We start from the raw sequence: 115636 nt of genomic DNA, 5'->3' as shown, positions 1-115636 counted from the left end.
AAGGAGAACATTTTTAAAGGCTTCCGCTCAGTTACAAATACACAATGTTGTAACTTATAATGTTGTAATTCAATGTAGAAATATTTTACAAAACAATTTTGTTGTTAGTATTCCTATAATCTAATAAATATTACATTTAAGCAATTTACAACTGTATCACATATTATATGGTTAAAATTGATAATAAACCTACATGTAGAACTGATTGATTATATAACTCTTTGATAACTAAATAGAGATATTGACAATTTAAAACATGAAGTGGGGGAAATGCTATGGTTCTTGATACATGTTTATAAATATAACTTAAATCTTAAATTCAGTTTATTTTAGTCTTTTTGAAATTTTCTTTAGAAACATCATTGTCTTGCAAATATATATCTGTTTTAATGTAGTTCCTAAATGTGTTGACGTTTTTTTAAACTTAGAATTCTATTGTTTTCTTACCAAATTTTCACTTCAACCACATGAAACTATGTGAACGTACATTTAGGCCGTACATGTGACATTGTAATTTAAAGGTATAATTTTAATTTAGCTAGTTGTTTATGTCACTACTATTACCATTACATTCAGTGATATACGGGAATTACGATTTACGAATAACAGTACAAAAACATTAAGGATTCTGTATGGTCTGGTACGGGAGGAGGTCCATGGGGGGTGACATCATGAATTACTGCACTGGGTTACACCAACCCGAGTGATACCACTGAACATACTTATAACATTTTGGGTCTAAAATATAAACTTTGGCGCTCAGTTCCGTCAACAGAGGAATTTAGCTGTGGTGTTGTGACGTGGAGGGTGTCTCTGATCACTATTCCAGATTCGAGATGTGCACTTTTTTTGTATTTTAAATCTAATAATAAGATGGCGTAGCACCTCGTGACGAATTATTTCATTATTATTACGAGTATTAATTCTTCATTTTGGTCAATAAAACTCGAATCAAAAGATTTAACGGAGTTGTAAGGTGATTAGAGTGTTTTGGTGATGAAAATAAAAATTATTTTTGTAAGAGTTTAGAACATTTGGTATTATTATGTTTCATTGCGCTGTTAATTGGCTTACGTAGAGCTTAATGGCTTAATTTTAACATTCAGCTTATGAGCTGAGCAGGAGAGGTGTTTTTGCAAAGGTTAAGCATCTACATCATTGGACCTCCTTTGCCAGTACCAAAATATAATAATAGAGTTTTTTCCCTTTTTTCTGGCAACAAAACTGAAACATTTTTAGAAGGATTAATGTCTGCATTAACCACAATACTTGCAGTCAAAATGCAAAGAAAAAAACACACTGATAATATATGCATTGTCCTTGAAACTGATTGGTCAACAACAGAGATATGGATTCACGGTATAATGGGGAGGTTTGCTTAATGTAGGGCTTAATATAGATAAACGTAGGCCTACAGCATACCTGTCAACCCCTTATCCCTGCCTACCATATTACAGACCAATTCAGACCTTATTGGTCACCCCATACCCTTATGAATCTCAACGTTCATCCTACAAAGTCCCATCACAAGGGAGAAACACAAACAAATGGACAAAAATATATATTTTGCCCGTATTGAAACGGCTGTATGCCGTATGGACCTGAAAACTCAATTTTCCTCGACAAGAATATGGGTAAACTGTATGGGTTGACAGGCATACTACAGGAAGCGACTGCCATGACCAGATGAAAGGAAGAGTAGAATAAGTAATTTATCCAGCCTCATTGTCAGCTGCCATGTGACTACTGGCAGAAGAGCAGAGAAATGCGAGATATTACAAATTAAAGAGATGCCTTTTAACAGAGGTACAACTCGGGGATAAAAGCAGAAACTTTAGTGGAAACGGCATTATGCAATACAGTGGTTAATTAGTTAATCGCCCTCCATTTAGTATCTCTATAAAAAATATATATTTGTAAGTATATCTGCAAATTGGCCATCCAGACTAATGTTAAGTAGTAACGTTTGTCTTTACATCCAAATTCTGGATCGATTTAAACAATTATGGGTCTTGTCAGGAAAGTCTGGCCTAACATATACTGCTGGGTTGTTAAATAATAATATTGGCAAGAACACTCCCTCTAAATGTACGACATCCTTTAAAGCCTCCAAGATTGAAACGATTATTTAAAGAAAAAAATTGGTATCTATGTTGGAACTTTAACAAGTAAAACAACTATTTAGATAACAAAAGTAATAAATGTCCTTATTAACTATTTCTCAAGTTTCCATTGTAAACATTTGAATCGAGTCCCCCCCCTGCTGATAGAGTGATTGAGGTGGCAATGAAATGTTGCAGTGCTTAGTTGTGGGTAGTTTGTAATGCTGGACTTCAATAGACCGATGTGCATAACTTCATTAATGTAAACTTAAAGACGCAAGCCACAATAGTGAAACTGTTGCTATGCAACCAAAACTATGGACTGTATAGTAAACCACTCTAGCCTATGCTCCTTCAGTGGAGTAATAGCAAAACTACACAAGCTATCTACTTAAGCTCTCTCTCGGCTAGCAGACCTCAATAGTAGCTTTGAATGCCTGAATATTTACCATGCACAAGAATAGAATATAATTTTGCACTGTAATGCAGAAATATAAGTCAATGAGTGTCATCTTGATCCTGACAAAAAGGTCCCTTATAGATGTAGTGGCATAGAATAGTAATGTTGCAGCATAGCGCTGGCAGCTGGCAGGGAAGGGGATCTGTGGCTTATGGCAGCCCAGACATCAGCAGGCCAGGTCATACATCAGAGGGGGATCTCGGGGAAAGGTCACAGAAGGGGCACACCAAGAACCCGCTGGTAGGTTCTAGAAAGGGGGCGTGGCCGGGGGCGGAGCCAGGCCATGCTGACAGTATAAGAAGGGCCCCTGTAGGGGACCTCGGTGCTGTTTATTGTAAGTGGGATCCCCGTCGTCAAGTCCATCGTCGTCGTCTTCACCATTATTCTCTTAGTCACCGCAGTCGTCGCTTGATATTGCACTGCTATACGGTTGTTGGCTCTATTGGTCAGTGCCAGAGGTGGAGCCAGGATTTCAGGCCGGGGTGACATTCAACAAATTTTAATTTCAAGAATGATTAGAGAGTCAGGCTGTTGAACTAGATGCCATCAGTTGGCGACACACTCTGACAATGGAGTTGCACGGAGTCCACCAGACCGAGTGTCGTACACTTATATGCAGAATGTCACCCCTGTCACCCCCCCTGGCTCCGCCCCTGGTCAGTGCCATCGGTGTTAGATGGCTAGTGTTGTGTATAGGCTAGGATGTGTGTACCCTAGACGACTGCAGGGTGTGTGAAGGGAGATTGTGAGTATCATAAAATAAGTGCCTCCAAGAATTACTGCCTTCGAGTTGAACCACTACATATATATGACTGCTCAACCTGAGCTATTAAAGCAGGGGTCGGGAACCTATGGCTCGCGAGCCAGATGTGGCTCTTTTGATGATTGCATATGGCTCGCAGATAAAACAAAATATTCTCACTTGTTTTAATCCATCCATCGATTTTTCACTGCGCATGTCCTGTTCAGGGCTGCAGGAGCAATTGTCCATTATTTTAATTGGATGATACTGGCCTACGTTTGCCGTTGCTGGGTAAAACAGGTAAACGCCCCCTTTTGAATCAGTCTGAGACTGCGTCTGCTCGGTCATTAGCTCAAAGCTAACCCTTCGACGAAGAAGATGGCGAAAAGAAAAAAAGACGACGAGTATCGTACATTTCAGGACGAATGGACCGAAGAATTCGCCTTTGTGGAGAGAGCGGGTTCTGCGGTGTGTCTAATTTGCAATGACAAAATTACATCGTTGAAACGGTCGAATGTAAAGCGGCACTTCGACACGCGCCACGCTAACTTTGCATCAAAATACCCTGCGGGAGACAGCAGAAAGAAAGCGTGCCAAGAGCTGAGCAGGGTGCAAGCTAGCCAGCAGCAACTCCGCGTATGGACCCGGCAAGGTGACTATAATTCGGCTAGCTTTGCTGGTTCTTTAGCAATAGTGAGGAACGGAAAACCATTCACAGATGGCGAGTATGCTAAAACGTTCATGCTGGATGTAGCCAATGAACTTTTTGATGATCTTCCGAACAAAGACAAGATAATCAAACGGATACAAGACATGCCTCTGTCGGCAAGAACTGTTCATGATCGTACCATCGTGATGGCAAACAAAGTGGAGGAAACGCAAGTGAAGGACATAAATGCAGCGCCGTTCTTTTCTCTGGCTTTGGATGAGTCAACAGACGTGAGCCATTTGTCGCAGTTCAGCATGATTGCAAGATATGCTGTTGGTGACACACTACGCGAAGAAAGTCTTGCTGTTCTGCCATTAAAAGGGTCCACAAGAGGTGAGGATTTATTCAAGTCTTTCATGGAGTTTGCTCAAGAAAAAAGTCTACCTATGGATAAACTTCTCTCAGTGTGTACTGATGGTGCTCCGTGTATGGTGGGGAAAAACAAAGGATTTGTGGCGCTTCTCCGTGAACATGAAAATAGACCCATCCTAAGTTTCCATTGCATTATACACCAGGAGGCACTTTGTGCTCAGATGTGTGACAGGCAGTTTGGCGAAGTGATGTCGCTGGTCATTCGTGTGATCAACTTTATTGTTGCCCGAGCCTTAAATGATCGCCAGTTTAAAACACTGCTGGATGAAGTTGTAAATAACTATCCTGGTCTGCTTTTGCACAGCAATGTGCGTTGGTTGTCAAGAGGGAAGGTGCTTAGCCGTTTTGCGGCTTGCCTGAACGAAATCCGGACTTTCCTTGAAATGAAAGGCGTCGGGCATCCTGAGCTAGCCGACACCGAGTGGCTCCTCAAGTTTTACTATCTCGTAGATCTGACTGAACATCTGAACCAGCTCAACGTGAAAATGCAAGGCATTGGAAATACAGTGTTATCCCTTCAACAAGCTGTATTTGCTTTTGAAAACAAGCTGGAGCTTTTCATCACGGATCTTGAAACAGGTCGTTTACTACATTTTGAAAAACTGAGCCAATTTAAAGATGCATGCACAGCAAGTGAGCCCATTCAAAACCTTGATCTCCACCAGCTAGCTGGCTGCACATCCAGTCTCCTACAGTCCTTCAAAGCACGCTTTGGAGAATTTCGTGAGCACACTCGTCTTTTTAAGTTCATCACCCATCCAAACGAGTGTTCACTGAACACAGCCGACCTGAATTACATCCCTGGTGTCTCCGTCAGAGATTTTGAAGCAGAAGTGGCTGACCTGAAGGCCTCAGACATGTGGGTGAATAAGTTCAAGTCACTGAATGAAGATTTGGAAAGAATCACGACAGAAAGCGGAGTTGGCGAGCAAGCACATGTGGACAGAAATGAAAAAACTCCAACCCGAAGACCAGCTGATTCTCAAAACTTGGAACGCGCTTCCTGTCACATACCACACACTGCAGCGTGTGAGTATTGCTGTATTGACCATGTTTGGATCTACGTATGCATGTGAGCAGTCATTCTCACATCTTAAAAACATCAAGTCCAACCTACGATCACGTTTAACGGATGAAAGCCTCAACGCTTGCATGAAGCTTAACCTCACCAAGTACCAACCCGACTACAAAGTACCAACCCGACTACAAAGACATCAGCAAATCCATGCAGCACCAGAAGTCGCATTAATGGTGAGTGTTATAACAACATTATTTAAAAGAATAAATTCAGAGGCTTATTATACTGACATTTAGTTGAATTCACTTTTAAAATATATTATATGGCTCTCACTGAAATAAATTTCCAAATTTTTTGCTTTCATGGCTCTCTTAGTCAAAAAGGTTCCCGACCCCTGTATTAAAGTCACGTAGGTAGAAAATAATAGATCACAACGTTTTGATCGCAACACAAGCTACTATCATCAGGTGAGACCATCACATCAGGGAAACTGCTGAAACAGCAATTTCCCTGCTCGTATGTGTAATCATATTCTACACCTGATCTACAATCATGAAGCAATTGTTTAATTAATCGTGTGTACAAGGTACCCTCCTCAAACCAGCTGTCAGCCGGCAGTGGCTGTCAAACGGGGTTGCGGTTGGAGAGGGGCGCGTTATTTGCCGATTTTCTCACCTGATGACGGTCGCTTGTGTTGCGATGGAAACGTCGTGATCTATTATGTTCTATCTACGTGACGTTACCGAAAGTCACGAATGCTTCAAATCCAGACTGCGCTATTAAAGTTTTTATTTTTACAATGTCATTTTTCTGTTCGCCTTTTGAAGTTATTTCGTCTAACTGGTGCGATAAGGCCATAAAGGAGGCTGTTTTTGTTGGAGGCCAATCAGTTTCCAAGACAATGCATACATTATGAAAGTATCTTTTTTTTGTACCACCACTTCTCCCATGTGTTGTATATGGAAAATAATTACAGTAGTAAAATAAGACAGTTGGCTACATACGGTGTGAAAGAAGTGCAATATACACATACATAGTTTGTAAATTTAAAATCACTGAAAAAGTAAATTATCTACTTTAGTGACATGCATATTACCAGCAACCTCCGCAGCTGAAAAATCAAATATGTCATTTTTTGGCTCTGTATTTCCCATTTCGATCCAGTTTGAATGACTGTAGAAGTCCTAAAAGAGACAATACAGTACTGTAGTTAATAACATGTATGCGCTATAAAGGACCACTGCCCCAAACCTCGTTTGCTTATTTTTTCCTTTAAAGGCAGTATTGTTGATAGTGTGTGGTCTGATAAAGGTGGCTGGATGTATTGATAACAGCCACATGTCTCCACACTATGATTTTACTTTTTTTTATTTTAACCTGGGCACTTCCTTCTAAACTTGTCAAAAAATGTATTGGCAGTAAGCAGAACACTTTTGTTAGAAAATGGAACATATACACTATACTTCACAATACATTTTTAGTGACAAATATGTAAAGTTATTTTTCAAAATAGTTAATGTGTAGATTGAAAAACTTTTTTTTTCCTGAAAAGAGAATTGGGTTATTCGTTATTACTATCACAGTGCATTCAGGTTGTGAAGTATTTACACGCATTGCTCGTATGTGGAATCATATTCTACACCTGATCTACAATCATGAAACAATTGTTCAATTCATCGTGTGTATGAGGTACCCTCCTCAAACTAGCTGTCAGCCGGCAGTGGCTGTCAAACGGGGCTGTGGTTGGAGAGGGTCACGTTATTTGCCAAAGCTGAGCGCTCACCGGATTAGCCAAATGGGAACAGGAGGCGTGAGATGAAGGGAGGAGCGAAAGGGAGGATTTCTGGGGGAGTGGTTGGGCTAGATCTTTCAGAAAAGTTCTACACAGGTTTCCCTCGCTTCATGCGGTTTCGGTTCATGCAATTTTTTGTATATATGGCTAACCTATTTCCTCCAAATATTCGCGATATGCGCTACTCGGCAGGCAGCTGTCTCATGCGGTTTAGCTTTGCGCACACTTTTGTTGGAATGCATTTACCATATGAAGCGAGGGAAACCTGTATAACGTGAATGCAGATAAGGGTGTAGGGCTATTGGATGAGAACAGTTGTACAAGGTTAAAGCCATGGATAAATAAAGTTGGCTCCGCCATAGCATTGGGCAAGTTTATGTAAATACGATATACTGGTGTAATGACCGAGATAACAGACCGCTTATCTGACACAAGTATACAGTCAGACAAACAGGAAGTAGGCCAAGGGCTCCCATTGGTGCAGAGAGGCATCCACAATGATTGGTTGGGAGGCAAGATTGAAAGCGATTGGAGGAAAGATTTGAAAGGCAGGAAGCAAGCGTGGATTGTAGAGGACGGTTGAGAATCGTTGTTGGGAAAGGCTTAGGGTTAGCCAAAGGGAATGGCGTGAGAAAAGCTTCCAGAGAGGGGGCTTGGGAGGTATAAATCAGAGGGGATGTTCGAGAGGTAACGGAGCTCAAGCCTCAAGAACCAGCCCTGGACATCAGTGCTGTGGCTGAATATTGGCTCTGAAAAAGTCATAACGTGTGTCAGCGTGACTACACCTGGAAACACCATTGTCCATCGCAGGTCGCATGTGGGGGCATGAAGTGGGGAAACTCTCACCTCTTCCCAGATATTTGACCCAGTGTGGAAGATTAGGTTAAAATACCCAAGAGGCACTCTGGAGTTCCCTGTAGTTGCAGGCCTTCTGTCAGCATTGGCATTCCCCATAAATTGCAGGGCTGCACCTTCATATTTATACAATCTCACATATGTAACTGTGACTCATACTACAATTGTTTTGATGGGGTGTTTAGCCAACCCCAGTTCAACTGCATGAGCATGTACCTGCAAGGTGTGGAGTAGTATTCCGGTCAGTTTTCGTGCCATGCTGTAATCTGAAGTCGTCACGTCCTTTTTTTTAAGCAATCGAATTAAACCATTTCGTTGTGACACTAGTTTCTGCTGAGCCGCTACGAACATCTCTGCATCAAAATGGTATCTTGGGTCGTCTTTGGTGATTTTTTCCGAGTCCGTGTTTGCATTCGTTGTGAGGATCTCATCCTTTGCATGATTGTAGCTCGGAGTGCTTTTGTAGTTCACTTTGTACCCGGTTGTGGATTCTTTCACCTGCAATAAAATACATATTTAAATTAACAGAAGACAACAACTGAATAAAGCAATTTACAGTTAAACGTTGGATTATCCGTTTGGAAGATTAACCTGAAATACGGATGCATAATACTCTCTGGTTCTTTCGGTAAAGTCACGTAGATAGAAACAATTATAAGAAAACACGACGTTTCGGTCGCAATACAAGCGTCCGTCTTCAGGTGAGAAAAATGATCTGCTGTTGTTGCTTTATATAGGCACGGGAGGGGAGAGAAGGGGGAAGTTTGGCTGTAGGAGTTCACAGGGGAGTGGGGGGGAGGGTTTGTGGCGTGCAAGGATGGGAGGGGCTAGATAAATTAGCAAGTAAATGGACTTGTAGTACAATTAGCAATCGGACGACGACAACCGAGTGGGCGAGTGAGGACGACGACAACCGGGTGGGTGAGTGAAAATCATAGAAGTTAGAACTTAACATGGTTTATCACATCCTTCCAATGATTGCTCAATCTGAATCCATCTTCTCGATTAACGTTTTGTCTGTGTTTGTATATCTGGATAGATTCATGAACACGTCTCTGAAGGTGGCCCGAGGGTTGCAGAGCACTTTGGTCTCGGAAAAAACAATGGCATGTGTGCCCACAGCGTTGAAACAATGATCCTCCACCGCCGAGGAGTTGGTTCGGCCGTGTTTCAAATCCGCTTTGTGTTGGCGAACCCAGTCTGAGACACGTCGCTTCGTTTCACCAATGCAACTGCTGCCGCAGACACAACTCAGCTTATAGACACCAGGACATTGCATGTCCGGAATCGCATCCTTCACCAATGGGATCAAATCACGGATTTTGTGTACTGTATCGAACCAAACTGGGATCTTGAGTTTGTTTAAGATTTTGGCAATCCTTTTGGTGACCCCTGCTATGTATGGTAAGGTGATGGTTTTGATTGGATCCTCAGATGGTTCTCTACCCATGGTTGAGGATACAGCTTTGCGGATTGTGCGGTCAGAATATCCATTCCTCCTGAGAGCCTGGCATACGTGATAAAGCTCACCTGCTAGGTGGTACTGGTCGGAGATGCAACGGGCCCTATGGTGTTGTGTTTTGAGGAGGAAATTCTTCTGGGCTGGATGGTGGTGGGAGTCAGCCTTTAGATACGAATCCGTGTGGGTGGCTTTCCTATAGACAGTGTCCCAACGAGCCATCAGGTCTCTTCTTGATCAACACATCCAGGAATGGTAGCTTGCCATCATTTTCCACTTCCATAGTGAATTTGATAGATGATGGATAAAATCAATTCTGCCTGATGTAGACAACAAGTGCGTGAATAAAAGTTATTGATTGTGAGGAACATAATGCTGATAAGGTACTTTCTCCAAGAGACAAGTTTCGAGTGTAATCATGAGTAGTGACATCGCGGATGTCACTGAGTGGTGCCAGCCCTAGAGAGGCACGGCGTGCGATGTACTTACATCATGGACATCACGTATGTAGCGACATCTTGGATGTCACTGGGTAATGCCAGCTCTAGCGGGGCACAAACACGTGGATCTGGACCCAAGCTGGGGTCCTGTCCATTGTAGCTACTCCCAGTGTAATTAGTTAGCCTGGTGGTCAACCACCATAGGTTGTTATCTGGTGAAGGGGCAGTTACCCCTTTGTGTTGGTATCAATAAATGTGTTGCCTCCAAAGAGTACGTCTGCGACTGAGTTGAAACCACTACACATGTATTCCTATGATGGATACATTTGAAACCAATTTGAAGAACAGAGCAGTTATATATCTATAATGGCAGCTTTGCGCAATTTTTTTTTATCGATTTAGATGCCTCGGAAAACTTCTGTGTGAAAGTGTAAAGCTTCTGATGAAAAAATATCGTGTTGATGTTGATATTAACCTCGTTGGAGAAATTAAGCACATCCATCAATAAAAATAATTCAGATGAACATGTATGCAACCAAGATCTGTATCAAGTCAACATCCAAAGTAAGATTCAGTTGGTCTTCCCGAATATAGAAGGAATATTTCAGCTCTTTGAGTCTAACGGTAACAAACTGCTCCGGAGAAAGGTAATTTTCGCGGTTGAAAAATATTTTTTATTTAACTGCGAACAACAAAATCTGTCTGCACTTTGCATGATGTGCTTAGAAATAAACTTGGTAGCTTGTCACTTGAGGACATCAATGACTATGCTGTCCAAAAATCACGAAAATTGCTTTTTTATTTAATGTTATGTACATAGTACAGGTTGTATTGCTGCTTCCATTTAGTAAGTGCTAATCTCTGTAAGAGCACTTGTGTTGCTGTAGATAAAAGTTTTCATATAAGCTAATTGAATGTATTTTGGTAATACAAATAGGCTTTTTGCAAGATATGTTTTAGTTAGATTATTCGTTTTTCGTTGCATATTCGCCAATGTATATATGCAAAAATAAAACTTTAATATTTATATTTAGACAACAGGTATTTAGAGTATTTGGCTGCTATAAATTTCCACGTGATAAGCCACTTAATTGAGCTATTGTGGCCAGGTCTCTTCTGAAAAAGAGCTATATAGCTCAGTGGGCCTTACCTGGTAAAATAAAAATAATATAGTATTTTCATTGACCTTTCTATTAGAATGATACACTTTTTGGTAATGCTATGGGGCTTCTTAAGCTTGACACAGCTGAGGGTCCCGGCATGTCATAATCCAGCCTTGAATGGAATAAAACCTTGGAGGAAACTCATGCAAAACAGGTAGAGAACATATAAACTCCACTCAAAAAGGCGCCCGAGTCTGAAAATCAAACCCAGAACCCCTTGCTGTGAATGTGTGAGTATTACCACTGCATCACCCTGTGACGGAATAGCCTGGACCCGCCCCGTTTACCTGGTAGGTGAAGCGATGGGCATAAGGCCGAATATTAATAACGCATACAAAACAAATATTATTCATCTATTACCTTCGCCATTTCTTCAACCACCACCTCAATAGCTGTAGCGGTCATTTGCACGTGGCTGATGGTGCGTTCTTTTGTGAAAAATGATGCCAAGGAGGCCATCCATTTTTTTGGGAAGAATCCGTGGGCATGTCCGGCCAACAAGGAGAGAGCCAGCAGCAGCCCCACCACTCCCTTCACTCGCATCTATACACAAAGACACAGAATGTTAAAAGTGAGGAGTTCAAAACATAATTGTATTATACATATGTTCAATGTATGTGTAGTGGGTATGAACGGGAGGAGACTTTACTTGAGGCAACACGTTTATTATTATAACAATAATAAACTACGTAACACAAAGGGGTAACGGCCCCTTACACCCGATAATCTAAGGAGGTAGCCCCTCCAGACTAATATGCCTCTCACTGGCTACATTCAACTCTTCCACGGGTGAAGCTTGAGTCTTCACTGGTTTAAGCTCGAGCCGTTCCTAGCCAGGGGTTCGGCTCTGCCCTTGGGCTCTTCTCTTCGAGTCTTCACTGGTTAGCTTGATCCGACCCTAGCCAGGGGTTCGGCTCTGCCCTTTCGGCTCTTCTCTTCAGGAGGCTTCTTCAACTTCAAGCAAACGACGACTGCCGGGACCGTTCAGAGGTCCGGCTTTTATACTGAGCTGTGGCTTACTCCGCCGCAGCCACACTTTTCCCCTCGAACCTTCCAACACGACCTGGGGTGATGTCATCCCCCAGCCCCCGCTTGGGGTCTGGGGTCTACACCACTAGGATTGCCGTTCCGTTGGGGTTTCCGTTGGGCCCCGTGGGCCATCGTCCCTTAACACTGGGGCTCAGCCCTTCTTCTGCCCCCTATTGGCACATGGCCAATACTACCGGCTGAATATATTGGAGGTGGCGCATTGTACCCAACAATACCCCTACATCACCCCCCCCCCTCCCCTTCATAGCACCCAGCCGACCCAGCTGTTAACTATTCCCTTAAAAAACATTTTAGTAACGGCAAAGTGAAAACGCGTGTGCCTCCCCAATAACAAGAACAACAAACAACCCACCATAAATACCCCAGCCCACCTGTACAAATGTAATAAGAGTGCCATCTCCTGTATTATTGTGGGGCGTACATTGTTTTATACAGTTACGGTTTATCTTTAGTAGGGATTATATCTGGGGTAAAGGTGATGGGGCGGATTCACCAGGGAAGCCTCAGGAACATTCCCGAAGGTTCCAGGAGAGGCGTGGCCAGAGGCGGGGCTTAGTCGCCGGGGACCGAATATAAGCTGGGGCGCAGCAAGGTCGGGGTCGGTGTGGGAAGATCAAGAGGAGCTCCCCGTCGCCGCTGCCCCACCATCTCCACCTGCCACGTGGCGGCTCGACCTCCACCCGCTCAGCCGCTGCCTAGCGCACCGTCAGCCAGCGGCGTGTTGGTGAGTGGGTGAGCGCCACATGGTACGGGGCAGCGCAGCCACCCGAGCGGTTCAACATCCGCAGAGAGGGAGAGAGAGAGAACCGAAGCTGTACCGAAAGATTTATTAATAAATAACTTGAAGTTCTTACCGTGTCAGAGCCACTCATTACACAAATATACAATATGGACATGTGTACAAAAGATCGCGAGAGGCCACACACTGATCCCCACCACAACACACGCACCGACTACGGCGAAGACGATGAATTCGACCCAAGGCAACAAAGCAGGTGACGTTCACCGTCGGGGCGAACTGGCAGGCACAAAGGTAAGTGGTCAGTGCGGTGCGTGTGTCGGTGCGTGGGGGCGAAAAAAAAGTCATGAGAAGCGCATAGTTCTTTCGCACGTACGCGTAGCCAGCCCATCGTATGGGACAGGGGGTATTGGCAGTGGTGCGGATGTGACCGGCCCAAAAATGAAGAGAGAGAATCCCGTCGCTGCGTGAGGTTCCATCATGTGTGCGGCCAGGACCCCAGGGATCTGCAGATCCCAGTCAAGTTGGGAATCACTCACTTGGTGGCACAACATAGAAGTGAGTGTCCTATGCAGACACTCCACCATACTGTCAGTTTGTGGGTGGTATGATGAGGTGTGGACCTTTTTCGTGCCTAGAAGGTTACACACATCGCGTAGCAGGGTGCTCGAGAAATGTTTCACTTGGTCGGTCATCAGCCATTCAGGAACACCCTTGTCCAGAACATAGCCCTGGACAAAGGCTTCAGTGATGGCTGCTGCCGACTGGTTGGGGAGTGGCCAGGCCATGGGCCAGCGTGTAAAATACTCCACCCCAACCAGTAGGTACTTGTTACCCCAAGGTGATACACTGTAAGGGTGGGCAAGATGGCCTGGCTGGTGGCTTCCACCATGCACACCCGGAGCAGCCCATCAGTAGGTCGGCCACATCCCGCGCCATGCTTGGCCAGAAGAAATACAGCTGGAACATGGCGAGGGTTTTGTGTGCCCCTAGATGCAAGACGCTTGTGCGCCGCCAAAACGGTCTTACCCCGCAGGGCCGTGGGCACCACAATTTTGTGACGGCGGGAGCTACCGTCCCATTTCAAAAGGAGGCCGTCGCGCAAGACAAACAATACGAAGCCCCCGCGACCATCAGCCGACTGTCCGGCATGGCGACGTAATTTAAGCAGGGATGCATCCTCTATTTGGAGGCGACTCCATTCTGCGAGGGTCAGGCCAAGCATGTCGTGTTGATCGGCCATCTCGACAGGATCCCCTGAGGGACTCATCCTAGAGGGGAGCACATCAGCCGCTGTGGCGAGGGGCGGAACCGGGCTAACCCCTGGTGGCTTGCAATGGCCCGAACCGAGGAAGAAAGCGCACATCTCTCTTGACGGTAGACACTACAAAGCGTCGGCGTTAGTATGACGGGTACCTTTGCAGTAGCTTACCGTGAAAGTATAGTTCTGAAGGACTTCAAACCATCTGGAGAGTTGATCGTATGGTTGGTCAACACACAAGGCGTATTGCAAGGCCGCGTGGTCCGATCAAATGGTAAAATGCCTGCCGTACAAGTATGGCCGATATTGTTGGATGAAAAACACAATAGCCAATAACTCACGGCGAGTAACGCAGTAGCGTTGCTCCACCGGAGACAACACCCTGCTGCCATAAGCGATTACACGTTCGACCCCGCCAATAACCTGTGAAAGTACCCCCCCCAATGCCGGTGTTGCTAGCATCCGTGTCAAGCACAATTGGCTCGGAAAAGTTGAGGTAACTCAGAGGCGGGGCATTCACCAGGGCATCACGCAACGATTTGAATGCGATCTCTTCCTCCTCCCCCCAGTGGAATTTTACACCCTTGGCCGTCAGGGCATGGAGGGGTTTAGCGATGGATGCGAAGTCAGCCACAAAGCGACGGTAATACGAAGTAAACCCAATAAAGCTACGCACCTCTCCCACAGAAGTAGGAGTCGGCCACGAGCTAACACACTTGGTTTTCTCCGGGTCAGTAGAAATGCCCAACCGGCTGACAATGTGCCCCAGGTACCGCATAGACTCTCGCAAAAGGTAGCACTTTTGCGGCTTAAATTTAAGGTTCACAGCATGCGTTTTCACGAATACAGCCCTCAAATGCTCTAGATGTTCTTCAAACGTGCAACTAAAGATGATAACATCATCTAAGTAAATCAAACATGAGTCCCACTGGAGCCCAGCGAGGACCAGCTCCATTAACGACTGGAACGTCGCTGGAGCCGAGTGGAGGCCCATGGGCAACCTGTTGCAGTCTTGGGTTTTGACACATCCTGGGGGAGTTGCCAGAATCCTGACAAAAGGGCCAATGTCGAGAAATAACATGCCCTCGCTAAGGCGTCCAGCTACTCGTCCATACAGGGAAGCGGGTATGCGTCGGCTACTGAAATTGTATTCAGACGGTGAAAGTCGACGCAGAACCTTAAACTGCCATCATGTTTCTTCACGAGCACAATAGGAGCTCCCCACGGGCTGGTTTAAGGAGAGATTATATCCGCGGCCAACATGTCATTGACGGCCAACTTGACATGTTCCTTTTCGGCCGGGCTGAGCCGAAATAGATTTTTCCGGATGAGAGCAGCGTCACCCGTGTCAATATTATGACGCAGTAATTTAGCACAGCCAATATCAAATTTATTTTTACTAAAGACATCGGAGAATTTTCATAAGAGCGCGCGCAATATGGTTCAATGCGAATCGGACAGATCGCCAGCCCCCGAGCAGATCAGATCCAACCAAGGTTCATCAAGGTCAGAATGCAGCTGCGACTGAGTTACGGTATCCACATGGCCAACAATCGAGTTTCCCTAGAGCGCCAGCGTCGCGTGAGCGAGCACGGTCTCCTGTGGAACGACGGTCGGTCGCAACCTGGCATTCAGGACCTGTATGAAAGGGTCCCTATCACCAGCTACTAGAGTTTGTGCGGCTACAAGCTCCAATTCCCTAACTATGGGGTTGGACGAACCCAACAAAACACCGTTCGCCGTCGTCCCCGAGTCGAAGGGTTTCCGCAGTCGAAGGGGCACTAACATCTGTGCGCTCGGCGGGATATAGCACCATCTGGGTCACTAATGCCCGCACGGAAGCGCAGGCCGTGCGCAACTGCGTGGGGGAGGGTAGGAATGCCATACGCCAGCCTGTGGGAAGCTCGATGCATCCCTGATCTATGGGAATTTTGATTGGCATTTTCGCCAAGAAATCCGTCCCCAGCAGCCACGGAATGGCGAGGGATGAGGAGACAAAAATGGGAGCAGTCAATTTAATATCGCCAATACTGATTTGGGCATGTATCTGGCCAATTATGCCGAGTGATCCCCCGTTAGCAGCGAAGCATGGGACCTTAATCGGATATAAGGAGCGACACTTCGTGGGCAGGATAGTATACTGGTTCTATAGTTAGGTGTAGCTACACTGTTAACTATGTGAATAGCGGGTTAACTACACAAATGGGTCAGTCAGCTTAATACACTGCCTGACCCACGATGCCGAGCGAAGACCACAGACCCGGAGACGACGAGATGTGGGACCCCAGGATGATTCCACAGACAAGCCCCGATCCCTCTCGGGGCTTCCCCTTTATCCCCCCCGGCTGTGGCCTTGGCCACGCCCCCTTCTGTATCATGTCAGGAGCTCTCAGCTCACCGTCACGTGTCCCTCGAGCCTCCTAGGGAGGTTCCAGGCACCCAGCAGCACTCCTGTGATAGTGGCTGGTGCTAACACTATGGTGATACCATTAACCGTCACTACAGAAGTATTATTAACCAGAAGGAATTAACGGTGTAACACATCTCATCTGTTAAATATCTGCATGTAATAGGATTGTCATCGGTTGATCCTGGCTGCAAACATTGATAGGTCACAAATAATAATGAAGATAAGAGAGCAGTTTCACTGTATTATGCATACTGTTATGACAAATAAAGGACTTAAGTAGAGCGTTTGAGCAGTTTTGAATAAGACTCATGATCCTTCCCATACCCGAGCATCGAGTACATTCACTTGTACAGCTCTTCTGCGCATTCGTCCTCACTGCGCTTGGACGACATGACAAGAGAATGATTCACGCCAGGTGGATCGCGGAGTTTATGTGCACGGTGGGACAGTCGCCAAGAAATTATTATTATTATTTTTTTCCTTCCGTTTATTGGGGGCCCTGGGATCCCGCTATAACGTTCATTTGTTAGCGTTATTAATCCGTGTAACTGTGCATCGTGACTGATTTACATTCACTTTTGCTAAACAAAACGTTGTCAGGACAAGTAAATATATTGAATGTTATAATAATTCATAATTTCAACTCACAGCATTTGAATACGTGTCCTAATAATCTGGATTGCATCTGCACATAATCGCAAATGTCAGTTGTGGCCAAAACACCAAGCACTGTGAACCATTTTGTTTCGATGATGAATCACCTCAATTGAACCTGGAATGTCCAAAAGAACGTGTTTAATGAGGGGAGCTACTTTATCGCATAACTAGATTCTGGTTAAATCTTGACTTAAAACTTTCGTGACTGCCGGAATTTATATTCTTTGGTTCTTTCGGTAAAGTCACGTCGATAGAAAAATAATAAAAAAATAAAATGAATAAAAATAATATAAAAAAACACTAATGTAGACTTTAGCCTGGTTAAAAATCGGAGTGAGTGTACTGGCAGTCTATAATGTAGACTGTAGACTGGTTGTTAAGTTTGGTGAGTGTACTGGCAGTCTATAATGTAGGCTGTAGCAATGGTTATTAAACTGGGTGAGTGTACTGGCAGTCTATAATGTAGACTGTAGCCTGGTTCTTAACCTCAGTGAGCGTACTGGCAGTCTATAATATAGACTGTAGCCTGTTTCTTAACCTTCTTAACCTGAAAATGTTATTTTATTCTGGTTAAGAACTAGTCTACCAAAGAATATGAATTCCTGCAGTCACGAAAGTTAAGTCAAAATTTAAAATGAAAATGTTTGGCTCAGTCATTGCTGTGCTTACTCAAGTGTGTTTTCATTCTGCTTATCTTAAAGGAAACAATGGAAATGTGTACTTATCTGACGCGTATCGCTGAAACGTCATGGTCTTGAAACAAATAAATGTTTTTGGTGATGTGTGTTGGTATTTTAAACTGGATATTCCAGATGAAGAGTGAAATGCTTACACAGGAATTTCCTGATATGGTGTTGAGTTTGGTCACGTGACCGGGAAGTTATGATTTAAGGTTCTCTAAGCCACGAGGAAGGGGTGTCAGCCATTACACAGAGTACAAAAATGGAGGCACAATTAGCGTCTCAGTGAAGACAGGTGCATCTGTTCATTGTGGGACTTTAAGAAGCATTGTCTGTAAGTTCGTTTATGTTCTTATAATACTGGGAATGCTGTTATAATGTTGGGCTTGCCGTTATAATGCTGTAAATGCCTATATAATGCTGTTAAATTGAAATCATTACAACGAAGCCTGCCACTTGCATTATCCTGAATGTTATTTGTAGTTGGATAAGTCGAGCCAGACTTGTGCCCATGTAACTTTACTGTGATCTTGAGAGCAAGGATGAAGAAGTATCTCATCCACAGTTCAGTGTTATATGCAGCACTAGCCGATCTTGACACCGCTGGTACCAGTCATCGGCAAGTCCACTCAGCTCCACGTCCTCCTGTACCACATCACTCCATCTCTTCTCTAGCCCGTGCCATGCTCAATTTAGCCCCCTCGATCCAGCCGAACAAAAGCTGTTTAGGCATGTGGTGCGGGCTACATGACCCAGCCAACGCAGCCTTGCCTGCCGGAGGAGATCACCGATGGGACTTTGTCCACATCTTTCTAGGATTTGTGAGCTCCTCACACAATCCAGCCTGGTTAAACCCAGAATGGATCGTAGGCATGGCAGCCTAAATTTTTTTAACCGGCGAAGATGTTCCATTAGGGGTGTCCACGTTTCACAAGCGTAGAGAATGGAGGGAATGACCATTGCCGAGAAGACCTGAAGCTTCGTGCGGAGGAATAGACCAGGTAGCTTCCACACAGCGTTACGCAACCGATGAAAAGATAATGCCACTCGACTGATTCAGAGTGAGACCTTTGCTGTTAACCCAGAGCCAGTCATGAGCACACTGCCTAGGTATGGGAAACTCTCCACTCTCTCCAGAACTGCCCCATCACCGATTGGGAGTTGTGGGGGTGGAGTGCCCAATGGTACAAAATACCCAGGCAGGTGCTTCCTTTTGGTGGGGCTGATTATAAGGCCCCACCTCTTAGTGGCACACTCCAGTTTCAGCAGCAGTGCCTCTAACTCCTCCTGGGAGTGAGCCGCAATTACCAGGTGATCGGCATACATAACATGGTTGACCAATAGGGAGCACAAACGCCACCCTCCCTCAGTATTTTGCTTGGGAGATCATCTCTGCCCGGTGCCTTTCCTGGTGTCAGACTCTGGATCACCTTCAGTAATTCCTCAACAGATGGCACCTCAGACAGCCACTCACAGGGGGTGACTGTCTCTTCCAATATTTGAGGCACCGCAGCCTCAGCAGGGTCATCCCACTTTGTCCCACGATGTTTTCCATGTGGAGGGATTTCCCCTCCCCCACGACTTCACAGAAATGCTAAGCAAATCTACAAACCTGTTTCTGGGGGTCGGAGATTGGATCACCGTTTTTTCCCCTAATGATGGTAATAGGTGTGGCACTGCAGGTTACTTTTTAAATGGAATTAAATAGGGATTTGTGATCGCGGGCCATTGAGTCAGACTCCATCTCCTCAGCAACCCGCGACCACCACTCATCCTTGCAGCGCCTCACGGCTCTCCAAACCTACGAGCGAAGGCTGCGGTAAGCCTCCTCATTCTCCAACGTGGGATGCTGTAGCCGATGAGAGTGAGCCTATTGCTTTTTCTCAGCCAGCCTGAACACCTCCTATGTCAGCCAGGGTCTCTGGGGAGGTCTGGACGGCATACCCAAAGCAGCCATTGCAGCTGCCTGAGTCACAGTCCTAAACCTCACCCATTTGCCTTCGACATCTGGAGGAGTGGGGGACGATGCCAACCCCAGCCATAAGCGATGATGAAATTCTCACTTGCAACTTTCATCAGCTAGCTGAGATCAAGCCACCTTAGGTTTGAATGGGGTCCTGGGTATGTACCCACCACCAGAGTGGAAGAATGGCAGGCACATCTCACAGATGACTAGTCGATGGTCAGAGGGTAGATCAACTCCACGGTAGGTCTGGTGTCAAGGACATGGGCTCGCATCCGCTGGTCCATCACTATGTAGTCCAGCAGATGTTCTTGCTTGGACCCGGCATGCATCCATGATGTTGTGTGGATGTGCCGATACCAGAACAGCATGTTGGTAATTACAAGCCCATGGGCTGCACAAAAATCTAGCAGCCTCCTACCGTTGTTATTGAGCTGATCTGTTCCATGCCTTCCAATCCCTCCAGACCAGGTGCCAGCATCATGACCAACTCGGGCATTGAAGTCACCCAACAAGATGACTCTATCCCGAGGGGCCACTTTAGCCAGCACCTGTGACAGGAAGTCATAGAAGGCATCTGACTCATCGGCCTTGCCTGCATCCCTCCACGGATGTTCGTCTTCGGTGGGGGCATAAGTAACCACGACCACCACTCCTCGCCTCTGGTTGATGGGAAGGCGAGCCCAAACTAGCCTGGAGCTTACAGCTTCCCAAACCTCACCGCCACGCTCCCACGTCCCCTTCATTATTTTGTTCAGAAGAAGAGCCACACCCTGTTGTTTGGCAGTCTCCTGCCCTGAATAGAGGACTGTCCACCCCTCATGGTGTCAGGGGTCAGAGCCGGTCCACCGGACCTCCTGAATGCCACAGAGATCCTGGCGTTACCGGTCCAGCTCCCGACAGAGGAGTGAGAGCCTCTCCTCCGCAGTGAGCATTCGAACATTCCACGTGGCCATCCGTAGTGGCTTTTTGTTGTTTCTGGAGGAGCCCTAAGGGTAAAGATTCAATCTCCTGGCGTCGCCAAATGGGGTTTGGCCAGGAGACGTCATAGACGCCTGTCCCTCCGGGGCCTCCGACACAAGCTTGTTAATAACATTTTCGGTAATAGTTTAGTGGTAGTTAATTGAAGGTGGAGGGGTTACCAGCCCCTCGCACCTATCCAGAGCCCCCATTTAGCCGCTGTGGTGGTCACAGACGCCATGAGGGGAAAGGCCAATTGGAATTGGCCCTCCCCCCCACAGCACTGTCCACGGCAGCGTTGCCCGTCCGGCACACCAAGGAGGTAGGGGGTTGTTTTACCCGAACTAACACACATACACATAGACTCACACACATATCGACGTACACACACACATATCGACTGACACACATCGACCCACACACAAACACATCAAATTAAACACACTCATACATGAACTCACACAACCATCAAACTACACACACACATATGGACTTACACGCACACACACACATTGACTCACACACACATCGATGCACACACACATGGACTCACACAGACACATCGCACACACATATATGGACTCCCACGCACACATGGACGTACACACGCACACTCTAACGTGTATATAGACTAAATAAGTTTGTAAATAATAGTTTTCTATGTACGTGACTTTAGCGAAAGAAACAAGGGAGAGGGGAAATGTACGCATGTATAATAAGTAATTAGGAACGATTACGAGGGTGTTCCGCCATTTTGTTGAAAACATTTGCCATGAGCAAGAGCGGTAAATAAATTAAAGTCAACAAATACAAAAGTAACCTAACCTACCTGTAACTATGAGCAGATGCGCACCAATGAAACGTAATTGACATAACGTCACTGCTCAACCCCCATACTGAGGGGGTAAGTGTAAATAGGATAGAATGAAGACGTAATAGCAATGAGTATATGTGTAGAGGAGTACTGCGAGTACCCAACGAGGAGCGAGCACGGGAAGAGGGGCGGAAAGGGAGGAACCCCGAAAAAGGGGAATAAAAAGGGGGACCGAGAGAGAGAGAGAGGGGAGTTGGAGGAAGACGTCCCGGAGAAGCGCGGGAAAAGGGGGGCTACGAGTGGAGACGTGCGGGGTAATCTCGGGAGAGAGGGAGGAGGGAGAAAGGGACGGGGGTGTAGCGAGTGCCCGCCACGGGTGGAAGTGTGGAGAGAGGGAAGGAATGCGAGTGTAGTGGAGAAGAGTGAATAAACGGCGAACAGCCCTTAGCAAAAAGCTGGTATTCGTGTGATTCTAAAATACCCGGGGTGTCCAGAAGTTATATTCTACATATGTATTGATTAGCCCCTGTGCAGTAAGTTATATTTCGTGGCTGCTTATGCCTCAAGAGTACAGAAGAAGGCTATTCTTCCCCTCAAACCTGTTATTTTGTGAGCAGGACAGTGATATTAGAAATGAACCTATTTTCAAAGAGAAAACGTGTGCATAAGTGTCATGCCCTCACATAAAGACGTGGTCGTTAAAGCAAAGATAGTGGGGAATAATAGGCATTTTGTATATAATAATTGAAAAGTAGCACTTAGTAGTCAGGGAGAAAAAATCGTGTTACTTAGGGTAACTGTCATAAAACATTGCTTTTCCCTGTCATTAAATCTAACCTATAAAAGGCAATTTTAAGGAGTATACAGTTATGGTAATAAATGTTTGAAGGGAGCTGTAAACCTGTGTGTTACCTAGCACAGTGTCCATATGAAAGAGAATCCCCCCTCACCCCCACCGAACGCGTGTGACTTGGTAGGGGCGAGCATGAGCAGACACATGCTTTGGCGCGTGCTGCGAGGTGCAATTTTAATAAACAACAAAAAGAGCACGAATAACTAATTAAAGTACAGTGGTACCTCGGAGATCGAACGCCCCAGAACTCGAACAATTCGGTGATCGAACAAAATTTTCGACCATTTTTTGCCCCGGATATCGAACAAAAATTCGGAGGTCGAACAACTGGAAAAACCTGTTTGGGCTGAGACGCATAGCCAGGGCGACCGAGACAAAGGTGAATGACCCAGTTTACGCGTAGCTCTCGTCCTTTATCACTGCAAAGTTCCTGCCCCCCAATACGACTCCTCTCATCCAGCCCATGGACCAACAGGTAATTTCCAACTTTAAAAAAACTCTACACGAAAGCCCTTTTTCAAAGGTGGCAAAATGGGCTGAGTTACACAATTTTGGAGAAAAATATCCAGATAAGGCAGTAGCCAGAAGAGCAGGCGATTTTTATAAGTATAATGCATTGAGTAATTTCAGAAACATCTTAAAACGGAGGCAGAAACAATCCTCTCTTGATCAGTTTTTAGTAAAAAGGCCCTCAAGTGAATCAAAGTTAGTGCTCAAAAAAAGGCAAAGGAAAGAAAGAACCCCAGAAGGGCAGTTACCCAACGTTTTTATGGAGGGGGACTCCCCTTCCAAGCAACACTGACACCTCCTCCTCCCCTCCTCACCACCTTCCACTCAAGTCATCCACTCTCCTTACTACAGGTAAAGTGAAGTTCAATGTTCATTTATTCTATTAATTAGAATTGTTTCTTGCTTTTTGTATGCTTTTATGTACTGTACTGTTTTTTAATATTGTAAACTTTGTGTAAAAATGGCCCATAATAGGAGCATTCTTTGGTGGGGAATCAATTAATACTATTTCCATTGATTCTTATGGGGAAAATTGATTCGGTGTTCGAACAATTCGGTGTTCGAACACGGTTTTGGAACGAATTAAGTTCGATCTCCGAGGTACCACTGTACTTTAAAGGCGACCGACGCTAAATCAGAATAGCGCTTGCTCACCACGGGGCTTATGCCGTGCTACCTGGGTAGTTTTTTTTAAAGGTAAACCCGACGGTTTGCGAGGCAAATCCCTCGACAAAAAAAATATTTTAGAGGTTCGAATGTACATTTAGGCTGCAGTATGGTGATTACACAAAGTGACCTTATTTAACATAGTAGCTTATTCTCTTATTGTATAGCTATTCAGTGCTAATGTAGGTGCATGGTCCATCCAGGACATATTGTTGAAACGCATGTTATCTAAAACAATGTTATGATGCTCCATGTGTTCAATCATTGTGTCTATATTGCAAGATTAACAGATGCTGTATTTGTGCTGTGTTTTTCCATCAGTTTTCCCTCGTTCTAGTCATTAAATAGATTGGAGTCAGATGTTCACCCTGGCTCTGAAGGTTTATTGAATGTGAGGTTAACTACTCGGATAGCGGTGCAACGCAGTGCACAGCGAGGCCGAGACAAGTTTCATCTCACATGTAAACACTAATTGGCCGATAACACCTTAATATGTAAAGTACTGCAGAGCTTAGGAAATTGTTGGCGATGGCTCACCTCCTTAGCTGCCTTACCCAATTATCTGTGGTTCATCGCCCTCTGGGTCATTATCTGTTGCATCGAGTGAGCGAATACCGTGTCGCAAATTACAACTAGAAATTAATTTGTTCGAAATTAGATTTTAAAAAAATAAGGAACCGCGTTGCCAGTAGTGCGTAGGGTGCTGACAAATCAAAAACACTCAACGTTAATCAATAGCTTTAACTTTGTACAAAAAATATATACACGGTAGTAATTTTACATTGCAGGCAATAACGTTTGGGATAGTGGACAAATTAACAGCTTTGAATTGACAAGAGTAGTTTTCTATAGAAAGACAAGAAGTTCCCAGTACACAGAGCGAAACGTCAGACATCATGCTAATCAATAAGGAATACATCCAGAAAATATATCTAAGAACTATACAACACTGCGACAAAAAGCAACACAGTCGTAAATAGACATTGAGTATCTCACAAACACTTCGGAGGTAAAAATAAATTGCATATGAACTAACTTAAGTTAAGAGTAAAGTTACTGAATTTAAATAGAGAACTGCAACGTGGTAAATTGTTTTTCGGGGTTAAACATCATTTGAGTATCTCCTTTAAACTAATAAGAACAGATACTATACTAGATCTGGACCTCCAATGAGCACGGTGGGTGTGAAAGAAGTTCAACATACATACATATTTGCCAAAAGGCCAAGAAGCGATTTATCTCTTTTAAAATTAAAACATGAGTTCGTTATGGACACTTCTAAGAATACTTATATGGACCTTTCAAATAGCTGTTTGGGAGTCTGGACAAAAAGAGCCATCGCCTGACCGATCACCGTACGGCAAACATTATCAGTGTGAATATACTTACATTGTCACTTACAGTTTGCTCTGCTTCAGCGACCTTGACCTTGCCAAGCCTTGATGTTGAAAATAACGACTTGTGTAATTTACTTATGTAGGTGTTAAAATATATGCACACGGTAGCACTAAGGAATTACGTTGGTCATGTGTGTGTGTGAAGTGTCTTCGTAGTAATGAGTGAAGAAAATCGAGACTTTTTAAATTTTCAATGGCTTTAGTAGGACAATTATTAACCAAACTGGTCAGTGTGGCATGTTGAAGGTGGAGTATTTATATTGAATCAGCCCCACTCACACCCATGTTTGCATCTGGAACAAAACTGCATTCTTACAAGGTCAATGTGTCACCTCGATTTTGGGGAACCAAAACTTCCTGGCATGCATTGTAAGTATTATCTCGTTGGCATTTGATAAAGTTATTCATCCGTGTAACTGTGCGTCTTGACTGATTTATTCACTTTAGCGAAACAAAACGCTGTCAGGACAAGTCAATATATTGAATGTTATATTCTTGGTTCTTTCGGTAAAGTCACGTAGAAGGGAAACAATTAAATAATAATAAATATATAAAACAATAAAATTATCACGACGTTTCGACTGCAACACAAGCAATCATCATCAGGTGTGAAAACCACAACAAGAAAATTTGAAAAAAGTGGCGGTTATTTTTAACGTTAGCACCACGGAGAGAGATTTGACAGTTTGTTCAGATGGACGAGTCCATCTATGTTTAGAAAAGAGGAGGGGGGAGACGAAAAATGAATGTATGCTGTCTGAAAGCCACCGTAAGCGTGAACAATCAATTAAGACCCGAAATGGTTTATCAAATCCTTCCAATGATTGATAAGCCAGAATCCATCTTCTCGGTTGAAATTGTCTCTGTGTTTGTATATGTGGATAGCCTCATGAACGAATCTCTCATGGCTGCCAGATGGCTTGCAAAGAACCTCTGTCTTGGAGAAGTCAATGTCATGTGAGCCTACTGAATTATAAGTGATCTGCCACGGCCGAGGTGTTGGTCCTACCGTGTTTAAGGTCTGCTTTGTGTTCACGAATGCGGTCCGAGACATGTCGTTTGGTTTCTCCAATGTAACTACCACAGAGGCAACTTAGTTTGTAGACACCAGGGTACTGTATGTCCGGAATCACATCTTTTACAGACGGAACCAGATCACGGATTTTATGTCATGTGTTGAAACAGACCTGGATCTTGTGTTTATTCAAGATTTTGGAGATCTTGTGATCCCCACAATGTAGGGTAAAGTGATGGTTTTGAAAGGCTCCTCAAGAGGGCCCTTCTTCATGGTTTGAGTGATAGCTTTGCAGATTGTATAGTCGGAGTAACCATTAGCCTTAAGAGCTTGGTGTACGTGCTTGAGTTCACTGCCAATGTGTTCCTGGTCGGATATGCATTGGGCTCTATGGTGCAGAGTTTTGATGAGGGAATTCTTTTGGGATGGATGGTGGTGGGAATCCGGTTTCAGGTAAACATCCGTATGGGTAGCTTTCCTGTTGACAGAGTGGCTCATTGAACCATTAGGTCTCTTTTGATTATTTTATTGTTTCCCTTCTACGTGACTTTACCGAAAGAACCAAGAATATGAATCCCTGCAGTCACGAAAGCTTTTAATCAAAATATTGAATGTTATAATAATTCATAATTTAAACTCATAGCATTTGAATACGTGTCGTAGTGATCTGGATTGCATCTGCACATACTCGCAAAGGTCAGTTTTGGCCAATACACCAAGCACTGTGAACCATTTTGTTTTGATGATGGATCACATCAATTGAACCTGTAATGTCCAAAAAATGTGTTTAATGAAGGGAGCTTACTTTATCACATAACTAGATTTCGGTTCTTGTACAAACCACTTTTGTTTTCTCCTGTCATGACAAAATGTAGTGCGAACATAATGCGCAATTAATGCATGTACAATTGAAATATGCCTTCATATTTTAAGTCTTTAAACCTGGTAACACATTGTCCATGGACATTATTGTGCTACTACTAAACAGTTTTTTTCGAACTTGCTTCATGATTTCATTATTCCTACACTCATCAGCTGTAAGATAAAAATACATTATTTTATTTCAGCATCAGAATTTGTTTTATATTTGCTATTAACCAAGTAACCTTACTAACTAAAATGAACATTTTTGGCTCAGTCATTGCTGTGCTTACTCAAAGTGTGTTTTCATTCAGTTTATCTTAAAGGAGACAATGGGAATGTTTACTTGTTATCTGACACGCATATCGCTGAAGCGCCATGGTCTTGCAACAAATAAATATATATAGTTGTGATGTGGGTTGGTATTTTAAACTGGATATACCAGATGAAGAGTGAAACAGACAATAATAAAGAGGCGAAAATTGAACAACAGATGATCAACAGTAATGCTTTATTTTGTGATAAATATATATGGGTGGGCTGACAAAGGCCAGTGGATGTTATACTACAGTACTGTACTATTAATATATAACATCTGTTAAAGTACTTAAAACATGCGACGTTTAATTACCTGTTAGCGCTACAGCTGTAAAATCACATACAGATAAAACATGAAAGAGACAGTGTAGACATTGGTGCACAATCACGAACACAACAAAATCCCCTCTCTTTGTCGCAATACTCTCTCCTCTGCTCCGAAGTAGGCACGTTATCCAAAACATTGATCCACTGTTATTCATTTTTTCTCCTGTGTATATGTACAACCCGTTGGTCAATATACTGCTCTATGAGTGACGGACTCCTCAGGCCGTTACGGGCTTTAGTAGGACAATTAATAACCAAACTGGTCAGTGTGGTGTGTTGAAGGTGGAGAGCAGATAAAATACAGTACATGTTACGTATGTTGATGACCACAATGATAATAATATGCAGCTCTTTGTCAATCTAATCCACTGTGGGACGAAGAGCTCTTCACACTGTGTCGGACGTGGGAATAACATGACCACAATTCTTCATCACGTTGGTCAGCTTATGTTGCTAAAGCTTGAAGGAGGCAGCTCAGGGCCGTGCATGGATATAAATCGTCTCCGACGTTCGCCATGGCCAGGAACTGACCTCGTGTATCCAAGTTCGTAGCCCAGTGTGCTTCAGTTTCATGTCACATGTAAACACTAATTAATTGGCCTATAACACCTTAATATATAAACACTGCAGAGCTTAAGGAAATTGTTGGCGACGGCTCACCTTGTTAGCTGCCTTATTCAACGCCATCATGGCGTGGAGGAGGCTGCGATGGCGGGGAGGATGCCGTGATACACTCACTCATCTTACACTGACTCACCCATCATACGCTCACACAACCACTGACCCATTCACTCATCATACACTGATTCACTCATCATACACTCACTCATAATACGCTGACTCACTCACATCATACACTCACTCACACTACCACTAACTCACACATCATACACTGGGAGTGTCATGCTGCCAGATATGGCTGCAAGTTTGGTCGTACATGTTATGTATATCGTTTATTGTTAAATTTAAATTAAAGTTCCTATGATTACTGTTGTTACATTGTATTTTATAGCTTTATTTTGGTGATTTCCAAAATATATGGTTAAGCCATGTTTCTTGCGGAAGTGCAGAGTTGGCCTGATAACTTGAATTTAAATTGCCTCATTGTTTGACTTGCATCACACTGGGATTTTTGCACACAGCGTTGTAATACAGTGGGTTTTTTTCTGGAAGATTTTATGGTTTATCCAGGATGTTTCTGTTGCGCGTCATCGCTTTAAGATGTTCTCTGTTCATAGTTTGTTTGTTGCGGTTGCACCCGACTCAAGAGCCGCATGGCTCACAGGGCTATACCTAATGAATGAAACTTGAAAACTTGAATTATCTGTGGTTAATTGCCCTCTGAGTCATTATCTGTTTTATCGAGTGAGTGAATAACGTATTGCACGTCACAATTAGAAATTATTTTGTTCGAAATTAGATTTTTTTAAAATAAGGAACCGCATTGCCAGTAGTGCGTTGGGTGCAGACAGATTAAAAACACCCACCACGTTAATCAATAGCTTTAATTTGTACGAAAAGTATATATACAGTAGTAATTTTACATTTCAGGCAACAATCTTTGGGATAATGGACAAATTAGCAGCTTTGAATTGAAAAGAGTAGTTTTCGATAGAAAGACAAGTTCCCAGTACACAGTTAAAGAATAAGGAAATATCCAGGAAACGTCAAAGATCTGTCCAACACTCCCACAAAAACCTGCACAGTCGTAAGTAGACATTGCGCATCTAACAAACTCTTCGCACGTAAAACAAAATTGCATATAAACTAAATTAAGTTAAGAGTAAAGTTACCGAATTTAAATGTAGAACTGCATCGTGGTATAATGTGTCTAGGGGTTAAACATTACTTAAGTATCTCTTTTAAACTGATAAGAAAATATACTACACTTGATCTGCTCCTCCGATGAGCACGGTGGGTGCGAAAGAAGTTCAACATACATAATATTAGCCAAAAGGCCAAGAAGCGATGTATTATCTCTTTTGAAAGGAAGACACGAGTTCGTTATGGACACTTCTAAGAATACTTATATGGACGTTTCAAATTGCAGATCAGGATTCTGGACAAAAAGAGCCATCGCTCTGACCCCCATTCGAAATATATCTAGAGGTTATGATGGACAGAATATCTGTAAAGAGACCAAATCAAGAATCGCTCTGCTATAGACACTTGCAGGATTGACCGGAATACCTCAGATAATATTTTTACGAAATGATGCCGTCTCACTGATCTACTTAGTGGCCTGGGCAAACTCAAAACTGTTAGGTGCACAATTAAATAACTCAATTCACATCATAGCAGGAAGACTGAAACTAACACCAATCCCCTGGCTCCATGCTGTTGCTAAAATTATGCAATCAAATATCCGCAGATACAGTCAAATTGCCATGGAGTTTAAATGTTTTCTTTCCAACAACAACCTCCAATTCAACCAAGACCAAAACAATCCTCCTTGCTGCTGACTCTAGTCCCGATTCCCGTTCTAGGATGGTACTGTCACCATTCTAGAATCTTGCCCAGGGCTGGAAGAATATTGGCGAATAGAGTGGAACTTGGACATCTAGACTAAACACCTCATTCCAGACCCAAACATCGCACCTCCTGGCTTCGATATTCCTCAAAGACACTGATGTACCTGCGGTGGACACTCTTCTCACCAAAAGAGACAATTAAGGTCTCTAATCCATGTATTCCACCTCCATCACACAGCTCCCTCCTTCATGAACCACTCTCTCATCCCGTCCCTCCTCAAACGTGCCCTCATAACCCCACGATCCCATTTTCATTCCCTCCCCTCATCCCTGGCACCTCATTCCCAGCCACAAAACTCATATCGTCATGTCTCAGACCATGTCTCGTCATCTCCTGCCACCCTTTCTTCATACTGCAGGGTTACTCCTGGTTAACTCGGTGCAGGAAATGCCGTCAGGGAATGCTGATATTGTGGGGACCACTATGGAGGACCATTACATAACCCCACCCCCACCCAGGCGAGGAAACCTATCCTCGGGTGTTGTCAAGACACAGTACAACCCCAATATGATAATATAATGTCCCTTTCCCGGCCATAAGCATAATTGGAACCCATTGATAGTTAACAATCAACTGCAACATAACCATCAGAACATCAACAGGCCACTGTGCACATCTCTTTCAAAAATGGAAAACTAAAGACTTGCCTTTCACTGCGACTTTGGCCATGCAACCCAAACTATGGACGATAGAGGAGTAAAAAAAATATGCAAATCACTCCTGACGTACTCTTGTGGCTAGCATACCTCGATATTTATCTCCTGAACATCCAGTATTGCCATATGCCAGAATAAAATAGGATTTGAATTCACAGCCTTCTCATTGTGAATTAGGTGATCCAACTACAACGTCCTAGCCTGAATACGTAAAACGGTAAGAATGTTATGATTGGAATCCCTTTGTCAAATGTATAACTCAATGACGGCCTCCTCACGCCGTGTCTGTCTGACGTTTTGGGCATTCGTGACCGTGCTGGTATGTGAAGGAAATGAAACTTAGATATATGGGTTCATAATGCAGTGCACTGACGACTGTGCTATCACTACATGCCAAGATGTTAAAGATGTCCAGTGTTGCACTAGTAAAAGTAGTTGCAATGTATTAAAGTATCCATTCAGGCCAACTAAGCTGAGGCTAAGACCCATTTGTTCAAGTGCTTTTCAACTCCTACAAAAAATAGTCGAGGAGTGTAGCAATCAATAATGCATTCATAAAAACTAAAGTTACAACTGGATTCCTGAACGCTGAGGACACAACAAAAAAGTATCATATGACGCGATATAAATACTACATACTCTTTGGTTCTATTGGGTAAAGTCACGTAGGTGAAAATAAAACAACAAAAAATCACGACGTTTCGGCCACAACACAAGCGGCCTTCATCAGGTGAAGGGACGAGACTGTCTGGAGGACAGCGCTGGAGTGGAAGAAGCCACGCTTAGATCACGACCTTTAAGCTGTGTGAGAAGAAAAAGACCACGTGCCTTGGCAAAGGAATTAGCATATAATTTAGCATTGAAATGGCTCATTGAAATAGCTAAGTTAAAGTATACACATCCGCAGAGGTACCCCTTGACAAAGGAATTAGCGCTGGAGTGGAAGAAGCCACGCTTAGATCACGACCTTTAAGCTGTGTGAGAAGAAACAAAGTGCCTTGACAAAGGAATTAGCATATAATTTAGCATTGAAATGGCTCATTGAAATAGCTAAGTTAAAGTATACACATCCGCAGAGGTACCCCTTGACAAAGGAATTAGCATCGAATTTAGCATTGAAATAGCTGAGTGATTAGCTTGTAACTGGCCACAGAAATAGCTATGTTAAAGTTAGAGCATATACATTCACCGAGGCACCTAGTACTCATCAAACAGGAGAATTTAGCGAAACACAACCACGCTCAGACATCGGACCTGTGTGCGAGCAAACAAGGTGTTCTGACAAAGAAATTAGCATAAAAATTAGCATTTGATTGGCGGATTTTAGGAAAGAGGTGGTGTACGTGCCGGTGGACTCGCAGTTTGGCACGGGGGGGGGGGAAAGAGGGGAGGGGGGAGTTTACCTATTGATGGTGTGAAAAGGGAGAATACTGAAGGTGTTTACAAAAACAAGCAGTGTACGACTGAGGCTCCGCCCATCCACGCATGTGTGTCTTGCAGTCTTGCCTTTGATCTTGCTAGAACCAGTCAATACCAGTGGAGAGCATTGGACGATTAAGGCATGCTTCTGCATTGTGAACTGCGAGACCTAGTGTTACACTTCTTGCGTGCAGGTTTCGAGTTGGAATTTGAGAATATTGTACATGAGTCTACCTGGAGGAAGAATCCACGTCCATCATTGCGTTTATACCAACACTACTGGCACACTATCTTTAAAATAATAAATGTGCAACCGCCGACCTGGACATAGGTTCTCCAATTCTGAAAGTGCTACATCAACATCAGGCACAATTATCTTTAAAACGTTAATCTGAAACAATATTGATGTTTTTTTTTTAAATCTGAAGAATATTGAATTTTGTTGAGATGGGAATCACAACTCGACTGTTCCTTATTTAACGTGTAATTTTCATGTGTTTTTTTATTATATTACTATATATTCAGATTCAATAAAGAGATGATCTGCCCTGGCTAAGCGTGGTTGGTATATGGGCTCTGGTGCAAGGAATTCAAAGGGGTCCCTGATGCAGTTGCACTGGCAGCATGCCCGATTGCTATGAAACTGGTCTTGTCTGCATCACCCACCGTCACGATCTTGAGAGAAGGGCTTGTCTGCAGGTTGTGATTTTAGCAGTCAAGTGCTTTTCCCTTCGGACAAACATGCGCACTTGATTACATAAATACCTTAAAATGCTAAAGGTGCATTTTGGTATCGTGAATGCATGCGCATGATTATACTCAATGGCAAGAATATGCCGGCTGCCTGCACTCATATGTTAAAATGTAGTTGCGATATTGAGACAAAATTACTCACAGGGTCTTGAATGTCCACTTTATAAGAGAAACCAAATTTTGGCAATTACCCACAAACACTACTGCGTGGGTTTTTTTACAGTTTTGTGCAGTATATCACTCTGATGTTGTGTTGTCCAACATATCACTCCACATTCTAGGAGATGTGTCAACATCAGAACTGAGTTCCTTAAGGATCTGACCTGAGTTCCTGACGAAGCTCCCAGCACGTGGAGTGAAACGTCAGACATCATACTGAACACGCGTTACAACCCAAAAAACACAATTCTCATAATCCCCACACATATCACAAAGAGATTTTACACATTGTACGAGTGGAATAGAATCGGTATCAGAAGCTGATTTCCTGAGTAAAGCTGATTACATTACAAGAGCGAGTAGGTCAAGCAGTGCTGTAGACATTGATACATTGACCTATTCATACATATCCTTATGTTACCACATAATTTATTCATGTAAACCCTGCATATTTATGGAAAATGCACACTATAAATTAATTCCAGAATGAAATTGTGGGGGGGGCGTTTTTTGAAGAGGTCCGACTATTTAATTGATAATTAGTTATTTATTCTTGTTGCCAAGTGAGCTATTGTATAAATATGTAAACCAACACCATACTCAGATATATAGAGGACATTTCCCATCTATATCGTGTATTTTATTGTAAAACATTTTACCCGTGGCACACCACGGGAAGGGAAGCAGAGTCAGTTACGTTCAAGGAAAGAGAGGGCAAGATTACCAAGAAAGTGAAGGGATGCCAGGATAGAAGTCCCCAAGACAAAAAAGGCACTGCTCAAGATGAGTCGCAATAAAACAGATGGAGTACGTACGTTTAACTTCTCTCGCACCTCATTAGACTTCCTCTGCCAGTACCAAAATGTAATAATAGGGTTTTCCCCCTTTTTTTGGCAACAAAACTGAAACCTTTTTACGAGGATTCATGTCTGCATTAACCACAATACCCGCAGTCAAAATTCAAACAAAAAAACATACAAGGGACGGCTTGATGTGGACCAATCAGTTTCAAGGACAATGCATCATCATATTATCATAGTATGTTTTTTTGTTTGCATTTTGACTGCAGGTATTGTGGTTAATGTAGACATGAATCCTCGTAAAAAGGTTTCAGTTTTGTTGCCAAAAAAAAGGGGAAAAACCATTATTATTATTCTCTCGCACCGTACGTAGCCAACAGTGCTAATCAGAAATGCGCCCGAGCCAAAATGTCATAAGGGAAGAGAGGAAAAGAAGAGGAGCCGCGTATGTTTGTTTAAACAGAGGGAGAGGGAACGGATTGTGAGTAGGTGTGACCACACGCAAAATATTTATGGCAGGTTTGAGCCAACATATGGAATACTAGATGTTCACAAAAAACATTTCCGGCCTATGGCCAGGAAAGTCACAAAATTTGCACACGAACGTTTGATTCCTGCAAGCACCCGATGCTCCCTTTAGAAGTTTTATCTTGTATTATTCATCATAGAAAGATAGATAAAGTTGTGCGCTTACCAACGTAATGGAACGTCTGTCCCTGCGATGTGTTGATTGTGACAGTGTATGCGGGGAGAATGGGAAATTGTCGTCATCATTGCAAAACAAATGGCAAAGTCGTGTCGGTGGGGGTTAAGTCGATTCTGGGAATCGACACCGAAGCGCCTCGTTCTGCAGATCCGATTCCAACGTAATCGAACGTCTGTCCGTGCGCCTCCGTCGTTCAAACTTACTCGCCCCCTGCATGAAAACGACGGGAAGTGCAGCATTCATCACAGATAAAGTTAGGCGTTTATATCTAGATAAGGAAATCGTAATATCAATCAGCAATCCAGATCAAAATGTTATAATGCAAACAAACCCGAACAACCAGTTCAGAGAAAGCAACACACGCATGCAGGAGAGGATGGTGAACATAATACAGGGTGCTTAGAAAAATGTGAACACTTCTGAGAATTTGCAACAACGTCACAAGAAATGTGTCTCCGGGCTCTGGAGACCACCTGAAGAAGATTCCAGGCATGTGTTGACAATTATGGCGAACAAGCGGAGACTCTATTGTTATCAGGTTACAGTGTAGTATACGTTCTTTGTCCATTATAAACGATAGTCCCTTATAAGGGAAACAATAAAATAATAAAAATAAACAATACAATTCTCACAACGTTTCGACTGCAAAACAAGCAATCATCATCAGGTGTGAAAACCACAGCAAGAAAATTAGAAAAAAGTGGCTTTTTTTCAAAGTAATCATCATCAGGTGTGAAAACCACAGCAAGAAAATTTGAAAAAAGTGGCTTTTTTCAAATTTATGGCAGGTTTGAGCCAACATATGGAATACTAGTTGTTCACAAAAAACATTTCCGGCCTATGGCCAGAAAAGTCACAAAATTTGCACACGAACGTTTGATTCCTGCAAGCACCCGATTCTCCGTTTAGAAGTTTTATCTTGTATTATTTATCATAGAAAGATAGATAAAGTTGTGCGCTTACCAACGTAATGGAACGTCTGTCCATGCGATATGTTGATAGTGATAGCGTATGCGGGGAGAATGGGAAATTGTCATCAAATTTGAAAAAAGTGGCTTTTTTCAAATTTTCTTGCTGTGGTTTTCACACCTAATGATGATTGCTTGTGTTGCAGTCGAAACATCGTGAGAGTTTTATTGTTTTATATTTGTATTATTTTATTGTTTCCCTTCTACATGACTTTACCGAAAGAACCAAGAATATGATTCCCTGTAGTCACGAAAGCATTAAATCTAAATTTAGTCCCATATAAGTTAAACAAAATTTAAGAACCCTGTACTTCCCTTGAATGTGGTTATGCATAGCTAATTAGGATTAAGCAGTATGATTGTATGATTTCTCACGGGTAAGGTAGCTGTAAGATAATGTCCCAACATGTTGGCTCAAGTCCTATGTTCTTTAACAACCAATGTCCGGGCAGACTCTCCAGTTAGTCTGCCAGTTCATAGATAATATGCTTAGTCTAGATCAGGGGTCGGCAACCTGCTTTAAGCACTGCTTCGTGACATTAGTTATTAAGACCATATCGTATTCATGTGCATTGCGGCTCTTAAATATGTGGAGGGTTTTTACCGTATTCAAACATAATGACTCTTGTTATTTTTGTTGCTGACCACTGGTCTAGACTATATTGAAGTTGTCAATGGCCGAACCCATAGAACTGGACATACACTGGACATTCTTTTCAGCACAAATCCCAATTTTTATTTTGGACATCATTCAGGTCGACCGGTTGGATCAATTTCTGATTTTAGTTTAGCTTAATATCAAAGCTAGTTTACATTCTCATCACAAATTTAAGATGTAGGCTGTCGCGATCAATATTATTAATACGTTTTTTTTGCGTTCGATCATGTTAAAAAGTAAACATTCTAAGTCGACCTCAGAAACCACTGATAACCTGACATCACCTCTGCAGGAGGAACTGCAGAGTTTCGATTTAAAGCTTCCGTGACTGCAATGATTCATCTTCTTTGGTTCTTTCGGTAAAGTCACGTAGAATGAGAATAAAATAATAAATTGATAAAATAAAATAACACAATAATATTCTCACGACGTTTCGGCCACAACACAAGCGGCCTTCATCAGGTGAAGGGACGAGACTGTCTGGTAGGACAGCGCTGGAGTGAAAGAGCCACGTTCAGATCACGGCCTTTAAGCTGTGTGAGAGGAACAAAGCGCCTTGACAAAGGAATTAGCATATAATTTAGCATTGAAATGGCTGAATGATTAGCTTGTGACTGGTCACAGAAATAGTTATGTTAAAAGTTAAAGCATACACATCCGCAGAGGCACCCCTTGATAAAGGAATTAGCATAGAATTTAGCATTGAAATAGCTAAGTTAAAGCATACACATCCGCAGAGGCACCCCTTGACAATGGAATTAGCATAGAATTTAGCATTGAAATAGCTGAGTGATTAGCTTGTAACTGCTCACAGAAATAGCTACGTTAAAGTCAGAGCATACACATTCACCGAGGCACTTAGTACAAATCAAACAGGAGAATTTAGCATTGAAATAACTAGGCGAATTTAGCATTGAAATAACTGAGTGATTAGCTAGTGACTGGTCACAGAAATGACTATGTTGAAGTCAAGGCCTACACATCTGAGCTATTCACAGTACTATATAGTGAACCAATAAAAAAATAAAATATAAATTACCTTAATGTTATCAATAAACTCTATATTCTCCAATCAGCTAAGCTACCAACAATAAGTCGTTATATATCACAATGCTATATGGCAAAAAAATGGGTGGATTCTTACCCTCAACTTTAGCACCACGGATAGCTACGGGCCCCGATCAGACGGACGAGTTCGTCCATGGTCGGAACAGAGGAGGGGGAGAGAGACAGCTGCGAGGCGCTATTATACTCCATGTTGTAAAACCATACCATTAACCGTGGTGTGAGAGGTATTAAGAGTCAATGCTGGCGAAAGAGCTGCGGTCTGAAGGTCATCGTAAAAATACAATTAATTAAGAACAGAAATGATTTAAAACATCTTTCCAGTGGTTACTAAGCCAGAATCCATCTTCTCGGTTGAAATTGTCTCTGTGCTTGTATATGTGAATGGCCTCATGAACGAATCTCTCATGGTAGCCGGTTGGTTTGCAAAGAACCTCCGTCTTGGAGAAGTCAATGTCATGTGAGCCCACTGAATTATAACAGTGATCTGCCACGGCAGAGGAGTTCGTCCTACCGTGTTTCAAGTCTGCTTTATGTTCGCGGATGCGGTCCGAGATATGTCTTTTGGTTTCTCCAATGTAGCTACTACCACAGAGGCACTTTAGTTTGTAAACGCCCGGGTACTGTATGTCTGGAACAGCATCTTTTACAGATGGAACTAAATCACGGATTTTATGTACTGTGTTGAATCGGACCTGGATCTTGTGTTTATTCAGGATTTTGGAGATCTTTTTAGTGACCCCTGCAATGTAGGGTAAGGTGATGGTTTTGAGTGGCTCCACAAGGGGATCCTTCTTCATGACTGGAGTGATGGCTTTGCGGATTGTGTAGTCGGAGTAGCCATTAGCCCTGAGAGCCTGGTGTACGTGCTTGAGTTCACTGGTAATGTGTTCCTGGTCGGAAATGCATTGGGCTCTATGGTATAGAGTCTTGATGAGGGAGTTCTTCTGGGATGGATGGTGGTGGGAATCCGGTTTCAAGTAAGCATCTGTATGGGTAGCTTTCCTGTAGACACAGTGGCTCATTGAACCATCATGTCTCCTTTTAATTAAGACATCCAAAAAGGGTAGTTTGCCATCTTTTTCGACCCCCATGGTAAATCTGATGGCTGGGTGTATGGAATTGATGTGGTCGCGGAATTGGTCTAGAGCAGGCTGGCCATGTGGCCAGATGACAAAGGTGTCATCAACGTACCTCTTCCATAAGGTCGGGCGTAGAGTGGCAGTCTGGATGGCGTCAGTTTCAATTTTATTTATTTATTTTTATTTCAATGCTAAATTCGCCTAGTTATTTCAATGCTAAATTCTCCTGTTTGATTTGTACTAAGTGCCTCGGTGAATGTGTATGCTCTAACTTTAACGTAGCTATTTCTGTGAGCAGTTACAAGCTAATCACTCAGCTATTTCAATGCTAAATTCTATGCTAATTCCATTGTCAAGGGGTGCCTCTGCGGATGTGTATGCTTTAACTTAGCTATTTCAATGCTAAATTCTATGCTAATTCCTTTATCAAGGGGTGCCTCTGCGGATGTGTATGCTTTAACTTTTAACATAACTATTTCTGTGACCAGTCACAAGCTAATCATTCAGCCATTTCAATGCTAAATTATATGCTAATTCCTTTGTCAAGGCGCTTTGTTCCTCTCACACAGCTTAAAGGCCGTGATCTGAACGTGGCTCTTTCACTCCAGCGCTGTCCTACCAGACAGTCTCGTCCCTTCACCTGATGAAGGCCGCTTGTGTTGTGGCCGAAACGTCGTGAGAATATTATTGTGTTATTTTATTTTATCAATTTATTATTTTATTCTCATTCTACATGACTTTACTGAAAGAACCAAAGAAGATGAACTGCAGACTGTTGACCCCACGTTCAGCTTGCCAAGGTCATACACATGAATAACGTTGCACTTCTTTCGTATGGCTGATGGAGATGCAGAGCAACAACTACAATTTCACATTGAGGTGGTCAAGCCAGATAACCACATCAGGAGTTGTGGAGTATATTGCTTTGATGTCTCATTTGTATTTGTGGATCGGGCATTGTGTCATTATATGTTGTATGGTCTGTTCTGGATGATCACAGTCGCATACTGGAGAGTACATTTTTTTGCTTATGTGACAATGTTTAATAAGTAGCTGTGTCGGTTGGTGGCGGGTTTAACGATACATTCATATTCATGCGATTTAACCCAAAAAAACTATTATGAAAACCAATGAACTCTGGCTTGCGAACATCCTGTAACAATTCACGATTTAATGTAAGATTATTTTTTGCCGCATATGTATTATCTCGGTTGAAATCTCATTGATTCTGTTTTGTTTGGAAAGGCTAGCTTGCTGCATTGACCTAAATCTACCAGCATATACAGTGGTACCTCGGTATACATAGTTAATTTGTTCCAGAAGGTAGGAGGACTTATACCGAAAATGACGAATACCAAACGAATTTTTCCCATAAGAAATACAGGGAAAGGAAATAATCCGTTCCAGAGTATAATAAATTATATTTTATATGGCATATTATACATTAATGGGGTTGTAAAAAATAATTTAGACACTTTAACATAGCTATTTCTGTGACCAGTTACAAGCTAATCACTCAGCTATTTCAATGCTAAATTCTATGCTAATTCCTTTGTCAAGGGGTGTCTTTGCGGATGTGTATGCTTTAACTTTAACATAGCCTTTTCTGTGACCAGTCACAAGCTAATCACTCAGCCATTTCAATGCTAGATTATATGCTAATTCCTTTGTCAAGGCGCTTTGTTTCTTCTCACACAGCTTAAAGGTCGTGATCTCAACGTGGCTTTCTCACTCCAGCGCTGTCCTCCAGACAGTCTCGTCCCCTTCACCTGATGAAGGCCGCTTGTGTTGTGGCCGAAGCGTCGTGAGAATATTATTGTGTTATTTTATTTTATCAATTTATTCTTTTATTCTCATTCTACGTGACTTTACCGAAAGAACCAAAGAAGATGAATTTAGACACTACTTATTAAAATGCATACATAAATTAAAATGACAAAAAACACGTGAAAATTCACAGAGTTATAGCAAGGGTTGTGCACTGAACGAGATCTACAGGCAGACTGAGGAGTGGTGCTTTGTTTTAGTCGTGAAAGGGGTAGATGCAGATATGCGGTGACTCATCCCGACCCATACAAGTTCTTGCAAGCGCGTCGTATCCCAAGCAAGACGTCGTAATGTTGTATATGGGCCTTTTTCCACAATTGATATTAATAATCATATTTACCGATATTGTTAAGAATAATCTATAAATAAATAAACACCCTCAAACCGACAAGAACCGACACCCAGAATAAGCAGCTGGAGATCGTAAAAAGCCATTAAATAATAAACTCCGGGGCAAAAGGGGGGATACAGACTCCCCCATCCCCTCACACACCACAGGCCGCCAGGAAATAAACCATAAAGAGTAATAAACCAAATCAAAGAGGGAAAGGGGAGGGGGAATTACTAATGAAGCCCGAGGGGGAATTCCAGGCTTCAGGGACCCCCCCTCTGGGAGCTCGCAGACAATCGGACGCCACGCACACGCGAGGTCTAAAACAATTTTCTCCTTCATTGCTATTAATGCAACGGTTTAAGTTCAGAACTTAGCAACAAATGAGTCGACATCATAAAGAATCCACACACTCACTAAGAAAAACCAAACTACAATCTACATAGTGGGTTATTACTTCACATACATAATATTAGCACTAACGTTATTCACCTTAAATTACATTACATCTTGCCGTTACATGACCTTGCAAAAACCAAGGAATATGAATTCCAACAGCCAAGAAACTTAACTCTTAAACTCAGGACATCAAAAATAAAATAAATAATAACTCAAGCATAACAGCACGGATCCCTGGATACAGACGGGGGGACGAGGTTAATAAACCCTGGAAAGTGCGTCGTGATGACGGTGCTAAATCACAAATCTTGGGAAACATAAAACCAAATAATATTTGTGCAGTGTTAAACCGAGGGCCAGCCAGAGAGAAATAGATACTCCGGGCCGTTTTTGTCTTCCCGCAGCTGGGATAGCAAGAATGTAACACCAGAGTGAGGGAAATTACTCTGTTGTTGCAGGGGGAGCCATCTGTGTCCCACGGATGAAGGGATGGCTTGAGGGCGACGGTGATCAGGCAGGAAGAGAAACAGATTACCTCAATAAATGACACACACACACGGACACATGGACCCCCCCCCCCCCCACAACGCAGAGCGAGTGAAAGAACATGACGGAGTGAGCATCTGTTTTTTTCCTCTCGCAAGAGACGCGCAGAGGGGAGATGTTTTTTTTTATATATATAAACAGCGACTATCAGCTCGTCAATTCAGCTCGACAACAGCGACCAGCCGCAGAAGACGGCGACCATCAGATCGGAAGAGGACAGCAAGCCAGCCCCGGGGCATGGCATCGAGATCAACAATGCGTGTGGAGCATCGCAGAGAAGAGGGGCGAGGTGATGCTCTGTGCTGAGTTCGGCAGGGGCAAACAGAGTATCGCTGAAAGTATTCTCAGCGTCAAGCAATCCACCTCGAGAAAGGGCGGAAAGCGCCAAGCATCGGCCAAGCGAGCATCGCAGAGGACCAACCGCAGCAGACGAGCTGCGAAAGCAATCGTCCAGCAGGAGAGAGCGCGCAACCAGAGAGCAACCAAACAAGGGTGCCAGCTGCCAGCGACCAAGCATTGTGCCGACTCGGCTCATCCAGCAGGGGAAAGAGCCTGCCCAGCCGCCCGTGAGCAAGGGTGTCAGCTGCCAGCGCACGAGCGCGATCGCGCATCTTCAAGGAGAGGGCATCGTGCCGACACAGCTCATCATCCAGCGGCGGAGAGAACCTTCAGCCAACGTTCGACGCCGAGCGATAGAGGGAACCAGCCGTTGTTCGTATGCCCCTCCCCCACCCTCATAAACCCATGACGCTCCCGGCGTCTAATCACACAATAATTTACCAAAGAGACAATCCACCGCACCCACACAATATTAAGACTAATTATAAAAGTGCATTAAATATCAACTGATCGTGAAGAACATTGCTGCCCATTGAGTTACGTGGATAAGGTCATTTAGAAGCATCTTAGTCGTTCGGTTTTTTTATTGCATAATCTTGCCGATTAATCTATTGACGGATATTTTGCCTTTGGGGTATAATAATTGCTTTAATCGCCTTTCGCATGAATATCGTCGGATTAATTTTAAGGACTTTTTGTTTCTATTTGCCGTGTATGCTCGTGATACTCTGAAGTAATCAATTGATCTGTTACCCAATTAACAACGTGACCATTGTGGGTTAAATGTATGGATCACTGAGGTTGATTATTCCAAGCATAATAATTTGCATATTATAGTGTTAAGGTTTTGTTTAGAAATTTAAATTGCTTACCAGAGAAGTGTTTGAGTGTTTCTTTCCTGAGTTCATGCATAATAATCTTATTTATAAGAACTGTATCCTGCGTTGACATTTGAATTTGGAGACCTGACATGAACACTAATACATAATCAGTAAATGTTAAAGCGAGAATAAGAGTATTAGATCGATTGATAATACGAACCTAGACAATGAAGCCGAGTTTAATCTGACATACTTACAGCACACCTGCATAACTTCATACGATTAATTGTCTTATCCCGATTGATGATACGACCCTCTTCAGCGAGGCAGGGCCTAATTATCATAACGGCTCGCATTAGCATAATCGCACACGTTCGCATAAAGTAATACGATTATCTCTCTAATCAGCATAATTTATGTACATAATTACACAAATTAACATAATTTCGGATAATTATGCATTTTTCCAAATTTCATTTAATTCTTATTATTTTCATTCAAAATTGCAATACCAACATATACAGCAGTATCCCAAGACATGTTTTTTCTCGTCAAAACATGACGTATACCAAATTCGACGCATTCCAAAGCGGTTGTTTACCGAGGTATGACTGTATTTACATAAATTGTACGATTCACACGCACACGATTTGATGCATGTGTAGTGATGGGATGCCATCTGGTGGCCATGGGGGAATAACTACAGGTATGGGTGCATTGTAAATCGACACATGTAGGCGACCACAAGGGGGGCGTAACTGGGACAAGGGTGAATGAGGGGATCTAACTGGAAGCTCCTGCAACCAGCGAGAGAGTTCCAGAAGAGGGGCGTGGCCAAGGGCGGGGCTTTATCACGCTGGGTGGATATAAGGGAGAGGCAAGTGGGGGTTAGGGGGCTGTTGTGGGGGTTCGGGTCCTGGCTGTCGTCGCTGTCATCGCTGCCATCTCTTGGTTGTCATTGTCGCTCTATAACCAGCCAAGTATAGTCTTCATCGTTGTCATCCTATATAGCCAGTCAGCTATATAGTTGTATGTCGCCGATGTCGCTGTATGGGTGGCTAAGTTATAAGTAACTCAGCGCTTATGTTATTCGTGACCCTATCCGTAAAGTATCAATAAATAAATAAGAACCCTCTACAATTCGTGTCTCGGAAGTCGTCTCATTACACATGTGTAGTGACTGAATCGGAGACACTAAGAGTTGGAGGCACTCTGTTTATTAACACGCAACCAACGGGTTAACACTTCCAATAAATCTGTCTATAGTCGACTACGGTTCCCAGTCAGGATAGTTGGTAGACTGCCTGACTGGCGACGCCGAGATGGTGAAGACGGAGACTCCAGCAGCATAAAAGGGATCCCATTCCAAATGCATGGCCTGGCCCCGCCCAGGCCACGCCCCCTTTATAGAAGCTACCCGCGGGTTTCCAGTGTGCCCCTTCCGCGACCTTTCCCCTAGATCCCCCTCTGGTGTATCACCTGGCCTGCCGCTGTCAGGGCTGCTGTATGCTGTATATCCCCTTCCCTGCCAGCAGCCAGCACTATGCTGCTACATAGCTAATTCTATGTCACTTCACATGTATGGGTTCGATCCTGACCCTCACGCCTGTATATTTCTAGTTTGCATGTTCTTCCCATTTAGAAACATACATTGGAGAGTATTTGGCTGCTATAAATCCCCACATGATATCATTTGTAGCCAGGTCGCTTCTGAAAAAGAGCTATATAGCTCAGTGGGTCTTACCTGGTAAAATTAAAAGTTTAGTTTACGTATAATGGGTAAAACATCTATTTTAATTCATAAATTATTAATTGAATGTTTACATACATGAAGCTATCAAGGATTAATACACTGCAAAGACGTTAAAATCGCGTTCGTAACAATGGCATTGATAATGTGGTGCCACAGCACCGAAATTCGCTCCGTCGGAGCCGTGCCTGCAACTGTGATGCCGCAGCAGCGAAGCCGTCCTGCCGACGCTGTGGCCGCGACGCCGCCACCTCCGAGCGACGGGGCCGACGCTGCTCTTCCCTCACCACCCCCCACATGAACACACACACACCTCCACATAGAGCCCCGAAGGGAGGTCACCTGGCCGACAGGTTTTCACCCAAAAGCCCTCTCATGGGACCAAACTTCATGGTTTCCTGCGACCAGGGAATTGGGCGACCTCCCCCGAGGCTAACGTGCACCGCGGCGCCGTGACTTGGGTTGTAATTACATGGTCACGACGGGGCTGCTGAGCCACCGCGGATAGAAAACACCCACAACACACACAGGTCAGCAGGCAGGTAGGGGGGACGGAGTCACGAACGGCGGGAAAGAAGACAGGGCCAGTCCTCTGATTGGTAGGACAGATGAGCTTGTTTAGAGGGTGAAAAGCGGACGTCTGAGAGAGCACCGATCCGGGGAGAGTGGCGGGAAAACTGAGCCACCTGATTGGACGGGAGGCCAGCGGATCAGCGCCGATTTATTTTTGATGTAGAGGACAATAAAAAGGGTAGAGAAGGTAGGGAGAGTTAGTTCGTGTTCTACTCAAGCCAGCGCTCGGGGCGGTCGACTTCCCAGCCACTCGAACGTCTGTGTGACGAGTCGAAGTGCGGCGAGGATCCGACCCAGCAGCTCCGTACGAGTCGAACCGTGAGTACCCAAGAGTGAGACATTGAGGCCATTGGGAGATTGTCTTAGGAGAGTGATTTGAAAGAGGCGATACGGATCGGGTATTAGACCATCGGGAGATAGGTTAGACCTGCCCTGCTGACTCAAACTGACTCAGGTAATTTAACCTCGGACTCGCTGAGAATAAACTGCTGGGGATCAATAAACCTTGTCGTGTGGTTTCTGCGAGGGTGGAACGGATGCATGTTGGCGTGCATCGTTGTACCCTGTTTGTGTGCAAGGATGTATTTACCCACGTGTTTGCGCTCGCCCATGCGTGTAGCTCGTGGTTAGCGTGTGCGTGTGGTGCGGACTCGTACAGGGCACGTGAGATTACTCATACGCCCTTTCGTTTAAATGTGTGCGTGAGGCTAACGGGCGGCGTACACGCGAGATTATTCGTGCAGCCTTTTCTTTAGCGTGTGCGTGGGGTGAACGGGCGGCGTACCTGTGAGTTTGTTCATACAGCCCTTTAAATAAATCTCCGAGACAACCCCCCAATCGGCTGCGCGTGTGCGAGTGACGTCCCTGCCCTCTGACCCCCGACCCCGAGTCCCGCGCGCGCGATTGGTGCGTGGCACGGGAGAGGAGCGAGGTCGGATTTCGAGTGAGTAGGTGTGAGTGAGTGTGCGCGGAGATTGTGTGAATTGATCTCAGGTGGCTAAGCGCCAGCCACGAATCATGCCCTGAGGGGCCGCAGCGAAGGGGGGTCGGTGAGCAGTAACCCCCCCCAGGACACGGAAGAGGGGAGCAGTGGATCCCACCTGAGCGAGGAGACGGGGGTCAGCCTCCCCAACAATAACTATTTTAAGGTCTGTGATAGCACATTTAATAAATAGGTTTAACACCTATTTTTAAAGTTACAATTTCATTGCGTGCCATACACCTGATACATCAAAATAAATAAAGTTGCCACGTAAACAAATGCGCAAATATATATTTTTAAAGTTTATTGGTTCATGAATGTACTTTATTTTGCAGTAATTGGTAAAATAAACTAAGTGCAGTTCAAAGGCAAGGTACATTTTTTTAAAAGTTACAATAAAAAGTAGCAGCATTACATCAACAGTTTCACACTAAAAATAACCACAAGTTGAAATAAGCCATAATAAGCCCCTTATTAGAAATGCACGAGTTTCTTTGGCCCACAGTCGTGATTCTGCATTTTCTTAAGGAAATATGAGGAGTATAACATATCACCATCTTTGCAATTATATATTAATATTCAAAATGTCGAATATTTACCAAGGAAAGCCTCATTGGGTGTAAAGACCCATATTTAGGAAAGTACTCCATTGGGATGTTTGGTTGATTCCATTAATGGTTTAATCCAGGAGGATAACTGGGAAAACCCCCACCATGCATACGAGGAGTTGACAGCCATCACCAACCTACTTTGTAGCCCCATGCCTACAACACCTGGAAACCCCAGGTGTTCACTCATTAAAATACTTACCAAGCTAATTCCGACTTAACTTCTGAGATTTGATGAGATTAGGCACATTTCGAGTGATATTTGGTCATAGGCGTTGACTTGCCGTAATCCAGATGTGCGTTTTATATCCAGAAATCAATTACTTTTTTACATTGTGAATAAAACGCCCTATAGAGACTGGAGGAGTCATCTGAAGCCATTACATCCAAAATATGCAACAACAAAAAATACAGGTTCTGACACAATTTGATACTTCAAAATGTAACTTAAAAATCAACATTAATCGTTGAATCAATTCATCATTACACCCCTTAAGATACAATAAAATTATTCTCTAAAAGGCCACCATTATACCAGCAACCACACAATAGCTGTCCATCCAATGACGTAAGCATCAGTGGCAAAGGCCCAGGTGCTAGAAAATTATTGGGGCCCGCCATCTAATTTCTATCCTCTTTGTGGCCCGTTGCATGGGAACGTTCAGCCCATGGACTCCAATAAAGTTTTACTTCCTGCACACTCGATAGCTACGCCACTAGGTCCAACCCATAATAGTTAAATCGGTCGATAGTCTTGTTTTTTTAGGAAAAAGAGAAAGCCGAAAGCTTCATTTGTGTCTCATTGATCCATTTTCCTGTTATCCACAATCTCCCATCATTCAGACAGAAGGCTGCAGACGCGAGATATGTCTCCAGAGCATTCATCAAGAATTTGTTGCAGGGCTTGTTCGTTGTACCATGGAAATTTATCCCGCAGCTGGGTTATGTCGGAGCTTGCCACATCACTGGGGAAAAATAAAACAGCACTTGGGAATGTATGTTGATTAACATATGAATAACCCAACCAGTAATGGATACCCATTGTAATTTATATGCATTCATTAACTCCCCCGCTCTGGCCTTCGTACGTGAAGGGCTCTCAAGTGACGCAAATCACATCGATCCCTCTATTTAAGGAACGAAACAGGAGGATTTCTCCACAAATATGGCTGTCACCTGATGATGCTAGCTGTAATTACTGGCGAAACTTTGTACTCAGATTGTAAATGTTGTGGATTTACGCTCCAACACCGGTGTGCTGTACTAGTAACGAATCGGCATGTTCTGTTTACGTGACAAACCTTACTAATTGGCTTTATCGGGTGGTGGTGGGTTTAACGACACTTTATATTTACGTGCTCTAACCCAAAAAACCTGTATTATGGAGGAGCTACTGCGCAGCATCATCATCATTTAAGGTAATTTCATTTACAAATTATTATTTAGGAATAGGTTTTACCCTTTTAACTGGCACAAAAACTGACACCTTTATTCAAGGCATCATGTTTGCATGATGCCTTGAATAAAGGTGTCAATAAAGGCGTCTTCTGGTCCAACACCAATTGAGACTAGGCTCTAAGAAAAGCTGTCTCGGGTGTGGACCAATCAAATTCAAGGACAGTGCATATTATTATCAGAGTTGTCTTTTTTGTTTGCATTTTAACTGCTTGTGTTGTGATTATTGCAAACATGATGCCTTGAATAAAAGTGTCAGTTTTTGTGCCAGTTAAAAGGGTAAAACCTATTCCTATATCTTGTTTCTGGCAAAGGAGGTCTCATAAACTATTATTTCACAAGTTAATGTTATATTTACTTTATGTTTATTAGACCTAATTTTTTGTTATGATAATTTTCGTGTTTTTAATATCTTATTTAAGTATTTATTTAAGGTAATTCACTAAAAATAAAGGTTTTCGTATGCCAATGTCATTATCCGCAAAAAAATGCTATTTACGAGCATCTCTGAAATGTATCCCTCGTCCAAATAACAAGGAAATACTGTATTGAATTATTTTCACAAAGGAGCGACATATTTCCTTAAAACCAGACCACCGGCAATGCACCCGATCTCAATGGCTGTCAGAAGCCAATGAGGATTGAGCCTGGTTTGTGTTTAGATGGATAACCACAATGCACAAATACGTTGTCATAAGTGGCTGCGGGGCCATGAGGTGGATGGCAGAGCAAAATCCAAGCTCCCACCTCTACAAATCCACACTTGACTAGTGTGGTGATGTATAGTATAAAAAAAACCCACAACCTATGAACATGGCGTGGCGAGCCCTCATCTTGAAATGGATTGACAAAACACCCATACATGAGCTCTACATCACAGAGCCCACGGCTCATTCACTCACGCACTCCCTCCTCCTCATATTAACTTACTTTCTGCTGCTGAAGCTGTCCAAGGGCCTGGAATCAGCACCACTGCTCCTCCACACTCCTGCGCAGTTATGCAAATATTCACAGGAACATTCATATGGGCATGGGCAGCTCAGCTTCACCACAGCCTGAAGGTGTGTATTCAACGTTGTTGGTAATGCAAGGTCTTCAATCAAGCCAAAGCCGAATATGCTGGAGTGACAAACCAAACTTAGCGTGACCTTTACTGTCATTTGTAGACCGAGACGGTAAACTCGTTATATTTGAGATTTTGATTTAATCCCAGGTGGCTGAAACCTGTATTCAAACACATAACCTGCCTCCATGCTTTGGCACGTATTATCCAGGTTAACCACACCACCACTTCCCAGTGTTCTGCTCCTGGATGCTCAACCAATTCTCTATTTTTTCATTACGAGTGAGATAACACCAGAGAGCCAAGAAAATAACCCACACATGTGAGAAAAGAGCAAACTCTGCACAGATAACTCATAACCAAATCAGATAACACTCGATGCTGACATTACCCGTGGCTGGGAATGTTACTAGGATTACAATCAGAATAGTTATTTATACTGGGGGAATATGAGCTATAAAGGTATTTTTCAAAATGCCTAGGAGCAAGTCAGAACGTTACAACACCCAACAATCCGAAAACATGATAGGAATTCAAAGTATAGAAAGGTAAACATCACTTCAAAATATATTGCCTGGTTCATCGTGCAGAACACAAATCACTGCACTGTTGCACCCAATAATGACACCAGTTTTGATAAATACAGTGCATGATAGAAATGAAAATGATGACAAATACCTATTTTGTCTCCGTCTTTAAAAGGGGGAGTGCTGCTCTCTTCATGCCAGGTGCCTTCGCACTGTGGTATGTCGGCCGTTTCTCCACTGCGTCGGCCTTCCAGCCTGTCCAGGAACGCCTGATTCGCTCTGATGATCAAATAACCAAATCAGTCTTCAGTATTTATTCGGGACGCCGCCATAGTGTAATGGTTAGCCCCCCATAGGTTGCCGCTTTGATTCCAGATCTATTAAGTGATCTGACCACAAATGATCGTTCAACAATGTGGCTTATCACGTAGAAATTTCGAGCAACTATAGAATCAATTGCATGTTTACAAATGTAGAGTGGAAAACTGGAGGACCCAGAAAAAATCCACGTGTCCCATGGAGAGAACATGCAAACTCCAAATATACAGGTGTCATGGTTGGGATTAAATCCATGACCTGTATGCCAGACAAAGGAAGATAACAAGTTGTCTGGCCGGGTTTGCTGAGAAGGACAAAATGTGCACAAGAGGCTTTCATGAGCTACCTCTAGGCCCTTCCACCAACAGCGTTGTGAATAATCAATGCATGGCTGCACCTTTACCTTATTTAACCTTGTATTATGAAGGTGCAATCAGAGGGCGAGTCATAATCTCTTTTGCTCGACACCGAGTAAATTTAGTTTTGATTGAAAATATTGCATCTTTCATAGAAATTACTGGGAAACATTCGGCCCAAAAATACCCATCAGCTGATGGATCAATTTTATTTCATATTTGCAAAGTGAAACAGGCCCTTGTCTGTTTTTAAATTCGTTCATTTTATTCAATCCGTTTTTGCATAAATACCGTGTAAGTAAGATCACTCTCTCTCGCACCTCCTGTGATCCATCTGCATTTGCCGAGCTCTCTCATTCTCTTCGGCTTTCTTCTTTTCCTCCAAATATTCTGCCTGGAAATGAGAATTAAAAAAAAATGTGATCACACTCATCCCAATAGCTCACCGACAGTAGATATAGCATAGGGAAAAAAGCAATTTCCATGCCTATTTATCACCGCATGTAATGACTTCGCCAAAACCTTCGTCCCGACAGTTCTGTTCCTTCACTTGAAGAAGGCTACTTGTGTTGTGGCCGAAACGTCGTGAGAATTTTATTTTTTATTATGTTTTATTTTTATTATTTTATTTCCATTCTACGTGACTTTGCTGAAAGAACCAAGAAGGAGAACTTGGAAGCTCTGAATAAAACGTCGCTACAAAGTGTTGTGTAGATAATTGGGATATAAAGGTGCGTGTGATGGGTGCGACGTGTGTACAGGATAGAATGTCAGGTTACTGAGAGAGGCATTGGAAGGGGTCAGTGAACAAGGGAAGAAACAAAAGCCAGTTGGCCTATGGTAGAGGGAGTACTGCAGTGTGCACTTTATTCCAGTGGTGTTCATCCTCATGTGGTGTTCATCCTAGTTGGACGGTATTTATAAATTAATATTGATTCATTTTGATCATAAGAATAGACCTTGAAGGTGAGCCATTGACTGTACAACAGTGGTGCCCAAAATGTGAATCACGATTTATGGATGGATCGGAATTTTTATTGTGGCTCTCAGGACAAATGTCAACAAATGTTGGCATAAGCGTACAACAAATTTAGTTACGGATCATGGAAAACAAATCACTAAGAATTATTTGTACAGGTTTCCCTCGCTGAATGCAGGTTCAGTTTTTCTGATTTTGCATATATGCGGCTCATCTATTTCTACCCAAATTTTGATATACAGTATGCTGTTTGAATTCACTCACATGCGGCTATGCAGTCAGACGTGGGACAACATTGTATGTACTACTATATGCACTACTCAGCAGGCAGCTGTTTCGTGCGGCGCATTGTGAGGTGAGTGACTGCAGTTTATGCTATGTTATCTCATGGCGCGTGCCGTGTTAAATTTTGTGAACACGGAAATCCGATTTCTTTAAATGAAAAGTGGCCATAATTTGTCAATTGTGTTAACGCAAAAAATGTGTAAACCAAATGTTCTTAAATCGAGGGATACCTGTATATTAAAGATAATATAAGATCTACCAATAGATGGCGCCAATATTTTGTCTACTGTATTGTATACAGTATTACAGGGTTAAATTAATGATGGATAATTGTTGGTCATAGTTTTCTGGTGGATGGCAGTTCCCATTTGGATCCACTAACATGGATCAGAGTGCTTGGCGTGTTGGCCACTGCTGCTGTACAACAACTGAACCTTATGGCGGGACCCCAGGGTCCCATAAGCCCCCCGGCTCTTGCATGAACTGCGTTGCGATGTCATTTTATGTCTGAAGGCAAACGATATGGCAATCTATTCCTCTCGACGAGCTCTACATGATGTACTAATCAAAGTTTCAAAGTTTTGTTTATGACTACGGCAATTTTGGCAACGACGGGTGCTTGGTGAAGAACGAGAGGATTTATTTCTGGTGGGTCATGGCGTTTATGTGCACGGTGGGATGGAGTCGCCAAAAAGAAATACATTTATTACGATTTTTACTTCTGTTTATTGGGGACCCCGGGGTCCCGCCATAAGGTTTAACTATTGGATTGAGAAGGAAGGACGAAATGGTCAGGTATGTTGGCATCACCACCATTGGCTGTGATGGTTACACTTGAGTGGTTAGTGAGAGAGGACTGTGTTGTTGAGAAAAGGCTGCTTTGCTGGGAGCTGGAGGGTAATTTATAAATCCATACCTTTCTTCTCTGTGTCTCCTTTTTCAGTCTGTGTGCCTCCTCTTCCTCCTTCCGCTGGGAATCTCTGTAGTCCCTGAATTTACTCCTAGCCTGAGCAAATAACACATTCAATCACCATTCATTTAAATTCCAATAAAAAGAAACCACAAAACTTAAAATGTACTTACAATACTTATTTGGAATCATTTTTTCTAGTCAGAGGCAGCTGTAAGGCTAAGTGGTAAACAGCAGAGGACATTGCAACAGCATCCATTGTTCTATACTTCTCTGTGCTCCTGCCCTTCACCAACTCACACTGACTAATGTGGTGAAGAATCGATAAACAAACCCCATCACTAGCATTGCCTTAAAACTTACTGACATTTATCTATGGGACCTTTTTTCCAACATCAAAACTATGAAAAACAATAGGCTTCATGTTGTGGCAATAACACAAGTGTTAAGATGCTCAAACACCAACTAGACACCTATTACAAGGCATGAAGTCTGCATTAACCACAGATGCTTGTAAAATATGCAAACAAACATGCTCTGTTGGTTAATGCAGACTTCATGCCTTACAATAGGTGTCTATTTGATGTTTTAAAATCTCTTGTGTTATTGCCAGATAGGGTCAAGCCTATTCATTTTTACTGACATTCTTCTTATGAGGGTGCACTGAAGGAAGTAAAATGTGAGGAGAGATGGTCAGTAAAATTATTGTTGTGATGTTAATTAATGTCCTCATCCTGCAGTCGATGGTCAAAAGGGCTGTATACCTTTCACAATACTGTTATGAAACACAAATGACTGCACTGGATTTTGCACTGAGAATCAAATATAGTGCCTTACCATGGCTGTGTCTGCTTGAGGCCCTTTAGCAGTGTCTTTTTGGCTGCTCCACTCAACTTTGTTCAAGAAGTGCTCATTGGTCCTGGGGAAAAAAGTGAGGACAAATATGAGTTGTTCATCAAACCTTCTCTCACACCTGAAGCTCGCAGGACAGTAATGATTTGCTCATGCCACTGTTGGGGGGAAGAGCTTCGACTAGAGCAGGGGTCGGCAACCTGCGGCTCCGGAGCCTCATGTGGTTCTTTGGCTTCCCCATTGTGACTCTTTGGCTGCCCCCTTGTGGTTGTTTGGCTTCACCCTTGTGGCTCTTTGGCTGCCTCCTAGTGGCTGTTTGGCTGCCCCCTTGTGGCTCTTTGGCTTCCCCCTTATGGCTGTTTGGCATCACCCTTATGGCTGTTTGGCTTCACCCTTGTGGCTCTTTGGTTTCTCCCTTGTGGCTCTTTGACTGCCCCCTTTGCAGGCAGCCATTTTTTCACTTAAATCTTAAGCAAAATTTAGCAGAGATCATTTATTAAATATGGCATGGAATGGGACGCGATGGAATGCTCTGGTGACGACAAAATATACAGTTAAACGGTGTTCTTAAACAATAACGAAGGGGGGAAAAACTAAATAGATGCAGTTTATTCCATAACATATTTGTTCATTTTCGTCAAAAAAATTGGCACCTGCTGTGTTAGCTCGTGTGGTGCGGCTCTTGAAATATTTTTGTCAAAGATAACAAAAAATGGCTCTTCTTCTTTGAAAAGTTGCTGACCCCTGTACTAGAGGGAGCTACAGAGAGTCCCTGGATAAGATATCTTGCCCTATTCGTCAATGATGGCCTGCCAATCGATTAACTGTGGTGAACTCAACTGTACAGCTGAGTGGACACCCCACTGTTGCAACTGTCGTGCCGACAGATCAAACTTGCGACTTCAGTACTTAATATTTGAGTACAAAAATAATATAACTTTATAGGCTTTTGTCAGGCCACTGTTGGATGAAGGCCTCCAGATAACACATAAGTCATTGGGATTGTTTGACCATACTTCATCGCGCTGGTCAGTGCGTGTTTGTGGGATGAAGGGTCTGGGGCCAGTTCAGCTATCACTCACCAATGGTGTAAATTGTCACTACAAATCCACGTTTGTCTCTCCAGTACTGATGTTAAAAATCGCAGAAGGTACTCATTTAAGGCAGGGTTGATCTCGGGGAGGCCCAGAACCATTGATGGAACTCAGTTTAACACGTAGGCTTTCACGACCAATATTATCCATGATAAAGTTTTTTTGGGTTACATCGCGTAAATATAAATTCATGGTTGATAGAACTCATACCAGCTTCTTTACATCTTCTGTACAGCTAGAAAAAGGTCTCTTAAGGACTCGTCGGTGAAGTTTTATTGCGAGTGATTGTACCGGGAGTGATCCATTGCGAATGATCTCCTCCTTTGGGCATCTCTCTGCTTATGTCGAATTTCTGCTTCTATAGCCTAATAAATGAGCACACACACACACATGACAATGGACATTGGTACTTTGAAATAAATAATGAAATAACAAATGTTATACATACACGTTTATGACAAGTTTTTTTTTATAAATGAGAAAATAATTTCCATTTGGTTGAAATTTTGCTTAACAATAACATGCTAGGAGATAAAGAAATGTCAATATCGAACTCCTGAAAATCAGTGTATTGGTCTATGTTAGAAAATGGTGTGTGCAAGGAGACATCATGGAACTAGTTTGAAGATTTATTGACTTACCTGTTATCCTTTGGGGGACTGGCAGCAGGGTGGGGGAGATAGAGCCCTGAATTTTATCATGTGAAGTGCTTTAGTTATATCTGTCAAATGGCAGTCAATCTACAATACCTTGCTAATCTTGTCAAGGAGCAAAAACCATCACACAAACTCCAGTCTTGCTCGCAGCAGTTTTTGGCTAGCCTTTGAACAAAGATGGTGACCGCATGGCATGGTGCAGCCATTCGGAATGCTGTTCTTTCCGATAAGCCACTGGAGTTATGCACTGTAAATCTAGATTGAAAACTCATTTCTTTATAAATGTTTGTGTTTAGTTTGTTGTCTCCCCTCACCTCCAATTAGCACAGTTGGCTATGTACGTTGTGAAATAAGTTCAATATACAGTACATGCATCCAAAATGTAGGCTTCAGAGCTGTAGAATTATGCAAAATAAGTGAAAACCAAATGTTATATAATGGGTTTTTGTGCAGTCATTGTTCACCAGACTGAGACCAGCAGCCTCAATACACTTGAGAACCTGGTTTAAACACAGAGGTGGCTGACACCGAAATAAGACTCCAGGATTTTGCTCTGGTCTCACCTTCTGCCTCTGAATGTCCTTCTTCTTCTGGAACTCGGCCTCATCCTGGGCTCTGCGGCAACGCTCACGCTCCTCGCGATCCATCTGTTACCGAGCGGCGAGACAGACACATTCAGGAGGCCGAGAAGCCTCTTGGCGAATAACGATGCTTCGACTCGTCACATGAAATTGTTTATTACACGTCTTATTACACTATTTAACACTATTTTTGTTCCAGGGTAGTAAGTGTTATTTCGTAATTGCTTATGCCTAAAAAGTATAGAAAATGGCTATTATTCCCCACAAACCTTGCTTTTGTGACTCCGACAGTGATATTTTGAAATTGATCTATTTTCAATGAGAAAACGGGCGAATTTGTGACTTTTTGCTCACATAAAGTCAGAAAAAAACAACATGAATCTAAATTAATGTGTATTTATACTAGAGTAATACAAAAATTACTACGAAAGATTTAGACACCAATGCGCACTACCCTAGGCGGGATTCATGTTGCTTTTTTCTGACTTTATGTGAACAAAAAGACACAAATTCGCCCGTTTTCTCATTGAAAATAGGTCAATTTCAAAATATCACTGTCCTGGTCACAAAAGCAAAGTTTGTGGGGACTCCATACTCTATAGGGACTAATAGCCATTTTCTGTACTTCTGAGGTATAAGCAATTAGGAAATAACACTTACTACCCAGGAACAAAAAAAAATGTTCCACACTTTTATCAAGCCATACATCAAATATGTGAATATTTTTTTTACGATGAATGGAAATTATAGGCAAATTATATGCTTAAAAATTGCATTTAGGATAAATGTACAGCCCTTTGTTAATCCAGTGATGAATGATAACCCCCAGGCTGATCACTGCGGGTTGGTGAAAGCGTGGATAGGCATATTTATATGTTATGCTCATTTGCCCAGGAAAGCCTCATTCAATCTCGTGGCTTTTTTCAGGAGGGTCCTTCCAAGTGTGACCCGTGCCCACTGCACCTCGATCTTTACTGGCCTTGACTGTTAGACGACACCGGGTGGTCATCAATAAATGATTAAATAAAAGTTTTGGTAGCACTCCCGCATTTTTTTCCTTGGTTCCACTGCCAGATCTTCTTTTTCGTAAACTGCGAAATGACCTGCTCTCACTCCCAACACCGGCCACGTGCACACAAGCACTTTCTGTAAACTTAATGTGCTAGCGTCACGATTGGTCCTCAATACGGGCCTCCCTCTCTTCAAGATCCCAAGAGATTATATCTTACCCTATTAATTTTACAGATTTTAATTTATGTTAAAATATAAAAATTCAAGAATTAACTAATTTTTCAAGTTCACTAATATCTACTGTATTACAAAGCATAAATGGGTTCATGATTATTTATATTATGAAGGATGGCTACTGTTAAATTGTAATAGTTAAGCTAAATTTATATGCCAACTAACCTTATCCAGTGGTCACATGACTCTGACAATTGAGTTACGTGCCTGCCTAACGTTCATTTTACGAAGAGCATGGCCTAACATACCGCTCATCTATCCTAAGCGAATCGTAACTCCGCAACATACACAACGTTTAAACCCCACTAATTACACCCTCTCTAACACGATAGTGTGAATATATGCGCCATTTAATAGTAACATAACCACACTGGTTCCACAAGTTTTCACAGTAATAATAATTATTATTTACTTCATAAGGTGCCCTTAAAGAACAGATCTCAAAGTGCTATGCATTTAAAGGCGGAAAATAAGTAGCCATCAAGAGAGAGGTAGCCATCAAGTAATTTTCAGGTTAAATTTGGACCATGAAGCCAGCACACAGTGGACTACTCTTTTGCGGATGACGTCACGGGATCTTTGACATCCACTGTGAAGCAGACAGCGCATAATATTAGTATGATAATTACAGGTGCTGTGCAAGTTATGTTGTGGGCAGCAGAGGGCAGTGCAGGAATAAATCCACTGCTGTACTTTACTTCAATGCCCCTACGCCTACGCTGCCCACATTCACCAACCAGCACTGACCAGCATGGTGAAGCGTAGTGGAAAAACACCGCCTATGGCCCGTACAATGTGGGTGAGCCTTCATCCAGCAGTGGATTGAAAAAGAGCCGTACATGTGCGTGTACACGGCAATAAGTAGCCGATTGGGCCTTTTCACAAAGGGTGGAGGTCGCATGGGTATGATATCCCCACTGAGGGTGTGTGTGAACGAGCAGTGTGCTGCAGGAACCTCTCACCCTGGCTTGGATCTTGGCTCGGCTCGTCGTCAGCTGCTGATTCTTTCGCACCTCCCCCTCCGATAGGGATCCGCCTGTGACCATGACCGCGCCAGTCAATGACAAGCAAAGGGGGCACTATTTTCAGCAATCATGGATGTGGACCGTGAAACTGTTACCTTGGGGCCCTCTCCAGCGAAGTTTTCACTCACACAGCAATATGCCACGTTCCACTGTCAGCATGTTTAGTTCATTTCTAAAAACATTTTGTTTAACCAGGTGAGAATTAAATGATAGGCTCATTTGTAAGAGTGGCGTTGGGCATTAGTCTGCCAGTGGGTGTGATTATTGCAAGGTATGATCCCAATTGAGAAAGTTGCGGTAAGTCTCACATTTGGAAAATTTAGGCCCCGACTCCAGCACACAGTGCCTACTCTTGGGAATGACATCACGGCGTCTCTAATATCCTCTGTGAAGATGGCATTCAGTATTCAAATGGTTAATACACCCGCCGTCAAAATCAGGGTGACCACTCGATTCGACCTTTGGACCTCTGTAACAAGCGACAAATGTGCTCCCGCTAGTCCACTTCACCGACCATGTAAACAAACAGCATGCCGAGTTCGTGTTGAGTCACATCTGTGATCCACCACTTCAGAAGCAAAGGTCGGTGGAAACCACGGGTTTGTGAAGTAACTGATAGCATGCTGTGAACGAGCTTTGACACAGCTGCTGTGGTGTGATGTTAACTCCCTCGCCTGGTATAGAGAAGGTCGTGGGTTTGATCCCGACCGATACCTGTATATTTGGAGTTCTCTGGTATTTTTCCTCCACATTTACAAACATGTGTTTCGAGTATTTAGCTGTTATACATTTGAACGTTATGAGCCACTATGTTGCACTCTCATTTGTGGCTAGGTCGCTTCTAAAAAAGATCTATATAGCTCAGAGAACCTTACCTGGTAAAATAAAACCTGTTTAGTTTCGTTTATAGTTTAATCGTTTCATTTATCTGCTCCACTATTATTTGCAACCAAAAACTCAGTGGAAATATTCACTGTATCTTATTCAGCCAGGCGATGGTGGTGCACGCCTTTAATCCAGTCTCTTAGTAGGCAAGGGTTGGTGGATCACACAAATGTTGCAAAACTCCCTTCCCATGGTTGTCGAGGTGCCATATTCTGGCTTGCAAGGAGAATGCAGTACAGCAAAGTGCAACCTAAAGTAATCTTTCCCATCTTTATGGTACAGACTGCTAGAGTGTTGCCGCCTTGCACGTGCAGGTTTTCTCCGGGTGTATACAAACTCATTAATTGGCTGAAAACATCATAGTATGTATATGCTATTTCGTGGGTTGTGGATTGTGCAGCATTGTGAGATTCAGTTTTCATGAGTAATGCTCTATAAAAAACGTATTATGATCACTTTTATCACCACGCAGACATGTGAAACTCGCAAACAGGCTGGGCTTCTAGGTTTCCAAGTGATGGCAGTACCCAGAGTGCGTTATTGGATCCATCTACGCAGATCTTTAAATGGTATTCCCTCACTGTGTGGGTCTTCTGTGGGTGATTCAGTTTCCTCCAACACACAAAACAGGCATGAATGGAATCGGCCAAAGATCAGAGGGCAGGACCCTCTGGAAAAACAGTCTTGACAGTCATTGAGGGTTTCCTGAATAAATGGACGTATTGGCGGTACACTGGTGCAGCATAACACACCAGTCCTCATTAAACAGTCTAAAATCTAAATTTTAACTGACATTCACCTTCCAACTGCTTCGACATCATGAGAACTGATTTTGACACACCCTGCAAGATGTTATGACCAGGATTGCGAATCGCAGGAAAATAAATTATTATTGCGAAAATATTGCTTTTTTTATACCACGCATCAGTGTACCTACCACCAATATGTAAAGAATGCTGAGTATAGCTATTTATAGGGTGGAGCGGTAGCACAGTGGTTAGTCCACGGTTCCCAAATCCCTATGTGATCAAACAACCCTTCTTGCCTTCAAATCGCTTGATCACAGGCATGTCCCACTGCATCCAAATGATTTGAATTAAAGGGGAACGTGCAGGGCTTTATTATGGCAGAGTGTGAGGGAAACGGAGATAGAAGGAAGTGTTTAGAGTGCGTCAGTGTGCAATACGATCCTGCATCCATTGTACAATGTAATGAGTCGGTGGTGGTGCCAGCCTATTGGGGGCTATGAGCTGGAATTAAATAAATAAAAATATGCCGCAAATGCTACGGAAGATAAAATATAACACGTGTACTTTCATTTACTAATTGCAACTATTTTAGGCGCATATTATAAAAGATGAGAGTTAATACATTTTATATATAGATCTGAGTTCTATTTTTAGTGAACCATCTCCTTTCATGAATCTGCGGATTCGTGACCTATTTTGGGTCCCGACCTTTTTGCTTAGATTCCCTATGCCTCCACTGTTGGGAGCTGTAGCCACAGTGTGGTTAATTATTTGTGTTGTAGTGATGGATACATTGCTCCAAATCCATGGAGTCCAATGTGCACACCCTCGGGAGTAGCAAGCGTTGGATTTTAACAAAACTCACCGACGTGTGATGGGGTGATGCGTACTCCCACAGCCCTCCTCTCGCTCCGCAACCGGTCCAACGCTGCCTCCTCCTCCGCCGCACCTTTATAACACGCGTGCGGGGAGAGTTGGCTAGCTCACAGTACCATGCCATCTTGTTTGTTGTTGTTATTTCACACCAATGTAACTCCAGATAATGCATTCGGGGGGAATTATCTGCAGTTATAGGTGCAGGGCTGAAAATACTTCGTAATGCGATGGACGGAGGAAGTTGCCTCCACTAGGCTTCCACTAGAGGGACAGACCCTCTTCTAGAGGGTATTTTTGTTACATATATCAAATGATTCAGATTCTGAAGCTAACTAACCTCAGTTGCTCTTGATATAAGATAAGTTCTAAAATGGGTTTGATGGACTGAAACAAATCTCGATGCATAGACACCACATGTAAAAAAAACATTAAAATTGTGCATTATTTTTTATTTCACCAACAGTGCACCAAACCTGGCACCGTGGATGTGATCACATCGCCATAACTGTGTGGTGAATTAATTAACTTGTTTCCATATGAATCAGTATGTGTGCAGGTATACATATAAATGCACTGCATTTTGTTTTTTCTATCGAAATCAACGTATCCAACTGTGCTGATCATAGGTGGGAGTACCCACACTATAACCTGCCACGCACAATCTGCGAATCGACTATAAATTTACGATTACGTTGTTTTTGTTTAAATCGAAAGCCTACGCGTTAAATCGACTGACTTATTATATAAGAATAATGATTTGCATGTGTAATGAGAGAGCGCCATCTAGTGGGCGCCAAGGGGTAACTGCACGGGCACTATCGGGTAACCGGTATCCAATCCTGAGCGGGGATTATATCTGGGCCAAAGGTAACGGGCAGAGTCAGAGAGAATGTTCGGGAACCATCGGGAAGGTTCCACGAGGGGGCGTGGCTAGAGGCGGGGCTTAGCTCCACCGGGAGGAATATAAGCAGAGGCAGGGGAGGACTCTTGGTCGGTGTGGGAAGCCTCGAGTTCAGACTGCGTCGCTGCTCATCCTCTCCTCACCATCAACCACGTGGCGGACCCCGGACACGCCGCCAGTCGGTGGCGGGATCGGAGAAAGAGGGTGGCGGACCTCATAGGTGGGACAAAGAGAACGCCTCGTCCATGGCAGTGATAAGGGGAAATAAGAGAAGGAGCGGAGCTGTGTAGTAATTCAGTTAATAAAAAGACACCATTCAAGACTCGTCGTGCAAGTCGTTTATTACACATGTTTAAATGCCCTATTGTCATTCACACCTTCTGTTGCTGGCCACGTTGTGTTCGAGGTCTTTTGAGCCCTTGCTTAATATCTATGATTTAAAAAAACAGTGATGGCAAAACAACTTACGTGTCTTCAGACGCTGGTACTTCTCTGCATTAGGCGTCAGCATAGTGTACACTCCTTGTCTGCCGCGACAAAAATAAAGAAACATCCCCCGTATAGCCTGAAGATACTGTTGGGGCAAGAGCTGTTAGTGAATACCTATAAAGGCAGCCACGGCATACGAGGTGGTTGGTCAGCACCACGCCCGGCCACCTTTGTCTCCCTTGTGGCGATGTTTACACACGACACCAGGTACTCATTTGAGGCTGAGTCGACGTCACCACCACCCACCCCTCCAAAGACAAAGATCTACCTTATAGCCTTAACAGGCTGTTGGGGAAAGTGCTGTTATTAAGCACCTATGAAGGCCGGCACGGAACACGAGGGGGTGGGTGGCCAACACCACGTCCGACCGACTTTGTTCTCCCCAGTGGTGATGCTATCACACACCGCACCCCGTCCTGATTTGAGGCTGAGTCAGCCCAGGGGAAGCCCAGGACCTGTTCAGATAATCGTCAATGGTGTTAGCCGTGAGCGGGAATCGAACTCTGGTCGTCGGGTTCGTAGTGCAGCTACCGCTCCCCAACACCACCCACCCACCACCACCACCTCACCTGAGGGCAACTTGAACCCCAGCTCAGCTACGTACGAGACACGCCTACCGGACAGTGCGGGGTTTGTACCGCGTCACGGACTCGTCATTTCACGGTAGCGGACGAGTGTTTACTCGCAGAGCGAGACGAAGATATGTAGGCACGCAGAGAGTGAGACAGACAAATCGAGACATACATGGAGATACAAAGAGACAAAGATCCCCCTATAACCTTATCAGACTTTTGGGCTAAATGCTGTCAGCGAGCACGCGAGAGACTGGGTGGCTAGCACCCCGCCCGGCCGCCTTTGTCTCCCTAGCGGCGATGTTTACACGCCGCACCAGGTACATTTGAGACTGAATCGACCCAGAGGAAGGTCAGGACCGGTTCAGATAATCGTCACTGGTGCTGGGCGTGAGCGGGAATCGTATCACACGTACAATACATACTTAAGAGACACAGATGGAGACACAAAGACACGTACATGCACGGACATTCAGAGACACACGAGGACTCGGAGAGATGTACTGAGAGGCTCGGTGACACAATGAAACAAATAGACACAAAGTCACTAAGAGACCGAGATGGCTACGGAAGGTCAAAGAAACAAACGCAGAGACAGACGGAGAGGCGCTCAATCATGACAGGGACACGAGATCATCACAGCTTCACAAAAAGCGCAGCGCTTGTGCCAGGCTGGGTGCACCTTGAGGCCACGTGAAGTGACAGAAGAATCACTGAGAGGCCACGGGACAGACCCAGTTGTACCAACTCTCACCGTCACGCTCGCCGCTCACTTGCCCAATTACCGCACAGAATCTGAGTCCCTCACTGCCCCTCCAGACTTCATTAATCAAAATTACTGTAAATGTACATGGCCTTGTCAATCCATTACTGGATGAAGCAACCTCCACGTCACGTTAGCTTTGATGATCATTTGACCATATTTCACCACACTTGTCAGTACGGGTTCGTGAATGGACGAGAGGGAACCGATTCAGATATAAACTATTGAAACATTTTTTTTATTTTACCAGGTAAGGTCCACCGAGCTAAATATATCTTTTTCAGAAGCGACCTGGCCAAAAAGCATAGCCTATTGAAGTGGCTTATGGTGTGGAAAGAGAGAGTAGCCAAATACTCTGAATGCATGTTTCTAAAAGTGGAGGTAAAACCCGGGGATGGAGAAAAATCCACGCGGCCACGGGGAGAAAGACATCCAAGCTCCAAATATACAGCAGGCGTCAGGGTCGGAGATCGAACCCACGACCTCCTGTATACCAGGCGAGGTAGTAACATCTCGCCACCGTGACGCCCTAAATACCATTCGCCATTGATGATGGCCATGACCATAATCAATGAATTCAGCTTGGGTTCACCATTATAATGACCCTTGTCTATTTCATACAAAACACTTCTTCAGGAACCCTGTCTGGTCTCCACAAAACACTCCCTCATTCAGCGATCCTGTCTGATCATCACGAAACACTCACGCAGGAACCCTGTCTGATTCCCCATGCGTGTCAAGATTATTTTGTTTAACCAGGTGAGAGCTCAAGAGACCAGGAGAGTCTCACTTGCAAGCGTGACCTGGGTACACTGACTGTTGTCCTCCAGAAAATACTCATTCAGGGGAACCCACCTATGGAGCCCTCCGGAAAATACTCATTAAGGGGAACTCACCTTTGGAACCCTCCAGAAAATACTCATTCAGGGGAACTCACCTTTGGGTCCCCTCCTGAGGGCAATCGCCCCCCGGGTTGCCGGGGGTTGCTCCGCTCGCGGACTGAGTTGCCCCGCGCCCGGCCATGCCGACGTCCTGTGGCCTCCCGATCTCCTCCTCCTTCTCATCATCCCCATCCTCGGCTCCCATGTGCATCCCCCTCGCATCTCGCCGGCCGGACATGGTGCCAGAACGTATGCAACAGCACCGCTTCCTTGACCCGAGTTACTACAAGCCTTCCACGTGGGGCTAAAAAAAATATTTATACAAAGCAATGGTCCACGCGAGCGCACGAGCGAATGTCTCGAGGCGTGTCGCTACGCCTACTGCTGTTGTTGGCTAAGAACAGCGCACGAGTTTACATCGCCGGGCAGTGCTTGGACGTCACAGGGATTTCCTAGCAGGGAGGTACCCCAGCGGCCTACCACGTCAACACCAAAGAAAAAGATGCAGCTAACCGCTCCCCAAACCACACCCACCCACCACATCACCTGCGGAATGTGACGCGTTACGAATTCGTCATTTCACGGTAGCGTTGCGAGTGGTTTGCTTCTGAGCTACATTGGCAAGGGGTGGGATGATGGTGCTGGTAAGTTTAACAATGAATGCAAGCCAACAACGACAATAATAATGGTTATAGCAATGTTTTGTGTTTAGTTTCTTGTCCTTTCCCGCACCCCCGATTTCACGGTTGGCTCTATACGCCTCGAAAGAAGTTCAACATTCACGTACATAAAGCCCTTTGCCAATCCACTGCTGGATAAAAAAAACCTCCCCTCGCTTAGTGTCGGTCATAGGGGTTGCTTGACCATAGGGGCCGTCCATAAATGACGACATGCACCTGGGGGGGGGGGGGATCAGACATTTGTGACGATGTGTGACGAGGGGGGGGGGGTTTGAGAAATGTGACGTCACATCAAAATGCGCAACTTTAAATATAGACAACACGTTCTACTTAATAAAATAGACTTTTTAATGTTTTCTCCTCCAACATCAGTGCAGTGCCACATTAAATACGCACTACGATGACAATAGTTTTAGCGATTTGAAGCATGTTTTATTATTATTTGGGGGGGGGCAGAGCTTTGTGACGTCATATATGAGGAGGGGGGATCTGACTTTTTGTGACGCCGTGTGACGAGGGGGGGGGGGGTAAAAAATCGTCCAAAATCGCGTGACGTCATTTATGGACGACCCCATACTTCACCATGGGCAGGGGGGTGGACTTCAACTTAGGTGTGTGGCTCCGTTCCTCTTGAACCGTGTCTCTCGGAACCAGAGGTGTTTTGGTTGTCTGTCTCCGTATCTCTGCGTGTCTTTGATTTCTCTTCTTGTATCTGCGTCTGTCCCTCGTTGGCTGTGTCTATCACCCTTCTTTATGCCTCTGCCTGCATTGTCCAGTGATTGTTTCTGTTTATCTGTCTCCCTCTCTGTGTATGCGTCTGTGTGGGGGCTGACGCCCACCTCCCCGCTCCCCGTGAGCGGGCGGGGCGCGACGTCCACCTCCTCCACTCCCCCCTCCTCCTCGGCCGCTTCTCGCCAGGCCCCCCCGCCCCGCGCCAGTGCCCTCTCTGAGGGACATCGCTCACTGGCTGGCTCAGCACCACCCTGGGATAATGACGCGTGCGCCCCTACGAGCACTCCTCACTCCACAACACGCACGTCCGCGCACTCACGGCGTTCCAAACGCGGTACTCACCTCCAAAATGTAACGCTGTTTCTTTCCGTCCAGTTGATTGGCCAAAAACAAGATTTACAATCGGGGATGTTAACACGAATAAGTGTTTTAATATTGATTTTTTTTTGTATTTAATTACAGTTGAATAAAATAATTGATCCGCGATTCCTGTAGGGAAAATACACAGAGAGAAACCATTATCAACACTGTTTAAGACTATGGCTCTAAAGAAAGCTGTCTATGGTGTGGACCAATCAGCTTCAAAGACAATGCAAATATTACCAGTGTCTTTGTTTGCATGTTCACCAGCAAGGCCTTGGGTGGCGCTGCCCCCCCACCCCCAATTACCCTACCATGCTCGTGTCGCTTGACAGCAGCCCCCGCCGTTTCGAACGTCATCCCGCTGCACAATTGCAGCAGCTTTCAATCTACACGGACTTTTAAGACAGACTTAAAGTGCCAACTCTTTTTTTGAAGGCCCACCTGTTTCTTAAATACCCACCTATTTCTTAAGGGTCCAAATCTCGACTGGCTTTCGAGCGACACTGAGCTTGGCCCCACGCTTTAAAAGTCACAATCATTTGTGAAATTTTGTGCTCATTATAAAATTGCATTATTCTATCAACACACAATGCGCACACCTGATTAGTCATAAGCAGGAACATTTTCACTGTGGAAGTAAGAGAGGAATGAAATTGGGAGAACGCTGGGCTTATGAACGGTCTGGTCATGCAACCCCGAAATAGCAGAGTCGACCTGCGAAAGAGATCACGTCCATTCCACAACACTTGGGTTCACAGACAGGATTTCATCGGCAACATTCAGACAATAGTTTATTTTTCATTGTGACAGGCTTATACACAAGAGTTACTTGGAATCTCAATATGCTACACTTTTCTAAGGGTTTACAGATTATACAGTTAACATGAGCTGAGCATTACATTATAATGAATAAGTTAACTAGTAATATATGCACGTTAAGTACCTGTTCACATTTACTTTAAAAGACAAACCAACACCAAAAATGAAATATGGTCAATGTTTGGCATATTTTTGCAAACATTAACGGTCTAAATCGGCTCGAATTTAGGTTGTTGCCAATTATGTACCAATGTGACAGAGACCAAGAGACAGAGGGGAGTTATGAAAGCATATATGAACCATTATATGTCTTTGTTTATTATTACTGTTTTCACTAAGCTAGACAAGACGCTTGAATGAAGACCGACGAGATAAACAGCAACATAAATCTCAAGCCCCCTGTACCAGTGAGCCGTTCCAGTAGAATCGGCAGTGCAGTGTGCACGACACCGCACTCCTGTCCCAGGTGTTTCTGGAGCTCTAACCTCGCTCCCAATGTCACACTCCGCTAGACCAATTCAGCCGCTCCATTCTCTGCCTGAGCTCTACCTTCCTCCCAGCGCCACACAAACAGGCAAAAACGTGTAAAAAAAGACTCAGCCTTTGTGCATTATGCAAAAACCATCAACAGTTCCTGAAGAACTGCATTGTGGTTTTCTTACTCTTTGTTTTTTTCGGTAAAGTCACGTAGAAATAATAAAAATAAAATAAAATTATATAATAGCATACGACGTTCCGATCGGTTAAAACACAATGGTGTTTTATATAGTTTCCAAATTTTGCTAAACTCTGTTTGATTTAGTGTGATGTTCCGTCTCTCTGTGTTCCCTGGTATATCTGTGTTAATTCCCCCTACTTAAGGTCTGTATATATATCTGCGGTTATGTGTTTCCTCTGCCTGATGATGATTGCTTGTGTTGCGATCGAAACGTCGTATGCTATTATATAATTTTATTTTATTTGTATTATTTCTACGTGACTTCACCGAAAAAAACAAAGAGTAATTCCTGCAGTCACGAAAGCGCCTAATCAATGTGGTTTTCTTGTTTTAGATCACAAAATTTACTTCAGCAAATTTTTCCAACAGGTGGAAGACAACTATAGACTTGTTACATCGTTATCAGAACTCATCAGTAAAGTATAGTCACCTCGTATCACACACTACTAGACCAGCCAGCATATATTTACCTATGCAGCTCAGTGTACTCCTTGCTGCTGATAAATTCTGAAATTCAGAACTGGTAATAAACGCAAAGTAGAACTCTACGGGTAAGGCCTGTGTCGTCTCTTACTCTATAGAGTTCCCTTTCAATCAATTGTAAAAATATTCCATATTCCCAGGAAGGTAAAAAATGCATTTGCCAAATATAGATGTAAAAAAAACCTGATCTCAAACATGATTAATCAGTAAACAGTAATTATGCTGTACTTTTGTTTAAAGCTAAAACACTCCTAGCAAGGAATGGAATCATAAAGTGAACCTGCACACAGATGGATATGACTTGTCATTTACCAGACTAGATTACCAAGTCTTCATAGGCAACAGTACACTTTAGCATACAAACATAATGTAATATGGTCCTGTGGTCACCAATATGTGCACTTGTGAAATTCCATAACTTGTATTATTTCAAAACACAAGCTGGGGTCAAGTTAGCTTATTGAAAAAAAAACATTTCCAACATTTACAGTGTAGATAAATTAGTGCTTATGAAATAATATGAATTTCAACTTGTAACACGCCACAGTATATGCTCACTCTCAAAGAGAAGCAGAAAGACAGCCAGGCGGTGAGCTGGCGTCAACAACTGCCAAAGCTGTGTGGTTCCCTATATATTAAGACGTTTTCAGCCAATTAATGAGCGTTTACATGCGCATTCGAGGAATCATGCAGTTTTCCTCGTTATTCGCGAAGGATATGTTCCAGACATGCTTGTGAATAGCAAAATTTGCGGATAATATTGGCCTACGAAAACCTATTGTTTGAACGAATTACCTTAAATAGAGATAATACATATCATTCCATTCTCTCTCATCACTTTATCTCATCACATTCTCTCTCTCTCGATGCAGTCGTCTAGAGTTACCCGATGCGATTCGTGGATAACCAAACTCGCGAATAGAAAGTTCGTGAAGAACGAGGGAATATTGTAAAGACAGAACACGTGGAGTCCATACTTTTGTTGTACTGCCGTCTTGTGGCAAGTGTTCATTGGTGAGGTTGTAGTAACACAACTTTAAACGTATAACTTTTGGAGAGAGTATAACAAAGTGGAGGTGTTCCATTTTTTATAATCAGCAGTGGAAATGAGCAGTTCGCCGATGCTCATTTGTGTAAAGCCACCAAATGGAGCAGCTACTCTTCAAGAGTTGAAAAAAAATAGGAAAATAAGCAATCACAACACAGTTGCCACACATCAAGGGCACTTGCATTCATCACAGCAGAAGCATTCCAATACGATTTTCTGGATCAAGATGGCACTTGTTATTTTCTTTGGATGTTGAGGCATTCATTATTTACTAAATATGTAATAATATATTTGATCAAATGTAGTTTATAATTTATTTGTAGTGTGTGTCTGTGTGCATTTATATTTTTACACATTTAGTCCTGATTTATTCCTGAGTCAATCTAGAGTACGATCCACGACAGACAGCAGCCTTGGCCTGAAATATATCCAAGCTTCTGTGTTCGTAGCACCGCCGCTCCCTACTCTTCATGGTGAAGTGCGTCCCAGCCACTCAATAGGGACAGGAGGTGGTTGGAGTGATCACAGTGTGTGGACTGTAGGCCAGTGAGGCAGCTGCTTTGGGCAGTGCTGGGTACCTGGCTTAGAGATGTCCAGAAAACAAGTGTGTAATGATGTGGCTGAAGTCAAAGTTGCACAAAAGGAGCCTGAATCTTGAAACTAATAACAGCTGGGATTATGCAGCGAGGGTAGAGTCTCAAGCTTTGCGATGCCTTTGCTGCCCATGGATTGTAATAGATAATCGGTAAAGCTGTGAGAGGGATTTGACTTTCAAAATCTATAATAGTGATTCATCTCTATGCTATGAAGAAGAGCCATTGCTCTAAATGTCAACTATAATATGTTTTCCTTTTAGGGCAGCGTTATTGACGAATTCTTTGAATTCTTGTTATTTGTGCTTATGTACCACTGATAATGCAATACAAGAAAATAAACTGTTTAAAACTTGTGTTTAATAAATGTTCTAAAAACATGTCTAAAATATTCTTAAATGTACCGTGAGTATTAAAATAATCATACTACTGAATATTTGTATTACACATTTACCGGAAAGACAGATTTACAGAAGTATTTTTAATTTTAGTTTTTGAATCTCGACAGCTTTTCATGTGTTTGATACGGACTTAAATTGAATGCAATACTCACCAGGCAACCGTATACAACAGTGGCAATGGAGGTACTATCGACATGTGCTTCATTATAGACAGATACATACATTTTATTCAATTTCAGCAGGAAGAGCCTAATGAGCTGTTCGGCTCTATTTCATGGGCATCGCGCGACGGGGCAGATACTATACGGTACAAGTCTTAATTACAATCATGTTGACTTAGGTCGCAAAACAAACAGCGAGTATCATTACGTGCTTTACATGTTACAGGGATAGGGAACTGGTTGAAAATTAAAATACAAATATAACTACATTTTCTATGGACAAAAATAAAGGAAGCAAAAAAAGTTCATTTAGCCAAGCAAACAATCAGTAATCGAGAACTTTAAGTATGATCCATACAGATTGGTGCTCACGTTTCCCTGCCGATTATTCCATAATGAGGGAGCAGCCACTGAAAAAGCATTTTTTCCACAGCCCTAATCAAACATAGGGATATTTAAGAGGAAATAGGAGGAGCTTCTAAGGCTTCCTTTATTTTGCGGTCAACAGGTGTGGAGACAAACACAACACCTTGTCTTTCTTGCGCTTCCTTATTTTTCTTCATCGCCTCCATTTGTTCCAGTTGGAGACCATGCCAGTGATGCGTCAGTATCTGCTCAATCATCTATTGGAAAGAAAACGCAACAGCAACAACACATGTCGATGGAGAGTCCACAAAATCGAGTGAAGTGTATTTTTTTGGATGTGCATTTATTTTGAGAAGTAGAAATAACTTTAGAGTAGAGGTGCGTCGTATTGTTAAGATGGACAATAAACAGTGTAACTGTGTTTTTACATCCACAGGTTCCCATTGTGACAACTTTGCAATCTAAACGTTTTCACACATCCGAAAAATGCTCCGTGACTTTTCCCAAGCTTTTCCCAAGCTGTGGCAAGATGGCGCCGATGATGGCAGCCTCGGCCGGTTGGTGCGCCCTGTTTTGTCCAGTTTTGTCTTGTTTTGTCTTGAGAGGGGCTTGCTGTTCAACACACTCGTGCTGGCGAGAGAGGCCTGCTGTTCATCACACCCGTGCTGGTGAGAGAGGCCTGCTGTTTTGGGGCCTGCTGTTCATCACACCTGTGCTGGTGAGAGAGGCCTGCTGTTCAGTACACCCGTGTTGAGGGGCCTGCTGTTCAGCACACCCTTGCTGGTGAGAGAGGCCTGCTGTTCAACACACCCGTGCTGGTGAGAGGGGCCTGCTTTTCAGCACACCCTTGCTGGTGAGAGAGGCCTGCTGTTCAACACACCCGTGCTGGTGAGAGGGGCCTGCTTTTCAGCACACCCGTGCTGGTGAGAGAGGCCTGCTGTTCAACACACCCGTGCTGGTGAGAGGGGCCTGCTTTTCAGCACACCCGTGCTGGTGAGAGGGGCCTGCTGTTCAGCACACCCGTGCTGGTGAGAGAGGCCTGCTGTTCAGCTCACACGTGTTGAGGGGCCTGCTGTTCAGCACACCCGTGCTGGTGAGAGGGGCCTGCTGTTCATCACATCCGTGTTGGTGAGAGGGGCCTGCTGTTCAGCACACCGGTGCTGGTGAGAGAGGCCTGCTGTTCAGCACACCCGTGTTGAGGGGCCTGCTGTTCAGCACACCCGTGCTGGTGAGAGGGGCCTGCTGTTGAGGGGCCTACTGTTCAGCACACCCGTGTTGGTGAGAGAGGCCTGCTGTTCAGCACACCCGTGTTGAGGGGCCTACTGTTCAGCACACCCGTGCTGGTGAGAGGGGCCTGCTGTTCAACAGACCCGTGCTGGTGAGAGGGGCCTACTGTTCAGCACACCCGTGCTGGTGAGAGGGGCCTGCTGTTCAACACACCCGTGCTGGTGAGAGGGGCCTGCTGTTCAACACACCCGTGCTGGTGAGAGGGGCCTGCTGTTCAACACACCCGTGCTGGTGAGAGGGGCCTGCTGTTCATCACACCCGTGCTGGTGAGAGAGGCCTACTATTCATCACACCCGTGCTGGTGTGAGGGGCGTGCTGTTCATCACCCCCGTGTTGGTGAGAGGGGCCTGCTGTTCACTCCCATGCTGGTGAGAGAGGCCTACTGTTCATCACACCCGTGTTGGTGAGAGGGGCCTGCTGTTCACCAATCCCATGCTGGTGAGAGGGGCCTACTGTTCAACACACCAGTGCTGGTGAGAGAGTCCTGCTGTTCAGCACACCCGTGCTGGTGCGAAGATGGCGCTGATGATGGTAGCCTCAGCCGGTCGGTGCGCCCTGTTTTGTCTTGTTTTGTCTGTCAATTCAGTGTTTTGCCAAGATTTTCGGAGTTCTCTAACAAGAGACGAACTTTTAAATATCAGGGAAACAACTCCTGTGGATTTAATTCCTACTTTTCTGCTTCCAGCGGCAGAATTAGTAGGCATTCTAGTCAATGCCGCGCTAGGCTTTGCTCAAGCAACGAAACGCCGCCCAAGGGGTAAACGGTCGGGGGCTCTAGTACGGCTACGCAGACGCGGGATCCGAACAGTGCTTCCGAGCTTTTTCCTCTCCAACGTACGTTCACTGTACAACAAAATGGATGAACTTCAGCTACTGATGGTAAAAAACAAAGACTTTCTTTCAGCTTCTGCATTGTGCTTCACGGAAACATGGCTGTGTGATTTGATTCCGGACACTTCGCTACAACTAGCAGGATTCCATCTTGTAAGATCGGATCGTGACATAGCACTCTCCGGCAAGACGAAAGGCGGTGGTATTTGTTTTTACATTAACAGTGGCTGGTGTGTAGATGTCACAGTGATTCTGCAACATTGTTCTCCACTCCTTGAATCAATTTTTATAACCTGTAAACCGTTTTACTCGCCTCGCGAGTTCGCGTCGCTCATTTTGGTCGGAGTTTATTTGCCGCCTTGTCCTCAGGTTAAAGAGGCCCAACGCATGCTCGCCGATCAGATTCTGAGTGTGGAGCGAGCAAATCCAGATTCGTTGGTTATCGTACTTGGCGACTTTAACAAAGGTAATCTCAGCCACGAACTCCCCAAATACATACAATTCATTAAATGCCCAACCAGAGAAGGGAACACTCTGGATCACTGTTACACTACAGTCAGTAGAGCCTACCACGCCGTCCCCCGAGCAGCACTAGGACACTCTGACCATGCCATGGTCCACCTGATTCCTGCATACAGGCAGAAACTAAAACTCTGTAAACCTGCTGTGAGGACATCTAAACAGTGGACCAGTGAGGCTGTGGAAGATTTGCGGGCGTGCTTAGACTGTACTGACTGGGATATGTTCACGACTGCTACCAATAGTCTGGATGAACTCACAGAGGCTGTGACGTCCTACATCAGCTTCTGTGAGGACTGCTGTATCCCAACACGTACCAGTGTGAACTTTAACAACAATAAGCCCTGGTTCTCAGCAAAGCTCAGAAGGTTGAGGTTGGAGAAGGAGGAAGCGTTTAGGAGTGGAGATAGAGACAGATTCAAGGAGTCGAAGAACAGGTTTAGCAAAGCGGTGAGAGAGGCTAAACGACTGTACTCAGAGAGACTAAAACACCAGTTCTCTACAAACGACGCTGCTTCTGTCTGGAGAGGGCTCAGGCAGATCACCAACTACAAACCCAGAGCCCCCCACACCACTAACGACTCCCGCCTAGCCAACGACCTGAACGAGTTCTACTGTAGATTTGAAAGACAATTGGACTGTCCTGAACCACCCCTTCCAACCCAAGAGGCCCCATCCCCCACCAATACTACAGAGACGACTATCTCCTTTCAGGAGGGAGAAGTTAATAGACTTTTCAAGAGGCAGAATCCACGCAAAGCAGCCGGGCCGGACTCTGTCTCTCCAGCCACCCTCAGGCACTGCGCTGACCAGCTGTCTCCGGTGTTCACCAACATCTTTAACACCTCCCTGGAGACATGCCATGTACCAGCCTGTCTCAAGTCCTCCACCATCATCCCTGTGCCCAAAAAGCTAAGGCCAACAGGACTAAATGATTACAGACCGGTCGCCCTTACATCTGTGGTAATGAAGTCTTTTGAGCGCCTGGTCCTGGCACACCTCAAAGCCATCACAGACCCTCTCCTGGACCCCCTTCAGTTTGCCTACAGAGCCAACAGGTCTGTGGACGATGCAGTTAACATGGCCCTCCACTTCACCCTACAGCATCTGGACGCCCCAGCATCCTACGCCAGGATCCTGTTTGTGGACTTCAGCTCTGCCTTCAACACCATCATCCCTGCCCTGCTTCAGGACAAGCTCTTCCAGCTGAACGTGCCATACACCACCTGTAAATGGATCACAGACTTCCTGTCTGACAGGAAGCAGTGCGTTAAGCTGGGAACACAAGTCTCTGGCTCCAGGTCCATCAGCACCGGAACTCCTCAGGGCTGCGTCCTTTCCCCTCTGCTCTTCTCCCTGTATACCAACAGCTGCACCTCCAATCATCTGTCCGTCAAACTATTGAAGTTTGCGGATGACACCACCCTCATTGGGCTGATCTCTGGTGGGGATGAGTCTGACTATAGGTGGGAAGCTGACAATCTGGTGACCTGGTGTAGCCAGAACAACTTAGAGCTAAATGCTCTAAAGACAGTTGAGATGGTTGTGGACTTCAGGAAGAATACAGCACCACTCACCCCCATCACCCTGTTAGACTCCCCAGTAAAAATTGTAGAGTCCTTCCGCTTCCTGGGCACTATTCTCTCCCGGGACCTCAAGTGGGAATTGAACATCAGCTCCCTCACCAAGAAAGCTCAACAGAGGATGTACTTTCTACGGCAGCTGAAGAAATTCAACCTGCCAAAGACAATGATGGTGCAATTCTATACAGCGATCATTGAATCCATCCTCACCTCCTCCATAACCGTCTGGTACGCTGCTGCCACTGCCAAGGACAAGAGCAGACTGCAGCGTATCATCCACACTGCTGAGAAGGTAATTGCCTGCAATCTACCGACCCTCGAGGACCTGCACACGACAAGGTCTATGAGGCGAGCGAGGAAGATTATGGCCGATTTCTCCCACCCTGGACACTCTCTGTTTCAGCTACTCCCCTCCGGCAGAAGGCTTCGGTCCATCAGGACCAAAACCTCACGCCATAAAAACAGTTTCTTCCCATCTGCTGCTGGCCTGTTAAACAAGGCCAAGGGCTAACACTGTTTTTAACATTTGATCTACATAACGACACGTTGCTGATATTAACTATGTTTCCCTATTTGTATTTTTTAATTATATCTTAAAGCTATTTTATATTCGATATTTATTTAATTTTATATACTTCAGCCCCTTAGTGTTAGACTTTTAACCCTTATTATAGTAAGACTTGTTTAAAACTTATTTAAGATTTTAGATTCCTATATGTTGAATGTATGCACCATCCTGCCAAAGTAAATTCCGTGTCGGTGTGAACTTACATGGCGAATAAAACCCTTTCTGATTTTATAATTACTTTTTACTCGTCACAGTCAAAGTAAATCATGCCATAATTGGGATGATACAAATATGTCAAAGACGTATTAATAGCATCTATTTTTCAATAAAAGCCTCACTGAGTTTTGTCATTCTTTTGCAATGGAATGTTTGGCTTCATGTTGGAGGAAACGTATCCAGAGAAAACTCACATATACAACGAAATAACACGCAAAGTTCCACACAGATAACATCACCATCCATATGTTACAATGCCGCCTCCTGGCCACAATTAAATATTATGGTCAGGAAGTGGCAATAAACTTGGGCAACCAGTGGGAAAGGTCAAGCTCCCAGTAAATATGGATGGCTGCAGCATAAATGGTCGTCGTTAACCCAAGGGAACTCCTCTTGTCGATGATCCTGTCACCCAAATTCCCCGATGCTAGATGAGTTCTCAATGAGCTGTGCAGACATAACTGGGCAATGAATGCTCTGCAATCTACGTATACACTCACAACATGGGAAGAAATACGCTGATGTCTGCACAAGTTACACACAAATAATTAATAACTAATGTCGGTTTTGGGGGTAGATTGTTTATGCGTGTTGGTTCACATGTTTGCTCATGCACGCTGTGCAGGCCTGCTCTTGCATGCCATGCTTATCTGTCCTTCCCTGTGGTGCAAATGCGCTTACCTCTGCTTGTACTGCAGGATCTTGTGTCTACCAAAAAGAGACAAGTAACAATGTCGTAACTTAGTCACACTGATGAACACAATGTAGCGAGTGTCACAGTTAAACCACGAAATATTTAACAACATAAATAAGCAGACATGTCTGCTTCACATATCCATCACTCCACGTAAAAAATATAAAAAAATTCTTACACAACTCATCACGCCAAAGGCCTTCTGGGAATGTGTAATTTCAGCAGCATAGCTTCAAGAAAAGCAAACTCTGGTCCGGTTTCAACAACAAAATGTCTAATCAGCATAGTCAGGCTTGCTTGAATCAATTCTGATGAACTGCCGATCTTACAGGCAAGGGCCTTCTCTTTACGGTAAGGGTCTTAGTTTGATGCGAAATTATATCATATATAACGACGCAAATTCTGAATCACAAAACATTTGGATCATTTTACACCCTCAATTCACAATATTATCAACACTACACTAAGTGATAAGTTTAGCGCATATAACAATAAAAGTAATACCTCAGCTTCTTTGAAAGTTGTAATGTTGTGACTCGAATAGTAAAATGTAGCGTGGGTAATCCCTGTCTCAACCAACAGGACCCAATTGAGGTTGTGTCCACGCCTCTTGTCGCTGGCTGCTCCACCACTACCATGTGCACTGTCTAACTGGGGCTGACAACGTGAATGCCTGAGAGGTGCAAGTTGCTGTACGAGTAACCAGGGCTCAGGAAACACTCACCGGACGGGGAGGCTCCTGCAGGGTTTCACAAAGAGCGGCCGTCTGAAGGGAAACAACAACAACATTCGCCACTAAGTGGTGGTGATGTCACCATGGCGCATGTACACTCTGGCCATGAAGGAAAACATCGCAAGCATTTACCCTCATCTGTTTTCCTTACAGTCACAACCGCATCTGCATTGACCATGGTAGCTGATGCGAATACTTGATGCACGAAGGGTAAATTAAAGCATCTCCGATGTTTTAGTGTTGTCACCCAGAACAGCCCATGGAACGTATCACGACTCAGTCCCAAATTCACAAACACGAAGGAGGCATCAACACAGCAATACACTAATCCGCTACTTTGACGCAATGATCCGGCTCAACCACCTCAATGGTAAATTATAGTTGTTGTTCTACAACAACATCAGCCAAAAGAAGAAAAATAAGATTCTGTTTTGATTTAAAGCTTTCGTGACTGCAGTAATTCATATTCTTAGCTCTTTCGGTATATATATTGTTATTTTATTGTTTCCCTTCAACGTGACTTTACCGAAAGAGCTAATAATATAATAAGATTCTGGTTTAAAGCTAGCATGTGGCTCAGATAAAGGGTGAAATTGTCATTGTAACAATGGTATTTTCCTCATTATGCACTGCTAGGTGGAGGCCACCCCAAACCACCACCATCTCTCATGATTTTGCAATGCAGAAATCAATCAAGCTTCTTCACACGAATTCCTCCATCTCGACAATGGACGTCCTCCTCTTGGCCGTGTTCCATCCTCTGGCTGCCACTTTGTTGTTTGTCTCAACCACGACCATCAACCATTCCAATGGTGCTTCCTGCCAAAGTCCACTTGCTTTTTTTATTATTTAAACAGTCGGTATGACATCTCTAACTTGCATACATTATCTAATCAATGTCTGATTGTTAAGTGAACTTGTCCATTAACTCTGTTTTGCTCATATCTATCTCATACGCAACGTTTCAGTCTTCTTGATTAAGTTCTTATAACGTGTCCCGTAATTCATTTCCACTGGCTGTTGTAATGACGATGAAGTCGAAAAATCTGAGATGGCTAATATTTGCTCCTTTAATATGTATGAATTTGTTTCTTAAATCTAATGACAGTTGTCACCGAATTCCAGCGTCATCCTTAACACTCACTTGTCTTTGTGCATGAATAGATTGAACAATTAATGCGAACTCATAGCTTTTCAAGCAATGTGCAGTTGTGAAAAAAAACATACAAACTTGAGTAGTGATGTCATGCCAGTTCAAGGTACAATTTTAATGAAAATGCACAGACAGATTTGAAAACTATTAAATAAAACTATAAACTAACCTATTTTGTATTTTACCAGGTAACGCCTCTTGAGCTATACAGGTTTTGTTCAGACGCAGCCTGGTCGCAAATGATCGCTCAACGAAGTGGCTTACCACGTGGAACGGTATCGCAGCCAGATACTCTAAACGCATGCTTCTAAATATGAAGGGAAAAACCGGAGGACCTGGAGAAAAATCCACGTAACCACGGGGAGAACATGCATACTCCAAATATACAGGTGTCAGAGTCGGTATCAAACCCACGACCTCCGGTGTACTAGGCGAGGTAGTTGACATCTCACCACTGCAGCGCCCATTACCTTTACATACAAATGATATTTAAATACTGAAACAGCTCTGGACTGTATGTTTATGATTATCTATTGAAAACACAAGTATGACGTTTATGGAGGAACCAATGAGTCGCATGTATGGTTTCTACTTCTGTAGGGCTGAGGCCGCTCCTCTGGCCAATGGGAGCTTCAGCTGCTGTCGTGGGGGTGATTGTCTCACTCATGTAGTCCGAGGAGGAGGCGTACCTGGAGAGGAGATCAGCGCATTACACACTGGACTTGAGTGACTGGTTACCACTCTAAACCATTTACCGGTTACTTAACACATCTGTAATCAATTCCTTCCTTAGCACAGATGACGACCAATTGAGGTGAAGTTTACAGGTTGTAAGCCAAGCGTACATCAGTGCCAAACACGAGCCTGCTGAGTTTGCATTTGCAACTCATTAATTCCCATGTAGCCAGGGACACCGATGTATTATTCATCTCAACCACCAAACAGACCCTGCATTGCTCCCTCCACGAGAGAGTTTCACGTCTACAGTGTTGTTCATAGGAGCTGCACTGAGTCTTAACTATGCACATTAAGCTTCACAGGCGATGGTAACCCGGAATAAACTGTACAGTTTCGTACAGGCATACTCCCGATTTACACCCAGGATGCGTTCCTGAAAACCAAAATTTGAATTGAAATTACTTAATTAGAAGATAGCGAAAGTTTCGGCAAACGGGAGGGTGTAAGTGGGTTATTACTGTATCTTTTTGCTATTAAATGATAAATATCAAATATTTTAAATAATTAGTTACTTGTTATTAAGTATAAATTAATTTCCGAAGAATGTACTAAAAAATAGTATTTTCTCAATTATGCAATTACAGTAAAATCTCTCGGTGAGCCGCACTATGAAGAGTGAGCCCTGGTACGGGTAGCCAAACACTGGCCAGCTGTGAATACAACATAAATCATTGCTAATGACCCCCCCTAATACATACCTAGCATGGACAACACTCAAAAATAATTAAAATACATTTCTTCATACATTTAGTCTAATTTACAACACTATGGAAAAACATAAATTAAAAAAAACTACTGTTTTGCGTTTACAGAATTACGTGTTGCGATGACTCTATTGTGTGGTGTTGTTATGTACCCATCCTTGACGTTTGTTGATGCTGCACCAAAGAGACGCAAACAGTAATAAGCACAAATGTGGAACAATACAAATCAAGAACGTTGGTCCAGCTAAATGTAAATCCAGATAGCCAGGCCAAGGACAGGCTAAAAAAGATTTGGATGAGGTGGTGACTATTGAGAGCATCATAGGGGGTCATCAGGCCGTGTTGGATGATTTCAAGATTGCTTCCCCTATTCACAGGGGAGAACGCCATCAGACTTCCTGGTAAACTTCTGGACGCCCAAAGAATTGCAATTCCAATGAAGTCGTGTTACTGCCCTTCTGTGTGGGTCTCGCAGCACAGCAAGTGGGAGTGTTCATGTGCCATCTAGAAGAAATAGGCTTTACGTAAAATTGTTATCTCATGGTGTTCTTGATTCCTGTTTTCATGCTTCTTTTTTTTGTTGTTGAAGTATATGAGATGAAAGTTTATTGGTGTTGTGTCCACCCTCCTCGCCCATCAGACCCTCACACACCCTGAACTACTAGCCTGGGTTCATCGAGCTGGGGTTCAGTTAGTCTGAATTTTACTGTATTTGCAGTATTCCAGACATCCCTCTATAACCAGAAAGGCTTGCCCCCAAATTAATCCGGTTTTGAGCAGTTTTACTGCATCCATGCTAGTGAAGGCCACAGCCTGTGTGAGATCCACCTGCCGTAGTGCATGATAGAGAGGTAGTCGTAGGGCAGATCTTCTCCACATCCACTGCATTCCAGCCGTTTGAACTGCCCAAGCTCATCTGCAGGTAGCAGGCACACGTGGCTCTTATTAACGACAACATTGGTTTTATGCTTGCATTTACAAAACACACCTTTCATCATGTTGTAGGTTGAACTTCTTTCGCACCGTACATAGCCAACCGTCCGAATCGGAGGTGCGGAAATTGTTACCGGTTCTACCAAGAGCGCACACAGTTAGATTGTTGGGGTAGCGTTTGGGTAAGTGGAACGTGTGCAACAAGTGGCTTGACTTCTTTCGAGTGAATTTTGATTTAAAGCTTTCGTGACTGCAGTAATTCATATTCTTAGTTTTTTCGGTAAAGTCACGTTGAAGAGAAACAACAAAATAACAAAATATATATATAAAACAATAAAAAAATTCTCACGACGTTTCGACCATAACTCAAACGGTCATCATCAGGTGTGTCGGTTTGCATAAATTTATTTTTAAAACGGCACATTTATTTATTTATAAAAAACGTTGGCGTCACGCGCAGCGATTGGCAGTTTGCCCAGGACTAGTCCATCTATTTTTTTGAAAAGAGGAGGGGGGAGACGAAATTTTTTATAATGTATGCTGTCTGAAAGCCACTGTAAGCGTGAACAATCAATCAAGAACTGAAATGATTTATCAAATCTTTCCAATGATTGCTAAGATAGAATCCATCTTCTCGGTTGAAATTGTCTCTGTGCTTGTATATGTGGATAGCCTCATGAACGAATCTCTCATGGAAGCCAGATGGCTTACAAAGAACCTCCGTCTTGGAAAAGTCAATGGCATGTGAGCCTACTGAATTAGAACAATGATCTGCTACGGCCGAGGTGTTGGTCCTACCGTGTTTAAGGTCTGCTTTATGTTCACGAATGCGGTCCGAGACATGGCGTTTGGTTTCTCCAATGTAACTACTACCACAGAGGCAACTTAGTTTGTAGACACCAGGGTATTGTATGTCCGGAATCACATCTTTTACAGACGGAACCAGATCACGGATTTTATGTAATGTGTTGAAACGGACCTGGATCTTGTGTTTATTCAAGATTTTGGTTCTTTGTAAGCCATCTGGCTTCCATGAGAGATTCGTTCATGTGGCTATCCACATATACAAGCACAGAGACAATTTCAACCGAGAAGATGGATTCTATCTTAGCAATCATTGGAAAGATTTGATAAATCATTTCAGTTCTTGATTGATTGTTCACGCTTACAGTGGCTTTCAGACAGCATACATTATAAAAAAATTCGTCTCCCCCCTCCTCTTTTCAAAAAAAAAATAGATGGACTAGTCCTGGGCAAACTGCCAATCGCTGCGCGTGACGCCAACGTTTTTTATAAATAAATAAATGTGCCGTTTTAAAAATAAATTTATGCAAACCGACACACCTGATGATGACCGTTTGAGTTATGGTCGAAACGTCGTGAGAATTTTTTATTGTTTTATATATATTTTGTTATTTTGTTGTTTCTCTTCAACGTGACTTTACCGAAAAAACTAAGAATATGAATTACTGCAGTCACGAAAGCTTTAAATCAAAATTTAATCGCCTCTACGGGGAGGGTTTTCACATAACTTTAAGATCCTTCAACAAACTCCGGGATAAGAAAGCTCAGCTGATCGAGTCTCTCACCTTCCTGAAGAGATGCCACGACTCTGGGGTAATACCAATCGCATTTACACTGACCTCTGCTGCTGTAACTTCTTCTAATGCGAAACGAATTCTTTTCAAAACTAGCTTAGCTCTTATCTCAGAAAAAATCAGACTTATACGCACAGAACTAGATCAGTTAGACAAGACACTCTACAAATCACACTTATCATTGACGGCAATAATGTCCACATCGGATTGGGAACATGTAGACAATATGACTGCCTCTTCAGCTGCTACTATGTCGACCAAATGTAAGGAAAACCTGATTTCCAAATTTAACCTCCTCTTCAACAAAAGACCGGACCCACACACCAAAAAGTTAGACGTTAATAAAGTCGTAATTAATCGCAGTAACAGTTCTATTTCCGATGGTCTGAAATCCGTTTTAGCTAAAGGTCTAAACTTTGCAGTCACACCTAAACACATACCAGTTAATGATATAATTGCCCAAGTAGACGTTGCTCTCAGGGGCCTGGGTCACATCGCTGCAGACGTAGCAAGATCTGAAATCGCTGCAACCCTCAAAAACGCTAAGATGCCAGCTAGCAACCTCAGCAAAGATGAGCGTTTTGAATTATATAAATTAAAAAAGAGGAATAATATTGTAGTTCTCTCAGCTGACAAAGGCAATGCTACTGTCATCATGGATAAAATAGAATACAACAACAAAATTAAAGAATTACTCGACGATGGTAGTTATACAAAAATAAAAAGAGATCCCACCAACAGCCTCGTCACACAAACCAACAAAATAATTTCTGATTCAACCGCATTAATTGATCAATCTAAACAGTTTTCGTTGAAACCTTCTGCTGCCAGGCCACCAAGATTATACGGCTTACCAAAAATACATAAAGTTGATACACCTCTTCGTCCCATAGTCTCTACTATCAGCTCCCCCACCTACAAACTAGCTCGTTTTTTGTCTGAAATCCTGCGTCCTTTCACTGGAAAGACCACCTCTGCGGTACAAAATTCTACTCACCTGATATCAACAATCAAGGGTATTTCCCTGTCCCCAGACGACCTGCTTGTCAGTTTTGATGTAGTTTCCTTATTCACCAAGGTTCCTGTACCTGACACCATTGCAATCATTGAAGACTTGGTTCATCAAGGACTAAACACTGAGGTACCCCCCCTGGTGAGACACTGTTTAACCAATACATACTTCACTTGGAATGGAACTTTCTACAAACAAACTGAGGGCACCCCAATGGGCTCCCCCCTTTCTCCAGTTATAGCTAACATTTTCATGGAGAAATTTGAGACTGACGCCATCCAGACTGCCACTCTGCGCCCAACCTTATGGAAGAGGTACGTGGATGACACTTTTGTCATCTGGCCACATGGCCGGCCTGCTCTAGACCAATTCTTCGACCACATCAATTCCATACACCCAGCCATCAGATTTACCATGGAAGTCGAAATAGATGGCAAGATACCTTTTTTGGATGTCCTAATTAAAAAGAGACCTGATGGTTCAATGAGCCACTCTGTTATACAGGAAAGCTACCCATACGGATGCTTATCTGAAACCGGATTCCCACCACCATCCATCACAGAAGAATTCTCTCATCAAGACTCTGTATCATAGAGCCCAATGCATATCCGACCAGGAACACATAAGCAGTGAACTCAAGCACGTACACCAAGCTCTTAGGGCTAATGGTTACTCCGACTATACAATCCGCAAAGCTATCACTCAAACCATGAAGAAGAACCCTCTTGAGGAGCCTTTCAAAACCATCACTTTACCCTACATTGCTGGGATCACAAAAAAGATCTCCAAAATCTTGAATAAACACAAGATCCAGGTCCGTTTCAACACATTACATAAAATCCGTGATCTGGTTCCGTCTGTAAAAGATGTGATTCCGGACATACAATACCCTGGTGTCTACAAACTAAGTTGCCTCTGTGGTAGTAGTTACATTGGAGAAACCAAACGCCATGTCTCGGACCGCATTCGTGAACATAAAGCAGACCTTAAACACGGTAGGACCAACACCTCGGCCGTAGCAGATCATTGTTCTAATTCAGTAGGCTCACATGCCATTGACTTTTCCAAGACGGAGGTTCTTTGTAAGCCATCTGGCTTCCATGAGAGATTCGTTCATGAGGCTATCCACATATACAAGCACAGAGACAATTTCAACCGAGAAGATGGATTCTATCTTAGCAATCATTGGAAAGATTTGATAAATCATTTCAGTTCTTGATTGATTGTTCACGCTTACAGTGGCTTTCAGACAGCATACATTATAAAAAATTTCGTCTCCCCCCTCCTCTTTTAAAAAAAAATAGATGGACTAGTCCTGGGCAAACTGCCAATCGCTGCGCGTGACGCCAACGTTTTTTTATAAATAAATAAATGTGCCGTTTTAAAAATAAATTTATGCAAACCGACACACCTGATGATGACCGTTTGAGTTATGGTCAAAACGTCGTGAGAATTTTTTGTTTTATATATATTTTGTTATTTTGTTGTTTCTCTTCAACTTGACTTTACCGAAAAAACTAAGAATATTCTTTCGAGTGCTCTGAGCTGTTGGAGTAAATGGAGGGTAGTCTTGCTCAGTGCTTAAATAAAATAATAAAATGACCTAAGTCAATCCACGGCAGGATAAAGGCTTCCCCACGACGTCATGTCAGTCGTGGAGGTTGTTTGACCGTACTTCACGCTGGAGGATTGCAGTATAGAGAAAGAGGGTGCCCCCCAAAAAAACCCAATACGGTCGTCATTAACGTAGTGTACTGGTGTTAACTATGACCGGGAATACTAACTTGGGTAACCTACACCATTGCTCTTCCCGACTCAATGTGTATTTGTTTATGATGTTAAATTAAACGTAATATTTTGCACAATTATTTGTGAGAAGGCATGGCGTTAACATATCCCTTATTTATCTTGAAAAGGGATCGTTATAAAGAGTAACGGTGATGTTATTTTTATTCAAGTAACTTCAATGCACAAACATCACCAGTTGCATGGAAGATGTGGTTCCAATATTAGCCCTCCAGTGCGATGTTTTACCCAGCGGTACGTACTGAGGGTTAGCATCAGTGCTATATTGTGTGATGTGACATTCTAAACTCTAGCAAGAGCTGTATATTGGATTAATAGTGATAATGCCAGTATTTATACGAGGCTGTTGCTGTGACTGTTTTACCCCAGCACTGTTTGTTTATATGGGAGCAAGGATGAGAAACTCAAAGTAATTTCCTGCTCAAATGAGCATGAAGGCAGTACTCATCTTCCATGTAGAGCCTCGAGACAGTGTTGGAAATTCCACATTGCTATGGTGGGGGCAGGTCCATTTATAAGACGACCACTGTTGACTTCTCCACAAGGTGGTACTCATTGCATTTACCTGAGATAAATAATGGGCTGAATCAACCCCATCACCGGCATTTTAACTCATAACCTTCTGAGTGGAGTACACTCACTCTACAGGTAGACCACCTTTCCGGTGAATAACATAATTGGATTAAAACAAACTCCAGCTGAAGTTTCTCCAGCTCAAATGCGTGTAGAGTGGAACTTATCTCCACTGGTGGCTCTGGGAGTGTGGTGGATATTCCACAAACCTATGGTGGAGACCAGTGATTCTATAGGATGACCACTGTGGACATCCCATAAAGTGGTACTTGTTTTAAGGAGCCAACCCGTGAGCAGCACGTGAGTCCTTGCATCAGCGTGTGGAGTGAGCACCGTGAGTGCGGTGCTGCCCAACCGCATATGACAAAAGACAAAGATCTCCCGTATAGCCTTGACGGAATGTTGGGGCAAGTGCTGTTAGTGAGCACCTATGGAGGCTGGCACAGCACACGAGGGGGATGGGTGGCCAGCACCACGCTCGGCTGCCTTTATCTCCCTAGTGGCGATGTTTAAACACCACACCAGGTACTCATTTGAGGCTGAGTCAACCTAGGGGAGGCCCAGGACCGGTTCAGATAATCGTCACTGGTGTTGGCCGTGAGCGAGAATTCAATTCGGGTCGCCGGATTCATAGCGCAACGCGCTAACCGTTACACCACTGCTCCCCATGCGTGGCAGCACACGCACCACCAGGGGTCGCGACACAGCCATTGCTGACCGTCGTAGATGCAAAAATGATCGTTCGCGTGCCCATCTGTACGCTCGTTACTAAAACTGCACTGGAGGAAGCAGCACGAGCAATGGGAAGATTGCGTGGCAGTTTCTTGCACCTGCTGTGTTGACACGTCCTCGTTAAAGTAAACTATACACTGTACATCGAATTAATGTGCTCTTTGTGCAATACAAGCCGTTTCTAGTAATGAATAGCACGCCTGCCCTGGATGCTTTACTCACTCTAGTGGCACCACTCACCTTCCTCGACGTTGTCCTCATGGACCTTCATGTGCTGGTCACGGTCACTGCGGCAGTGCTCGTGGTGGAAGCCGAGCGCGTGCATGAGCTCGTGCAGAATGACGCCCTTGGTTACCTTCCTGGGCTCCAGGGACAAAGACTGGGCCCCTCCTTTCTTGCCCAGGAACGACCAGCTCCTGGTGGCGAAAATTCCCATGGAATTTCACGATCACCCCCATGACCTTCACCTCATGATTACCGTACGTTATGCGGAGACACTGCTGATCGCCAAAAAGAATGTTAGCTATTGGTGGCGTGAAAGCTGAATGGCTTGCAATGTCCCGAACAAGTCACTACCTGAACACCCCACGCAGGAAGTACTTGGCGTCAGCCTACGTAGAAGGCAATGGACTGTGTTTGAAAAAAACGCACACTAATGCAGCTATTTTGTTCATAAATCGAACATGAGTAGCCAAATTGTCAATGTGCATTCTGTTCATCACATAACCGAGCACTGCCCATTAGACAATTACACAGGATGCGCACACGCTATATGTTAAGCAACTATTGATGCCATCAAATGGAATACCAAACTGAACATGCAGTTAAAATATCTCAGTTGCTTTTAAATGCCATACGAAAGATGACCTTCAAAGTAAAAAAAAACACTATTGTGTGATAATCTTGGTTCAGAGAAGGGGTTAAATTTCTACGTCTGCACTCTGTAAGAGTCTCAGTAAGATCCACTCCATAAGAAATACTATTACTTGGCTTTCTAAGCTTGAATTAGCCGTTACCGATGTGTGTTCCTCTCAACAGAAGACAAAAAATGCCACGAACAAATAATACATTAAAATGCAGTAAATCAGCCCTTTTAGAGCCAGGCAAGAGTTAATTTTGCTTGCAAGTGAAGTTTCAAAAGCTGAGGGGCACTCCTTAGATCCTGGGTTTGATTCTAGGCAGCTGCCTGTGATTAAACTACATTCTCAAGTGTAGTGAATTGATGGTCTCAGTTTGGTGAACAATGAATTCACACAAAAACAATCTCACTACATTAAATGCAATTTTGTACTTAATTTGGCAAATTTCTAGCTCTGAGATTTAAAACATGTGCTTCACTGTCATAGAGCAAACATAAGCCTCCTATGCAAAGCAGGTGAAAAAGTGCTGCCTTCCACTCTGGATCAGAGGTCACTTTAGGGGATCTCAGAGGTAGTTATGTGATATCCCCTTCAGTGGGTTTTCTAACACGAAGGGTTGCCCTGCCCTGCAGATATCTGAATCGATAAATCTCTCTGTCTACGCCACACTCACTCTACACCTCACTTTCTCTCTACGCCCCACGCACCCTTTACGGCCCACTCTCTCTCTATACCCCACTCTCTATCGGCTCTATGTACCCTCGACGCACCGCTCACCATCTATGCTCCACTCATTTTCTACACTCTGCTCTCTCTCTACACCCCATTCTCTCTCTCCACGCCGCTCACTGCTGCTCACCCGTCCAGGGCCTAGAAGGTGATGTAGTCCTCCTGGTTGTCTTTCCGAATGAGCCGAACACAGGTTTTCTCTGCAAACTCATTGACTGCTTGCTGGATGTTCTCCTTGTCATTGGTGTCTAAAAAGCATGTCCTCATATTAGAATCACACTGTGCTTATATTATAATATTTTCCTCTTATTCGAAAATGATCCTCATGAGAATCCAATTATACTCATATGATCTAAATATACGTATTCATAATATAATTAACTACAATCATATGATTATAGTATCCCCAAGTTAGAATGACACTAATCCTTGTAATCCTTGTGGTACAAAGCGTATCCCGGGCGTTTGATTCGGGGAACTAGGGGACAACATTTCCTTCCCTTCTGGTGGCGATTTGGAGCGGGGGACGAGGTGCGGGCTCGATTGAGATGACGAGATGTTGGTGAGGATGGAGATGGATAAGTTTGATGATATGTATGTAAGTAAGTGCATGTATACACACGCAACTCTTAGAACCTATGTTATCACGAGTGTGGATGATGAATGATGATGAAAGATGACGGATGATGGCGATAAGTTTGATGATGAGGACAATGGTGATTTTGTCACAGAGGTCACGGTGGTCATGGAAATCATGAATTTCAATTAAGACCATGAAATCTAAGAAATGGCTGAAGAACACATTCAATTGGGTGCTTCATCTATTTCCTTTAAAAAAAAAGTGGCATTATTTGTGTGCTAAAAATAGAAATCTGACCGAGAGAGCTCCATGTGGCAAACCATGAGTGAGTGATGTGCGGAGGGCCTGTGTAGAGTCAGCAGTCCCAGCTGAAGTAGCTCCAGATTGGGGCTCTCGCTAAAGCAATAATAATAATCTCTATTTTATAAAGAGCCCATAAAGCGTCAATCTGAAGCTACAGCTGCCGGCTGTGTGCGATGCACTCACCAAAACCAAAGCAGACATCATAGAGAACGTAGACTTTGCCATCTCAGTGCTTGATCCAGTCATGGCTTCCATGTAGACAATCAAAAAGCATGCTCAGTATCACATAAAGTGGAGCCTAAACAATTGGGTATCATGCACGATGATGCTGCTTCTGTGTATGTATGCATGTTGAAATTATTTCACACCATACATAGCAAACCATGCTAATCGGATGTGTGAGGGAATGACAACATTATCGTTGATGAGTGTGTTCCTTTTTAAAAATGTAATTCCAAGAATCCCATGGTAATTCTGGGCTCGGGATCATGAGAATCTCCTGCCACTGAGATACAATGGTTTGCTCGTCCTCTCCAATAGCAACACAGACCCCCCCCAAGAGCCTTCGGAGGAAGTGACCCATTTGCCACAGTTACGTTCCCATGCATATTTGGTCGCTATAAATTTACATGTGATAAGCCACTTCGTTGACGTCACTGGTATTGGCCGTGAGCAGAAATAAAACTCAGGTCATTGGGTTCATCGCGCAGCGGGTGCAAACAGCTATACTACCGCTCCCCACTGATGGCAATGCCTGACATGACACACAGGCCATGTTCCATCCATCAGTGTCAGCTCTGGGTTCAGAAGCAACGATCATTGTTTGCCAGAACTTCCTCTTGGAACCGTGGACCTGAACGCTGTTCACATTATCAATGGTGATCCAACATGAAGAATAACGTTTCAAGTTTTCATTGATTGTTTGCACTCACTTTTTGAAACATACTATGAAATAAAATATATATAAAATATGTAAAACATTTTCAATTTGAGTTACACCATCGTGTAAGGTCATTGAGTTAAACCACTGTTAATTCACTCCTGTCACCCTGCACTACAGCTCACGGTAGAACTCTCCGCAGCACGACTCACAACCTCCTCTCTACAAAACACCATCACTGCCGGTCATTGTTTCTCCATGGCAGCCCCCGCCGTCTGGAAAGCCATTCCGCTGCACCATCGCAGCGTTCAATCCACACCGACTTTTAAGGGACACTTGAAGGCCCAGCCTCTTTCGCCTTGGCTTTTGAGCGACACTGATCTTGAATCCGCGCATCAGTCGCGGTCTTTCATGTCCGTAAAATATTGTGCACATTATAAATTGCATCATTATTATCATCAATTTTAAGTACGTCGTCATCATAAGGGCATGTGTCCCGCTTGTAAAGTGACTCACTCTGCTGGTCGCGATGGAACCCGAACACGCTCATGAGCTCATAAAGCACCGCGCCCTTCTCAACCTCGCTGAGCTCCAGGGTGATGGACCGAGCTGCCCTGGCACCCAGCAGTGAGGAGGAGTCCCTGATGGGAAACCACGTATTTCACAGCGACATCCCAAGTTTGTTTATGTTCTTATACTACTGGGAATGCTGTTATGATGTTAGAATGGCCGTTATAATGCTGTTAAATTGTTATGATAAATATGAGGTCTAGTTAACAACGAAGCCTGCCACTTGCATTATTGGGAATGTTACTTGTAATTGGATTAGTCGAGCCAGACTTGTACCCATGTAACTTTAATGCGATCTTGACAGCAAGGATGAAGAAGTATCTCATCCACAGTTCAGTGTTATGTGCAGCGCTGTACATTTAGGCTGCAGTATGGTGATTACACGAAGTGACTACTTGAAAAAATATTGTAGTGGTATCCCAAACTTTCGCAGCTGCTTAAATTCCCTTTTCACACCATCAATATGTAAACTCCCCCTCCTCCCCTCACCGGTCTGCACATGTTCACCCCCTCTACACCGTTCACCATGCTAAGTCCGCCAATTAAATGCTAATTTTTATGCTAATTCCTTTGTCAAGGCGCCTTGTTTCCTCTCACACAGCTTAAAGGTCGCGGTCTGAGCTTGGCTGTGTTCACTCCAGCGCTGTCCTCGAGACAGTCTGGTCCCTTCACCTGATGAAGGCCACTTGTGTTGTGGCCAAAACGTCGTGAATTTTTTATTTTTATTTTTGTTGTTTTATACTTTTACGTGACTTTACCGAATAGAACCAAAGAGTATGGATCCTTGCAGTCACGAAAGCTTCAAATCTAGAATTTGATTGGGTCCTCAGATGGTTCTCTCCCAACGGTTGGGGTGATAGCTTTACAGATTGTGTAGTCTGAATATCCATTCTTCTTGAGGGCTTGGTGTACGTGCTCCAATTCCCTGGCTAGGTGGTGATGGTCGGAAATACAACGAGCTCTGAGGTATAGAGTTTGATGAGGGAATTATTCTGGGATGGATGGTGGTGGGAGTCAGGTTTTAGGTAGGCATCCGTGTGGGTGGCTTTCCTGCAGACAGTGTCCCATTGAGCCATCATGTCTCTTTTCGATTAAAATATCCAAGAATGGTAACTTCCCATCCTTTTACACCTCCATGGTAAATTTGATGGCTGAGTGTATGGAATTAATGTGGTTGAAAAATTGGTCCAGAGCTGGTAGGCCATGTCTCAAATTTCTCCGTGAAAACATTGGCTAAAACTGGAGATAAGGGAGAGCCCATTGGGGTACCTTCAACTTATTTGTAGAATGTTCCATTCCAGGTAAAGTAAGCGTTGGTATGGCAGTGTCTAACCAGGGCCGGTACATCAGCATTCAATCCTTGTTGGACCACATCTTCAATGATTGTAATAGTGTCAGGCACAGGAACTTTGGGAAACAAAGATACCACATCGAAACTGACAAGGAAATCACCTGGTGATAGTGAGATGTCCTTAGTTAAAGATATCAAGTGAGCTGAGTTAAGCACAGCTGAGGTGGTTGTACCAGTGAATGGTTTCAAGGTCTCAGACAGAAATCGTGCCAGTTTTTAGGTGGGTGAGCCAATGGTGGAGACGGTAGGACGGAGTGATGTACCTTCTTTATGGATTTTTGGTAATCCATAAAATCTGGGTGGTCTAGCAGCAGAGGGTTTTAAGGAAAGCCGCTTGGTTGATTCAATTAAAGATATAGAATCAGTGATGATGTTGTTGGTTTTCGTTACCAGACGGTTGGTAGGATCTCTACTAATTTTCGTATAGCTACCATCATTAAGTAGGACCTGAATTTTGTTATTGAATGTGATTTTGTCCACGATGGCAGTGGCATTGCCCTTGTCGGCTGAGAGGATGACTATATCATCTCTCTTTTTTAGTTGAGGGAGTTCAAGGCACTCATTCTTGCTGATGTTGCTAATAGGTGCCTCAGCGTTTTTGAAGATTGCAGCAATTTACGATCTTGCTGCACAAATACCTGCGGCCATGGCTTTCTGCGTGCACAGCTTGCGTTGTCGGGGGTGGGGATTTGGTCCTTCCTCCACAGAGCTGTGGGAACAGACAGAACTCAGTGAGGGAGACAGAACTCCAGCGACGCAGGGGGTGGCGCAGTTGTGGGAGAGCATAAGGCGCAGCCATATTTGCAATGTTAATAGTGTCAATGTAACTTGTTCCTATTTCAACGACATACTCACGTGACTTGCCATCGAGATTTGTCATCGAGAATAACATGAGCTTAAACTCTGACAAATGGTGAACTGTGGCTTTTACCTGCACTGTGACAAGAGGCTGTGTCTATTGAATACGGAATTCATTAAACTATGGCCCAACAGTACTGTCAGACAAACAGCAGGTCCCCCCCCCCCCTAAAAGCACACAGCTCACAACCGTGTCACCGGGTTTAACAATTCGGTCAACACCGACCTGGAACCACTGAGGAGCTCTCTCTCACCGCTCTCAGCAGCAGCAGCGGCTCCTGCTGCTCCTGTCCCTGCCTCTGCAGGCGACGCAGCGATGAGCTCAGTGCGGGCGACTCTCTCCTGAGCTCTGGCTCGCTCTCCGCTTCTACCCTCGCCTCGTCCTCCTCCTCCTCACCAGCTCCTCACCGCTGAGTGAGCGTCTCTCGCCCAGTGATGCGGGGAGGTGCGAGTGGGGCAGGGGAGTTTCACTTCACTTGGCTCGCTGCCCCAGGGGCTTTCCAGGCTGGGACGCGGGGGGAGGGGGGTGTATACATTTTTTAGAGACTTGCATATCCCATTAGATGATGCTAGTTGTAATTACTGGCGACAACGTCGTACTTATGTCGTAAACGTTGTGGCATTGCGCTCCAACACACCGCACACCGGTGTAGCTGTACTAGTAACGAATTGACACGTTCTGTTGACGTGATAAACCTTACGGGCCGTCCATAAATGACGTCACGCACCTCGACCATAACACAAACGACCGTTTGTGTTATGGTCGAAACGTGAGAATTTGTATTGTTTTACATATATTTTATTATTTTATTGTTTCCCTTCAACGTGACTTTACCGAAAGAGGTAAGAATATGAATTACTGCAGTCACGAAAGCTTTAAATCAAAACGTTCTACTTAATTAAGTAGACTTTTAATGTTTTCTCCTACAACATCAGAGTGCAGCGGCACATTAAATACGCACTCCAATGATAATAGTTTAAAGCGATTTCAAGTATGTTTTTTGGGGGGGGGGGGCAGAGCTTTGTGACGTCATATTTGAGGGGGGGTCTGACTCTTTGTGACGCCGTTTGACGATGGGGGGGGGGGTCAAAAATCGTCCAAAATCGCGTGACGTCATTTATGGACGCCCCCTTACTCATTGGCTGTCAGGTGGTGGCGGGTTTAACGACACATTTATAATTTAAAAAACCTGCATTATGGATGATGATTGATATTGGCTTTTATTTTGGTGATTTCGAAAACGTTTTTTTGGTTTGGCCATGTTTTTGTTTATTGTAGTACGGAGTTAGACTGATGGCCTTAATCTTAGTTGTCTTGTGGTTGTTGTAATAGGTTTTTACCCTTTTATCTGGCACCAAAACTAACACCTTTATACAAGGGATCATGTTTGCAATAACCACAACACAAGCAGTCAAAATGCAAACAAAAAGAGACAACTCTGATAATGCACTGTCCTTGAAATTGATTGGTCCACCCCCGAAGCAGCTTTTCTTAGAGCCGAGCTGTCTCGGGTGTGGACCAATACATTTCAAGGACAGTGCATTATCAGAGTTGTCTCTTTTTGTTTGCATTTTGACTACTTCTGTTGTGGTTATTGCAAACATGATCCCTTGTATAAAGGTGTCAGTTTTGGTGCTAGATAAAAGGGTAAAAACCTATTACTATATCTTGCTACTGGCAAAGGAGGTCTCATAATATTGTTGACTTGCATCCCACTGGGATTTTTGCACACAGCGTTGGTGGATGGTGCTATTTCAGGAATATTTTGATGTTTTTTTCCTGGATTTTCTGTTTGCACTGTCACATAATCACTTTAAGATGTTTTCTTGTTCATGTTTTTGTTTGTTGCGGTTGCACCCGATTCAAGAGCCGAATGGCTCACAGGGCTATACCAAATAAATGGAAACTGAACTGAACTGAAAGCCCCTACGTGTGAAAACTACACTTGCATTGAATTCATAACGCAAACGTTCGCGATTTGCAGCATGCTCGACTTCGACTCCTTGTGAATCGTTGCAACAATTCTCGCGCGAATCGACCCTGGGTTTTTTTTTGGGGGGGGGGGAGGTGGCAATCGCAAAGCGATAACTGATTCATTTGCTCGCACAGAGAGAGGGAGAGACACACACGTACACTGTGACACCGCGCCCATCGACTCACACGTTCACAGATACCTACCCACCACCACCCCTCCCTCCGTATAAGCCTCGCAGCGCGTATGAATGCCGGCACGGCACACGAGGGGACGGGGACGGTCAGTATACTAGGCCCCAGCCCGGTGTCTCTCTCGAGTTGGCGATGGTTTTTTTGTTTGTTTGTTTTCTTTTAACACACCGACCGACAGGGAGGCGCCAGGGACTGGTTCAGATAATCGTCACCGGCGTTGGCCGTGAGTGCGATTCGAACCCCGGCTTTTTGGCCAGGCTAGGCTGCGCTTTAACGGCGCACCGAGACGACACGCGGAAGTCGACGTTGTGGCCGTGGGCCAGTTGCGGGGAACCCGCCCGGCCACGGACGAGTCGCGGATGGCGGCGTCGGACGAGAACCCCGAGCTGCAGCGGCTGCTGCTGCAGCTGAAGGTGAGCGAGGCGGACCCCGCAAGGGGGGAGTGGGGGGGTTGTGGTGAGAGGGGTGAGAAGACACGGGGATGGCCGCCGGTCATCAGAGGCGTTTGGCCTGTGCCGGGGGGCTCTTCCCTCGCCAGCGGGCCACTCTGCTGGGTCCCAGGCTCGGGTTCCGCCGTCGGTTCGCACCACTGGCACGGGGCGCCCCCCCCCTATCCCCCCCCCTATTCCCCCCCCCCCCCACTATTCCCCCCCCCACTATTCCCCCCCCCCCCCCCCACTATTCTCCCCCCCACTATTCCCCCCTGGTGTATGGGTTATTCCGGAATACACACCGAATTCGAGACCCACAACGTCGCTGGCTTTGACGTCCCCCCCCCCGCCCCTGTCTCGAAGACACTGTGTGTGTGGGGGGTTAACCCTCAAACGCAGCAGAACATCAGAATCGGAAGTTTATTTCCCGAGCAAAATGCCCCATTGAGCCGAGAAGCTCTTTTAAAGGGCGACTGGGCAGGCAGATAGACACCAATCAAAGCGTTCCGTAATTACAGATTTAAAAAAAAACTTGATAATCAACTTCTTTCGCGCCGTACGTAGCCAACCATGCTAATTATATTATAAAGGGGGGAAATAAAGACGGACAGGCCACGGTTGTGGCCATGCAACCCGAACTATGGGCCGTGTAATTAAACCACGAGAGTCTGCGTTCATCCTGAAGCACACCCGTAGCTAACAGGCCTCGATATTGACATTTAGCCTCTGAACATTTTACCGCATGCAAGAGTAGGGGGAGCCGTGACACCAGACGCTTTGGAGGCGAGGGTTGGTGGATCACGCAGAGAGTTGAGAAACTTCCCAACCAGCCAAGCTGCGAGCTGGTGGTTAGATGCGAATGAAGGACATTTGACTAAATAATTGTGAAAAATAAAATTAAGTTTCGTCTCCTTAAAATAAATGATGACAAAAGCCCATCGGCCCCACCACCGCCTTTGTTCTGGGAGTGCATAATTTCAGCACAAGCAAAACTCCGTACCGGTTTGGACAGTCCATCTCATCAGCAGCACCATAAGTCAGGCTTGAATCAATGCCGGTGAACTGCCAGACGTTACAGTATAGACAAGGACTCCTCTCTTGAAGATATCGATCCTATAGTTCGACTCGTGGTTTCTGCTCAGCGAGAAGTGTAGCATTACAGCAGTGGCTGTGTGGGGAGTACAGTTGGTGAATCTTGTCAGTCATCTCAGTCGACGCATGGCACCTGGGTCTGCCCCCTGACCTCCTGCGAGCGAGCCTTCGACACTTCACGTGACCTCGAAGTGCACCTAGCCTGGCACAAGTGCTGTGGTGACGTCACCAACACTTAGCGGCGAACGGCGGTTGTTGTGTGTGCTGAGCCTGCTGCTTGGTGGTGGAGTGACGCCGTGAGATGTGGGCTTGCTTCTGCTTTCACTTTGACCACCTTCTGTTCGTGCCGTGGGTGGGGAAGAACGCTTCATGTTGTAGCGATGAATGCAAGGCGTGGAAGAGAAGAAACCTCTTACCCCGTGGCCAGTGATCGACTGGGACTAAAAATCGGCCCAGGCATATCTAAACACACCCGTCCAAATTAAGTGTGGATCTCTTTGGCCCATTTGGGCTGGGTCCAAAAAACTAATGGGCCAGTGAGGATTCATCTTTGGGGATGCCGAATATGGGACTTAATGCCAATTAAGAGCGTAAATAAGCAATGAAGCGTCCATATTAGAGGTAATGCATTATTTTAGTTACAAAAATATATTTTTTTACTCTGATCACATGTGCAATTTCCCCATACAGACCGGCACACTGAATGGACTGGACTACCGGACATTTTCCCAGACTGCCCTACGGCCAGTCCGAGCCTGCCCAATGCACACCACGGAGAGAGACAGTAGAGTCACGGATATTTTATAGCCGGGCAGTGATGGCTATGCGCGTGGCCTGCAATCCAGCACAGTCGAGGCAGTGAGGGTTGGTGGATCTTAAACATGATTGTGAAACTCCCTTCTCGTGGCCGTCGAGGAGGAAAACAAATGTGGACTCCGCCTGTTCTGTCTTGTATGGGATTGAGTGTTTCCCCTGAGTACATTTGTGTTCTCTCCAGATGCTACGGTTTCCTCCCACATGTAAACACTCATTAATTGGCCGATAACACCTTCATATGCTGTGTAGAGGACCGCAATTGTTGGTAGCGCCGGCTCACCGCGTAGCTGCTTTCCTGCTTGTCTGTGGTTCCTCATGCCTCAGAGTCATTCTCTCTTTATGAGAGTGAGAGAATACTGTGCACGTTATAAGTTGAAATGGAATATAATCTATGAGATTCCGGTACGGAAGTCCCAAAACAGACAAAGAGGGCAACGGCACAAGATGAGCAGCAGGAAGAGGTGTAGGTAGAGATGGAACGGGGACATTAGGTCAGGGATCAGAGCGTGATAAGAGGTGAGGAAAGAGAGGACGGATAGCAGCAAGAAATGAGTTGTACGGAGGAGCAGCATCTGTTTTCACGGGGGGGGGGGGCGGTTAGGAGAGGCGAGGCATTCAGAGCTGGGCTTGAGATAATTTATATATACAAGATGTAATTCATAGAGTAATATTCGTTATAACAGCTCAAAATATGCTTTAAATCGCGTGTAAAAATAGGTGTTGCTTGACTGATGCATAGCATTGCGGTATCACAGGTGAATGGAGTGAACACGAGTGTATGGATGCAGAAGGAATTGACAATATAAATAAGACGGGGGAAACGAGATTTTAAAAAAAGGTGATGTGGGACAGCCAGGCACATGTACACAGCCTACATTGCTTCACGTCCACACGGATGAGATTGAACACAGCGGTGGATTGCCCGTAGGATTGTTGCGATATCATTTTTCACAGGACGATGGCATATTTGACGATCTGATTATTACGAAATCAGTTTACTATAAATTTGAAAATGTATTTCGTTTTTCATGGTTTTTTTGCTGTACTCCAGTATGATAACTATTATGCCTGTTTACTTAAGAGAGCCTGCGTCTCCGAACATGTTTCTTTGCAGGAGGGGAAGATGACTTTTACGTTTATTGGGAACTTTTCAAATTTGACAAATTTTGGACTATGACACCGGCAAAACAATGACCTACTCTTGCAAATTATGTCATGGGATCTTGAAAGTTTACTGTGAAGCAGAGTATGCTTAGTATTATCACAGTTAATACAGCTGCGTGCATTTAGCCATAACCCCGACAGTTTATGTTAGAGACTTGGAGGAAATGTCCAGGCCTGTCGCAGCCAGGGTAACCTCATTCATTATGAAGTATATTTGATGACCAGGTTTGTTCATTTATAATTAGGGGTGTGATTTTCCTGCCACAATGAACTGCCAGGATTTGGGGTCATCGTTAGATTCAAGAATCGATTATCTTTGTCTCGTTTACTACCAGCTTGTTTTTATTTCCAACTTTGGGTGTAAGTGTTAATGGATAAGCGCTGTCCATCCGTCTGGCTATCCTGAGGCGTGGGGGAAACAATAGCTCTCAAAAAGATGATCTTCTGTAAATAATATTAAGTTAATAAAAAAGTAGTGTTGCTATAAAAGACGTATTCTATAGACGACCAGGTAATCAAAGGATTGGCCAAAATCAATTAATTTGTCTATGGCTTGGATTATTTTTTAACAATGTGCCATTTTCACTTGCCTGGCAGGAAGATGACACATTGGTGGCCGGAGAGAAGTTTCTGTGCATGTTGAGGTGTCAGCATCATGTGATCGAGCTGCTCACGAAGGAAAATAGAGAGCTGCGGAACGAGGTGGCTCGCCTGCAGAGACCACCCCTGCCTACATCAGGTGAGCAGGTTCTATGAGGGCTGTGAGCTCGAGTCTCTTGCCTTGTGGATATCTCTACTCGTACAGGTGAGATGGCTTCATGAGGACTGTGAGCTTGAGTCTTTGCCTCCAGTCAGCATCTTTAGGTGGAATGCCCAGTGTCGTTAATTGAAGATAATTTGCCTGGTTCAAAGTTTGAAGAAACATTTTAAGAAATGACATTGCTCAAATGAAAAGACTCCACAAAGCTCACGGTAATTGGTTACGTTGTGACTGGATAAGAAGTCACAGTGACGGGTGATTCGTTGGCTTGGTTCTGCACATCCAGCATTTGCCAAACACATGGCAGAGGCATTTGAAACAATCATGGTCAAGATGTTGGCAAACACCTGGGACTCAAATCTCAAATACAATGCGGGTCGTCAATACTATGATGGACTTGTGGAGTCGTCACTTTTCAAAGGAGGAGGTGCCTTTTTAAGGGCAGAAATATTTTAAAGACGGTCGAGGAATCGGTAGAACCTTTAGATTTATAATTTATTGCACCGACACTCGTCTACATGTCCTTTATTTGTAGTTGGCTGAGAGCCCACTTTGACCAATTTAAGTCTCTATTTTTTAAAAGAGAGACCTTGGTAAAACAAGACTATTTGTACAATTATACCTCTTTTTTATCCACTGCTGGATGAGGGCCTCCCCATGCCATGTGGGTGGAAGGTTATTTAACCATACTTGAATGTTTTTGTCAATGCGGGTTTGTGAAGGTGGGATGCATGTACGTTGGAGCATAGTACAGTACAACAGTGGTTTTCACTACACTGCCCTTTACTGATGGAGCGGCTGACATTTGGGAAAGTAACGAGCTACGCATGTTGGTTGAGGGGGATCTCATGCAATTAACAAGATGGATGTCTCAGGGGCGTTGAGCTCAGGGGTCCCGAACAATTGGGGGGCGGGTGGGGGTTTAAATAGGTTGTCAAAGAATGGATAACATGTTCTTTTGAATCTGCCTCCTTTCCTTTAAGTGTCTGCTGTACACGGTGTTACCCCGTGTTGTTTATGGACCAGAGCCGTGCCCTTGACATTAGAAGTGGGCGGCACTTGGCCAAGCCGGCTCCGTTCAGCAAAATAAAAACCGGGAAATAATTAAGAAAAATTTTATTGGAAAAAACGAGATACAAATATATATTTTTGAAACTGACAGTTCAGCGATTGCTTTGAGAATGATAACTCTAAACTAAATTGAAGATGAAGGTGATGCTCATGGCAATGATGACAATTGTGATGAGCACATTAACGACTTTACGACTTGTTCCTATGTGCACAGAGCCGCCTCTTTCAGTGCCGCTCCCCTACCGCTGTTACGGGCAGATGTTTGGGGCTGCGGAGATGTTCCTGAGCTGGCTCACCGAGCCGTTCAGGTCGGAAGGCTTGGACCTCAGGCCCACGTACCAACCCGCGTCGGCTGAGAGGTCACCCTGTGCCCTCCCAGCCAACGCCGCGTCGCAGTTTCCCGCCGCTTCCCCTGCGCTGCCGCTCTTCGTGTTCTGCGTGAACGCGTCGCGCATTGCCAGCGACACGGAGCCGGCGCGCCGTGAGCTCAGCCCAGGTGCATGCAGAAAGTTTGCTCCCTACGGCTCGCCTCACTTGGTCGTAATCTGCTGTTGTAATAATCAGTTACTCCGTAGATTACTGCTTCCATTCACCGGTAAATCGATTTGTATGAATATGCACTCTCAAAACGTGATGCAATCGCCATCATCGCCCGTGTCCGCGTCTCGCGGGGCACGCACAGCAGTGATTTTGCCATAGTCTAGAGGCCAAATTCCCCACGTACCATTATTTAAAAATAAATTCACTTAACTTTAAACATCTAATAAATTTTATCAGTTCATAATTTAAGCGATACTCAGGATTACGTTTATCCCCATGAATGGTTTGTGTATTATTTCCACTTTTGCTGGGAAAGGGGCTTCGATGGCCCAGTAATGATCCAGAAACGCTCACCCGGGTCTCTACACTCCATCATGGGAGCTTTCTTGAAAAAATAAGAAAGTTCATATATTTAATGTAGACAAGTATTAGGTTTGACTATGTAAATTAAAATCTGTTTTCTAATTCTATTCGTGTCTGGCACACCAACATGGCCCTGAAGCTGAACAAAGTGAGTGATGTCAGAAGGGAACCTGAGGACCCAGGTCTGAGATTCCATGGGATTGGTTTGATTAGGGTGCCCATCTTAGTCCCAGCATGGAAGCAACATGTGGTACACCATGGAATATAATCGGTGCTCGTGACCTGTGAAGCATGCTTGGATCAGAGCTGACTTTGGATTTGAATTGTTGACAAATGGTCTGCGACCTGCCGACAAAGCCACTGTGCACTGGCTTCGTAGTGATGCTGGTTTTACAGCTACCTGCTGTAATATGTATGCTTAAGACTCTTTCACATTATTTACAAAAGTAGGCCAAGGCTTGCTATAGTCAGAGTCCAAATCCCAATTAGGAAGCTTAAAATAATATTTATTATGTTTACTTCACTTGCGATGTAACCCATGTTTAACTCTTTCTCTCATGAGTTCTCTGCCTGAGGGCAGGATCGAGTTGCTCCGACCTGTCAGAGAATGCTCTTTTCTCTTGGGTTTCTCACATGGCTGCCCTCTCTTAAAGTACCACCTTTCATCATCTTTCAGCAAGCTATCCCCTCTCACAGTATGTCCCATCCAGATCCTCTGCTTTCCATGATTTATTATAATTGTACGTTTCTCCTGAACCCAATCTAGAAGTTCCTTGTTAGTTCTATATACCGAATAATAATAATTTATATCCCTTTGTCAATCCACTGCTGGAGGAAGGCCTCCCCATGTCCTCTCAGTTATGGGGGTTCATTCGATCATACTTCACTACATTGGTCAGTGCGGGGTGTTGTAGGTTAGTACCCAGGATTGGTTCAGGTGTTACTCGCTACTGGAGTTGACCATGGGTGAGAATCTAACTCGAGTTGCCACGGTCATCATGCAGCACGCATGCCAACAACTGTGCCTATGCTGCCCCTATATTTACACAGGTGAGAACATTGGTGCAATCATACGTAACATTGCACATGTCTTCATTAGCACACGTTACTATATGTACATAAAACTCCCAGGCAGAAGAGATCACGAATCATCCGTCACCTGCGACATGACTTGGTGAGAGTACGCGTGGCCGCCTCTTCCCCCATCCCCGCTCATTATACTGATGCTGGCGGTGCTCTTCGCTGTGTCCCTGGTTGTGTAGGTGAGCTACCCGTCCTCGTGGTGATGCACCACACGCCAAACCCCAACCACACGGACCCCAGGAGCAGCCTTCACCTGTCGTGCCATGGCGGCAGCGAGAGCGGAGACCGTAGCCCCGGCTTCCAGCTCATCCTCGACTGCTTCTTCTTCGAGCACCATGGCCTCTACGACTGCCGGCAGAACCGCAGTGCCGTACTGGCGGCGGCCTCGTACCTGCGCGGCAAGCTGCCCGTCCGCGCACCCGGGAGCAGCTGGCCAGAGAACAGCAGGATGGGTTGTAACAGCGGCACAGGATATCCATGGCCTTGTCACTCCTCGTAGGCTGACACTGCACCAAAGGTGGCAACGGTAACCAATTGCTTGGGTGGAGCAGTCCACAGTGTGGCTCTATCCACAGGGGGGAGAGTCTGGAGACAGGACGAGATTCCCAAATGCTCGGCATCTGTAATTTGCAGACTGCTTTGAGAATGCTTAGTGGCCCGTAGGGATGTCTTTGTCGGGCAGTGAAGTTGGTGCAAACCTTGTATGGCCAACCGAAGTGCCCTCCCATCGTTTGAATAGAGAAGTCCGTGGATTGTATAAGCCATCTAACCAATAATGACTAGGGTCTGTTTCCTCGTAGGACATGCCCCAACTTTCATAGTGTGGCAACGTCTGTGGCCAACAGCAGAAAAGGAGCGACTCATTGAGCAAAGGATTTTCGGAGAGAGCCTTAATTGCTGGGGTGTTGAACACATGAAGGGGGAGCAGAGTAGAATGGCAGGGGGGGGGTGGTATGCAGGGAGGAGTCCATAGAAGATCTTGATGACAATATTGAGGATGATCTTATAATTGATCTAGGACTGGATCTGGGGCCAGTTTCAGGATCTGAGGATTGGAATGGTTGGGTCTCATTTACGTGTGTGCGTGAAAATGTGTTGCCGAGCTCACTTTGAGATACCTCATGGACGGTGCAACGTGACGAGAATACCTGTGCTTTGTTTACTAAAACGTGGTGCGCATGATCCTTGCAGGTAGGCAGTTAGGCAAAGTGAGAAGTGGGAAAGTTATTCTCAAAGTAGGAATCACTTGTGTTTCTTCAACCCTTAGGAACACTTCTATTCAACAATGGTTTTTTTTTCTTCTTTATTTTGGCTCTGTTGATAAGGCAGTCGAGTAGTGTGGTGCGCAGTGTTTCTCCGGATCTACTTGGATATCTGTTTAGGGTGCCGAGGTTTGGATGCTACAATAAATATGTATTTGTACTGAATTATAAATAATTCTCAAATGAAAAACAATTTTCATTCGGTCAAGTTCTGGTACCTCCAGCAACGTGATGTTCGATGGCTTAGCACGGTTGGCTACGTATGGTGCAAAAGAAGTTCAGCATAATACATGTATTGACTGTGGACGGATGATGGGCTGAGTGGACCCCCAAACGTGATTTGAATTCTCAATCTTCAAATTTACGAGCCGCTCGCTCTACCACTGAGCCACCTGGCCAGTTATTTAAAGGTTCCTGAAATTGCATCATTAGTCCAACCATTTTATCGAACCAAGCGAGAGCCTACAGACGTGGAGCACTTTTTGCAGGACCTGATTGGCCACAGTTAAGACAATGATTTACTTTGCCCTATCATTGTTAATTTAATTACAGGTAACATTTGGATTTCAGCTATGGCACCTTGTATAACATCGTGTGATCTTTTTGTGAATGATGCAAGTGAGTCTTACGATCCAGCGCTTGCGGGGGGGGGGGGGGCAAGGGTTGATGAATCGTGTTGAGATCTCCAACATTTCTGAACCCACTTGGCTGTTTAGGTGGCCAGAAGATGGCTGTGCATCAAATGGATTGTTGTATCTGTCTTTAACCATTATTCGCTCATGTGGTTGATTTCTCGATAAGTCCGCTTAGTTCCTTTGTACATGCCAAAGGCTCTTTAATAGAATTGGTCCAACTTCTCACTTGAATAAAGAGTCTTGAAACAGTGAGATTTTCCTCGGCAAAGAACATGACTTATTGATATTATTACGTCATGATATTGCTCTGCTGGATGTACTGGACAGGCAGAGGTGTCGTGTTGTCAATCATGAATTGCAAATTGACTGGAAGTTGAGTTGGTCATGAGAATACCACTGCTGTGTTTTATACCAGTCACACTACTGCGATGTATGTCATTTTTCTTGGTTCTTTCGGTAAAGTCACGTAGAAGGGAAACAATAATTTAAAAAATATTATTTTATTGCTTCCCTTCTACGTGACTTTACCGAAAGAACCAAGAATATGAATCCCTGCAGTGACGAAAACTTCAAATCAAAATGTATGTCATTCACTAAATGTATGTGTTCATATACCATGACTTATAATCTGCTGCTTTAGTCAAATTGTGTGTTTACTGTGCCCTCAAAGATCTTCCATTTAGTCTTACATGCTGGTTGAGTTGTTAGCGAGCACCTGTTGAAGCTGGCATAGGGCACGAGGAGGGTGGTGTGTTGCCAGCACCACGCTCACCTTTGTCTTCCAATTGCTGATATTTTGCACATTAAGGCCGATTCGACCTAGGCGAGACCCAAGTCATGTTCACATACTGCATGCCGCTGATAAGTTATTTTTTTTATCCAACCCAGGAGTAGAACTGCCGTTCGCCACGAAGTGGTGGTGACGTCACCACGGGACTTGTGCCAGACGAGGCGCACCTTGAGGCCACGTGAAGTGTCAAAGTCTCGCTTGCAGGTCACGGGACAGACCCAGGTGCCATGGGTTGTCTGAGTGGGGTACACCCTGATAGGCACAGTCAAGTTGAAATTGTAATCCAGTGGTTGTGGCCGCACTGGCAAATGTAACGTGTACAAGACATTTACTTCTGAATAATTCAAAGCATATACAGTGCATTAAAAAAATATATTTAAACAGTCGGTGCATTGTGACCTTTATTGCCACAGTTTTAGTTAAAATGAATATATACTTAATAACGATAATTCCTAGGACAAAAGGGCACTATCAAATTAAAAAATGTAACGTCCCTTTACCCAGGAAATGCCTCACCAATTCTCGGCACTTTTTTAGGGTCCATAATTGATATGTCTGCTCGTTACCATTAACGCATGTTTGACATGCGAGGGGAAACCTGAGTGCTGGAGACGTCGCCACGCATACAAGGGGGGTAACACTAATATCCACTAGGACAGATTCAGGAATCCGCTGCTGTACCACTGTCCCTAGGTAATTTTGCAACTCATACCTACAACACAAACGGCGATATCACTACATCTGTAATACGTCATCGTGAAATATCATGTATCGTAAAAAATGTCATCGCGGTAACTCCACTGAACCTGTGGGTTTCGCGCAATGACATTTAAGCTGCGTTCTTTTCCATACTTCCCGTGTTGCCAGCTCCACAACTGACCGATCAAAGTCGCGCAACTGGATTGGCTACAACTCAATCGCTTACGTGTGAACTTTTCGACAACCAGTTGCAAGCCATTGCACAACCGGTTGCTCGCAGCAGAGACACTCGACTTTCAAGCGATCCGCCCCTTGATTTGTACCCAGTAAACATGCAACGTCAGCCCAACAACGCTCCATGTGTATTAGGTAGCGATGCATTTCACCACGTGCTATTACAAGCCCGTTTAATCCCCTTGTTGCCCAACTACCTCACTGAGATGTTGACAAAGCAGTTGTGGGCGATTAACTACAGAGGTTGCGGGACCCGATTTTTAATAAGAGAACCCAGAGTGATTGGCAGGGGCCATGGGTTCGGTACCGAACAGCACCAGCGGGTGTCGCTGAGACGACCGAAATCACCACAATGCCAGTTGGCAAGCCACGCAGTCGATCGGGGGATTCCCCTTCTGAGGTTAACCCGGGTGCTCGGATGAAATGTACCGCAACCCAGCCCTTTGTTAATTCGCCTGCTGGCTGAAAGCATCCCAACGCCGTGTTGCCTACGGGGGAGGTGTTTTGATCTTACTTCACTCCACTGGTTCGCGCGGGTTGGTGAAGGTGCCGAGGGGCTTAGAGCCGGTTTAGTTATCTTATAAACCGCCACTCACATTAGCAGTGGTCGGGAATGTCATGTAGAACCGTGTACGCTTACCACTGCGCCATCGCTCAAATGTAAGGCGTATTCTAACAGTTGCACGTAAGAGATGCGTAGACACACCCCGGGTTGCCCTGAACTTTCTGCACAGTAAACGTGGAGCTTTGACCCTACGATGCATGTTTATTGTGTGGGAAAACGCAGTTATCATCGAACATCAATTAATCTCTGGCATGCACACAATGTGTGTATATGATTGCCATTTCTGAGGTACAGTACTATACAAAAAAAACCCGGGACAGTAAACAAAACTCAAATCAAAACTTGTATTTACCAGATAAAGCCCACTTGAGCTATTAGCTCTTCGAGGTGACCTGGCAAGACGTGATAGCACATCGAAGTGGCTTATCACGTGTGGATATTTATCGTAGTCGCCAGAAGAGGAAACTTATTTCACGATACATTGAGAAGTGATCGCTGCGCATAAATATGCATTAGTCTTGAGTGGTGTATTATTATTACCACTGCGCAAATGACAACACTCGGGGCCTTTTAATGTCCCGGAAAGACATTTATTTTCATTTTTACAGGACAGCTGCTACTTCAAAGAGAGGACGATCCAAGTAAAAACCGGGAAAGGATGGCAACAGCCCATGTTGTATCCCCGGCTCGGATGTTCACTGCACCACACATCTGACACTTGCCATTGCAAACCAAGTTCAGGGGCTCTGCTTCAGACTGAAAACACAAAGACAATAAACAATATACCCTGTACAGCACCACACGCACGTGATTACCAGTGTCCACTCCGCGCATATATAATGGCTTCAAGGTCCGTATGAGTGTTGTGGCTAAAACCACGTTCGGCTGCCGTCTTCCCAGTGCTAATGTTTACACATTGCACCACGTACTAATTTAATAATTTTTAGAACAGTAAGGGTCCGCACTCCAATTGCTTACTGAAGTTCGTAATTTCCAGGATTCGATTTCAGATCTCTGATGTCATATCACAGTGCCCTATCTACTGCGCCACCCCCCCTACACGATGGTAATGTGTTGACAATTGAGCTACAATATTACGGATGTCTCTTTGCCCGCTGGCGCGATTATGTTTCGCACAACCGGCATGCATCTGGCAATAACATAACAAGTATGTATGCTATATAATACACCTTGTTTTTTGTTGTGAATGCTTGGACATACACGTGTATGCATGCCCTCGATTCTGTATTAAAATTCCGCTGTACACAGCAGACGCGCGACTCATGCAAACTGGTACAATTTGGGCATTCGAACGATGATGCCGGTTGTAATCACCAGCGAAACGTCGTACAGTATTCATATTGTAAATGTTGTAGGTTGGCTCTCTAAACACGCCGCTGTGCTCAACTAGTAACTAATTGGCACGTCGCGTTATTCACGTGACAAACCTAATTGGCTATATCGGATGGAGGTGGATTTACGACACATTTACATGTATGGGAGCTAACCCCAAAAAAAGTATTATGAATATTGGTCGCGAAAGCTTAAAGGGCCATAAATGACGTCACGCACCTGGGGGGGGGGGGGTCAGACATTTGTGACGAGGGGGGGGGTTTGAGAAATGTGACGTCACATCAAAAAGCGCAACTTTAAATAAATATAGACAACACGTTCTACTTAATTAAATAAACGTTTTAATAAATGTTTTCTCCTACAACATCAGAGTGCAGCGCCACATTAAATACGCACTACAATGACAATAGTTTAAAGCGATTTGAAGCATGTTTTATTTTGGGGGGGGGAGGGGGCAGAGCTTTGTGACGTCATATTTGAGGGGGGTCTGATTTTTTGTGACGCCGTGTGAAGAAGGGGGGGGGGGTCAAAAATCGTCAAAAATCGCGTGACGTCATTTATGGACGGCCCCTAAACAAACTGGCATGCCAGTGCTTTGATGTCGTGACTGCAAAAAAAACTATTTTTGGTTCATAAATGACATTCCACGCTTCATTTTTCGTCTTGCTTGCTCGTGCTGTCGGTGAGCCCTGTCACGAGGCGAATTCTGGATGTTGAACTGTCCAGAGCAGTGTATATCACCCAGTGTTAGAGTACAGTCGACACACATAAGGATATATCACAGAACTACTCATGAATGTTCAAGTGACCTCTTATTTACACTGGGGGAGGGGATAAATCCCCCCCACCTCACTCCGTCCTTCCAGAAAGAGTAACGTTCGTAACGTTTGCCAAATGGCAATTAAAAAACACATTTTTTTATTCGCAGGGCTCTTTTTTGTGTTCAATTTTTCTTCCCCCGCACCTCCGATTAGCCCGGTTGGCAACGTACGTTGGGAAAGAAGTTCAACATACATACAATCAAATAATGTTGAAAATCAAGCTTAATATAATGGAATGGGTGTTGTGCAGTCAAGTGTCACCAAGTTGAGAACACTGGCTCATCACACATGGGTGGTGTCTGGATTCCACTCGCGGTCTCAGCAGTGCCAGCTCAGCCTCCTTACCCCCGAGTCATCTAGCTGCCTCATTATTTAATACAAAACAAAATTGCCTGGGAAGTTGAACTTCCCAATGCAAGAATACTCCTAAATGAGTCTTGGCTAAACCATCAGCACTATTATTTTAAACATACGTACGTACTAGTGATGTGCATACTTTTATAATTATGCTGCTTAATAATGAAGGCATGTTGCCGTGGTATTATAGTTTGCAATCTGACCATGGAAGTTCGGAAGTCCCTGGTTCGTTCTCTCAACACAGCAGTTGAAACCAGAGTACACGTTTCTTAAATATGTGCAAGCTTCTGTCGACCTAGCAGTATAAATGGGCAGGCCACAGTCGATCAGCAGGGGGATAAGGCATAGCAACTCATACCTATTTACATACACCTTGGCAGCGTGGAAGAGGTGGCCAAACACCATCTCGAAAGGCCCTCCCGCCAGCAGTGCCAGGCAGTTGTGATTAAACGAAAACACTAAACTATTTTTTTTAATTTTACCATGTAAGCCCCACTGAACTATATAGCTCATTTTCAGAAGCGACCTGGCCACAAATGATCGGCCAACGAAGTGGCTTATCGTGTGGAAATTTATAGCAGCCGAATACTAACCGCTTGTTTCTAAATGTGGAAGACCCGGAGAAAAATCCACGCGACCACAGGGAGGACATGCAACTCCAATTATACAGGTGGAGTGACATCGCGGGATTTCACTGTGTAATGCCAGCCCGAGAAAGGCACGGCCTGCGATGTATTGACATCGCGGACACCACGTGGATGTGGGTGCAGTACCGGCCCTAGAGGGGCTCGGTGAGCGCTGATCGATCACGTTGGATGGCACCATGCATAGCGTGCAGTGCCGGCCCCTACAGGATAGGGTGTGGGGGTGCCGGCCATGGAAACGGTTACTAAAGGCCGTGGCACTCTGGTTGACCCCAGAGGACACGTGACCGGTTAAATCTACACAGGGGCCCCCAAGTGGGGGCTAGGGGTGGTCATGTGTCAGGGTCGAGATTCTGCTCGAGGATTCTTGAAGGTGGTCGTGGCCAAGGGCGGAGCCAGCCACGCCGCAGAGGATATAATCTGGGTCTCCCAGAGGGACCGGCGCTGTTGTTCATCCTGAAGAAACCTCCATCTACGTTCTATGTCCTAGAAGAGTCTCCAACACGTGGACCTGGACCGAAGCTGTGGTTCGGTCCGTTGTAACTAGTTACATTGTAATTAGTGTAGGTTGTTATTCTGCTAACCCAATTGTTGGTGTTAATAATTGTGTTGCCTCCAAGAAGTACGTCTGCGACTCAGTTGAAGTCACGACACAGGCGTCAGGGTCTGGATCGAACCCATGTCCTGATACCAGGCAAGGTATGTAACATCTCGCGACCACGGCACCCCAGGCATGATGCACGCCTACATTCCAGTACTGTGTTGAGGCAGTGGGGGTTGGTGGATCACACAACTGTTGTGGAACTCCATTCTCGTGGGCGTCAAGCAAGTATGCCTTCACTTGTGAAAGGATGATACAGAAAATGTGGACTCCACCTGTTCAACCTTAATGGGATAAAGTGTTGCCCTCTCGCATGCATGGGTTTGCTTTCGGTGCGCCTGTTTCTTTGCACATCTATAAACACGAACTGGCCAGTAATATTTTAATATATAGAGCGCAGAGCTCGGGGGCAGGGGAATTTGGCACTGGCTCACAGCGTGGCTGATCCCTTTCGAGTTTGCGGTTTCTCCTTGTTCCTCTGAGTCATTCTCTCTCCCTTTAGTTTTGAGGGTGAGTGAATGCTGTTTGGTGGCACGTTGCAAGTTCACACTATCATTACATTATTATCTTAAACTCACCAGACATGCATATCAGAAACAGTGTATTGTTTGTATATGAATTCACGTGACTCATGTAGCCGCTAAGAGGCAGCCATACATGTTCAAACACAAAAAAATATGGATAACTTAATCCATGTTTTTTTAAACTCCAGTCCTCGGCGACCCACCATATTACGTATTTCCGCGTTTACCCATTTACTCCCAATAAAATACAAATTAACTCATTCCACGCTGCACGCGCCCGATGATTGTGAAACACGTCTCAGCAATTAATGCATCGCGTGAAACTATGTCCACACACCCGAGATCTCAATCTTAATTTGAATCGGCTTTATTAACGCAGTGTTCATTTATTAGCGTGTCACGTGTTTAACAATCAATCATCGGGCACGTGCAGCGTTGAACGCGTTAATTGGAATGGGTCGACGAGGACTGGAGTTTGGGAAACCTGAAGTCTTAATTGGATACAAACATTGCATTGCCGTGAAGGATTATGGATGAAAACAAATATTTGCAGACCTCCATTCTCTATCTCGACACGTAAAATATATTTCTTATTCTTAGTAAATAAATGCTGCAGGTGCCCCCCACCGTTATAAACTCACTTGACCCCCCTGTTTATTGCCCACGCATTTTTCGACTTCCACTTCTCTTCTTCCTGATTCCTTGTCCTCTTTGTTGTCATCTCTTATCCTTCACTCTTTTTCCACTCCTCCCTGCATAACCCTATAGCTCATATCCATACATCACGACGTGGTATTATGGCAAGTCCTCGCTGAATGTTTTTCATACAACGCGTTTTCACAATAACACGGTTCTTCTATTAGGGGACATGTTTCGCACAATGTGGAACGCGTCCGTTATAACGAAGTTTCTGAGTGGTCGACCGAAAGTGATCTACTTTCTTGAGCTGTGCGGCTGAGCAGTTGATACAGTGCGTGTAATAATACGTACGCAATGGCGTACTCGCATCTGAGTTCATTGACCCACCATGGAATGACTACAGGCTGATTTTATAGTGCAAATGTGATTCAATACAGTGATTCCTCGCTTAACACATTTTCGCTTAAGGAGCCGTTCATATATGACGTCACGCGATTTTGGACGATTTTTGACCCCCCCCCTCCTCACACGGCGTCACAAAAAGTCAGACCCCCCCCTCAAATATGACGTCACAAAGCTCTGCCCCCCCCCAAAAAAAAACATGCTTCAAATTGCTTTAAACTATTGTCATTGTAGTGCGTATTTAATGTACCACTGCACTTTGATGTTGTAGGAGAAAACATTTATTAAAAAGTCCATTTAATTAAGTAGAACGTGTTGTCTATATTTAAAGTTGCGCATTTTGATGTGACGTCAAATTTCTCAAACCCCACCCCCCTCGTCACCCCCTAGGTGCGTGACGTCATTTATGGACGGCCCCAAACGCGGCACTTTTCAGGAACGCATCTACCACGTTAAACGAGGGATTACTGTACAATGGATCCGTCCCACAGGTATCCTCATTCCTGTCATCCGTCCACCTTCAAATTGTTTCTTTGATGCTTGTTACCGAGTAGCCTGCGTACAAATATAATGACGCTACTTGCTGGTTCACCAGACGTTATTTTCAAGCGCACTCCATATAAAGTATGGCATGAAAGTGTAAAAAGCAATACCGTACACAAACCCATAATCATGCTTTCCCGTGCGTCATAGTGGGTAAAATAAAATGCTGCGTGAGCATATTTGGTCTGCAATGCCAATAAGGCTGGTTCGACTAAAATATATATTATAGCACTGTATCTTATATGTGAAGACGAGAACGGAGTTGAACTCCTTTAATTTAATCCAATAGCTGCAATTCTATGGAATGCCACAAGGGGGTGTGGTGGGTGGATCAACCAAACAAAGAAACCCCGTATAAATTTCGATTTAAAGCTTTCGTGACTGCAAGGATTAATCTTTTTTGGTTCTTTCGGTAAAGTCACGTAGAATGAGACAGTCTCGTCCCTTCACTTGATGAAGGCCGCTTGTGTTGTGGCCGAAACGTCGTGAGAATTTTATTCTAATTCTACGTGACTTTACCGAAAGAACCAAAGAAGATAAACCCCGTATAAGCTTAACAGACTGTTGGGGCAAGTGCTGTTAGCGAGTAGCACCTATAAAGGCAGGCACGGCACACGAGGGGGTGGGTGGCCAGCACCATGCCCGACCGCCTTTGTCTCCCCAGTTCTGATGCTTACACACCGCACCAGACACTCGTTTGAGGAGAAGTTCAGATATTCGTCACTGGCGTTGGCCGTGAATCGAACTCGGGTGCCCGGGTTCGTAGCGCAGCGCGCCGACCGCGACACTACCGCTCCACAATGTGGATCGATCATCCATCCACACAACACAGTCAAACTGAAATTTTCAATGAGGAACTATCGCATTTCCGAGTGATAAACGGAGCATATTTAAACACCCCACGCCCACCCCCACCCCCCTGTTATTTATAATGCCGTCCAAAGGGGATTTCCAGGCCACTTTACCCAGCTCGCAATCTTCAAAATCAACAACCCTGCTGTTGTTATTGTCAGCTCACAATGTGGCAGTGCGGTCACTCGATTCGCTGAAAACAAGGTCCGGTGCGAGTGAAAATGAAGATAATTCCTCATAAATATTTGAATCAGAAAAAAAACACTTGAAGCAGAGTTTGTGTGCGTTTATAGCTGAGTTTATCAATGCGTTGCTGGATTGAGAGCCGGCCCCAATGAAAGTGGGGGTTTTAACGTAAGTAGACTTCACGCTGGCCAGTGTGGGTTTACTTGTTATTTAAAAGAATTCCTTCGTGAACAAAATAAAAACACTACAGTATCTGCAGGTTACATTTAGAGTAGATCAGGTAATCATGAATGCACATTCAAGAATAAGAATAATGTCTTTTATCCAGGAAAGCCTGGCCGAGCCTGAATGCTTTATTATCAATAGTTTTGTATTATCCTTCATTATAGGGCCTCAATACTCTTTCTGAAGAGGACCTTGCTTTGGGGTAACGCTAAAAGCTCCGCACAGATAGATCTAGAAGCCATTGCACAACTGACACCTGTCCATTTCACAGAGGTGAACACCGTGAAATTAGAAGGCGCATAGGTTGATGGGTTAAGATTGTTTTCCTTTTGTTGATCATATTATCCCTGTTCATGAACTAAAGTGCACGTCCGTGCTAATCTACTTGAGCATTATTTCCTCCTGGCGCTGACGCATTTATTATTATGAACAGGTGTCATTGTCCCCTAACCTTTTCGATATGAAGGTGAATTAACGTTAATCGATAGCTTATCTGCTATCCTGTGTATGTGGTTAATTTGTTATTCTACGTCAACACAGTACCATGAAAAACAACTCGTAGGTAGTTAATGCTAATGCCACGCTTGCCATTGATGTACTGCAACATTGAAAAGCTTTGCCATACACTTGTAATAACAGTAGAGTAACCTACAGTGCGAGTGGACTAGTGGCCACGGGATGTAATGACATGAGAGTCAACCTGCAGTGCGAGTGGACTGGTGGCCACGGGAATGATCGAGAATAGGGGCGTGGCCAGGTGATGTAAGAGGACAGTGGAGTCTATTACGGAGAGGGCAGAGTGGTTAGTAGGTTGGCTGCGTACAGTGGGAAAGAAGTTCAATATCCGCTCTGCTACAAACCCAGGACACCTGGGAGCCAGAAATCTTTCTGATTGAGAGGGGGTCAAATACTTATTTCCCTCATTAAAATGCAAATCAATTTATAACATTTTTGACATGCGTTTTTCTGGATTTTGTTGTTGTTATTCTGTCTCTCACTGTTGAAATAAACCTACCATTAAAATTATAGACTGATCATTTCTTTGTCAGTGGGCAAACGTACAAAATTAGAAGGGGATCAAATACTTTTTTCCCTCACTGTATCAAAATAAAATACATGGTATGGTTTTTGTTTGATATTGTATGAAAACAGTATTGGCCAATGAGGCGAGATGGATGTGGCTGGGTGCCAAAAAATATTCCCGGAGCTGTATTCCATACTGTTCTGGATTAAATTCAGCACCGCATGAACATAATCTCCAAGTTAAAAATATATTACCTCCATTATATGCTGATTGTTTCTTCCCAATGAAGGTCATGCGAATAAAGAAATCGGTCATCAATCGGTCATCCTGAAGCCATGCTCAACGTTCAGGCCCTCCTAGATGTTTAAGCTATTTTCATGCAGCTTCATAAATAATAGGACAGGCGTGTCTGAAAACTGACAATCTGAGTTTGATTTCCTGGCCAAGGTTAACAATATTGGCTGAACTAATCCTTGGCCCTATCCAACATCAACCCGCACTGACCAGCATGGTGTGGTATGGTCAAAGTATAGTGTCTTCAAAAATTACTCACACGGACACGTTGTAACAAGTCACCTGCTTACACTTTATTCACCTGTTCTTGCACCAGTTGTAGGGACTCCTATAACTATCTTCATGGTCACTTATTAATCTTGATTTGAAGCTTTTGTTACTGCAGGAATCCAAACTCTTTGGTTCTTTCGGTAAAGTCACGTAGGTAGAAATAAAATAAAATAAATCACGACATTTCGATCACAACATATTTTTCCTGCCCCAGCAGTTCTCCAGCTGTATATATGTATTAACTTGAGAATGATTGCTTGTATTGTGATCGAAGCATCGCGATTTATTTTATTTCTACCTACATGACTTTACCGAAAGATTTAAAGAGTATGGTCACTTATGTTTAACCTCTCCCCACTCTTATCTACCTTTCACCTCCCTTATCCTGCACTCAGCAGCCCTGCTCTCAGCAACTCCGCACACAGAATCCTCGCACACAGCGTTTCCGCACAAAGCGCCTCCGCACACAGCATCTTCGCACACAGTGTCTCCTTACACAGCATCTTCGCACACAGCGACTTCGCACACAGCGACTCTACACACTGCGTCTTCGCACACAGCGACTCTACATCTCCACTGCTGCCCTCACCTATGCTCCCTCAGACCCGCTCACCCGTCTGTCCTGGGCAGGGGGATCAGCCAACACCCGCCCAGCGACAGCATGAGGGTTGAGATCCCGTTGACAGCTAGAGCGGCAGCGGCGAGATGTCTTCACACTTGGTTCCCGGCAACAACTCCCTCTCCGCTCACGCACACACCCTTATATCCCTCTCCTAATTATTCGAGACCTCTCGTGTGTCTCTTTAGCTCTCACCAGGCTGGCGCCTGTTGGCCCATCAATCAACCCTTATCTCCCGTTTCCCTGGCAACACCTCCGGTCTCAACGTACACACCCGTCGACCCCGTTTGCACCTGCTTCGCCCCTTAATTAGGTGGCGGTTTGTCCGTGCAAACTCATGTTGTACACGCGCACCTGTTTGCCCTCACTTGCCCTCGGTTAACTGTGCTCACCACGTATTTCACTC

At 44.2% G+C, this 115636-nt stretch overlaps 3 protein-coding genes across 8 annotated transcripts; 1 reads left to right on the top strand and 2 right to left on the bottom strand.

Moving 5' to 3' along the window:
• Positions 1–46240: 46240 nt before the first annotated feature.
• EPSTI1 (epithelial stromal interaction 1) lies at positions 46241–64818 on the bottom strand. The gene is made up of 12 exons (XM_032953025.2): positions 64086–64818; positions 61793–61851; positions 60413–60496; positions 57851–57924; positions 55626–55709; positions 54698–54771; positions 53298–53379; positions 52467–52556; positions 50607–50680; positions 49764–49891; positions 48953–49010; positions 46241–47532 (listed from the first exon to the last, which is right to left on the bottom strand). The coding sequence occupies exons 1-12, from the start codon at positions 64265–64267 to the stop codon at positions 47403–47405; spliced, it is 1119 nt and encodes a 372-aa protein (XP_032808916.1). The 5' UTR covers positions 64268–64818; the 3' UTR covers positions 46241–47402.
• A 1760-nt stretch (positions 64819–66578) lies between these two features.
• LOC116941485 (high choriolytic enzyme 1-like) lies at positions 66579–92923 on the bottom strand. 5 transcript variants are annotated; one of them, XM_076057184.1, is made up of 8 exons: positions 92459–92923; positions 91985–92055; positions 86314–90066; positions 80248–80335; positions 78570–78666; positions 76816–76857; positions 76079–76105; positions 66579–70650 (listed from the first exon to the last, which is right to left on the bottom strand). In XM_076057184.1, exons 3-8 carry the CDS (start codon positions 86507–86509, stop codon positions 70483–70485), a joined length of 618 nt encoding a protein of 205 aa, XP_075913299.1. In that variant the 5' UTR covers positions 86510–90066; positions 91985–92055; positions 92459–92923; the 3' UTR covers positions 66579–70482. The 5 variants fall into 5 exon arrangements, with proteins under 5 accessions (XP_075913299.1, XP_032808611.1, XP_075913403.1 ...); XM_032952720.2 differs by having other exon boundaries at positions 86314–88793; positions 89942–92923; XM_076057288.1 differs by having other exon boundaries at positions 86314–86489; positions 87793–92922.
• A 1325-nt stretch (positions 92924–94248) lies between these two features.
• Positions 94249–104759, top strand: LOC116941357 (uncharacterized). 2 transcript variants are annotated; one of them, XM_032952525.2, is made up of 4 exons: positions 94249–94784; positions 98476–98613; positions 99920–100201; positions 101871–104759. In XM_032952525.2, exons 2-4 carry the CDS (start codon positions 98511–98513, stop codon positions 102188–102190), a joined length of 705 nt encoding a protein of 234 aa, XP_032808416.2. In that variant the 5' UTR covers positions 94249–94784; positions 98476–98510; the 3' UTR covers positions 102191–104759. The 2 variants fall into 2 exon arrangements, with proteins under 2 accessions (XP_032808416.2, XP_032808332.2); XM_032952441.2 differs by having other exon boundaries at positions 94250–94784; positions 98472–98613.
• Positions 104760–115636: the final 10877 nt, after the last annotated feature.

Source organism: Petromyzon marinus, chromosome 1 (genome assembly GCF_048934315.1).
Source record: "Petromyzon marinus isolate PM22_M1 ecotype Great Lakes invasive population chromosome 1, UKy_Petmar_22M1.pri1.0, whole genome shotgun sequence".
In the NCBI taxonomy this organism is placed as follows: domain Eukaryota; kingdom Metazoa; phylum Chordata; class Hyperoartia; order Petromyzontiformes; family Petromyzontidae; genus Petromyzon; species Petromyzon marinus.
This window is presented reverse-complemented; position numbering and strand designations above follow the sequence as displayed.

What these genes read in the sequence shown, in the direction of transcription:
- EPSTI1 (XM_032953025.2), bottom strand. Translation starts at nt 64,267, where the DNA reads ATGTCCGGCCGGCGAGATGCGAGGGGGATGCACATGGGAGCCGAGGAT. An exon ending in GAGCCAAGATCCAAGCCAGG is followed by an intron (nt 55,710 to 57,850) that starts GTGAGAGGTTCC and finishes GCTCGGTAACAG; the next exon opens with ATGGATCGCGAGGAGCGTGA. An exon ending in AGGACATTCAGAGGCAGAAG is followed by an intron (nt 54,772 to 55,625) that starts GTGAGACCAGAG and finishes CTCATTTATTAG; the next exon opens with GCTATAGAAGCAGAAATTCG.
- LOC116941485 (XM_032952635.2), bottom strand. Translation starts at nt 86,509, where the DNA reads ATGGGAATTTTCGCCACCAGGAGCTGGTCGTTCCTGGGCAAGAAAGGA. An exon ending in GCGGCCTCAGCCCTACAGAA is followed by an intron (nt 76,858 to 78,569) that starts GTAGAAACCATA and finishes GTTTCCCTTCAG; the next exon opens with ACGGCCGCTCTTTGTGAAAC. An exon ending in TGCAGGAGCCTCCCCGTCCG is followed by an intron (nt 76,106 to 76,815) that starts GTGAGTGTTTCC and finishes TCTTTTTGGTAG; the next exon opens with ACACAAGATCCTGCAGTACA.
- LOC116941357 (XM_032952441.2), top strand. Translation starts at nt 94,731, where the DNA reads ATGGCGGCGTCGGACGAGAACCCCGAGCTGCAGCGGCTGCTGCTGCAG. An exon ending in ACCACCCCTGCCTACATCAG is followed by an intron (nt 98,614 to 99,919) that starts GTGAGCAGGTTC and finishes CTATGTGCACAG; the next exon opens with AGCCGCCTCTTTCAGTGCCG. An exon ending in GCGCCGTGAGCTCAGCCCAG is followed by an intron (nt 100,202 to 101,870) that starts GTGCATGCAGAA and finishes CTGGTTGTGTAG; the next exon opens with GTGAGCTACCCGTCCTCGTG.